This window comes from Spinacia oleracea, chromosome 6 (assembly GCF_020520425.1).
Source record: "Spinacia oleracea cultivar Varoflay chromosome 6, BTI_SOV_V1, whole genome shotgun sequence".
Classification (NCBI taxonomy): Eukaryota; Viridiplantae; Streptophyta; class Magnoliopsida; order Caryophyllales; family Amaranthaceae; genus Spinacia; species Spinacia oleracea.
The window spans coordinates 119604802-119748980 of record NC_079492.1 but is presented as its reverse complement, the minus strand read 5'-3'; the positions used below and the strand labels follow the sequence as shown (position 1 = coordinate 119748980).

Sequence of the window (144179 nt, the reverse complement as noted above, 5' to 3'; positions counted from 1 at the left end):
GCGCGACATCGCTCGCTGGGCGAGCGACATCGCGCGCTGCGCGCGCGAGCAGTGCTGGGCGCAGCGCTCGTGGCACGCGAGCTTGCGCTCGCTGCGCGCGAGGCTGCGCGCACTTGTGCGAGGCAGCGCGCGTTGTGGCGCAGCTCGCTTGCTGCCCACACGCGACTGCCTTGGCTCGCCCTTCGCCCATGCCCATTCGTTCATTGCTCGTGGCACACGACACAAGGCAGGGCTGCTGCCTTGTGCTCGTGCACTACGCCCTTGCTCATTGTATTCGTGCCGCACGGGCGACGAGCTCCCTTGCTCGTCGTCGCATGCCCGCATTATACAACACCCCTTAAGGGTAACACGAAGCGTCCATTGCTTCGTGCGTGCAAGTTATTTGAACGAATCGCATAAAAATTTAAAATTTATATTTAAAATTAATGACAAATTAATAAATAATATTAATTTCATAATTTTAGGGCGAAAAAATCGAAAATTTATTATCCAATTGATTTCCGATTGTTATGGATTCAAGTCTAGGTCATAAAAATTTAAAATTTATCGTAAATTTACAATTTTTTATGGTGGTTTTTAATCATAGGTTTCTAATTAAATTACAATTAATTATGAAAATCAAATTAATTCTAAATTATTCTAATTTTCAACAAATTAATCATAATTACAAATTAGATTGCATAATTAACAAGACTAGGCATTCAAACTTGTTAAACATATGCAGTAGGTCAATCAAAAATTCAAGATTTATCAACAGGAATCGCAAATATTTAATTTAACATCTTAAATTTACAAAATTTTGCATTCGAAAAACTAAAACCTTCGAAAAGTCATAGCTAGGCTTCGAATTTGAGAATTCTGGGTTCGGCAGAAAAATACTATTTTGTCAAAATTTTAGAATGCCTTTTACATGCGGAATTGACACAAAAATCACTCAATTCGGATGAGTAATGAAGAAACTGCCGAAAAACTGCGTACGTATAATTAAATAAACGCAATTTGCAACTAATTAACAATTACGAAAATTAATCACCCCATTAATTCTTGCAAATTTGTAATATTTAACCATGTTTATGCAATTTAGATTATGAAAATAATAAGGGGCTCGTGATACCACTGTTAGGTTATGATACATATGACATTTACATAGATCATGCGGAAACAACCATTAACCCAGGAAACATATTATTTACACATAATCATATAGCATAATTAGATGCATACTCTTTGTTGCGTGCCCTCCCTAGCTGCGCCCGAACCGAACAAGAACAAGTCTTTTAGGACTCCAAGTGTCGTCCCTCCGTAGATAGTCCACAGCACGTCCGGATCCGCCTTAAGATTGACCAACTAGAATCGCCCTTAAGGTACTAGAAAATTTCGGCACTTTTGGAGCAAGATGTGTGTTTGAATTTTCTCTCAAAAACTCACTTTTGAATACTTTGAAACTTGTGTATAAATTATGACCCCTAGGCCTTTATTTATAGAGTTATGGAAAAGGAATCGTAATCCTAGTAGGATGCGAATTAATTGGAATTAGAATCCTACATGAATTCTATTTAATTAATTTATCCAATTAGGAATAGACATTTAATCATACACTGACTCTTGCAGATTCAGGAATCACGCATGAGCACAAACTCACACACACACGGCAGCCACAAGGGCTGCCCATGCGCGTGCGAACAGCAGCCCGCGCAGCACGGCCCACGCAGCCGTGGCCCTTGGCGCGCGCTGGGCCTGCCTTGCGGTAGGCCTGGGCGCTGCCTTGGCTGGGCTTGTGGCGCGCATGCTTGCTGGGCGATGGCCCGGCTTCGTGCTGGGCCTTCGTCCGGCAGGCCTCGTCCGATGCTAATTCGTACGATACGCTTCCGATTAAATTTCCATTTCCGGAATCTATTTCCGATACGAACAATATTTAATATTTCCGATTCCGGAATTAATTTCCGTTTCGAACAAATATTTAATATTTCCGTTTCCGGAATTATTTTCCGATTCCGGCAATATTTCCGATTCTGACAATATTTCCGTTTCCGGTAATATTTCCGATTCTGGTAATATTTCCATTTCCAATAATATTTTCCGATACGTACCATGTTTCCGTTTCCGGCAACATCTACGACTTGGATAATATTCATATTTCCGATACGATCCATATTTCCGTTTCCGGCAATATCATCGTTTCCGGAGTATTCATTTCTTGCCTGTGACGATCTTAGCTCCCACTGAAACCAAGATCCGTCGGTTCCGAATATTCATAGATGGAGTATTTAATGCCATTAAATACTTGATCCGTTTACGTACTATTTGTGTGACCCTACGGGTTCAGTCAAGAGTAAGCTGTGGATTAATATCATTAATTCCACTTGAACTGAAGCGGCCTCTAGCTAGGCATTCAGCTCACTTGATCTCACTGAATTATTAACTTGTTAATTAATACTGAACCGCATTTATTAGACTTAACATAGAATGCATACTTGGACCAAGGGCATTATTTCCTTCAGTCAAACCCCACCATGGTACCACCCACTTAATAGAACAAATGCCATAAGTAAAAAAGGAGGTCCATTCGGCCTCGTCCTGGCCTTGGTGCAAGTATTTTCGGTTACCCAAGGCTATAGGGCGATAATGTTTAGGATCGGCAGGAGCTTCCAAAAGTCTAAGCCGTTCCACGAGCCAAATCTGCAAAAAACGGGCACGATAAAAAAAAAAAAATAAAAGAAAACGGTTCCTGGGGCGCAGTTTCAACGCCCAGGACCAGGCGCCGAAAATTCCAGCGCCCAGCCCTGGGCGCTGAAACTCATTGTTAAGATTACCTGCAGTAATAGGGGGCTTCCCTTAAAATGTTCAGATTTGGCATCCTTCTTCAGCTCATCCGCACTCAGGAAAGTCTCGGCAACAACCAACGGCATAATAGAATAGCAACTTTCCATCTGGCTAATCAAGGGGATCAACCTTATGTCACCGAACGCGCCATTTTAATTTGACAGCAAATAGTGATTCAACAAGCAAAATACAAGGGCTCGAATATTCAATTTCTGTTCGGTCATATTCTTACTAGGCCTAAAGTGATGTTTTACAAGTTTTGCCAAGTTAACCTCGTCACCTACAACAATTTCAGCAAACATGTTATCATCTAGTCCTAGGAAAGCCCCTATGGTTGTTTTACCCTCTTCAATAGTTCCAGGGGTAGCAGGAGTAGCATTAGTAGGATAACCAAGGATCGCAGCAAATTCATCTGGCAAAGGACATATTTCGTTGCCCCGAAAGGCAAAAACATGATGATCGGAGTCCCAAAAGCTTAGGGCAGCATGCAGAAAGTTATAATCAACATTAATTTGTTGTAAGCCTAAAAGTGCCTCTAAGTGGTATTCTTTTAACAAAGCCTTTTCTGTGGGAGTAAGGGCCCGTAGCCAACGCCTAACAGTCCATTGGAGTGAGAAAGTAGGGATCGACATGGAAAAAGCAATGAGTAATTAAAACACAGCAAAAAAGAGAGAAAGAAATTGAGAGTGGTGGAAAATAGGGACGTATCTAGCCCCTATATATAGCTGAACGCACCCAGTGACATCCTGATCCCATTCGGAAACGTGTTAGGAAATCCGAAAGTCAAATATCACCAGGAAAAGACTTCCAGCGCCCATGGCTGGGCGCCGAAATGTTTAACGCCTAGCCTTGGGCGCCGGAAATGCAGCCCAAGGCCCAGATTTCACAAAACGCGGAACAGGAAAGGACTTAAAACCGTGTTGCTAAACACGAGACCCTATTGCAAGTAGGATCAAGCCCAAAAGCACCTTTAGCTCCCAAATAAGCAAAAATAAACATTAAAACTTGGTCGAAACTTATACTTGCCTCAGAAAAATGCTTATGTACACTTTTCAAATCAAAATAAATGTCATGGTCATTCTTCGAAACACCAAAAAATGTGTGTTGTTAAGTCGTTGGTTTCCCAAATAAAAAATGTTTGTCTGTCAAAGGATTAATCCGGGCCAAGCTAAAACCGGGTGTCGCCTAAAAACTGAAGTCGCACTCCACGGCTTCGCTAAAATAGCACACTACTATAAAAAGGTCGCTCGCGCATACGAGCATGACCCCAAACATGATTACAAGATGCGAAAAACGACCGACGAGCCCCAGTGCTTGGGGGCTCGCGAAAAAATATACTCCAACGAGGAGCGCACAATCAAAATCACATTCCCGGACTACGCCATACACCATCTCATGTTTGGATATCTCAAAAAAACAGGTTCGACCTCAGAGAAAGGTCGTCATTAGACCAAGTAGTGGCAAAAATCGAGCCGTAAAGACTAGCTCAAAACCACGAAAGCAGACGGTCGCAAGACAAAGGTCCGTCTAAACCCGTTGTCAACCCACGTTCAGGTTACAACTGAATCCGAGCATCCCTCGAAAGAATTCGCTCTTGCAAGAATGAATAAAAGAAATTCTCAAAAGAAATCACAAAGAACAAAAAAGTAGGAACTTGCCCATCTTCAGTTGGCAAGATCGCGTCACGAACCACGCGAGTTCCCAAATCGAAAAAACGAATTCAGGGACGTCCACCCTCAGCGAACAGGGCTCGCCCACCCTCAGCGGGCGGGGTCTACGTCACTAGCCGCGCAGGTCCTCATTTTCCGAAAAATAGAATCTTCAAAAAACAAATGAAACAGGCTCGCCATCTTTAGCCGGTGGGGTCTACGTCACAAACCGCGTAGGTCCTTATTTTCAAAAAAGCACAAACAAATTTCAAAACAGATTCGTCCACTTCTATCGGACGGTGTCCACCCTTAGCGGACAGGATCGCCATCTTTAGCCGGCGGGGTCTGCGTCACTAACCGCGCAGGTCCTTAGTCGCTGCAGCGATAACTTTTTTTGGTTTTCCGTTTTTCCTAAAAACGATGTGAGTAGCTTTTGGTTTTCCGAAAAAAGAACGATGTGAGTAGCTTTTGGTTTTCCGTTTTTCCAAAAAAGAACGATGTGAGTAGCTTTTGGTTTTCCGTTTTTCCAAAAAAGAACGATGTGAGTAGCTTTCCCTTTTTCCAAAGATTGGTTTTCCGTTTTTTCAAAAAAGAACGATGTGCTGGATTTTCCTTCGTTTTACGTCCCATAAAAACAAGGGGGTTTTCTCGTTTAGCTAACCCTGAAAATGAGAATCTTTAAAAACATTTTTACCTCGTGGCTGGGCTTGGCCAGGCCCAATTACACTTTATAGCTTTGATTTCAAAAACAACTGTAGCTACTCTCAATGACAAAGTGAGGGAGTTTCTACGCTTCTTTAGATACTTCCAATGACAAAGTGAGGGAGTTTCTATCAGTTGACAAATCCCAATGACACGTGAGGGATATGTCGACACTTCAAAGTGATGACCCTTAAGACAGATGTTATCACTCGGGGGCTCGTGAGACCCTCGCAAAAAACAGGTCACCATGGCTTGTGTGACGCACTCCGTCTAAAACTTTGACCATCGTCTTACTCCAAGACTCAGTCAAAGTGGGGGCTAACTGTAGACACCTACTTTTGTCCCCATTCCCGAAAGGGAAGGTTCGATGATGAAAACGTAAATCTCCACTTGACAACGCATCTCCTATAAAATAACGAATCTCAATCACCCTTCTCGTTTCACCCGAAACCTGCTATTTATAGAAACCTGCTATTTATGGAAACCTGCTAAAAAAGTAACTGCCGTAAAGGGTAGCTTCTAAAAGTGGCAAGTCATAAAAGATAGAAACCTGTCGGAATTAGGTGTTGCACTCCAACATAAATCCTAAATGAGATAGAAAACTGGGAGAATCCTATTCCTAATATGACTCGGAAATAAGAGTTACGTATTAATTAAAATCCTAACAAGCCTAGAGTTCGTAACGGGCCTAGACGCATTCCGTCATGAAATTGATACGCACTAAAAGACTCGATTAAATCTCAAACACTACGGATTTCAGGAATCCGAATCTGACTAAGAAAACAGCCCAGACCCTATTTTCAACCCCTGGCTCTGGGCGCCGAAATCTTCGGCGCCCAGGCCTGGGCGCTGGAATTACCTGGGTACGTGTTTTTTCCTAATTCTTTGTGGATTAGAGCTCTACAATTCTATCTTTCCACAAACTCTTTTCTATAAATATAGCCCAAGTTCGACGTGAAATCACAACACACAATTCATATTCTGATATTGACTCCAACCCTTAGCCTAAGCCTCACGCTGCGAAATTGTTCACGCGTTCTGTCGCAATCGATCCATAAATCGAACAGATGGTATCCTGTCCCATAATTTGAGATTCGTTAAATAAAAAGGAGAAATAGCAAAGTCAAAGTGGTTAGTTTTCTGAGAACCATGACGCACCTCTCAAGGGTGCGTCGTAATGTGTCCCTTTTCTATGATTTAATTGCTTTCCTCGCCCTTTTTATGAACTGTTAAACTAACTAAATCTGATTGTTCTATCACGCTTAATAAATATAATATTTTTGGGAAATTGGATTATCATGCTAGGTCCCTTAATGCTATTTAAATCACATAATCGCGATCGATCTAGTATTATATGTTGCATATTGCTAAAATCAACTCAGATTAGTTTAATAGTTAACGCATGTCCCTTCAATTATTTATGCTGAGCTAGTAAGGATATCCTGCCTCTGGAGTTATCGACGAGCGAGTACTCCTCTCGGTAGTTACAGTCCCCCGAACCCTCAATCTCTACCTTGCGGGTGTATGTTGAGAGATCCCCACACCAGGGATCACAAGGGAACCTACGACCGTCGTGGTCAAACATAATTGTATTCCCTTTATGTCACGATAACCGGGTTTTGTCAGTTTTTCTCATTGTTGTTAAAAACTGAATGGCGACTCCTATATTACTAGTCAATTGGGTGTAAACTCACAGGAAATCCAATTACACTTGATTGAATAAAAAGAATCGTCACACCCACGAGGGACGAGGTCACGCATTAGCCTCGTGCTTTTTCGACCCCCTCACAACTATATGTTTTAACTTACGTATAAATCACCAACAATAGTCAACTTATAATATGTGAATAGTGTAGAAATAACAAACGTTGCGAGTATTAAAAATCGGAGGAAGTATTAGTTTAGATGCTTTGTCACCTTGGTAAGGATCAATATCAAACCCGAACTTTCCATGAACTATAATCTCAGCAGGATCACCATTACAAGTCTCTAAAGTTGGCAGCCCTGGGGTCATTGTTTCTATGACAGTCAACCCAAAGGCTTCGTAAACAGCAGGCTGAACAAATGCTCCCTTTGTATCTAGTATATACTTGTAAAGTTCTCCGTTTTTCATCCTTCTCATCTGAACAGAATCCACCTAAACTGCCCATTCGAGTTGTAATTTTCTATGAGTTCATACATCTTTTTAATCTCCTCCCTCTCCTCAATATCCTGAGACTCCTTGCTCCTATCTCCACCCACTATTACAAGGTTCACCAATTCCCGAAGCCTATTTCTCTTTCCATACCACTCAACAAGTCTTGTAATGTTCTTCACTCAATCTAGTCTAGCCATTGAGAATATGATTGGCTTGTTTCATTCCTTGAGTACACACCTAGGTCAAATAATGATCGTTTCAGAATCTTAGTAAGTAATAAACTAAGTTCTTGATAATAAATGTGGAGGGAAAGACAACTTTACATATGCTCCTTGTTCTCAACAGAGCCATAAAGCAGTTCTTCAAGCCCGGGATGTAATTGAGTAAATCTCAACTTCTTTTCAATGTAGGGGAAGTAGATGGACGCGTCAGCTCCTGGTGAGACGATGTCAAATTTGGGATCAAAGACATTAATCCCATTGACAACTGAAAACAATCTAGGAAGAGTGAACTTCATGTGCGACTCATACTGTCCTACTTTGTTCTTACGGCGAAGTATAATATTATGTTATAGACCAAAAAATTGCTCAGCAGAGTTAGAAATGAGGGAACATACTTTCCAGCAATGATCATTTGATGTTGAAAGATGAGATGTCGTGGATATGTTCTGGCGGCTGATATCAAGTGTTGATAGCAAGGTCTCGTACTCAATCATTTCATCTGATAATGTTCTTGCAAAGAAACCTTCTGCGGTATTTCCAACAGAAGTCCCCTTAGGATTGAAGTCATCTCAGGCTGGTGAATTGTTGGGAGTTGACGAGGACTTCACTTTAAAGTTTGAAGTTTTTTGTTGCCCTGTGCTTCCACCATCAGCTTGATTGAGCATATAACTTACTCCAACAACCATTCAAGATAGCTATTACATCCTGCAGAAGAAAAAGAAGGTGGGTTTTAATCACAATCATGCAATAAACAATAGATCAGACTAAAACGTAAAACTAAGATTTCAAAAGTTGCATTGTAAATAAAATATAATATCATTTCTTACAACTGCAACTGTGCTGGTTACACTTCCTAGTACAACCAGTCAACCATGCATAAGCATTTTATCTTTCACACTTCCAAGAAGGTGGGAGGAGAATGTATACCGGAATACAAATATAAATTTTTTTATTTAGTTTCAGGGTCGCAAATTATGCAAATTTAATTTTTCAAATAAATTACGAGTTAGCCTCATTAGAGACATATGAATAACTGTATGGTACAAACTTGTGCTCGTCTTGAAACTTTTAACCTCCACTTCATCCGATGCAGTGCACTTCACTAAAGAAAATTTACTTGAAACGAGAAATAAAAAACATAGAACACGGCCTATCTTCACTACACAAATAAACACCTAACCCAATATTAGTCCCAACAGTAGCCTTATATATGTCTTAACCCTTCTTTCTTTTCTTTTCCTTCCACTTTCTAGTAACTGAGCTACATAATAAATATTTCTAGTTACCGAGCTACATAAATAAATAAAATATATGTACATGCCCATAATTTAATTAAAATATTTCTCAGTTCAACAAAAACATGAAACTCACTTATACAAAGTCAAATTGCCTTGTTTCACCACTACAAGCAAGAACCCGTGTGTGTATACCATCATATCCGCGTCACAATTAATAAAATGTAATTTCGTAAACAAAAAATACAACTATTTCGGGGAAAAACCATTCCATATCCAACCTAAGTCTTGAACAATCCTTAACCAAATTAAATTTCCTTTTATGAATCCCACCAACGCCAAGGTCTCACCAAAGGTCCAACTGCCAATTTAACCCAACTACCCAAAACGAGTCAAAACGCGATATTTAGGGCCACGTACAAAGAAGCTAAAAGTGGAAAATTGCACATTAATAACAACTTCATCCATTATATCCTAAAAACTACGGAGTAATATTTGCATTACTTTTGTGCTGATATTTGCAGCCCCAAAGCCACAAAATCAGTAACGTTCGCATTACTTTTGTGCTGATATTAGCCCTGCTACTGTAAGGACTATTTTTCCAGCAGCAACCTAGTTTATACCAATAAGTTATGGGAGAGTTACCAAAATCTTAAAGGAATGTATAGCTAGAGAAAATTTGCAGTTGGCATTTCAGCCCCTAAAATAATACATGGTGAACGTCTATGGAAAAGTATTCAGGCCACATCTTCTAAACATCCAAACCACTGCAACATCCGTCTTCATCATATGTTTCTACTTTGCAGGTTTAATATACTCGTATATCCTTATTTTGGGTTTGCTACGGAATTATTTTTATTTTTATTTTTTATAAGAGTAAATAAACTTGAAGAGGGGGTTTGATATACCTGTTGCCCATACGAAAATGAAGTTCCAGAATGAGGAGTGGTTCGAGAATGGAAGTACCACGTCGAAGGTCTAGACGTAAATAATTTAGCCATCTTAACCTACAACTTTTCCTAGGCCGTTTGAGGCCTGTGGATTCATACACAGATCACGCTTGTCAAAATAAAAGGGTCATATATATAACTCAAGTACGGACCACAAAGTACGAAGTGAAGGAAATAATGCCCTTGGTCCAAGTATGCATTCAATGATAAGTCTAATCAATGCGGTTCAGTATTAATTAACAAGTTAATAATTCAGTGAGATCAAGTGAGCTGAATGCCTAGCTAGAGGCCGCTTCAGTTCTAGTGGAATTAATGATATTAATCCACAGCTTACTCTTGACTGAACCCGTAGGGTCACACAAATAGTACGTAAACGGATCAAGTATTTAATGGCATTAGATACTCCATCTATGGATATTCGGAATCGACGGATCTTGGTTTCAGTGGGAGCTGAGATCGTCACAGGCAAGAAATTAATACTCCGGAAACGATGATATTGTCGGAAACGGAAATATGGATCGTATCGGAAATATAAATATTATCCAAGTCGTAGATGTTGCCGGAAACGGAAACATGGTACGTATCGGAAAATATTATCGGAAATGGAAATATTACCAGAATCGGAAATATTGCCGGAAACGGAAATATTGTCAGAATCGGAAATATTATCGGAATCGGAAAATAATTCCGGAAACGGAAATATTAAATATTTGTTCGAAACGGAAATTGATTCCGGAATCGGAAATATTAAATATTGTTCGTATTGGAAATGAATTCCGGAACCGGGAATTTAATCGGAAGCGTATCGTACGAATTAGCATCGGACGAGGCCTGCCGGACGAAGGCCCAGCACGAAGTCGGGCCATCGCCCAGCAAGCCAAACGCGCGCCACAAGCCCAGCCAAGGCAGCGCCCAGGCCTACCGCAAGGCAGGCCCAGCGCGCGCCAAGGCCACGGCTGCGTGGGCCTCGCTGCGTGGGCTGCTGCTCGCACGCACACGCATGGGCGGCCCTCGTGGCTGCCGTGTGTGTGTGAGTTTATGTTCATGCATGATTCCTAAAACTATTAGAATTAGTATATGATTAAATTCCTATTCCTAAAAGGATAAATTAATTAATTAGAGTTCTTGTAGGATTCTAAGTTTAATTAATTCGTATCCTACTAGGATTCCAATTCCCTTTCCATAACTCTATAAATACGTGCCTAGGGTCACATATTTTTCAGAGATTATTCAAGTATTCAAAGTGAGTTTTGAGAGAAAAATTCAGTCATATTTCTTACCTAAGAGTGCCGAAAATTCTAGTACCTTAAGGGCGATTCTAGTTGGTCAATCTTAAGGCGGATCCGGACGTGCTGTGGACTATCTACGGAGGGACGACACTTGGAGTCCTAAAGACTTGTTCTTGTTCGGTTCGGGCGCAACTAGGGAAGGCACGCAACAAAGAGTATGCATCTAAATTATGCTATATGATTATGTGTAAATAATATGTATTCCTGGCTTAATGGTTGTTTCCGCATGATTTATGTATTGTCATATGTATCATAACCTGACAGTGGTATCAGAGCCACTTATTATTTTCATAATCTAAATTGCATGAACATGGTTAAATATTACAAATTTGCAAGAATTAAAAGGGGTGATTAATTTTCTTAATTTTTAATTAATTGCAAATTGCGTTTATTTAATTATACGTACGCAGTTTTTCGGCAGTTTCTTCGTTACTCATCCAAATCGAGTGATTTTTGTGTCAATTCCGCATGTAAAAGGCATTCTAAAATTTTGACAAAATTAGTATTTTTTTGCCGAACCCAGAATTCTCAAATTCGAAGCCTAACTATGACTTTTCGAAGGTTTTAGTTTTTCGAATGCAAAATTTCGTAAATTTAAGATGTTAAATTAAATATTTGCGATTCTTGTTGATAAATCTTGAATTTTGGTTGACCTACTATATATGTTTAACAAGTTTGAATGCCTAGCCTTGTTAATTATGCAATCTAATTTGTAATTATGATTAATTTGTTGAAAATTAGAATAATTTAGAATTAATTTGATTTTCATAATTAATTATAATTTAATTAGAAACCTATGATTAAAAACCACCATAAAAATTGTAAATTTATGATAAATTTTAAATTTTTATGACCTAGACTTGAATCCATAATAATCGGAAATCAATTGGATAATAAATTTTCGATTTTTCGCCCTAAAATTATGAAATTAATATTATTTATTAATTTGTCATTAATTTTAAATATAAATTTTAATTTTTATGCGATTCGTTCATATAACTTGCACGCACAAAGCAATGGGCGCTTCGTGTTACCCTTAAGGGGTGTTGTATAGTGCGGGCATGCGACGACGAGCAAGGGAGCTCGTCGCCCGTGCGGCACGAATGCAATGAGCAAGGGCATGGTGCACGAGCACAAGGCAGCAGCCCTGCCTTGTGTCGTGGGCCACGAGCTATGAACAAATGGGCATGGGCGAAAGGCAAGCCAAGGCAGTCGCGTGTGGGCAGCAAGCGAGCTGCGCCACGATGTGCACTGCCTCGCGCGCAGCGAGCGCAAGCTCGCGTGCCACGAGCGCTGCGCCCAGCGATTGATCGCGCGCAATTGCTCGCGCGCACAGCGTGCGATGGCTCGCGCGCACAGCGAGCGAAGGCTCGCGCGCAGCGAGCGCTGGCGAGCGCGCACAGCGAGCGATGGCTCGCGTGCGTCGAGCGCTGGCGCGCGCGCAGCGAGCACCATAGCGTGTGATGGCTTGCGATGGAAGATGCAGCAGCTATGCGACGAGCGCATGGGCTGCGCGCACATGGCCAGCGAATGCTGTGTGCGTGCGGACCATGGGCGTGCAATGCGTAGGGTGTTTGCGTTGCGATTAGATCGTTTTGAATGTTTAATTTGAAATTTTTCAGTTTACGTAATTTTAATTAATTTTAAAATTAATAATTTAAATTATTTTCTAGGATTTTAATTTTGAATATTGTAATTATAATAAATTTTATTTATTCTAATTATTTTACTAAAATTAAAATCATGAATTAATTTAAATACGACTGAAATTAAATTAAACTTTTGGATTCAATTATAAATTTATATGGGCTTTAAATTTTAATTAAATTTGTATGTTTCCGGTTAGACTTGAAATACATTTTTATGTTTAAAATTAGTAAAGCATATGAATTTATTGGTTTAAGTGGGAGCCCTTTTAGTCATAAAATTCTTGATTAGGTCTACAAATCCTTAAGGTTAAAACAACTTGATTAGAATTAATAAGGACTGAATAATTGGTAGATTATTGGTGCCCTTGATTAATTGCTCCAAATGTTTACGTGATGCATAATGTGTTTTACTAACCAGCTATGTGGGCCATTCATGATAATGAATGGGTGAATGGTATATATTGTATATGTACTGTTTTGCAGGTTATGAAGTGACTAGTATGGCCCAAATAGGATAGAAAATATGGTCTGCGTACCATTAATTTGAATGTAATTGGTCTAAAGTACCAAAGTTATTTTTCAATTCAAATATGGTCTGCGTACCATCAAATAGTTGTAATTAGTTATAGCTTATCCTATTTGAAGAAAATGGTGCCTCCCACGGAGATTTTCAAGACGGACTTTGAAGTTAAAGCTTCAAGATGAAGTCGGGCCATACTAGATCACATTTATCTTATGCATGTTTTAAGTTATTTATTGCTTTTAAATATGTCTTAAAATGCATGAGATCAAAGCTTGATTATGTTGCATGATTAAGGATTTTAGTTCACTTAAAATCTAACCAACATAGTAAGAGCTTAAGTTCCAAACTTAAAAAAATTGAGTTAAAAGGTGCCATGCCAAAATATACACTTGCTTGGATATCCTTTACATCAATCTAGTAATAGTTTTCGCTCAGCGAGGTGTTACTTATTGGTGCTAAAGGGGCAAGGTACACAAATAATTGTGAGTACATGTTAGTTTTGGTGAAACTCAACGATATAAGTAAGGAGTCCTTTTATGTCGTGGCAAAATCGATAGGTTTACCTAATAAGTTCTTAGACGTACCTATCAACCAAGAGTAGTTTCTAGACTATTAGCAAAAGGCTTTTGCTTACCTAAAATGTTTTAGAATTGAGTCGACAAACTGTGCTTAATTCTTCAATGGTTTTAGGGTCTTGGAATCATTTTATTCACACCTGCCGGAACACATAATTCGAATAAAATGCTAATAACTTGTTTGAATTGCATGATTGCTTTAATTTTCAAGTTATTATTCATGATAAATGTTTAGACTTTGCATGCTTCAATGTATGTTTTAATTATTGTTTATAATTAAATATCTTGCACTGCAGTAAATCCTTTTAGAAAGGTAACAGTAAATTTCCTCGATTGGTAGTGAATCCAAGAACGATTCACGGAAATGAGAGAAAGTGAGCAATTTAAAATGTACGTTTCTTTTAGCGACTTTTATGGTTGTTTTCGAATATCAAAATCGAATGGCAAACCAATTGGTGCTTGTGAATTCAAAATACAATGTAGTTTTGAGATCATAAAGCATTGAGTTTAAACGCTCAGCTTTACCAATGGTTAACAACCTAAAAATCTTTTTTCCATTTAATTCTCGAATGAGTCTAGTCCCTAGACATTCGAATAGATCGATGCTTAGAGAACTTTAGAAGCTTCTGGTAAGATCATCTAGTTGAAACAAAATATTCAACATAAATTAAAATGGTAAAGAACCTTGTTGGTGACATTGGACATGTCTAACAAAGTATAAAAGTCAACACTAGAGAATTCAATTCTTAAGACTATAAGAAAGGGTACAAGAAATAGGAAAACAAAGGAACAAATGAAAGGAATTTACGATTCCGTTTCTACCTATAAGTTTATGTTTAAAGAGAAGTAACCTAGCAATCAAACTTCCTTGGTATCATATACCGCTTGAGGTTCTTACTTCCGTAATAACTCAAACAATGGAAGCTAGGATACACTAATGACCTACAAGTGGGAAATGAAGCATGGCAATGCTACATTAGTTGTAGGGTCATCTAGTTTGTTTTAAGTCCTTTCAAAGGCTGGAACTTAATGGCTATTTTGTTCCATAATCAACATACCTAAATTTCTGTTTTCAAACACAGAAAGACTCACATTCAAGAAAAACAAAAACAATGTTTGTTTGTTTATTTGAATGAAATGGTCAATTACAGGTTGAGTCAATATGCTTGATTAAAACAAACAACTCTTTAAAGAACTTTACTAGGTTCAAATCAACCCCTTGATTTGAGTTCCACTACTCTTTGGCATTGTTGCTTAGACCATATCAACAAGTTAACATTCAAAAGCTCTATTTTGATGGACTTTTGAAAGTTGATTGATTTCTAGATCATTTTAAGACAACTAGTCTTACTTGTTGAAAGTAACATAAGATATGAACTATTGTTAGAACGCCTAGACAATGGAGTTCAAAGCTAAAGAAAGATTTTATGACTTTATTATTTCACATGGATTTGAGTGAATATAGGTTTATTTACTCAAATGTGATATAAGTTGAATCTGTTTGGCTAGTTCAAAGATTCAGAAGTATAAATCCCACTTGGCAAGAAATCATAAAGATCTAGGTTAGATCATGTTGATGATTACTTGAGACCAAATATGATCATCAATGATTGTATGTTGTAATTTCACAATCTAGGTCCATAAGATATGGCATATCTTAGTTGGAATAATCGAAGTCAATTAGTACTTGATTCGATCAATGATGAATCATAAAGACTTTTCCTATAATTTCTAAAACAAAATGCTCAACTACCACCAAACTAAACCAAATTCGTCAAAGCTATTGAAAAGTAATTTCAGAATATCTTTTCATAAATATATATCTAAAGAGTTGCTAAACTCAGTGGGAGCTTAGTGTTTGTTATTCAACAAACTAAGGCCCATGTCTAGATATATGTTTCATTGTGATTTATTCAAATGAGACACAAGGGTATTGTTTCTACCACGAATTTTTGAGAACATAATGTTTGTTTGCTCGAAATAATGTCCTTTTGGAGATTCGTTTCCAAAATGACAAGTGGGAGAAAATAGACCTCGAAAGTCTTCGAAGCGAACAACAAACATAAACGGACATTCCGGAGGCTTTTCGAAGTGCTTCAGAAAGTCCGAACTTATTCTTTAAGGACTTTAGAAGTGGCTTTAAAGAATAGACATCTCTTAGAAGACTATACAAGTGCTTCAAAGAGAATAAAATATTCAAAGGACTCTCAAAGTGCCTGTTGATATTCTATTGTTTGATGTTCTATACCCAAGTAGGCATAGAGTTTAAGTCACTGAAACTATGAGATTCTTCTATTAGATAGTGAAGAAACCTACAACTTGCAGTCAAACTGTTATCATATAGATTAATGAGTTTGTGATCTGTAAGAAAGCTATGACGAAACCCAGATTCCCTAAAATGGTTAGAGGCCATATATAGACTCAAATGTTTTAAATGGTTAGAGGCCATAAAACATACTCAGTGTTTTGATGACAGAATTGAAATTTTGTTGATTTGTAAGAATAGTTTCACACCTATTGGTTGCAAGTTTGTTTTAAGGATAAAAACCATCAAACATGAAATTGTGTTCACACACAAAGCTAGATTAGTTGCTAAAGGTTACAAGCAAATTCACGGCGTGGATTGTGTTGAAACCTCATGCATAATCGTAATGCTCAAGTCTATAAATCAAGCAATGATTGCATATTGGTACATATTCAATTAGATGACAAAACGTATTCCTCAATCAAATGTTGGAAGAAACTATGCACATGACATGTCATAGGATTTGTGGATCCAAGTAATGCTTGAAAAGGAAGCTAGCTTATAAAATCTAAGTACAGATTTAAGCAAGCAATTGGGAATTGGAACTGTATTTTAAGTGAAGCTAATAAGCATTTTAGTTTCATAAAATATACATGATTCTTATAGATATATAAGAAGTTTAGTGGGAGTACGTAAAACCTAATTGGTCCTATATATATCACACACATATCTCTCTATTGTGAAATAACATTCAAATGCTAATGACTTAGATTTGAAATTATTCATCAATGATGGACCATGGCGAAACTTAGTACATACTGGGTATTAAGATCTTTTTACAAAGATCTTATATTAATGTTTTGGATTAAGTAATGGCATTTACTAAATCAAACACGAAAGTCTCCATTGGAGATATTCGACCCATGTGAATAAATCTAAGTAAAGGATGTTTGAACTATGTATAAGCATTTACTAAGTTAAACATCAAAGGATCTAAATAAGATTCTTAAACCTATATTATATAGAATTTAGCTGGATTTAGTATCTACTGAAACTAGATGAGCTAAAGTTACATGAATAGAATTCAATTGGGAATTATTCTGCAAAAGAATTTATCATGTATGATATAATATGAGGATCGCCAAAAACGTATCGTATGACTTTAACCATGACGAACATATACCAATCTCTATTGATCTAAGTAAAGATCAACTAGATTGAGATCAAGAATACTTATGGTACTTAAAAAGGTACATAGGAATAGTTCTTGATTCAAGGAAATAAAGATATGCTAAATATTGATGCTACACGCATAAACACTGGCAAAGGATCAAGCAAGACCCTTTGGAGTTAACCATTGACAAGGACGAGCTAAAGAGCATCGTGTTTCGAAATGGCAACATGGATTGGAGACCATGAGTTGTTGCGTGGGAAATTAAAATAATAATTTCTATGTTCCAAGATATAGTTGGAGAATCTTCCACATATCTATGAACTACCTGGATAGGTAAATCCAAACAAAGCATCACTAGCAACCTATATAGTTGAAGTAAAAGTGATTATTGCCTAAGAAGCAATAAAACAGGGTTGTTTAAAGTTCTTCACTGAACTTGGGTAGATCACCTATCTGCTGGCTTGATGGTTCTTCATTGAAAAATGCGTAGAACTGTTAGGTTATAATTCATATGACAGTTCATAAATCATGCGGAAAAACCATAAAGCCAGGAAACATATTATTTACACATAATCATTTAGCATAGTTTAGATGCATACTCTTTGTTGCGTGCCTTCCCTAGCTGCGCCCGAACCGAACAAGAACAAGTCTTTAGGACTCCAAGTGTCGTCCCTCCGTAGATAGTCCACAGCACGTCCGGATCCGCCTTAAGATTGACCAACTAGAATCGCCCTTAAGGTTCTAATATTTTCGGTTAGGTAGGCAAGAATATTGGCTGATTTTTCTGCTTAAAAATCTTAGTTTTGAATACTTAAAACTTGTGTATAAATAATGACCCCTAGGCCTTTATTTATAGAGTTATGGAAAAGGAATCGTAATCCTAGTAGGATACGAATTAATTGAAATTAGAATCCTACATGAATTCTATTTAATTAATTTATCCAATTAGGAATAGGAATTTAATCATACACTAACTCTGTAGATTTAGGAATCACGCATGAGCACAAACTCACACACACACGGCAGCCACAAGGGTTGCCCATGCGCGTGCGAGCAGCAGCCCACGCAGCGCGGCCCACGCATCCGTGGCCTTGGCGCGCGCTGGGCCTGCCTTGCGGTAGGCCTGGGCGCTGCCTTGGCTGGGCTTGTGGCGTGCGTGCTTGCTGGGCGATGGCCCGGCTTCGTGCTGGGCCTTCGTCCGGCAGGCCTCGTCCGATGCTAATTCGTACGATACGCTTCCGATTAAATTTCCAGTTCCGGAATTTATTTCCGATACGAACAATATTTAATATTTCCGATTCCGGAATTAATTTCCGTTTCGAACAAATATTTAATATTTCCGTTTCCGGAATTATTTTCCGATTCCGGTAATATTTCCGATTCTGACAATATTTCCGTTTCCGGCAATATTTCCGATTCTGGTAATATTTCCATTTCCAATAATATTTTCCGATACGTACCATGTTTCCGTTTCCGGCAACATCTACGACTTGGATAATATTCATATTTCCGATACGATCCATATTTCCGTTTCCGGCAATATCATCGTTTCCGGAGTATTCATTTCTTGCCTGTGACGATCTTAGCTCCCACTGAAACCAAGATCCGTCGGTTCCGAATATTCATAGATGGAGTATTTAATGCCATTAAATACTTGATCCGTTTACGTACTATTTGTGTGACCCTACGGGTTCAGTCAAGAGTAAGCTGTGGATTAATATCATTAATTCCACTTGAACTGAAGCGGCCTCTAGCTAGGCATTCAGCTCACTTGATCTCACTGAATTATTAACTTGTTAATTAATACTGAACCGCATTTATTAGACTTAACATAGAATGCATACTTGGACCAAGGGCATTATTTCCTTCAGTCTCCCACTTGTCCTTAGGGACAAGTGTGCATTTCCTAATTCCTTTGTCGCTCGATGCTTGCTCTTGAACATAAGGTAAGAGTTGTCATCCTTATTATGTCCAGAGGTGTTCCTCGGTTTCAGAGTTCAACTGATCAAATAAACAGATAATCATAGCCTATGATTCATCCGAGCACGGCCATGCATTTCACAGTTTCTAGCTCTCCGAGTGGCCTTGTACAACTTTTAAGCATCTCATCCCGATTTATGGGAGGACAATCCCAATCTTGCGATCTTGAGATTAGACTTCGTTTGATAGGTGATTACCTGAGCGTTGCCTTTATAGCCTCCTTTTACGGTGCGACGGTTGGTCAACGTCAAAGCAACCAGTTCTCAAACAAGTAATCTCAAATCACTCAGGTATTGAGGATTTAGTGTCTAATAATTTTAATGAAATTTACTTATGACAGATTTTCATCTCTTACAGTAAAGTTTCATAGGTCTTGTCCGATACTAGTCTTCCCAAAGTAAGTATCTATGCAAATGATTATGACATTGCCATGTCCACATAGTTCAAGAAACAGAACTACTAGTCATCTTGCATTCTAATCGTCTAACGTTTTCTATGCGTCCAATTTTATAGAAAACTCCGATTAGGGACCATTTTCAACCTTTGACATTCAAGTTCACTTGATAGACATTTCTTAGTCACAGGACTGGTCCTGACAGTCCATCTTGAATATATCGTCAAATTTGAAGGGACTCATCATTTAATACTAAACCAAGATTAAATGGAATATGAAAATACATTTCATATATGATAAATGTTTAACCCAATTGTTTTACAACCATGGGCCTCAAACCCATCTTTAAAACAGTTCATGGAATTCAAAGCTATGCTTGATTTCCAGTGCTACAATGTGAGTGTTGCTTCTCACTTGTTGCATAGGTTTAGTTATCATGCTTTGCCAATCTTAATATCCTTTTCATCGAATGTTCTTCGAGATATGATGATAAGATCTTTTCGAGTTTGTTTATTATGTGATCTAGTCTTTCTTACTTCGATGGTGGTTTTATCATTTTGCAATGAAGAACCATCAAGTTAGCAGACGTTTTTCTTGCTTCAAGAGTGGTTCTACGCATTTTTCAATGAAGAACCATCAAGCCAGCAGATAGGTGATCTACCCAAGTTCAGTGAAGAACTTTAAACAACCCTGTTTTATTGCTTCTTAGGCAATAATTACTTTTACTTCAACTGTATAGGTTGCTAGTGATGCTTTATTTGGATTTACCTATCCAGGCAGTTCATAGATATGTGGAAGATTCTCCAACTATATCTTAGAACATAGAAATTATTATTTTAATTTCCCACGCAACAACTCATGGTCTCCAACCCATGTTGCCATTTTCAAAACACGATGCTCTATAGCTCGTCCTTATCAATGGTTAACTCCAAAGGGTCTTGCTTGATCCTTTGCCAGTGTTTATGCGTGTAGCATCAATATTTAGCATATCTTTATTTCCTTGAATCAAGAACTATTCCTATGTACCTTTTCAAGTACCATAAGTATTTTTGATCTCAATCTAGTTGATCTTCACTTAGATCAATAGAGATTGGTATATGTTCGTTATGCCTAAAGCCATACGATACGTTTTTGGCGATCCTCATATTATATCATACATGATAAATTCTTTTGCAGAATATTTCCCAATTGAATTCTATTCATGTAACTTTAGCTTATCTAGTTTCAGTAGATACTAAATTCAACTAAATTCTTTGACATATAATATAGGTTTAAGAATCTCATTTAGACTCTTTGATGTTTAACTTAGTAAATGCTTATACATAGTTCAAACATCCTTTACTTAGATTTATTCATATGGGTCGAATGTCTCCAATGGAGTCTTTCGTGTTTGATTTAGTAAATGCCATTACTTAATCCAAAACAATATCATAAGATCTTTGTAAATAGATCTTAATACCCAGTATGTACTAAGTTTCGCCATGGTCCATCATTGATGAATAATTTCAAATCTAAGTCATTAGCATTTGAATGTTATTTCACAATAGAGAGATATGTGTGTGATACACATAGGACCAATTAAGTTTTATGTACTCCCACTAAACTTCTTATATATCTATAAGAATCATGTATATTTTATGAAACTAAAATACTTATTAGCTTCACTAAAATACATTTCTAATTCCCAATTGCTTGCTTAAATCTGTACTTAGATTTCATAAGCTAGCTTTCCTTTTTAAGCATTTATTTGGATCCACAAATCCTATGACATACCATGTACATAGTTTATTCCAACATTTGATTGAGGAATACGTTTTGTCATCCAATTGCCATATGTACCAATATGCAATCATTGCTTGAATTATAGACTTAAGCATTACGATTTTGCATGAGGTTTCAACACAATCCATGCCATGAATTTGCTTGTAACCTTTAGCAACTAATCTAGCTTTGTGTGTGAACACAATTCCATGTTTGATGGTTTTTATCCTTAAAACAAACTTGCAACCAATAGGTGTGAAACTATTCTTGCAAATCAACAAAATTTTAATTTTGTCATCAAAACATTGAGTATGTTTTATGGCCTCTAACCATTTAAACATATAGTCTATATATGGCTTCTAACCATTTTAGGGAATCTATATTTCGTCATAGCTTTCTTACAAGTCACAAACTCATTAATCTATATGATAATAGTTTGACTGCAAGTTGTAGGTTTCTTCACTATTTAATAGAAGAATCTCATAGTTTCATTGACCTGATCTTTATGTTTCTTCACTATCTAATAGAAGAATCTCATAGTTTCAGTGACTTGAATTCTATGCCTACTTGGGTATAGAACATCAAACAATAGAATATCAATAGCCACTTGAAAGTCCTTTGAATATTCTGTTCTCCTTGAAGCACTTGTAAAGTCTTCTAAGAGATGTCTATTCTTTAAAGCCACTTCTAAAGTCTTAAAGAATAAGTTCGGATTTTCTGAAGCACTTCGAAAAGCCTCCGGAATGTCCGTTTATGTTTGTTGTTCGCCTCGAAGACTTTCGAGGTCTATTTTCTCCCACTTGTCATTTTGGAAACGAATCTCCAAAAGGACATTATTTCGAGCAAACAAACATTATGTTCTCAAAAATTCGTGGTAGAAACAATACCCTTGTGTCTCATTTGAATAAATCACAATGAAACATATATCTATACTTGGGCCTTAGTTTGTCGAATGACAAACACTAAGCTCCCACTGAGTTTTGCAACTCTCTAGATATATTTTATGAAAAGTTATTCTGAAATTACTTTTCAATAGCTTTGACGAATTTGGTTTAGTTTGGTGGTAGTTGAGCATTTTGTTTTAGAAATTATAGGAAAAGTCTTTATGATTCATCATTAATCGAATCAAGTACTTATTGACTTCGATTATTCCAACTAAGATATGCCATATCTTATGGACCTAGATTGTGAAATTACAACACACAATCATTGATGATCATATTTGGTCTCAAGTAATCATCAACATGATCTAACCCAGATTTTTATGATTTCTTGCCAAGTGGATTTTATACTTCTGAATCTTTGAACTAGCCAAACAGATTCAACTTATATCACATTTGAGTAAATAAACCTATATTCACTCAAATCCATGTGAAATAATAAAGTCATAAAATCTTTCTTTAGCTTTGAATTCTATCGTCTAGGCGTTCTAACAATAGTTCATATCTTTTGTTACTTTCAACAAGTAAGACTAGCTTGTCTTAAGCTGATCTAGAAATCAACCAACTTTCAAAAGTCCATCAAAATAGAGCTTTTGAATGTTAACTTGTTGATATGGTCTAAGCAACAATGCCAAAGATTAGTGGAACTCAAATCAAGAAGTTGATTTGAACCTAGTAAAGTTCTTTAAAGAGTTGTTTGTTTTAATCAAGCATATTGACTCAATCTGTAATTGACCATTTCATTCAAATAAACAAACAAACATTGTTTTTGTTTTTCTTGAATGTGAGTTTTTCTGTGTTTGAAAAACAGAAATTTAGGTATGCTGATTATGGAACAAAATAGCCATTAAGTTCCAGCCTTTGAAAGGACTTAAAACAAACTAGATGACCCTACAACTAATGTAGCATTGCCATGCTTCATTTCCCACTTGTAGGTCATTAGTGTATCCTAGCTTCCATTGTTTGAGTTATTACCGAAGTAAGAACCTCAAGCGGTATATGATACCAAGGAAGTTTGATTGCTAGGTCACTTCTCTTTAAACATAAACTTATAGGTAGAAACGGAATCGTAAATTCCTTTCATATGTTCCTTTGTTTTCCTATTTCTTGTACCCTTTCTTATAGTCTTAAGAATTGAATTCTTTAGTTTTGACTTTTATACTTTGTTAGACATGTCCAATGTCACCAACAAGGTTCTTTTCCATTTTAATTTATGTTGAATATTCTGTTTCAACTAGATGATCTTACAAGAAGCTTCTAAAGTTCTCTAAGCATCGATCTATTCGAATGTCTAGGGACTAGACTCATTCGAGAATTAAATGGACAAAGATATTAGGTTGTTAACCATTGGTAAAGCTGAGCGTTTAATCTCAATGCTTTATGATCTCAAAACTACATTGTATTTTGAATTCACAAGCACCAATTGGTTTGCCATTCGATTTTGATCTTCGAAAACAACCATAAAAGTCGCTAAAAGAAACGTACATTTTAAATTGCTCACTTTCTCTCATTTCCGTGAATCGTTCTTGGATTCACTACCAATCGAGGAAATTTACTGTTACCTTTCTAAAAGGATTTATTGCAGTGCAAGATATTTAATTATAAACAATAATTAAAACATACATTGAAGCATGCAAAGTCTAAACATTTATCATGAATAATAACTTGAAAATTAAAGCAATCATGCAATTTCAACAAGTTATTAGCATTTTATTCGAATTTATTGTTCCGGCAGGTGTGAATAAAATGATTCCAAGATCCTAAAATCATTGAAGAACTAAGCACAGTTTGTCGACTTAAGCCTAGAACATCTTAGGTAAGCAAAAGCCTTTTGCTAATAGTCTAGAAACTATTCTTGGTTGATAGGTACGTCTAAGAACTTATTAGGTAAACCTATCGATTTTGCCACGACATAAAAGGACTCCTTACTTATATCGTTGAGTTTCACCAAAACTAACATGTACTCACAATTATTTGTGTACCTTGCCCCTTTAGGACCAATAAGTAACACCTCGCTGAGCGAAAACTATTACTAGATTGATGTAAAGGATATCCAAGCAAGTGTATATTTTGGCATGGCACCTTATAACTCAATTTTTAAGTTTGGAACTTAAGGCTCTTACTATGTTGGTTAGATTTTAAGTGAACTAAAATCCTTAATCATGCAACATAATCAAGCTTTTGATCTCATGCATTTTAAGACATATTTAAAACAATAAATAACTTAAAACATGCATAAGATATTTGTGATCTAGTATGGCCCGACTTCATCTTGAAGCTTTGACTTCAAAGTCCGTCTTGAAAATCTCCGTGGGAGGCACCATTTTCTTCAAATAGGATAAGCTATAACTAATTACAACTATTTGATGGTTCGTAGACCATATTTGAATTGAAAAATAACTTTGGTACTTTAGACCAATTACATTCAAATTAATGGTACGCAGACCATATTTTCTATCCTATTTGGGCCATACTAGTCACTTCATAACCTGCAAAACAGTACATATACAATATATACCATTCACCCATTCATTATCATGAATGGCCCACATAGCTGGTTAGTAAAACACATTATGCATCACGTAAACATTTGCAGCAATTAATCAAGGGCACCAATAATCTACCAATTATTCAGTCCTTATTAATTCTAATCGAGTTGTTTTAACCTTAAGGATTTGTAGACCTAATCAAGAGTTTATGACTAAAAAGCGCTCCCACTTAAACCAATAAATTCATATGCTTTACTAATTTTAAACATAAAATTGTATTTCTAGTCTAACCGGAAACATACAAATTTAATTAAAATTTAAAGCTCATATAAATTTATAATTGAATCCAAAAATTTAATTTAATTTCAGTCGCATTTAAATTAATTCATCATTTTAATTTTAGTAAAATAATTAGAATAAATACAATTTATTATAATTATAATATTCAAAATTAAAATCCAAGAAATTAATTCAAATTATTAATTTTAAAATTAATTAAAATTACGTGAACTGAAATTTTCAAATTAAACATTCAAAACGATCTAATCGTAACGCAAACACCCTACGCGTTGCACGCCCATGGGCCGTACGCACACAGCCATTGCTGGCCATGTGCGCGCAGCCCATGCGCTCGTCGCATAGCTGCTGCTGTCCTATCGCAAGCCTCCGCACAGCGCCCCATCGCACGCGAGCTATCGCTCGCAGTGCGTGCGCGCGAGATCGCTCGCTGGGCGCGCTGGCTCGCTCGCTGTGCGCGCGAGCCATCGCTCGCTGGGGCGCGACATCGCTCGCTGGGCGGGCGACATCGCGCGCTACGCGCGCGAGCCATCGCTCGCTGGGGCGCGACATCGCTCGCTGGGCGAGCGACATCGCGCGCTGCGCGCGCGAGTAGTGCTGGGCGCAGCGCTCGTGGCACGCGAGCTTGCGCTCGCTGCGCGCGAGGCTGCGCGCACTTGTGCGAGGCAGCGCGCGTTGTGGCGCAGCTCGCTTGCTGCCCACACGCGACTGCCTTGGCTCGCCCTTCGCCCATACCCATTCGTTCATTGCTCGTGGCACACGACACAAGGCAGGGCTGCTGCCTTGTGCTCGTGCACTACGCCCTTGCTCATTGCATTCGTGCCGCACGGGCGACGAGCTCCCTTGCTCGTCGTCGCATGCCCGCATTATACAACACCCCTTAAGGGTAACACGAAGCGTCCATTGCTTCGTGCGTGCAAGTTATTTGAACGAATCGCATAAAATTTAAAATTTATATTTAAAATTAATGACAAATTAATAAATATTATTAATTTCATAATTTTAGGGCGAAAAAATCGAAAATTTATTATCCAATTGATTTCCGATTGTTATGGATTCAAGTCTAGGTCATAAAAATTTAAAATTTATCGTAAATTTACAATTTTTATGGTGGTTTTTAATCATAGGTTTCTAATTAAATTACAATTAATTATGAAAATCAAATTAATTCTAAATTATTCTAATTTTCAACAAATTAATCATAATTACAAATTAGATTGCATAATTAACAAGACTAGGCATTCAAACTTGTTAAACATATGCAGTAGGTCAATCAAAAATTCAAGATTTATCAACAAGAATCGCAAATATTTAATTTAACATCTTAAATTTACGAAATTTTGCATTCGAAAAACTAAAACCTTCGAAAAGTCATAGTTAGGCTTTGAATTTGAGAATTCTGGGTTCGGCAGAAAAATATTATTTTTGTCAAAATTTTAGAATGCCTTTTACATGCGGAATTGACACAAAAATCACTCAATTCGGATGAGTAACGAAGAAACTGCCGAAAAACTGCGTACGTATAATTAAATAAACGCAATTTGCAATTAAATAACAATTACGAAAATTAATCACCCCTTTTAATTCTTGCAAATTTGTAATATTTAACCATGTTCATGCAATTTAGATTATGAAAATAATAAGGGGCTCGTGATACCACTGTTAGGTTATAATTCATATGACAGTTCATAAATCATGCGGAAAAACCATAAAGCCAGGAAACATATTATTTACACATAATCATTTAGCATAGTTTAGATGCATACTCTTTGTTGCGTGCCTTCCCTAGCTGCGCCCGAACCGAACAAGAACAAGTCTTTAGGACTCCAAGTGTCGTCCCTCCGTAGATAGTCCACAGCACGTCCGGATCCGCCTTAAGATTGACCAACTAGAATCGCCCTTAAGGTTCTAATATTTTCGGTTAGGTAGGCAAGAATATTGGCTGATTTTTCTGCTTAAAAATCTTAGTTTTGAATACTTAAAACTTGTGTATAAATAATGACCCCTAGGCCTTTATTTATAGAGTTATGGAAAAGGAATCGTAATCCTAGTAGGATACGAATTAATTGAAATTAGAATCCTACATGAATTCTATTTAATTAATTTATCCAATTAGGAATAGGAATTTAATCATACACTAACTCTGTAGATTTAGGAATCACGCATGAGCACAAACTCACACACACACGGCAGCCACAAGGGCTGCCCATGCGCGTGCGAGCAGCAGCCCACGCAGCGCGGCCCACGCATCCGTGGCCTTGGCGCGCGCTGGGCCTGCCTTGCGGTAGGCCTGGGCGCTGCCTTGGCTGGGCTTGTGGCGTGCGTGCTTGCTGGGCGATGGCCCGGCTTCGTGCTGGGCCTTCGTCCGGCAGGCCTCGTCCGATGCTAATTCGTACGATACGCTTCCGATTAAATTTCCAGTTCCGGAATTTATTTCCGATACGAACAATATTTAATATTTCCGATTCCGGAATTAATTTCCGTTTCGAACAAATATTTAATATTTCCGTTTCCGGAATTATTTTCCGATTCCGGTAATATTTCCGATTCTGACAATATTTCCGTTTCCGGCAATATTTCCGATTCTGGTAATATTTCCATTTCCAATAATATTTTCCGATACGTACCATGTTTCCGTTTCCGGCAACATCTACGACTTGGATAATATTCATATTTCCGATACGATCCATATTTCCGTTTCCGGCAATATCATCGTTTCCGGAGTATTCATTTCTTGCCTGTGACGATCTTAGCTCCCACTGAAACCAAGATCCGTCGGTTCCGAATATTCATAGATGGAGTATTTAATGCCATTAAATACTTGATCCGTTTACGTACTATTTGTGTGACCCTACGGGTTCAGTCAAGAGTAAGCTGTGGATTAATATCATTAATTCCACTTGAACTGAAGCGGCCTCTAGCTAGGCATTCAGCTCACTTGATCTCACTGAATTATTAACTTGTTAATTAATACTGAACCGCATTTATTAGACTTAACATAGAATGCATACTTGGACCAAGGGCATTATTTCCTTCAAGAACCACTCTTGAAGCAAGAAAAACGTCTGCTAACTTGATGGTTCTTCATTGCAAAATGAGTAAAACCACCATCGAAGTAAGAAAGACTAGATCACATAATAAACAAACTCGAAAAGATCTTATCATCATATCTCGAAGAACATTCGATGAAAAGGATATTAAGATTGGCAAAGCATGATAACTAAACCTATGCAACAAGTGAGAAGCAACACTCACGTTGTAGCACTGGAAATCAAGCATAGCTTTGAATTCCATGAATTGTTTTAGAAGATGGGTTTGAGGCCCATGGTTATAAAACATTGGGGTTGAACATTTATCATATATGAAATGTATTTTCATATTCCATTTAATCTTGGTTTAGTATTAAATGATGAGTCCCTTCAAATTTGACGATATATTCAAGATAGACTGTCAGGACCAGTCCTGTGACTAAGAAATGTCTATCAAGTGAACTTGAATGTCAAAGGTTGAAAATGGTCCCTAGTCGGAGTTTTCTATAAAATTGGACGCATAGAAAACGTTAGACGACTAGAATGCAAGATGACTAGTAGTTCTGTTTCTTGAACTATGTGGACATGGCAATGTCATAATCATTTGCATAGATACTTACTTTGGGAAGACTAGTATCGGACAAGACCTATGAAACTTTACTGTAAGAGATGAAAATCTGTCATAAGTAAATTTCATTAAAATTATTAGACACTAAATCCTCAATACCTGAGTGATTTGAGATTACTTGTTTGAGAACTGGTTGCTTTGACGTTGACCAACCGTCGCACCGTAAAAGGAGGCTATAAAGGCAACGCTCAGGTAATCACCTATCAAACGAAGTCTAATCTCAAGATCGCAAGATTGGGATTGTCCTCCCATAAATCGGGATGAGATGCTTAAAAGTTGTACAAGGCCACTCGGAGAGCTAGAAACTGTGAAATGCATGGCCGTGCTCGGATGAATCATAGGCTATGATTATCTGTTTATTTGATTAGTTGAACTCTGAAACCGAGGAACACCTCTGGACATAATAAGGATGACAACTCTTACCTTATGTTCAAGAGCAAGCATCGAGCGACAAAGGAATTAGGAAATGCACACTTGTCCCTAAGGACAAGTGGGAGACTGAAGGAAATAATGCCCTTGATCCAAGTATGCATTCAATGATAAGTCTAATAAATGCGGTTCAGTATTAATTAACAAGTTAATAATTCAGTGAGATCAAGTGAGCTGAATGCCTAGCTAGAGGTCGCTTCAGTTCAAGTGGAATTAATGATATTAATCCACAACTTACTCTTGACTGAACCCGTAGGGTCACACAAATAGTACGTAAACGGATCAAGTATTTAATGGCATTAGATACTCCATCTATGGATATTCGGAATCGACGGATCTTGGTTTCAGTGGGAGATGAGATCGTCACAGGAAAGAAATGAATACTCCGGAAACGATGATATTGTCGGAAACGGAAATATGGATCGTATCGGAAATATAAATATTATCCAAGTCGTAGATGTTGCCGGAAACGGAAACATGGTACGTATCGGAAAATATTATCGGAAATGGAAATATTACCAGAATCGGAAATATTGCCGGAAACGGAAATATTGTCAGAATCGGAAATATTATCGGAATCGGAAAATAATTCCGGAAACGGAAGTATTAAATATTTGTTCGAAACGGAAATTGATTCCGGAATCGGAAATATTAAATATTGTTCGTATCGGAAATGAATTCCGGAACCGGGAATTTAATCGGAAGCGTATCGTACGAATTAGCATCGGACGAGGCCTGCCGGACGAAGGCCCAGCACGAAGTCGGGCCATCGCCCAGCAAGCCAAACGCGCGCCACAAGCCCATCCAAGGCAGCGCCCAGGCCTACCGCAAGGCAGGCCCAGCGCGCGCCAAGGCCACGGCTGCGTGGGCCTCGCTGCGTGGGTTGCTGCTCGCACGCACACGCATGGGCGGCCCTCGTGGCTGCCGTGTGTGTGTGAGTTTGTGTTCATGCATGATTCCTAAAACTATTAGAATTAGTATATGATTAAATTCCTATTCCTAAAAGGATAAATTAATTAATTAGAGTTCTTGTAGGATTCTAAGTTTAATTAATTCGTATCCTACTAGGATTCCAATTCCCTTTCCATAACTCTATAAATACGTGCCTAGGGTCACATATTTTTCAGAGATTATTCAAGTATTCAAAGTGAGTTTTGAGAGAAAAATTCAGTCATATTTCTTACCTAAGAGTGCCGAAAATTCTAGTACCTTAAGGGCGATTCTAGTTGGTCAATCTTAAGGCGGATCCGGACGTGTTGTGGACTATCTACGGAGGGACGACACTTGGAGTCCTAAAGACTTGTTCTTGTTCGGTTCGGGCGCAGCTAGGGAAGGCACGCAACAAAGAGTATGCATCTAAATTATGCTATATGATTATGTGTAAATAATATGTATTCCTGGCTTAATGGTTGTTTCCGCATGATTTATGTATTGTCATATGTATCATAACCTGACACGAAGTATATTATTACGCTTCAAATTCACTTATTTTGTGTATGTTTCTACCGATAAGCGGATTAGAAGCTTCATTAAGATCACTACTTCAAGTACAAACTGCATAATACTCTAGATGTTAGCTTATTGCTTATAGTCTTTAATAAAAAAGAAAAGCAAGTACGATATTATAAGAGATAAATTACCTGCAAGAAGGGAAAGAGTGTTCCAACAACCTTCACAATGGATAGCAATAGAGGAGATGAGCTTGAAGTCCTCGTCAGCAGTCCATGGTCCTTTTTGCAATCCATTGTTGAGCATACCTTCTTTCTCGTCGCTAACGCTAACCCTAACCCTAAGTACATCGAGGGCAAAGTTATCAACACTTTAGTTCCTGATTATAAAAGAGCGAGCTTAGAGATCATTTTTAAGAATGATTTATATTTCAAGAATACCATGATAATGTTAAAATTAGAATCACTAAATAAAAAATCCAATCAAGAAAATCCAGCATGCCAATGTTTCAATTAAGGCCTTTAAATACCCATTTACTTATTCCCCGATTCCACCATTTACACGGCCCGGAGATGGTATTTAGAAAATCAAAAATCGAATTAAAGTAACTAATATTGTTAAAGAGAATTACTACGATTCGGATACTGAGAGATAAATTGAGAAAAATGGGATTAAAAATAAAAAAAAGGTTCACAACCCAGCTGATGAAATTAGTAGAAAACCAAAATGTAGTAAAGATAACTAAAGAGCATCACCAAGTTACTGATATTAAGAAGAAAACACCCATCAAATTGTTTCTCTTAATCTTCCATTCATAAGTCTTTTAGAAGTTATAATCAACCTGTAAAATAAAAAATAAACAGGAAACAATTGAGAGAAAATCATAGAATAATACCAATCTTTAATTGTAGCAAAAACCCCTAATTCTTCATGCATCAACATTAAATGGAATACAATTAATGAGAAAGAAAAGGACAGAGAAGTAATTAAAATTTACCTAAATAGATCACTCAATGTCTGAATGTAACACCCTGATAATTCCTTATATTTTTAATTACCTTTTTCCGACTAATATAAAATAATTACCAAGATATTACCGCCACCGTGATAACGCCTAAGGCTATTAACCAGAATTACGCAGCGGAAATAACTAACTTTCAAAAACATATTAAATAGTTAATGGTCATTAAACAACTTGGAACCATCAAGGCCCAAACCAACATTAAATAGTTTAGAAAATCCATTAACTACGGATTAAAACCATACTATAGTAATAATGATAGTCACTCGACACTATTCCCATGATAACTTTTCCCACAAGTTATCTCTACCAACCTGCTGATTGAAAACTACTCCCCAACAATGCAAGTGCAATGATGGATCATCATAGGGTCATTAAGGCAAAGACCATGACCGGAAGACATGAAGTACGAAGTCAGCGAAAGCTGAGTACGAACAAGCTAGAATGAAATCCTAGTCTAACATGCTTCACTCAACAATAAAGATAATCCACATGCAAAATCCATTCAAGTGAAAAATTACTCATGAAGACACACACGAGACTTGACACGACTGTCAACTCATAGATTAATAAGAATTAGCTTCGAACGGGTAGTACACAAAACCACTGAGGGAATAACAAGACCACTGAGGGAAACTGAGGGTATTGGGAGCCCATCAAGCACCAAATAAATAGAGTCGGGCTTTCTACCGACAGTCGGACCATACCGACGGAATTACTGCGCATTTTATAAGCAATTAACCAAAAGAATGAAACAACGTCTTGTATGATTCAAGGAGTACATGTTTCTCCGACGCGACTCCCCCTATTGTTCATACTTAAGGTATATACGTTCCAAGAGTTTTGAAGCTCATTCGGGTTGCACTGTACGTTTATTAGTATGTTATGTTCAAGAGTTAACCCAAAGACATAACTTACAAGCAATTAAACAATTACACAATTAATTAATTAACAATGACACTTCATTTTAATCCTTTAGGACTTGTGATCAAACATAGGACTCAAGTCACTAGTAGAAAAAACCCATGTTGCAGCCCCCTTGTTGCAGCGTACATGTATTAATACGCTTCAACAACTAGTCGGTCAACGCGGGTCAAACCATTTAAATGGTTGTTGCAGCGTACAATTTAATTGTTCCCTGCAAAAGTGTTTGTTGCAGCGTACATTTTAAAAGCCCCCTGCAATAGCCCGTTTTTATTGCAGCGTACATTTAAAAGCCCCCTGCAATAACCCGGATAAAAAAATTCGCTGCAATATTATACTACGGAGTAATTCAGAACAAATTAAGCATCTCAAAACTTCAGCTCTCGCGCGCGCTCAACTCCCTTCTTCTTCCCCATAGCTTTCCCTTCGTCGCCCCCCTCAAAAAAAAAACCATTCCTGCGTCATCAATCTAGCTTCCTCGTCGAGTCGTCGGTGGTTCTGGCCTCCTCGCCAGTCGCCGGTGGGTCTCTTTTCTCGCCTCCTCTGCAGATGCCGTTTTGTTCAATTCATTTTTTTGAGTTCTGTGCTTCGTTTTAGGTTTTGTTCAATTTGTTTGTTCAATTCGTTTTAGGGTTTGTTCTATTCTTTTGTTCAATTCGTTTTTACGGTTCAATTCGTTTGTTCAATTCGTTTTTAGGGTTTGTTCAATTCGTTTTTTAGGGTTTATTCATAGATAAAGATGGGGCGGTGTTGGAATTAGAGAATGGTGGTGGTGGTGGTGGCGGTCGTGGTGGGGTGGAGCAGGGGAGGTGGGTTGACTGTTGTTAATTGCATTGTACGTACTATTGAAATGTGATTTTTCATGTTATAATTCTTTACCTTCATTTTTTATGGTCTTGTTGTATTTTCATCCTATCATTTCCAGAAGCTGTATTGATCATAAATCTCTGAAGCAAAGTGGTGACCTTTTCTCTGAGTTGTTCATTTGACGTTCACTTATTGTTGGATGTACCAAGAACACAATTGATGCTATTTTCTTACAAATTATGGGTGTTTGGAAATATTAACTCATTATGAAATGATGAAAGTAGAATATTTAGGCTTTTGCTTTGTATTATTTAAGTAGACCTTATGACCTAATTATCTTCCTTTCAGGCCACAGATTACTACGGAAAAGCTGTGCAGTTGAATTGGAATAGTCCCCAGGTTTTTTTCTTTTTGTATTTGGCTATTTTATCTTTTTACTACAATTCTTTAGATTTCTGTTCATTTTTGTCATTGTAACAATCTCATTGTTCCTTTCCAGGCGCTTAACAACTGGGGACTTGCACTGCAGGTAATATTTCTCATCTATACAGTGAGAAATGCAGAAAGGAAAGGCTGAGAAGTGCATTTTTTTTACACTAGAAAGTTAGTGGCAATACAATGCTCTCAGACTTTGGCTTTACCATTCCCTGTTTTGTGATACAGGAACTCAGTGCGATAGTCCCTGCTAAGGAAAAGCATAACATTGTTAAGACGGCAATTAGTAAGGTGCAAACATATTACTTGATAAACTCAAGATAACTAAATGATTTTAGGTGTGGGTTACATACGAAATTATGAATATTATTGAATCTTCACTATTATTTGATTCTCTGTAATATACCTTGATGCAGTTCCGTGCAGCAATTCAGTTGCAGTTTGACTTTCATAGGGCTATTTACAACCTCAGAACTGTTTTGGTTAGTCCTCAATTATTCTTTTCTGTTTTAGCAATGCTTGTCCAGTGCTTTCTTCTTTCTTTTATTATTATCATCTGGATATTGTGTTGTATTGAAGGGTTACACGGTCACTGAGATCGGATGATAAGGTGAGTTATGTATATTTTGGTTTTGCAGTATGGCTTAGCCGAGGACTTGCTAAGAATCGGGGGATCAGTCAGCCATAATGATATTTCGCCCAATGACTTGTATAGTCAGTGCGCTGTCTATATTGCAGCTGCTCACGCATTGAAGCCAAATTACTCGGTAAGCTCTCTGCAATTCTGGTTTCTCATCTTCACCCTCCCTGCCTCTTCAGCGGTCCTCACGAAACATTGATGCGGGTAGGCTTGTATACACCTCAACCTTCCTAAATCTGCTTTGGTAGAATTCTTGGTGGGTGTTTTTTTGTCTCTTGAAATTGGACCTATTGGGCTCTTGCGCTTTGTATTTTTCATCCTGATACAACTTTCAAGCTCAGAATATTATTGGAGAAATGCAAGGAAAAATTATAACGCAAAATCATTATGCTAGGCCAATGTATTCCTATTGCAAACAGTTGCATCATATCTGTTTTCTCTGACGAGGTTTCTTGTTGAGTTGTAATTGTGACAGTTTTTTTGGTTTTGCTTTTAAACTTGTAGGTCTACCGCAGTGCACTGAGGCTAGTCCGTTCTATGGTAAGAGTGCTTTACATAAAATCAACAGAAAGTGTACATAGTTCTAGTTACATTTCAGCATTTTACGTGACTGTAAAAACCACATTCTACTTTCCATTTAGTTATCCTCAATGCTAGTTTGACCCTCTCCCCACCCCTCAATAGGTAATCCCTTTACGGCTTTACCCGAATCAAATTATCAAGTACTTTGTGTATGTTTAAGGACACTCCCAGAGCTTTGATCAACTTTCACCTTTCATGAATGTCAAGTGAAAACATATCAAGGAATATAGTAGAGACGTTCCTTAAAATTCTGTTTCCGAAGCTTGACCTTTTAGGGACAGAAATTATGGTTCAATTGATATTTGTTTGATTTAGTTCTCTACTCTAGTTGCTTCTGGAGATAATCCAGTGTTTCAAGGAAGAGGGCGGGGAGGGGGGGAGGGGGGGGGGGGGGAAAGAGGAAATGTTCTTGCAGACAAAACATGCACCTTTATGCATTTTCATATATAGTGGTTTGTGTTGCTCCCTGACGTTAACACAAGGCTTCTCCTTTTGCAGTGTGTTAAGTCATGATTTGTTCTAAATCTCTCTTATCTATTTTTCAGCTTCCTTTGCCCTATCTTAAAGTGGGATATCTGACGGCTCCACCTCCAGGAAATCCAATAGGCCCCCATAGTGATTGGAAGCGGACACAATTTGTCCTTAACCATGAGGGTCTTTATCAGGTAATTTCACTATCTCCTGGCTTGGGAAGGAAAGTGAATATTTAATCAGACACTCCAGGATGTTAGACAGGCAATATTTAATCAGACACTTCAGGTGTTGTGCTTTCCATGGCTCAGTTGCATTGCGTTTAGAGCATTGTTTAGCTAAATAATCCTATTTTTCTAAACATCTTTCCATGTGATATCTTTTCATATAGTAACAAATACATTTCTTTGATGAAAACTATATGGGAAGTTCTACATCCTGACCTCTTCGTTTGGGAAATTCTACATGGTGGAAACTAAAAAGTTTCATTTTCTTGGTAATGGCTTAATACACTAAGTGTCGTTATCAACTAAAGTTATGGCTAACCCACCACTAATTTACCATATTTCTGACCCTAAATATAATTACTAACCTACCCTCTAGTTAATACACCTCACTCCAAGTCTCCCACCACCACCCACCATCCAAACCAACCTAACCACCCCACCCCACCACCTGACCCCACCGACCAGTCCAACCCCATCGCGCTACCTGACCCCACCACCGCACCCACCACTCTACCACCCAATCTCACCACTTCTTCTCTCCATCTTCACCAACAAGGCAACAAGCACACGCAGCCCACGTCTCCGCCGGCAAGCCAGTTTAGCTATCAACGAGCTATTCCCCAGCCAATCTGTTCAGCGAACCAGCCAACCAATTCAAATGCAAACTTGGCAACATCAAAAGAATCGAGATGTCTTTTTCTTCTTCTTCTCATGGATCTGACAAAGCTGACTCGGAGAAATCGGCTTGGCCTCTCCAGCAACAGCTTCCCCAGTCCAACCTCGTTTATATTCAACAATTTAACTTCTATAAATAGATCGTTTTTGCAGAACAGTAATTTTTTTGGGTCCCTTTAATTTATTTATTTTCCACCATGTAAAATTTTCCAAACCAGTAGACCACCATGTAGAATTTCCCAAATTATATTGATTGTTGTTTGTCTTTGTTTTCCAACGTCTTGCAGTGAAGTTAGCAATGCCTCTCTTTCTCCCTTTCTCTATCTTGACTTGAGAAACTTGCAAGGATACTGTATTGTACTCGTTTCATCCTTGGGGTTGATTTAGCATCTGAAAGTTACTTTAGTTGGAATTTTCACCTATGGATACTTGCGATGGAGAGCTATCAAGTTCTTGTTATATGGTAGTTTCTTTAATTGGTTTTCTAAAATTTATGGGGACCTATCTATTGCTGTGTGTAACTAAGATAGATATCTCTTGAGATTTTCTCAATTATATGTGGAGACATGACATTCATCTTGACTCAGGCAGTTGGATAATGGTATAGATTATGGAGATATGTTGAGATATTTGACCATTGTGCAATCTGATGGATGGTTGAAAGTAATGTTTCTTACTGAACCACCCCTTTCTAATGCAGATTGTATCCGAACAAAAGACATCACGGCAGAGTCTTTCTAGCAAGCAAGTAGATGGGCCAAATATAAAAAATAGAGCCGTCAAAGTTGACATCCCTGACATTGTTTCAGTGTCAGCATCTGCTGATCTTACTTTACCACCTGGGGTTGGACTCTTCATTGACACAATACACGGACCTGTATACTTGGTTAGCAACTTCTTTTACCTTTTATATCTGCATTTTCCATACATCTCAATGATTCTTTTTCCTCAATGTCTTTTTATTTTTTTATTTTGACATAGGGTTAAATTTACTGAAATGAAAAAGTTTTACAAACTAAACAAAAAACTAAGGTCCTTATAGACCATTACATATATTACGAAACAAACTAAATGCATAAGCTTAACATTCACAAGGGTAGCCGGCTCTTTCCATAGCGGTCCTTGATTGTTTCTCAATTTGTTATGACGATAACTGGAAATTTGGCCTTATAACGCTGCTGTTCTCTCAGTGGACATCTTAGGTAGCTGACTCGTGGGAATCTTTGGATGGTTGGCTGGATGCAATTCGTTTAGTTTACACAATTTTTGCTCGAGGTAAGAGTGATGTTTTGGCTGGTGTAATCACTGGATGATTAGTCTTTGACTCTTTGTTAAATGTATTAATTGTATTATCGGTACGCTTTCTTTTCCCTTTTAATTGGGTTGTGTAGCATAGAAATGTTTAATCACAGAAATCAATGTATATTATGAAGAATTTCCTGAGGAAATCAATTTTTTATATGCTTAGTTTTGACTTTCTAGAACTCATTCCAATCCATTTATGCATATTTAAGGCTCATTGTGTCGTTATAGGTCATATTTAGGCTAAAGTGCCATTTTCGCTCCCAACTTTGAACTTAAGAACCTAATGACTCATTTTAAACTTATTATATGATAAATATGCTTAGTTTTAAGTTTCTAAGACTTATTCTAATCTATTTATGCACATTTAATGCTTGTTTTATCGTTATAGGTCATATTTAGGCTAAAATGAGGCATTTTTGCTCCTAACTTTAAAATAAAGAACCTAAGCACTCATTTTAAACTTAATACATGTTTAATATGCATAATTTTAACTTTATAAGACTCGTTCCAATCTATTTATGCACCTTTAAGGCTCATTAGGTCGTTGTAGGTCATATTTAGGCTAAAATGACATTTTCGCTCCCAACTATGAACTAAAGAACCTAAGGACTCATTTTAAACCTACTAAATGTTTTATATTCTAGTTTTATCTTTCTAGGACTCATTCCAATCCATTTATGCCCATTTAAGGCTCATTGTGTCGTTTTAGGTCATATTTAGGCTAAAATGACATTTTCGCTCCCAACTTTGAACTTAAGAACCTAATGACTCATTTTAAACTTATTATATGATAAATATGCTTAGTTTAAGTTTCTAAGACTTATTCTAATCTGTTTATGCACATTTAATGCTTGTTTGATAGTTATAGGTCATATTTAGGCTAAAATGAGGCATTTTCGCTCCTAACTTTAAAATAAAGAACCTAAGCACGCATTTTAAACTTAATACATGTTTAATATGCATAATTTTAACTTTATAAGACTCGTTCCAATCCATTTATGCATATTTAAGGCTCATTGTGTCGTTTTAGGTCATATTTAGGCTAAAATGACATTTTCGCTCCCAACTTTGAACTTAAGAACCTAAGGACTCATTTTTAAATTATTATATGATTAATAAGCTTAGTTTTGAGTTTCTAGGACTTATTCTAATCTACTTATACCCATTTAATGCTTGTTTGATCGTTATAGGTCATATCTAGGCTAAAATAAGGCATTTTCGCTCCCAACTTTAAAATAAAGAACATAAGGACTCATTTAAAACTTATTACATGTTTAATATGCATAATTTTAACGATCTAAGACTCGTTCCAATCTATTTATGCACCTATAGGCTCATTGGGTCGTTATAGGTCATATTTAGGCTAAAATGACATTTTCGCTCCTAACTTTGAACTAAAGAACTTAAGGACTCATTTTAGACTATTAGGACATTGTCATTAGTTTCTTGAATGTTAAAATGTGATATTTAATTTGTATTTAATCTAATGTTTAATTTAAATTTCTGTTTTTGTAAAGGTCTACACTCCGAGGATTGCGCCTTATGCGAGGAATTTGATGTGGTTCGTGAGCAATGGGATAAGTTTTTTACCAACAAGTATTTATTATTGGCTTTAGCGCGCTTGATCGAGTTGGTTTAGTTGTTATAGAATAAATTTTATATTAAAATGTATGTTTATGTTGAAATTGGAACATATATTTAAATGTAATATGTGCACTTTGGTTTTGGGATATATAGTATACAAAACTCCAGTTGTTGTTTTTATATTTGTTATACAGGTTGCGTTATTCTATTATTGTTTTGACAGGTTTCTATATTTGGTGCAAGGCACTCTAGGTATCCCTAAACAAAATTAGAATTTTCCCGCCAAAAGTGCTTTTTTGCAGCGTACATATATGTTGTACGCTGCAACAAGGGAAAAAAATTTCGCAAAAATTCAGACTTGTTGCAGCGTACAAATAAATGTACGCTGCAAAAAATTGAGTAATTCAGACTTGTTGCAGCGTACAAATAAATGTACGCTGCAAAAAGTTGAGTCTTTTGCAGCGTACATATATATGTACGCTGCAACAAGTCCAAAATTTTGCCAATTTTTTGGCACTTGTTGCAGCGTACATCTAAAAGCCCGCTGCAACAAATCACTTTTTGCAGCGAACATTGTACGCTGCAACAAGTTCAGACTTGTTGCAGGCCCCCCAGTTGCAGCATACGATGTACGCTGCAACAGGGGTCTAAAAGCCCGCTGCAATAAGGGTTTTTTCTACTAGTGAGTGAAATTACTCCATTGTTCCTTCTCAAAAACATTGTTTGAGATAACCCGACATTGCCTGCTTAACAAGCGGGGTGTGCCTTTAGCATGAATAGTCCTTAGTTCAATTCACATAAACTTCTTAAATGTATTCTACACAGCGGTAAAATAAACGATGCACTGAGGAAATATTCAATAGGCTCATTGTATGCTAGACATCCCGTACCATAGCATAATCATAATAACTTGCATGCGAAACACCCATACATGTATATCAACTATAACAACATGCTTGACATAATTCAACGATTATCAAAGTCCATAACATGATAGTTCAATAGAATCTATAAAGTATTAATCAATCCATAACATGCTCATTCACGTAGAATTCATAGATTCAATAACAATTCTCAACATACTTGTTCACACATCAAACACGAATTCACAATACTTAAGTTCACATAATTCACAATCAATACACATCATAAAGTCCTCATGGGATAGGTGGTCACCCTAGTCATGTACGTACCTGGAATACCTAAGTACGGGGGCCACTGTGCGAATCACGACTCAAGCTAGAAATCAACTCCTATAAACACAAAGGAGAAACTTAATTATTATCCATGTTTACTAAATTTCCAACAACTATTTAAGAATCTATAACCCTTGGTTTATTTAGAAATCAATCGTTATTTGTTAATTTAATAGTCTCAATTAGTCAACTCAAGTCCGAGCATAAAAACATTGACTTTTTGGCCTTAAAATCGTTAAAAATCAACGCTTTAAGCTTTATAATAAATCAGAAAATTTAAGTTAATTCCCATAATTTAAATCTTCATTAAATTTTGTGAATCAATCGCTTGAAAAATTGGAATTAAAATCCTGTCAATATAATATAGGTCCTGAATAAAACCATGTTTTAACCTCAAAAATTGACACTTTATTTAATTATTAAATCTGAAAATTATAATTCTTATGATTAAAAATCAATCCCATCAATTCAAATACGAAAACATTAAAACACGGTGTTCATAACCGTTCTCAGCAATTTAAATAATCCAAAACAATTAAATAATCATACTTAGATAATTTTAAAACGGACTTTGAAAAAGTTAAAAAGTATACGGCGTTTGATTAACAACAACAACACACACACAACACAGGGGTGTTGCATATGGGGTAGCGGCACGAGCAACAACAGCAACACGAGGCAACAACACTCGGTGCGCTGCGGGCAGGGCGAGGAGCTGCGCACGGGTGCTCGGCACAAGCAGCAACAACACATCAATAGCTCACAACGATGTGCGCGTGCTGCAGCGAGAGGGACGCGAGGGAGATGCGAGGCTGCGAGGGATTGTGTGTGTGAGGCACGACGTGGCAGGCAGGCGAGGCACGGGCTGTGTGCGCTGGGCAGCGAGCAAGGCTTGTTGCTCGGTTGCTTGCAGCCGAAGGCAAGGCCACGAGAGGAGAGAGAAAGTGCCACAAGGAGGAGAGAAGAGAGAGAGAAAATTAAGAATTTTATGTGGGGATTTAATGAGGGGGAAGGGTTGTATTTATAGCTTTTCCTTCCCTCATGGGATAGGTTCTAGAGTTTTGAGTTGGGCTTGCTTACGGGTTCAATTAAAATTAATTCCTTGCAAGCCTTGTTGGGTTTGACAATGAAATTGGATCGGGCTTAGATTATAATTAAATTCGTTTTCAAAATACGACCCAACGATTCCCGATTAAATAAATTCGTTTGATTTATTTAATAAAAATCCGGTTTTCGTAAATAATTAATAATTAAATTATTTAAAATAAAATACATTTAATTGTCATTAAATGCAACTAAATTCGTAAAAATCTTTATAAATACCATAAAAATATATTTATAAATTACGAAAAAATACGAGGTATTACAGTCTACCCTCCTTAAAAGAAGTTTCGTCCCGAAACTTGGGCACGGAAATCACAATTCAAAAATCTAGACTTGAGAGTTTATGAGACTTTAATGCGTTTTCTTGTAGAAAGTTTTAGTTGTTGTACTCTTTAAGTAATTCAACATGACAATATAGAGTGAAACTTCACTAAAAAGCACTAAATTAGGCATACCGTAAGGGTGAAATAAGGTATAAGGTAAAAAGCGCGAAATTCTACCGCACTCTACCCCCCTTAAAGAAAATGAGTTACGGCCCCGTAACTCAACTAACCTTGGGAAAAAGCTCGGGATATTTCTTTCTCATTTCTTCCTCAGCTTCCCAGGTAGCTTCCTCAGATTCTTGGTTAGACCATAACACTTTAACAATCTTAACATCCTTAGTCCGTGTACTACGCACTTTGCTATCAAGGATTTTGACAGGTCTTTCCTCAAATGTCAAACTTTGGTCTAACTCTAAGGTCTCCGGTCGCAGTACATGCGACTTGTCCGGGACATACTTTCTCAACTGAGACACATGGAATGTGTGCACTCTATGCAAGTCCATGGGTAAGGATAACCTATATGCCACTTTTCCTATCCTTTCTAGGATTTCATAAGGGCCTATATATTTTGGGCTTAGCTTTCCTTTCTTCCCAAATCTCATTACACCCTTCATTGGTGAAACCTTAAGTAACACTTTGTCACCTATTTGGAACTCTTCGTCCCTACGCTTCAAGTCCGCATAACTCTTTTGACGATCTTGCGCGGCTTAGATTTTGGATTGAATAGTCCTAAATTGATTCATTGTGTCCTCTATCATTTGGGGACGTACCTAGTACAACGATTTCACTGATGTCACTCCAACATAAGGGACTTCAGCATTTTCGCCCATACAAGGCTTCGAATGGTGTCATTCCAACATTGGCATGATAGCTATTATTGTACGAAAACTCAATTAGATCAAGGCTATCTTCCCATCCACCTTGAAAATCTATCACACAAGCTCTTAGCATATCCTCTAAGGTTTGGATAGTCCTTTCGGTTTGTCCATCTGTGGCTGGATGGAATGTTGCACTCATTTTTAATGTCGTACCAAAGTTCTTCTGTACACCTTTCCTGAAATTCGAAAGGAACCTAGAATCCCTATCTGATACGATATCCTTAGGAACTACATGTAATCTCACCATATATTTGATGTAAGCTTTGGCAAGTTGTTCCATTTTCCAGGTTTCTTTCATTGGTATGAACATTGCCGACTTAGTCAACCTATCTACTACCACCCAAATGGTGTCATTTCCACTTCTCGACTTGGGTAAACAAGTGACGAAGACCATTGAGATACAATCCCATTTCCAACTCGGAATTTCTAAGGGTTGGACCTTTCCCTGAGGTCTCCTATGCTCAATCTTAACCTTCTAACAAGTCAAGAATCTTGCCACAAATTCAGCCACTTCGTTCTTCATTCTTGGCCACCAATAGACCTTCTTCAGATCCTTATACAGCTTATCACCACCCGGGTGAATGGAATATGGTGTATTGTGACATTCTCTCCATCAACTTTTCCTTTAGTTCACTACACTTTTGAGGCATGCACCATCGTCCTTTGTACTTCAAACTTCCATCATCGTGGATCTTAAAATCCATCTCTGTTCCTTGCGAAATCTTTTCCTTAATTCGCTCTAGCTTAACATCTCCAGCCTGATTCTCCTTGATTTCATCAAATACTGACGGTTGGATAGTCAAGGAATTTATCATTCCTTCAAGACATTCTCCATTCACTATCTGTAGATTCAATCGCTGCATGTCCTTGCACAGCTCGTTAGCAACTATTAACGCATTCACACTATGACTTGATTTCCTGCTCAAGGCATGTGCGACTACATTGGCTTTTCCCTCATGGTATTGAATATCCTGATCATAATCCTTGATCAATTCCAACCACCTTCATTGGCGCATATTAAAATCCTTCTGTGTGAAAATGTATTTCAAACTCTTATGATCCGTGAATATCCTACATTTCACACCATACAGATAGTGTCTCCATATCTTTAATGCAAACACTATGGCGGCTAACTCCAAGTCATGGGTAGGGTATTTGGATTCATATGGTTTCAACTGCCTTGATGCATGCAATCACCTTCCCGTTCTGCATCAATACACACCCTAAGCCATTCTTAGAGGCATCACTGTACACATCATAGGTACCACTCTCATCTAGTAAGGTTAACACCGGCGCGGTTGTCAATCACGTCTTCAACGCTTGGAATGCCTCTTCACACTGGTCATTCCACTCAAACTTCGCATCCTTCTTCATCAAGGTTGTCATTGGTTTGGCGATTCTAGAAAAATCTTGCACAAAGCGTCTATAATAACCCCCTAAACTTAGAAAACTTCAAATATCGGTGACACTCTTAGGTGTAGGCCACTCACTAACATATTTTATCTTTGCAGGATCCACTGCAACTCCTTCCTTAGACACAAAATGTCCTAAAAATGCAACTTTCTCCAGCCAGAATTCACACTTCGAGAATTTAGCGTACAACTGGTTGTCTCTCAGGGTACTCAACATTAGCCTTAAGTGTTTAGCATGATCCTCGGAATGTCATCTATGAAAACCACTACAAACTTGTCCAAGAATGCATGGAATACTCGGTTCATTAAGTCAATAAAAATTGCAGGCGCATTGGTTAATCCAAAAGTCATAACTGTGAACTCATGATGACCGTATCTAGTCCTAAATGCAGTCTTTGGTATATCGTGCTATGCGATTCTCAACTGATGATAACCTGACCTCAAATCGATCTTTGAAAAGATTCCTGCTCCTTTCAATTGGTCAAACAGATCATCTATCCTAGGCAAAGGATACTTATTCTTGATCGTGACTTTATTGAGCTCCCTATAGTCTATATAGAGTCTCATGCTTCCGTCCTTCTTCTTCACAAACAAGACTGACGCTCCCCAAGGAGATGCACTAGGTCTAATATAACCTTTCTCTAGTAATTATTCCAGATGACCCTTCAATTCACTTATTTCTTCTGGAGCCATCCGGTATGGGGCTTTCGAGATAGGTGCAGTTCCGGGTATTAGGTCTACAGTAAAGTCAATAGGTTAATTGGGAGGCATTCCCGAGATCTCTTCTGGAACCACGTCCAAGAACTCATTTACCACTGCAATGTCCTTTGGTTGCTCCTTCATCACATCCTCTAAGTCTCTCACATTACATAAGAAAACAGGGTTCCCTTTACCGACTAGCTTCACGAGTTCCATTGCCGTGATGATGCCTACACTTCTAGGTTTCCCAAAACGACGATAGGATACTACCTTCCCTAAGATAGACTTTAAGTGAATCTTCTGGTTCTCACAATCAATCTTGGCTTTGAACATTGCCAACCAATCCATTCCCAAAATCACATCTAAATCTCCTAACTCAAACTCAATTAGGCTAGACAAGAATATGGTCTTGGCTATGGTCAAAGGTACATCTCTATAGATCTTAGTACACTTCACGATCTCACCGGTTGGTATCACTATGGGTACTTCAATTCCCTCGGGTTCTTTCAACTTCAACTTCTTTAAGATACCCTTCGATATAAACGAATAAGTCACACCAGAATCAAATAGTACTTTAACTAAAATGGAGTTAATAGAAAAAGTATCAGCTATGACATAAGACGAGGTTTCAGCTTCCTGTCTAGTGATTACATTCAGCTTTCCTTGGGCAACTCCTTTGTTATAGCCACCTCCATTGGAATTTCCATTGGTGTTTCGGTTCTCATTCTGCTGATAGTTCCCCCCAGACTTTCCATTATTCTGGCCATTACTGCCGTTATTACCATTCTGGTAGCCCTTTTGGTTTCCACCATTATTTCCTCCATTCCGGTTCTGGTTATTCCTGTTGTTGCTCTGGCGATTGCCTTGGTTGGGTTTCCCATTCTTGGCTCAACATTCAAATTCTCTATGGCCTATTTTCTCACGGAACCTACAAACAACTGGGTTTCCATTACAGTCCTGACCTGGGTGATTATTATGGCAACGTCTACACTCATAGACTTTCGTTCCGTTTCCTGCAGACTAGTTCTTATTCCCATTGTTATTGTGGAAATAATTTATTTTTCCACCATGATTTCCCTTAAACTGGAAGTGATTATTCCCTTTATTCTTCTTAAAGTTTCCCTGATTCTGTTGGCCACCACCTTGATTTTGGTTACCAACATCTTTCCTCTTTTAACCAACTCCATTCCTTCTTTGCTGCATACCATACAAATGGCCAGCTTTCCCGTACAGGGTGTCAAGAGAGGTAAAGGTCTCTCCAACAAGCATCATTTGCAAATCCATAGTTAATCCACTCTCAAATATCTGAGCTCTAAGCTCCTCCGTTGCCACCACTTCAGGTGCAAACCTAGATAGTTCTATGAACTTGGAATAGTATTCAGTTACAGACATCCCTTCCATCCTTAGCTCGATGAACTCTTGGGCTTTCTGCTTTTTCAGATACGGTGGATAAAACTTACTCCCTCCGTCCCAGATTAGTTGTTACACTTTCCTTTTTCGGCCGTCCCAGATTAGTTGTTACACTTCTAAATTAGGAATGACCCCACAATTATTATATTATCTCTCTCTTCCCAGTAAAGTTTTTTTTATCCTCACACCCTCTCTCATTCAATTAAAAAAAATACCCCACTAACTCCTATTACATCTACTCTTTCAATAAAATAACAATTGATAACCAAACAACCACTTATCACCTAAAACTTTGTGCAAAGGTAAGTATAACAACTAATCTGGGACAGAGGGAGTATTTCTCAAGGCAACTTTTAATGATTCCCATCCAAATCCAGGTGTAGCTCTCAAAGCATTCTCACACCTTTGCCACCACAAATCAGCTTCTCCCCTAAGGTAATACACAACACTATTAACCCTAAGGTCTTCTGGGCAATTCACAGCTAGTATAATCTTATCGAACTCTCTTAACCAGTTCACAAGTACACTTGGGTCTACTTCCCCTTGGTACAAAGGAGGCTTACTCTGGGCCACCTTCTTAAACATTTCACCAGCTGGATCAAGTCCTTGATTATTTCTATTATGTGCTAAGTTCTGCACTACTTCAGCTAGTTGCCTAACCACATCGAAAATCCCTTGGGTAGTCATGTACCTTCTCCTGAATAAGACAAAAGGCTAACTTTAACAACTGGATTGGACACTACCTTGCTAAAGCATTGCACTAACAAGTCACACAATAGCACACATTATGCACCAAAATTTCGGACCCTTAGGGCAAGATTGGCGCCTATGCTTGGTCCAATTCTCGCTTTAATTCGCGTCACAAAGTTTAAGTGGTGAAGAATTGAACCACCTTGCAAGTACGATTTCATTGAAGAAATACATGAAATTCCTTTGCGATAATCGCTCAAAGAAAACTTAAAACTTAGAGTTAGAGGTAATAAAGAGAATTCTAAACTTTTATTGCTTCAATGAGAGAATAATACATCCTTTGGATAGTACTTTATTCGCGAAACCACAAAACGAATTTCTAAAACCATAAATAGTAGCTTGCCACTTTATTACTCGACTAAAATAAGCATTAGCTATTACATTAGAAAAGTTTAAATGCTAGAGTCATCTTAACGATCATTCCCTTCATTGTAGTACTCCAGAGTGAAGTCTTGATCGTTAGGATCGCCGAAGTCTTCTTTCGGATCGGATTCATACTCCATATCCTCATTATTCTGTTGTAACTCACTGTTCACTTCATCAATTGTTTCAGGCTCGACTTCAGTGTCGCTAGAAATCTCAATAGTGGGTTCAGGAATGATAGGGTTAGGGTTTTCAATCTCAACAACATCATCATCATTGTCCTCATCCATAAGGGTTTCCGTATCACTACTAAACTCTGTATGGTTGATACTTTCCACCATCTTACCATCCTCAAAACATTGCTATGCCATTTCTAGAATAGTGGTCATAATCTCCATGTCATACCTCCACCTACCATCTGGAGTACCATACTTGAAGTAATTAGGAAGGCCACTGTCAGTATGCATATCATGGAATTGTTGCTTCAGACTTATATATGGGTTCCTATGGGGTAAACAGTGAATAACCATTTCGGCCATGACATCTTTTTTCCTTAGTTCGGGCAACTTCTTGACCGTAGAAAAATAGTTGCAAGCAAACACAATCTTCTGTACGTAAATGTACGAGGTCTCACACTCTAGCTTCTCTAGGTGTCCTAGGTTAGCGAACTTTGAAAGCAATCATCTTAGTCTTGAAAGTACACAACTAAGAGTCTTACTAACGTTCCAAAGCAAAGTAAGTTCGTGGAGCCATACAATTTCAATGCACAAGTACATGCTTAATCATGAATCGTGATGCAATGAATCACATAAGAAATATAAAACATGATCAAACTTAAATACATAAGCACACATTTAATGCTTAACACTTAGCCCTTAATCACATGCATACTCATATTAACTGCATACTTAATCTAAATATACCCTTCTTAATCTACCCTTTCTTACTTAGAAATAAGAATAATTTTCGAAATTAATTAAATGAATAACTTCAAATATAAGCGAAATTATTAAAATTAAAATCGAAAATTAAAGTAATTAATCGAATAATTTAATTAATTAATTCGATTATTTTCCTTTGGTATAATCCTCAGAACTCCATGTGTAACCTCAATTTTATATTTTCACCATAAATCATGTTTGGTCTCGATCACATAATAATTTTGCATCACTTTTTAAGATCCTAGCTTAGCTTCATGAAAATACACTTAGGTACTTACAACCACAAACAATCATTATGAAGGGTGCGGGAAAATAACCCATAAATCCAGTTGGCAGTTGAGGTTTTGAAGGGAACTAACCCTAGGGATAAACCTATAAAAGGACAAATATATTTTCTGGAAAATTACACAAACAATTCTAAGAGTTTTTGCTTTCCTAAAAACGTATTATCAAAGATTTTCTAAAACGGTTTGTGTCCTAGTTAATTCCAAGTTCCTAAGTTCCTTATATCTACACAAAAGCATTATTAATATCTAGAGTTATCTAAACACGAATTGTATTTTGTATTTGTGAGGATAGAGTTATCCTGTAAAGACTTAGAGTGTAAGTCTGAGAGAGTGAAAGAGATAGAGTTGTAGTCTGAGTAGATTACTGTGAGGAACACGAGTTAGAGAGAAACTTGTGTTAGAGAGTTATTGTAATCGAGGCATTACTATAATAGAAGAAATTCTCTTCTTGATTAGTGTCAAGAAGTTCTCACAGTTGTTATTCTAGTCTTTCTTGCTCCCAGTTTCTTTACTGTTCCTTGGTTTCAAAAGAAACTCTATCAAAGTTCGAATTACAATTCACCCCCCCCCCCCCTCTTGTGTGTGTTCCTACTGGAATATCAATTGGTATCAGAGCCAGTACTCACTAAAAACACAGGAAACCCTGTTTGAGTCAAGTTCCTGATAGTATGAGCTCACAAGAGAAACTGGAAGAAGGCTACTCCACGCAAAGACCACCTAAAGTTCCTCCCAAATGGATTGAGAATGCTCAATCTAAGAGAACAGAAGGATTGGGTTTTAATCATAAAACTAGTCATAAGAAAAAGTATGTGGATCTTCCAAGTGTGAAAGTCTGTTTCTCATGTGGAAGTGGAAGTCATGTAAGTACTGAGTGTTCCAAGATGAAGGAACAGGATCAAAGAAACATAAATTATGTAAAGCAAAAATGGGTTAAGAAGTCAGAAGTTGTAGTTGAAAAGGAACTCGAGGAAACCCGAGTTCCTGTAACTAACCTTTGATCTCTTTACAGGTTCTAGTGAAGGGGAACAGCTCGTGGTATCTCGACAGCGGGTGTTCCAAACACATGACAGGAGACAAATCTAAATTCCTCTCACTAGAAGCCTACAATGGAGGAACTGTGACCTTTGGAGACAACATGAAAGGAGAAATTGTTGGAATTGGAAAAGTTGGAAGGTCAAGTTCCTATGCCATTGAAAATGTATTTTTAGTCGAGGGTTTAATACGCAGTCTACTAAGCATTTCTCAATTTTGTGACAAAGGAAACTCTGTAAGTTTTACTTCTGAAAATTGTCAAATCATTAATAATAACACTGGGAATGTTATTTTGGAAGGAACTCGTAAAGGGAACACATATTATGTGGATCTCAATACAGTTCCCAGGAACAATTTAACATGCCTCAGTGCCTTTGAAGAAGATCCCCTACTATGGCACAGGAGGTTTGGACATGCTAGTTTCTCCCTGCTTGACAAACTAAGATCAAAGGAACTGGTTTGAGGACTCCCCTCAATCAAGTTCCTAAATGATAAAGTCTGTGATGCATGTGCAAAAGGCAAGCATGTCCGAAGTTCCTTTAAGCCTAAGAAATTGGTAAGCACCACAAAACCATTGGAACTCATCCATATGGACTTATGTGGCCCAATGAGAATTCAAAGCAGAAGTGGGAAAAAATATGTTTTAGTTATTGTTGATGATTACTCTCGCTTTACTTGGGACATATTTCTAACAAGCAAAGATGAAACGTTTGATGAGTTTGTTGCATTTTCAAAGAAAATCCAGAAAACTACAGGTCATCAACTGATCCATATAAGATCTGATCATGGAACAAAATTTGAAAATTACAAATTCGATGAATACTGCAAGGAACAAGGTATGGACCACAATTTCTCAGCTCCCAAAACTCCACAACAAAATGGATTTGTGGAGAGGAAAAATAGAACCTTAGAGGACATGGCAAGAACCATGTTAATAGCCAGTTCCTTGCCTAGGAACTTCTGGGCTGAAGCAGTCAATACAGCTTGTTATATTGTAAATAGAGTAATGATTCGAGCAATCCTAAATAAAACCCCCTATGAGCTACTAAAAGGTATAAAACCCAACATCTCGTACTTTAGAGCTTTTGGTAGTAAATGTTTTGTCCACAACAATGGAAAAAGAAACTTGGGGAAGTTTGATGAAAGAAGCGATGAGGCAGTGTTCCTAGGATATGCTTTAAATAGCAAAGCTTACAGAGTCTATAACAAAAGGTCTATGTGTGTTGAGGAAAGTGTACATATAATATTTGATGAATCTAACAAAACTGATATAGTACAGGAACAAGAACATTTCGAGATTGGTTTATCTCGTGCTGCAGAAAATGATGAGGAGTTCCAACCAAGCAAACACACAGCCAGAGGAACTGCTCAACAAAATCAAGAAGTTCCCGTACAAGTGGAACACGAAGAAATCCAAGAAGATCCAGAAACAACACCAGAACCTGAGGAACCCCACAATGACCAACAGTGAACTCAGGTCATAGAAGGAACTGACGAAAATGACACAACACCAGTAGCTCAGTTTCAACCTAAACCTTGGAAACATCAAAAGTCTCACCCAATGGAACTCATTATGAGTGACATCAGAAAAGGAACTCAGACAAGGTCACAGCTAAGGAACTTTTGTGCATTCCACGCGTTCCTCTCCATATTTGAGCCAAGAAACCACATTGAGGCTCTGGAGGATGCTGACTGGATCATAGCCATGCAAGAAGAATTAAATGAATTCAAAAGAAACAAGGTGTGGCACTTGGAACCCAAACCAAAGCACCAGAAGGTGATAGAGCTGAAATGGGTGTTCCGGAACAAGAAAGATGAACATGCAACAATCATAAGGAACAAGGCAAGGTTAGTGGTCAAAGGTTATAACCAACAGGAAGGTATTGACTTTGAAGAAACATTTGCACCTGTTGCTAGATTAGAAGCCATTAGAATCTTAATTGCTTTTGTTGCCTTCATGGGTTTTAAACTTTATCAAATGGATGTTAAATGTGCTTTCTTAAATGGTTTCTTAGAGGAAGATGTTTATGTGGAACAACCCCCTGGATTTGAAAATCCCGAATTTCCAAATCACATTTACAAACTAGATAAGGCTCTCTATGGACTAAAACAAGCCCCTAGATCTTGGTATGAGAGATTATCAAAGTTCCTCCTTCAAAATGATTTTAAAAGAGGTAGAATAGACAAAACTTTATTTTTAAAATCTAGAGGAACTGACTTGTTAGTAGTTCAAATTTATGTTGATGATATATTATTTGGAGCAACTAATGAGAACTTGTGCAAGGATTTTGCAAACTTGATGAGCAGTGAATTTGAAATGAGCATGATGGGGGAACTCAACTTCTTCCTTGGTTTACAAATCAAGCAAACTGAGGAGGGAATCATGATACACCAACAAAAGTATGTGAAGGAACTCCTAAAGAAATATGAGCTAGAATCAGCCAAAGTAAACCACACTCCCATGGGAACAGCTACCAGATTAGACACTGATCCAAATGGGAAAAGTGTGAATCAAACGAAATACAGAGGCATGATTGGATCACTATTATATTTAACAGCCAGTAGACCTGACATTTCTTTTAGTGTAGGACTATGTGCAAGATTTCAATCCAATCCAAAGGAGTCCCGTTTAACTGCTGTGAAAAGAATACTAAGATATCTCAAAGGAACTGATGACCTATGCCTATACTATCCAAGAAGGGGATCATTCGAGCTAAAAGGATATGCTGATGCTGACTATGCAGGTGACTTAGTGAATAGAAAAAGCACATCAAGTATGGTACAGTTCCTAGGTCCATGCATGGTTTCTTGGGGTTCCAAGAAACAAAACACTGTTGCTCTATCCACAGCTGAAGCTGAGTATGTAGCTGTTGCAGCTTGTTGCTCACAAATTCTATGGATAAAACAACAGTTAAGAGATTTTGTTATTATCTATGATTGTGTTCCTATCTATTGTGATAACACTAGTGCTATTTGTATTTCAAAAGATCCGGTTCATCATTCCCGGGTCAAACACATCCACATTAGACACCATTTCCTTAAAGATAATGTTGAGAAAGGTTTGATTAAATTAGATTTTTGCCAAACTGATTACCAAATTGCTGACATTTTAACTAAGCCTTTGAACAGGGAGAAACATGAGAAAATGAGAATGGAACTCGGAATGATCAAGCTAAGGTAATTGCCAAATTGAAGTTCCTCTGAGGCAAAAGCGAAAATTATAGTACATATAGACTATTACAAACACAAAATCTTGTGTGCAAACATAGTTGAAGCTTACCATCGTGGCAAATAAACTTACACTCCAAATGTGCAAGGTAAGCAGTTCCTTTCAAACTAGTTAATTCAGAGATACAAAATTAAGCAAGTCAAACACAGTTTTAATTTAATTTATTTCTATATTTTTCTTTTAAATATTTTTTAAATTTTTTAAAAATTCAAAAACGAATACCCATATTCAAAGAATGTTTGGAACGGTTCCATTGGCAATAAATAGGAGAAACTCTTCCCTTTCCACATTCAATCCATGCAACCCCCTTTCTCTCTCTCTCACACGCCTTCTCCACTGACACCACCTCTCCTTCCACCTATAAAAATCCTTCACCATGGTTCTCACAAGCAACAACACTGATCTCACTTCCCTCAAACGAAAAAGAAATCCATCATCTCCAGTTCCCATGGATACCTCACCCATTCAATCGCCAATTCCTCTTCGATCCCACAATCCAATACTCGCAATTACTCAAGGGGAACCAATCGACACTGACATCGAAATGAAATCCCCAATTTCAAACCCTAGATCTTCCACAAGGAAATCCAAAAAGCGTCGGGTAGAAACTTCGGGTGAACAACTCGAAGAAACTGAAGAACACCAGGAGGGTGCTCACACTCAGGGGGAAGGAAAAAGCGTCAAGAAACTCACTGCTAAGGAGAGCAATCTGGTGGAAGGGTTTGCGATCAATTCAACGTGGTGTGAAGCTACGAAGTTCAATGAATTGATGGAGATCCTCGAACACCAAAAGTGGGTAAGCTTGTTAAGTACTTATGCCAAATCACCCCTAATTCCCGAAGCCATGAAAGAATTTTGCAAAAACTTTACTTGTGTTGATGATGTGTGTTCAAGTAAAGTAAATGGAACTCGCATAGAATTTGATGCCTCCTATCTGGAACAACTGTTTGGTACACCCAATAGGGGTTTTGATATGTGGTTGAAAGGTCAGATTACAGTGACCATTGATAGTGTCAATGAGGATGATATTGTTGGTTCAATTGGAGGAAACTCCAAAGTGTCCACCTCCACAACACATAACTGTTTCTCACCCCTTCAAAAACTGCTATTCAATATTGTGGGGAGAGGTGTAGTTCCTCGAACCCAGAAGAGAAACATAGCCTGTTTGTTTGATGCATGCCTCATGTATTGTCTGGAAAGAAAAATTCCCATCAATTTTCCAGCTATTATGATCAAACATCTATCCACCTGCATCCCAAAATTCAAAATCCCTTACTCTTCGCTTCTCACTGAAATCTTCAAAAGTTTCTCAGTTGACCTCACTCCCTACTATGTCATCCCTCTAAAATCAACCCAAATCCTACAACTTGAAATGCTCACTCTGCTAAACCTTAAAGTAGTTCAGGGCAAAGTCATTAAGGCTGGCAAAACAGAGAAAAAGGATGAAGAAGACCAAGAGGGTCCAGAAGTTAAAGAAGAAGTGGAGGAGGAGGAAGAACTCGAACACTTAGAGGTAACTTTATCTCGAGGGAAAAGGAAGAGTGTAGGATCCCAAGGGAAAAGAAAGAGCATGAGGGTGGCAATGAAAGAAAATAAGAAAAGAGGGCCTATCTTTATGGAAATAAATGAAGAAGGGGAGGTCAAGGAGATGCCCATAGAGGAGGATGTTGTTCCAATCAAACAAGAGGAACTGCCTGAAACTGCTGTGCCAAGGAACAGGACACCCAGATCCTCCAAGAAGTCCAAAGCTCGTCGTGTTCCATCTGAATAGGAACATGTTCAAGACCATGGGGGTGCCTGAAACGCAAAAGATGATCAGATATTGGAACTGAAGGCGACAGTTGCCCGTCTGGTGGAACTGCAGGAGGGAACAGACCACAGGATCAGTTCAATGCAGGCACACATAGGTGCATTGGTTACTAGTGTCAAGACTCTCCAAACCACTCTTCACCACTACTCAGATCAAGCCAACGCAACTCGTGCCACCATTCTCACCAAGATCAATAATCTGGAATCTTTTGAGGAGACTGTGATCGAGGAAACTGCTGGTTCTGGTTCCCCATCCCAAGCTTAATCACCCTATCCCATGTTTCAATTATCTTCTTCCATGGAAAAATCTTTTTAATTTTCTTTTGGTCTGTATAATTTTCAAACTTGGGTATTTGTTCCATCTTATTTTGACTTGCTTGGTTAAATATCTTTGTGTTTTCTAGTTTTGATCATTACAGCTTGCTTTTCATTTATTGTGTGAGTTGGTTTAATACTTTGAGGCTAGCTTAACTTGCCAAACGTTGATCGTGGGGCATTGTGTTTGGAATGGCTATATTTCGTGCTGTGCTTTTTGTTGATGTCAACAGGGGGAAGTCAAGGTGCAAACTTCCAAGGTTCAATCAATCCAGTTCCTGAATCAACTTCTTGTGTACTCTCTCTGTAAGTTTAATTTTTTTTATTCTCTCTTCTGTCTTTCTTTTTTTTTTTTTGTGGTCTGCATCTGTTCTTGTTTATATTTACTCTCTCTGTGAAAAGTTTGCAAGTGTTGTCATCACCAAAAAGGGGGAATATTGTTGTTCCTAGGTTTTGGTTGATGACACACACACACATTGCAAACTTCCTGATTGTGATTACTAATGACTTTAGACAGGTAAATGCCCAAGTTCCTATTAGAATAGGAACTTGAATCAGATGTTGGAGTTCCAAGTCTACAGTTGAAACAGCCACTGGAGTTCCTGAGCTGGAAGTTGTATCTGTTCCTGGTTGAAGTCACAAGAGAAGCAACACATTTACATATCAAGAGCTTTACATGCCCACAAGAACAATTACAGACTCATGGCCACGAGTTCCTTTGATAGCCAGAGAGGAACTCATCATTGTTCCAGAGCTGGAACGTCTGAAGCTTCTGAGTTGCAAGTTCCAGACAAAGGGAAGACATAAAAGTCTAGGTAGTCTACTTTACTTAGAATTTTATGTAAATATTAATTATGCAAAAGATATATAGGGTACTCAAGGAACTTGAGATTTAATTAGGCCATTTATTTTACTGGAAGAAATTTTTATGAAAACATGTAGTTAAATAAAAATAAGTTTTTAATATAAAATAGATTCACGTTTTATTTTATTTAATCAAAACTTATTTTCCTAAAAATTCTCCACAGTTTTTGTAAACAAATAAAATCTGTTGAAGGAAATCTTTTAGGGTTTGATTGAGTCAAACCACTAACTGCTTTGTAGCTGAAACGTGGGAAGTGGTCTTCCCCTTGTTCCTCAAGACAAGGGACGTGAAGAACAAAGTGCTGGCGGTTGGCAGTTGAGGTTTTGAAAGGAACTAACCCTAGGGATAAACCTATAAAAGGACAAATATATTTTCTGGAAAATTACACAAACAATTCTAAGAGTTTTTGCTTTCCTAAAAACGTATTATCAAAGATTTTCTAAAACAGTTTGTGTCCTAGTTAATTCCAAGTTCCTAAGTTCCTTATATCTACACAAAAGCATTATTAATATCTAGAGTTATCTAAACACGAATTGTATTTTGTATTAGTGAGGATAGAGTTATCCTGTAAAGACTTAGAGTGTAAGTCTGAGAGAGTGAAAGAGATAGAGTTGTAGTCTGAGTAGATTACTGTGAGGAACACGAGTTAGAGAGAAACTTGTGTTAGAGAGTTATTGTAATCGAGGCATTACTATAATAAAAGAAATTCTCTTCTTGATTAGTGTCAAGAAGTTCTCACAGTTGTTATTCTAGTCTTTCTTGCTCCCAGTTTCTTTACTGTTCCTTGGTTTCAAAAGAAACTCTATCAAAGTTCGAATTACAATTCACCCCCCGCCTCTTGTGTGTGTTCCTACTGGAATATCAAAACTCATGCTCTTTCGGTACTCTAAAAATCAACCTTAAATATTTCATAAACATAAAAGTTCCTTAAATCCACAAAATCATGCTTTTATTAATTCTTTCATAAACTTCCTAGAGGACATAAATGATCCTTAAATATTCATAACATGTCCTTGACAAAAGATCTATAACATGATTCAAATCTACAACAGGAAACTTAGGTTCAAACGTACATGAGAACTAAATTGAAATGGTATCAGCGTTGGCGTCATCTTCTTCTTCCTTGTCAGCTCTCATCATGTAAGCCTTTCTAGATATTGGGGGTCGTGGTGGATCATGATCAACCCTAACATTGTTGTTGTTCGTTCATGATTGGTCGAGGTTGCTCTTCCAATATCCGTGGGAGGTGGTTTAGGGCAGTCTCTGACAAAATGATCTTTTCCTCCACATCGATAACATGTCTTTGTTCCTGCACGACATTCACTTTCGGTATGGTTTCTCTTTCCACACTTAGCACACCATACCTTACGAGATGCTCTATCATTGTAACCTTGGTCTCTACTATCGTTCCTTCTATGATTATGGTTTCCTTGGTTTGGCCTTTTAGTTCCTCCATGGTTTCGATTATCATTCTTCCTTTTATCACCAACATTTTGTGCTTCTCGAAGTAATACAACTCGTTCAACATTTACTGCAATATCAACCATATCTTGATAGGAAGTAAACCTTTGAGTTGCCAACCTATCTTGGTACTTCAAATGAAGACCTCGCTCAAAACGGTTCATCCTAGATTGTTCTGTCGATACCAACTCCGGTGCAAATCTTGACAATTCCATGAACTTGTTTGCATATTCCATAACACTCATTGTTCCTTGTTGCAAGTGCAAAAACTCGTCTTCCTTTTGTTTCCTCAGGGATGGTGGATAAAACTTATCTCTTAATAACTTTTGCAGTTCGGTCCAACCAAATCTAGGCTCATTCTTCCTTTCTTTATTAATTTTCCACCATAAACTTGCTTGACCCGTTAAGTAAAACACGGCGAAATCGACTCTCCATTCCTTAGGACATTGCAAGGTTTCAAACAACTGATCTATGCGATTAATCCAATCCTCGAATTCTACAGGGTCGGGCTTGCCATCGTAAGATGGTGGGTTTAGGGATGAAAACTTCTTGAACATTGATGCATTTTCGTTCGCATTCGTCGATTTCTGTTTCTGAGAATCTTTGATTAATTCAGCTAACATCGTGCTAACGGTTTCTAATCGTTCCATCCTTTCTTTGTGATCTTCGATAGGTTGATCGTCATAGGGATCATCATGGGCGACATCCTCGTAGATAGTGTCATCATTGACATGGACGTTGTGATCGTTGTGAGCTCCCTCGTTAATATCGTTAGCAGCCTCGATAGTCGACATTCTGCATAACATGCTCAATCAGGAAAACATACATAATAGGAAAATAATCCCCTTTCAGCCCGTTCCTACACTCACACTCATTTCATTTTAACTTAACAAGATTTTAACATATTCTTTTAGACTTATTCCTTAAAACTCTTTGCTGAAAGCCTAATGAATTCTATTTCGTGCAAAACCCGCAAGGTTTAGCACTTATAGTCCAGAACCTTGGCTCTGAATACCAAACTGTAACACCCCGACCTCTAAATCACTTATTAAAGCATAATTAGCAGCGGAATTAACCTAACTTGGTCGGGACATTACCTGCCGTAATTCCCTCTTGGAAATTACAAGGCAACTATCATAACATAAGCTATCAAAACCCAAATTATTATAATAATCCTTTATATTCCCAAAATACAAGTACATAAATTACTAAAAGTATTTAATTAAACTATTAAAACATTAAGCATAAACTAGGTGAATATTAATAAAGTGAAGTTCCTCGCCACTACTCGTGTCCATTGTTCCCCGCAGTACCTAAAACGGAAAACAAAACGGTGAGCCGAAGACTCAGTAACGTGTTACCCTAGCATCGTAACATCATTTCAATTCATTTTATTTAATAAACAGGGAGAATAGAATATAGTATGTAATAGCCCGATTTTTTTTTTTAAGCAGTCCTTAACAAAATGCTATTAATTAGCTTAATTATGTTTTGATATGGTCTTAGATTAAAGTTAAGTATTGATTACTAAATATTTTATGAGAATTGAAGAATTGGAAACAATATTGGGAACTCTGATATTGACATTTGGGGTAATACGGTAATTCCCGAAAAACACATTCAAGCACCTAATTAATGAAATTAATTTTAATGGGAACTATTTGGGGAATACATGTGACATATTAGGGTATTAATCAAGGTATTCTATCCTCCTAATCACCCATTAAGTAAAGCTTAAACATAGATACTTCCAGCAGTATTCTGCAGCAGACCCACCTTGGGAAATGACCAAATTGACCCCCCTAAGAATGAGAAATTACAAAACTACCTACACCCACCCTTCCTATAAATACAGAGCAACCTCTCATAGTTTTCTCCACCCCAAAAAAGTCCAGAAACCCTCTGCCCAGAGCTCTTCCCTCCTCTCCTTCTGTCCCGCCAGTTCTGGCGTGTTCCAGGTGAGGTTTCACCTCCAAGTTTCGTCCCTTTTCCTTCTGAATTTTTGCATGAAACTTTAGGAAATTGTTCTTTACCTATTTGTGCAGATTGGGTAAGCAATCGTTTGTGGAAAAACCAAGGGAAACCAAGCCAACCGAAGCCAAACCCACCAGCTAAGGTAAATCTGCTAGGGTTGTAACTTGGGTTGAATTAGTACCTTATTCTTGGGATTTTTCTTGTCAAATTCTTATATTATGTTGGTATTGAATTAAGGGAAAGTGTTAGTGAAGAAATCTCTGATTCGTGAGCCATAGTTGAGGAGATATCACCCCACAATTAAGGTACACATTGTCCATCCACTTTGATGAAAATTTATAGCTTGTGTTATCTTTATTTTAAGAATGTGATTTACGTTTAACAATATGAATTTCGAGTTAAGTTTTACTTATAATATTGTGATTTGGAAATCCTATATAAGATGTGAATATGAACATTTATAGAATTTCAATGATTTTAATATTTGTGTTTTTAATCTATATATATCTCAATTGGTTTAAACATGAGGATTGTGAAAGCTCGATTTTTGAGACTTGAAATTTTGTTCGTGAGACATTTTGATACATTTGAAAATGAAACTTGTGCCAATTCGATTGTGAGACTTGTGAAGATTTGGTAGCGAGATTTATTAAGGTTTGGTTACATAGTTGGAGGATGTGACCCATGTGAGATTTATAAAGATACATATATTTGTTAAGAATGATATGGGTTGTAATGTAATCGGAATTCCATACTCTATGTCGGCTTATGTTAGCTTCATTATATTTAGTGCATTTCGGAAATTACAGTTGAATATCATTATGGGTAATCAAGCTATAGATATGACAAATTATGAAATAAGGTACGGAGTACATGATTAGGGAACTATGAGTGTGACTCATAAATATTAACCTATGTTGGTATTAATAAGGTTTAGCAGGGACTATCGGTTGAATCATAAGCGATAGATATATTCCTCTATGTTCTTTTGTTTTTCTTGTACTATTATTTGAGCGATATAATTTTATAATAAGATCTATAAGATAAATATTTTCTTTATGTTATAGTTAACATTGTCACTAAACGGTAGTTTTACTAACATATTAGTTATTGTATAATTCTAACTCGAATATGATGATAAGGATTGGTTACAACGTGGATGGCTTTTTGAAATAAGTTTTAAGAATTGGGTAACCATAAAAATAAACTCATTGATCTTCTATAAAACTCCAGTTTTGTGCTACTCAATATATAATGTATTTTAATTTTCCGAATTATGATTTATGGCCTATATTTACCAAGTTATCCTTTATCGAGTTTTGAAGCTCAATGTTTATTAAATTATTTCATTTGAGATCTTTATACGGTTTCTGTAAAGAGTATGTTTGAATTTAAAAGTTTAAGATTATTCTTTGACTAAGATAAAATAATCTAAATGATATATATATTTTGATACGATTAGATTGTGTATTTACACATCATTTTATACTTTATTCTTAATGAGAATTTTTTTTTTTTAAGATCTAAAATACAGTGTTGGGTATGTAACCACGTACGATCAAGAGAAAATTAAGTTGACTAGTCTTAATTGAGCTATTAAGCTAACTTGGGTATAACCTATATGCAACTGGAGTTAGATAAGGAAGATTTTGGGTTATTATACTTGGAGTTATGAATGTTTCATACGTAGTAGTGTAATAAGGGTTTGAGTTTATTATACTATTGTGACTAAAGGTTGGAGTAATTTGAAATGATGATCTTTGTGCTACAAACTTAATATTTGCGTTTTGGGACCGAGAATATATCAATAGATTAAATATTGAGTTTACTACTTTGTATTCATGAGTATAATTCCTGACAAGCTTAAGGATTTCGACTATATATCTTGGATTTTAACTATATGCGAGTGCTTTCAAGCGAACCGAATAACATATAGGTGCTTAGGTTATCTTGTTTTCAAGATTTATGTATACAGAGTTTGTGAAAATCTTTGGATAAGCTATTATGATCTTTAAGCAAATCTTTTGAATGGATCTGTCAAATTGAATAAGTATCATTGTGACAATATTTTCAATTGTGTTTAATTGTGTTAATTCAGATGTGATTTGGTTTATGATATAAGCCTTTGAAGAATTATATTTCTTAAATTTATTAAATAAGTTTTCAAATGTGTTTTAGTGGGGAAGAAGCCGTTAACAACGGCCATGAACAACACTTGTGTATTTGTGTGTGATCTGTGTGAATGCACATTTGTGCATCTGTGTAAATGTACATATGTACATCTGTGTGGGGACATGTCCTAAAAGTCTTGCAAGCATGTGTGAAAGCGTGGGTGACGACCCCCGAAAAGTATAGAGACAATGGTTGAACAACCCTTCTCTATTCGTGTTCTCTTCCCCCAGTATTATATAATTTTTAAAGACAAAATATGTTCAATTTGCTAGAATAAGCAAATATTGTGAGAGTATTAGTGTATGTGTGTTTTGAAATATCAAACATATATTGTTTGCGAATCCTAAGTATATTTTTGATACGTTATCTACTTGTATAAGAACTATTTCTCGAAGAGTTATAGTAATTGTGATTAATTTGGAGAGTTGATATTGGATGAATAAGAGATAAAGTATCAGTATTTTTAAAAGGATATATGTTCGAGGAAAATACATGTTGGGATGTGAGATATACAATATAGGGAATAGTATTTTCATATCTTATGATGGATAATGCTAATTGAGCTACACTAAAGATTATGCCAGATTCTGCTAATAGTTGTGAAAAGCGAGTTAAGAACCCTAGTGTGTTATTTTCTAAGTTTAAGTCAGATGGAGATCTTCGGGAATACATTTAAGTTTGTGGAAGTAGTGACAAATATAATCTTTAAAGTACTTAAGCATAAGTAAATATTCTTGCTTTGTTTCTTTGATAAAATATGTTAAGTTGTGATTTAAATTTTTCACATGAAATGCGGAAAGTTATTGCAATTTGTTTATTGAGCTTCATTTGAAATATGATTTTATTCATATTGAATCAGTTTTATCTTCGAAATAAATAAATCACGTAATCATGTTTTAAGCCACCGAAAATTTATTTTAGGTTGGACAGTGTGTACTCAGTTTCCCTGACTTTGTTCTTTGAACCTGTCCTGGTGGGGGCAGTTTCCTATGCAGTGATTTTGCAGGTTTAGTAAATGTCGAAGTTGATTCAAGGATCGTGAATGGGGAAAGAGATGTTCTAGCTGGAATGTATGATTTGAATAAGGTTGTAATGGTTTTATTTGTGAATATTCTTAAGTTAATTGTGAGAGTTGATAATGAGATTAATTTAATTCTTGGTTGGTTAAGAGTTAAGTTTGATTAATTTCTAATAAGTGATTCTAATTAGCAGCTCATTGGGAGCGGGCTGTTACAGTTGGTATCAGAGCCAAGGTTGATTTTGGGTTTGCTATGATCATCATATCATAGCATATGAGTTAGAAATTATTTTATTGGATTGATTTAGAGTTAATAAGTATGAGTTCTATTTGGGATGTTAAAGCTCAAAAGTCTTATGTCTTAAACCGAGGAGTCGAGATTGAATGAAAGATTTAACGTGATGATAAGTTTGTGAAATGTTTTAGGAATATGAAGGTTGGAAAGCTAAAACATATATTTTGGGAGTTGGAGACACTTCATTTTATTCTTGTGGGAAAAAGTGTCGAGGATTGAAATTGGATTTGTAGTTAATAGTGTAGTTATACACTTAGTGATGATGGGTTCGGGATTTTAGAATTCACATCTTGTTTTGATTTACAAGAATTTGAGTCTCGAATAGATGGTTTGATCTGGGTAATTAGAGTCCTAATGTAAACATTGGGCTCATTAAAAAAAAAAAAAAAATTCTAGTTACATTCGCTATCTCGGATCAAGAGTTTCAGTATATTGTCATCATCAATCCATCTTGTCACCTTCCTCCTAAAACTAGACTGAGTATCGTTTATCTCCAATCGATCCAGTGTTCTCAAAATCTAATAATGATATCTGAATCATATATGTCAAAGGAATCAAGATATCTTAGTTTATTTCCTACACTTGGATTTCAAGATATGATTTCAAAGTAATATTTTATTCAAATGATCTAAAGTTTGCATTTTGAAATTTCGAGGACGAAATTTATTTTTAAGGGTGGTAGTATGTAATAGCCCAATTTTTTTTTTTAAGCAGTCCTTAACAAAATTCTATTAATTAGCTTAATTATGTTTTGATATGGTCTTAGATTAAAGTTAAGTATTGATTACTAAATATTTTATGAGAATTGAAGAATTGGAAACAATATTGGGAACTCTGATATTGACATTTGGGGTAATACGGTAATTCCCGAAAAACACATTCAAGCACCTAATTAATGAAATTAATTTTAATGGGAACTATTTGGGGAATACATGTGACATATTAGGGTATTAATCAAGGTATTCTATCCTCCTAATCACCCATTAAGTAAAGCTTAAACATAGATACTTCCAGCAGTATTCTGCAGCAGACCCACCTTGGGAAATGACCAAATTGACCCCCCTAAGAATGAGAAATTACAAAACTACCTACACCCACCCTTCCTATAAATACAGAGCAACCTCTCATAGTTTTCTCCACCCCAAAAAAGTCCAGAAACCCTCTGCCCAGAGCTCTTCCCTCCTCTCCTTCTGTCCCGCCAGTTCTGGCGTGTTCCAGGTGAGGTTTCACCTCCAATTTTCGTCCCTTTTCCTTCTGAATTTTTGCATGAAACTTTAGGAAATTGTTCTTTACCTATTTGTGCAGATTGGGTAAGCAATCATTTGTGGAAAAACCAAGGGAAACCAAGCCAACCAAAGCCAAACCCACCAGCTAAGGTAAATCTGCTAGGGTTGTAACTTGGGTTGAATTAGTAACTTATTCTTGGGAATTTTCTTGTCAAATTCTTATATTATGTTGGTATTGAATTAAGGGAAAGTGTTAGTGAAGAAATCTCTTATTCGTGAGCCATAGTTGAGGAGATATCACCCCACAATTAAGGTACACATTGTCCATCCACTTTGATGAAAATTTATAGCTTGTGTTATCTTTATTTTAAGAATGTGATTTACGTTTAACAATATGAATTTCGAGTTAAGTTTTACTTATAATATTGTGATTTGGAAATCCTATATAAGATGTGAATATGAACATTTATAGAATTTCAATGATTTTAATATTTGTGTTTTTAATCTATATATATCTCAATTGGTTTAAACATGAGGATTGTGAAAGCTCGATTTTTGAGACTTGAAATTTTGTTCGTGAGACATTTTGATACATTTGAAAATGAAACTTGTGCCAATTCGATTGTGAGACTTGTGAAGATTTGGTAGCGAGATTTATTAAGGTTTGGTTACATAGTTGGAGGATGTGACCCATGTGAGATTTATAAAGATACATATATTTGTTAAGAATGATATGGGTTGTAATGTAATCGGAATTCCATACTCTATGTCGGCTTATGTTAGCTTCATTATATTTAGTGCATTTCGGAAATTACAGTTGAATATCATTATGGGTAATCAAGCTATAGATATGACAAATTATGAAATAAGGTACGGAGTACATGATTAGGGAACTATGAGTGTGACTCATAAATATTAACCTATGTTGGTATTAATAAGGTTTAGCAGGGACTATCGGTTGAATCATAAGCGATAGATATATTCCTCTATGTTCTTTTGTTTTTCTTGTACTATTATTTGAGCGATATAATTTTATAATAAGATCTATAAGATAAATATTTTCTTTATGTTATAGTTAACATTGTCACTAAACGGTAGTTTTACTAACATATTAGTTATTGTATAATTCTAACTCGAATATGATGATAAGGATTGGTTACAACGTGGATGGCTTTTTGAAATAAGTTTTAAGAATGGGGTAACCATAAAAATAAACTCATTGATCTTCTATAAAACTCCAGTTTTGTGCTACTCAATATATAATGTATTTTAATTTTCCGAATTATGATTTATGGCCTATATTTACCAAGTTATCCTTTATCGAGTTTTGAAGCTCAATGTTTATTAAATTATTTCATTTGAGATCTTTATACGGTTTCTGTAAAGAGTATGTTTGAATTTAAAAGTTTAAGATTATTCTTTGACTAAGATAAAATAATCTAAATGATATATATATTTTGATACGATTAGATTGTGTATTTACACATCATTTTATACTTTATTCTTAATGAGAATTATTTTTTTTTAAGATCTAAAATACAGTGTTGGGTATGTAACCACGTACGATCAAGAGAAAATTAAGTTGACTAGTCTTAATTGAGCTATTAAGCTAACTTGGGTATAACCTATATGTAACTGGAGTTAGATAAGGAAGATTTTGGGTTATTATACTTGGAGTTATGAATGTTTCATACGTAGTAGTATAATAAGGGTTTGAGTTTATTATACTATTGTGACTAAAGGTTGGAGTAATTTGAAATGATGATCTTTGTGCTACAAACTTAATATTTGCGTTTTGGGACCGAGAATATATCAATAGATTAATGTTGAGTTTACTACTTTGTATTCATGAGTATAATTCCTGACAAGCTTAAGGATTTCGACTATATATCTTGGATTTTAACTATATGCGAGTGCTTTCAAGCGAACCGAATAACATATAGGTGCTTAGGTTATCTTGTTTTCAAAATTTATGTATACAGAGTTTGTGAAAATCTTTGGATAAGCTATTATGATCTTTAAGCAAATCTTTTGAATGGATCTGTCAAATTGAATAAGTATCATTGTGACAATATTTTCAATTGTGTTTAATTGTGTTAATTCAGATGTGATTTGGTTTATGATATAAGCCTTTGAAGAATTATATTTCTTAAATTTATTAAATGAGTTTTCAAATGTGTTTTAGTGGGGAAGAAGCCGTTAACAACGGCCATGAACAACACTTGTGTATTTGTGTGTGATCTGTGTAAATGCACATTTGTGCATCTGTGTAAATGTACATATGTACATCTGTGTGGGGACATGTCCTAAAAGTCTTGCAAGCATGTGTGAAAGCGTGGGTGACGACCCCCGAAAAGTATAGAGACAATGGTTGAACAACCCTTCTCTATTCGTGTTCTCTTCCCCCAGTATTATATAATTTTTAAAGACAAAATATGTTCAATTTGCTAGAATAAGCAAATATTGTGAGAGTATTAGTGTATGTGTGTTTTGAAATATCAAACATATATTGTTTGCGAAATCCTAAGTATATTTTTGATACGTTATCTACTTGTATAAGAACTATTTCTCGAAGAGTTATAGTAATTGTGATTAATTTGGAGAGTTGATATTGGATGAATAAGAGATAAAGTATCAGTATTTTTAAAAGAATTTATGTTCGAGGAAAATACATGTTGGGATGTGAGATATACAATATAGGGAATAGTATTTTCATATCTTATGATGGATAATGCTAATTGAGCTACACTAAAGATTATGCCAGATTCTGCTAATAGTTGTGAAAAGCGAGTTAAGAACCCTAGTGTGTTATTTTCTAAGTTTAAGTCAGATGGAGATCTTCGGGAATACATTTAAGTTTGTGGAAGTAGTGACAAATATAATCTTTAAAGTACTTAAGCATAAGTAAATATTCTTGCTTTGTTTCTTTGATAAAATATGTTAAGTTGTGATTTAAATTTTTGACATGAAATGCCGAAAGTTATTGCAATTTGTTTATTGAGCTTCATTTGAAATATGATTTTATTCATATTGAATCAGTTTTATCTTCGAAATAAATAAATCACGTAATCATGTTTTAAGCCACCGAAAATTTATTTTAGGTTGGACAGTGTGTACTCAGTTTCCCTGACTTTGTTCTTTGAACCTGTCCTGGTGGGGGCAGTTTCCTATGCAGTGATTTTGCAGGTTTAGTAAATGTCGAAGTTGATTCAAGGATCGTGAATGGGGAAAGAGATGTTCTAGCTGGAATGTATGATTTGAATAAGGTTGTAATGGTTTTATTTGTGAATATTCTTAAGTTAATTGTGAGAGTTGATAATGAGATTAATTTAATTCTTGGTTGGTTAAGAGTTAAGTTTGATTAATTTCTAATAAGTGATTCTAATTAGCAGCTCATTGGGAGCGGGCTGTTACAGTTGGTATCAGAGCCAAGGTTGATTTTGGGTTTGCTATGATCATCATATCATAGCATATGAGTTAGAAATTATTTTATTGGATTGATTTAGAGTTAATAAGTATGAGTTCTATTTGGGATGTTAAAGCTCAAAAGTCTTATGTCTTAAACCGAGGAGTCGAGATTTAATGAAAGATTTAACGTGATGATAAGTTTGTGAAATGTTTTAGGAATATGAAGGTTGGAAAGCTAAAACATATATTTTGGGAGTTGGAGACACTTCATTTTATTCTTGTGGGAAAAAGTGTCGAGGATTGAAATTGGATTTGTAGTTAATAGTGTAGTTATACACTTAGTGATGATGGGTTCAGGATTTTAGAATTCACATCTTGTTTTGATTTACAAGAATTTGAGTCTCGAATAGATGGTTTGATCTGGGTAATTAGAGTCCTAATGTAAACATTGGGCTCATTAAAAAAAAAAAAAAAATTCTAGTTACATTCGCTATCTCGGATCAAGAGTTTCAGTATATTGTCATCATCAATCCATCTTGTCACCTTACTCCTAAAACTAGACTGAGTATCGTTTATCTCCAATCGATCCAGTGTTCTCAAAATCTAATAATGATATCTGAATCATATATGTCAAAGGAATCAAGATATCTTAGTTTATTTCCTACACTTGGATTTCAAGATATGATTTCAAAGTAATATTTTATTCAAATGATCTAAAGTTTGCATTTTGAAATTTCGAGGACGAAATTTATTTTTCACGGTGGTAGTATGTAATAGCCCGATTTTTTTTTAAGCAGTCCTTAACAAAATGCTAATAATTAGCTTAATTATGTTTTGATATGGTCTTAGATTAAAGTTAAGTATTGATTACTAAATATTTTATGAGAATTGAAGAATTGGAAACAATATTGGGAACTCTGATATTGACATTTGGGGTAATACGGTAATTCCCGAAAAACACATTCAAGCACCTAATTAATGAAATTAATTTTAATGGGAACTATTTGGGGAATACATGTGACATATTAGGGTATTAATCAAGGTATTCTATCCTCCTAATCACCCATTAAGTAAAGCTTAAACATAGATACTTCCAGCAGTATTCTGCAGCAGACCCACCTTGGGAAATGACCAAATTGACCACCCTAAGAATGAGAAATTACAAAACTACCTACACCCACCCTTCCTATAAATACAGAGAAACCTCTCATAGTTTTCTCCACCCCAAAAAAGTCCAGAAACCCTCTGCCCAGAGCTCTTCCCTCCTCTCCTTCTGTCCCGCCAGTTCTGGCGTGTTCCAGGTGAGGTTTCACCTCCAATTTTCGTCCCTTTTCCTTCTGAATTTTTGCATGAAACTTTAGGAAATTGTTCTTTACCTATTTGTGCAGATTGGGTAAGCAATCGTTTGTGGAAAAACCAAGGGAAACCAAGCCAACCGAAGCCAAACCCACCAGCTAAGGTAAATCTGCTAGGGCTGTAACTTGGGTTGAATTAGTACCTTATTCTTGGGATTTTTCTTGTCAAATTCTTATATTATGTTGGTATTGAATTAAGGGAAAGTGTTAGTGAAGAAATCTCTGATTCGTGAGCCATAGTTGAGGAGATATCACCCCACAATTAAGGTACACATTGTCCATCCACTTTGATGAAAATTTATAGCTTGTGTTATCTTTATTTTAAGAATGTGATTTACGTTTAACAATATGAATTTCGAGTTAAGTTTTACTTATAATATTGTGATTTGGAAATCCTATATAAGATGTGAATATGAACATTTATAGAATTTCAATGATTTTAATATTTGTGTTTTTAATCTATATATATCTCAATTGGTTTAAACATGAGGATTGTGAAAGCTCGATTTTTGAGACTTGAAATTTTGTTCGTGAGACATTTTGATACATTTGAAAATGAAACTTGTGCCAATTCGATTGTGAGACTTGTGAAGATTTGGTAGCGAGATTTATTAAGGTTTGGTTACATAGTTGGAGGATGTGACCCATGTGAGATTTATAAAGATACATATATTTGTTAAGAATGATATGGGTTGTAATGTAATCGGAATTCCATACTCTATGTCGGCTTATGTTAGCTTCATTATATTTAGTGCATTTCGGAAATTACAGTTGAATATCATTATGGGTAATCAAGCTATAGATATGACAAATTATGAAATAAGGTACGGAGTACATGATTAGGGAACTATGAGTGTGACTCATAAATATTAACCTATGTTGGTATTAATAAGGTTTAGCAGGGACTATCGGTTGAATCATAAGCGATAGATATATTCCTCTATGTTCTTTTGTTTTTCTTGTACTATTATTTGAGCGATATAATTTTATAATAAGATCTATAAGATAAATATTTTCTTTATGTTATAGTTAACATTGTCACTAAACGGTAGTTTTACTAACATATTAGTTATTGTATAATTCTAACTCGAATATGATGATAAGGATTGGTTACAACGTGGATGGCTTTTTGAAATAAGTTTTAAGAATTGGGTAACCATAAAAATAAACTCATTGATCTTCTATAAAACTCCAGTTTTGTGCTACTCAATATATAATGTATTTTAATTTTCCGAATTATGATTTATGGCCTATATTTACCAAGTTATCCTTTATCGAGTTTTGAAGCTCAATGTTTATTAAATTATTTCATTTGAGATCTTTATACGGTTTCTGTAAAGAGTATGTTTGAATTTAAAAGTTTAAGATTATTCTTTGACTAAGATAAAATAATCTAAATGATATATATATTTTGATACGATTAGATTGTGTATTTACACATCATTTTATACTTTATTCTTAATGAGAATTATTTTTTTTAAGATCTAAAATACAGTGTTGGGTATGTAACCACGTACGATCAAGAGAAAATTAAGTTGACTAGTCTTAATTGAGCTATTAAGCTAACTTGGGTATAACCTATATGCAACTGGAGTTAGATAAGGAAGATTTTGGGTTATTATACTTGGAGTTATGAATGTTTCATACGTAGTAGTATAATAAGGGTTTGAGTTTATTATACTATTGTGACTAAAGGTTGGAGTAATTTGAAATGATGATCTTTGTGCTACAAACTTAATATTTGCGTTTTGGGACCGAGAATATATCAATAGATTAATATTGAGTTTACTACTTTGTATTCATGAGTATAATTCCTGACAAGCTTAAGGATTTCGACTATATATCTTGGATTTTAACTATATGCGAGTGCTTTCAAGCGAACCGAATAACATATAGGTGCTTAGGTTATCTTGTTTTCAAGATTTATGTATACAGAGTTTGTGAAAATCTTTGGATAAGCTATTATGATCTTTAAGCAAATCTTTTGAATGGATCTGTCAAATTGAATAAGTATCATTGTGACAATATTTTCAATTGTGTTTAATTGTGTTAATTCAGATGTGATTTGGTTTGTGATATAAGCGTTTGAAGAATTATATTTCTTAAATTTATTAAATGAGTTTTCAAATGTGTTTTAGTGGGGAAGAAGCCGTTAACAACGGCCATGAACAACACTTGTGTATTTGTGTGTGATCTGTGTAAATGCACATTTGTGCATCTGTGTAAATGTACATATGTACATCTGTGTGGGGACATGTCCTAAAAGTCTTGCAAGCATGTGTGAAAGGGTGGGTGACGACCCCCGAAAAGTATAGAGACAGTGGTTGAACAACCCTTCTCTATTCGTGTTCTCTTCCCCCCAGTATTATATAATTTTTAAAGACAAAATATGTTCAATTTGCTAGAATAAGCAAATATTGTGAGAGTATTAGTGTATGTGTGTTTTGAAATATCAAACATATATTGTTTGCGAAATCCTAAGTATATTTTTGATACGTTATCTACTTGTATAAGAACTATTTCTCGAAGAGTTATAGTAATTGTGATTAATTTGGAGAGTTGATATTGGATGAATAAGAGATAAAGTATCAGTATTTTTAAAAGAATTTATGTTCGAGGAAAATACATGTTGGGATGTGAGATATACAATATAGGGAATAGTATTTTTCATATCTTATGATGGATAATGCTAATTGAGCTACACTAAAGATTATGCCAGATTCTGCTAATAGTTGTGAAAAGCGAGTTAAGAACCCTAGTGTGTTATTTTCTAAGTTTAAGTCAGATGGAGATCTTCGGGAATACATTTAAGTTTGTGGAAGTAGTGACAAATATAATCTTTAAAGTACTTAAGAATAAGTAAATATTCTTGCTTTGTTTCTTTGATAAAATATGTTAAGTTGTGATTTAAATTTTTCACATGAAATGCCGAAAGTTATTGCAATTTGTTTATTGAGCTTCATTTGAAATATGATTTTATTCATATTGAATCAGTTTTATCTTCGAAATAAATAAATCACGTAATCATGTTTTAAGCCACCAAAAATTTATTTTAGGTTGGACAGTGTGTACTCACCCTGACTTTGTTCTTTGAACCTGTCCTGGTGGGGGCAGTTTCCTATGCAGTGATTTTGCAGGTTTAGTAAATGTCGAAGTTGATTCAAGGATCGTGAATGGGGAAAGAGATGTTCTAGCTGGAATGTATGATTTGAATAAGGTTGTAATGGTTTTATTTGTGAATATTCTTAAGTTAATTGTGAGAGTTGATAATGAGATTAATTTAATTCTTGGTTGGTTAAGAGTTAAGTTTGATTAATTTCTAATAAGTGATTCTAATTAGCAGCTCATTGGGAGCGGGCTGTTACAGTAAAACATTTAATAAATCAATATTTCAGAAGCATCATTTCGAAAATATCATTTCAGGAACATTAATTTCAGGAACATCGTTTCAGGAACATTATTTCAGGAACGTCATTTCATTAATCTTTTTCCTTTTAACAGTATTATTCTGGTCGTCAGGACTTTACAGTAAAACATGGTAGGACGTCTCCTACGAACAGGGGAAGCCAGTGCTTCATAACAGGGGGAGTCAGTGCTCCATAACAGAGGAAGCCAGTGCTTCTTATCAGGGGGAACCTTGGTTCCATATCAGGGGAAGCCAGTGCTTCTTATCAGGGGGATCCTTGGTTCCATATCAGGGGGAAGCCAATGCTTCTTATCAGGGGGAACCTTGGTTCCATATCAGGGGAACTTGACAAGTTCTTACACTTTCATTTATCATGTTACATTTCTTTTAGTTTGAACATTAATCAGGAAAATCTCATTTATTCAGGGTGGTTCAATAAAACCATTAAATCTCGTTATTTCATAAAATCATTTCTTTCAGGAATAATAATTCATTAAATCAATACTTTGCATAAAGCTGCATTATCATAAAACAATTCAATCAAATCGTACTTGTAATCCCGCAATCATAAAACATCATTATAAAACATCAATCATTCATAACATCATTCATAAATACATTTGGAAGGGATTGCGGGTACTAGCAATAACCGTTACCTCAACCGTAGTTTTTATACTTCCTGTCTGATGGATCGTCTTTCCTGAGCCTCGAGCCCAATTTTTTGAAGTTTTGGGTCAAGGAAAGGATATTGGGCTTGGCTTGGATGGTGGGTTTAGAAGCAGTAAAACTAATTGGGTTTGTTCCCTTTTCTTTTTCTTTTTGTTTTTTTTTCTTTTCTTTTGTTTTGTTCCCTGGGGCTTTCGAACAAAAACAGGGGAAGCAGGGGGAGGAGGCTCGAAACAGAGGAGGGAGAGGAGAGGAGAGGAGAGGAGAGAGAGGAGGTGGGGCTGCGCTCGGGTTCTAGGCGGCGCAAAGGCGCGGAATCGCGCCGGTAAGGCGATGGTGGTGGTGTGTTCGCGGCGGCGAAACAGCAAGCAAGGGGAGGGGGTGTCGCGCGAACAGGGGAAAGCAGGGGAGGGGTGGTGATTTGGGTGATTCTGGGCGGCGATAAGGGCGGAGCACCGGGGGTTTTTGGGCGACGGAGATCAGGGTGCAGGGTGGTGATGGTGGACGGTGGTGGAGTGTGACGGTGGTGGTGAAGCGTGGCAGAGAAAGGGGAGAAACAGGGGAACGGGGCAGGGGATGCGTGCGGAGGAGGGTGAGGGAGGTGTGGTGGTGGTGCTGGGTGGTCGGGAATGGGGCTTAGCAAGGTGGTGCAGCGAAGGGGAGAAGGGGACAGCAGTGGTGGCAGCCACCGGCGGTGGCGGTGGTGGTTCGAACAAACAGGAAACAAAAAAAAAGGGGAGTAAAATTGATTTTTAGTTTTTGAAATTCAACTTGAAATTGGAGCTGATTGAATGAAGAATTGGGGCAGATTTTTGCTCTGATTTGTAATTTTAAGTAGAGTGAAAGAGAAGCTCAAGTCCTTGGGGAGCAACGCATGAACAAGGACCGAATTGAGGGAAAGAGAGGAAGGAAGGAATTGCTTCCTTCTTCCTGGTACACGTGAAGGGCAAAGCAAGAGAAAGAAAAAAAAATATAAAGTTTTTGTTTTTTTTTTTAAGGCATTTTATTTTTTGTCATTTCACTTTAGTTAGGCAAAAAAAAAAAATTCAGAAAAAGTGATTTCTATTTTAGGAAATGTATTTGAATAGAAATGTTTAATTAAAATTAAGTTTTAAAATAATCCTTTATATAAATATCGTTAACGAAAAATAAATTTAGTTTTCGAATAAAATAAGAACGTTTTGAAATTATTAAAAATCCGCAATCAATTACGAAATAACTAATATTTAAAAAGTAGCTTAAGCTCGTAAATTTGAAATTAAATCATAGAACTTGAAAATTAATAAATGGTGTAACAATATTTAAAAATTCAAGAGAAATAAAACTTCGTTAATTAAAAATAAAGTTCGAATTTTATGATTTAAAACGATTTTAAGCTAAATAAAAATAATTAAGCATAATTAATCGAGTTTTAAAAATTCGGGGTATTACATTCTTACCCCCCTTAGAAAAAGTTTCGTCCTCGAAACTTGAAAATTAGACGTATAAAATGATTGTTGAAAATCAAAAACATTCGATTAAAAGTATGATATTTATTTTAAAACCAAGATCTCACAATTTCATTCCAATTCCGACAATGTCTAGCTTCCATTCCGCCATCTTCTTTGATGACTCCGCTTCAACTCGAGACCTAGAATTGAAGAGTAAAGAATACAAAAGGGGCAAAATTATATATTGATCCTTAATCGTTATTATGGTCAATTACATTCCGCCATCGTCTTTCGTATCTCCACTTTGCTTCATAAATTAGGATCGAGGAGCAAAGAACATAAAAGGGCAAATTGTTAGCTTAGACTAGGCTCCTGTTTTACTTTGTGATATCTTGTTTGAAAATATTTCCTACCGAAAATAGTAACTTTTAATGAAAATTAAATTATAAATCTGAAAATATATGTATATGTAGTGAAAATAAATATTTATCAACCAATTTCAATACTCGAATAATTTGTAAGAGTCATTTATTATATCAATCTCGTACTCTGAGCTCAGGCGAACTTCCATCGGAGGCGGCTTCCATGTATAACAATTAGACTACCAGTACAATCATGTCAGCATAAACATAATCCAGATCATAAAGACATAATTATTAAGCATAACATTCATAATCATTTGATCTAACACATGAGCATGGTCGACCATAACATAATCATTTATAGAAAACATAGTCATTCATACATCATATCGTTCATGGACGAACAATTAGAGACATTTCACTTTCATTTGGGCTTCTTTGCCGCAGGAATCTTGTCGTTGACCTTCATTATTCGATTCGTTTCGATTTCGATCTCCGATCTTTTCTTCTGCGTGACACAACTTCGTTGACTACCTTCGTTGCGGGGGTTCGAGTCCAATCACGTGACAGGAACTACATCATTAGACGTACGGCTTCGCTACTCATCCTTAGTATTTTAAGTTGACAAACCTTGGGTTTTGGCGGATATTTCTAAGCCATCACACGTGCCTTTATCAGAAACAACCTAGGTTCCAGAAACTTAGTTCAGACTACCTGGCTGTCATTTCGTCGATTCCTTTTCTTAACTCCATTGCATTCCTCAATAATAATTCTTTTCGAACTTCATAACATTTATTGATATCATCAACCTCATAGACAGACTAATTCTCGATAACTTACATTGGTATGATCCCCAAAACTTTATGCAAACTTAGTTTCATCTTTTCGATCACCATAAATCATGTTTTCCACCTAACATTTTGCAAAACCTTAATTCTCTCGCTTAGCTTTCTTTATGGAGATAATCAAGCATTCTTTCAAAAACAATCCCTATAAATGATGCGGAAAGGTATACTGAAAACACCATCAACTTTACTGACTGACTAATTCCTGATTACTTCCTTTGGTATAATCCTCAGAACTCCATGTGTAACCTCAATTTTATATTTTCACCATAAATCATGTTTGTTCTCGATCACATAATAATTTTGCATCACTTTTTAAGATTCTAGCTTGGCTTCATGAAAATACACTTAGGTACTTACAACCACAAACAATCATTATGAAGGGTGTGGGAAAATAACCCATAAATCAAACTTAATCATAACTTAAACGCTTTGAACCCTGAATAACCTTGATTTAAGTGATGATTCACCTTTTATGAAATACAAACTCACACTCTTTTGTACTCTATCATTCATCCTTAAATACAAACTCATGCTCTTTCGGTACTCTAAAAATCAACCTTAAATATTTCATAAACATAAAAGTTCCTTAAATCCACAAAATCATGCTTTTATTAATTCTTTCATAAACTTCCTTGAGGACATTAATGATCCTTAAATATTCCTAACATGTCCTTGACAAAAGATCTATAACATGATTCAAATCTACAACAGGAAACTTAGGTTCAAACGTACATGAGAACTAAATTGAAATGGTATCAGCGTTGGCGTCATCTTCTTCTTCCTTGTCAGCTCTCATCATGTAAGCCTTTCCAGATATTGGGGGTCGTGGTGGATCATGATCAACCCTAACATTGTTGTTGTTTCGTTCATGATTGGTCGAGGTTGCTCTTCCAATATCCGTGGGAGGTGGTTTAGGGCAGTCTCTGACAAAATGATCTTTTCCTCCACATCGATAACATGTCTTTGTTCCTGCACGACATTCACTTTCGGTATGGTTTCTCTTTCCACACTTAGCACACCATACCTTACGAGATGCTCTATCATTATAACCTTGGTCTCTACTATCGTTCCTTCTATGATTATGGTTTCCTTGGTTTGGCCTTTTAGTTCCTCCATGGTTTTGATTATCATTCTTCCTTTTATCACCAACATTTTGTGCTTCTCGAAGTAATACAACTCGTTCAACATTTACTGCAATATCAACCATATCTTGATAGGAAGTAAACCTTTGAGTTGCCAACCTATCTTGGTACTTCAAATGAAGACCTCGCTCAAAACGGTTCATCCTAGATTGTTCTGTCGATACCAGCTCCGGTGCAAATCTTGACAATTCCATGAACTTGTTTGCATATTCCATAACACTCATTGTTCCTTGTTGCAAGTGCAAAAACTCGTCTTCCTTTTGTTTCCTCAGGGATGGTGGATAAAACTTATCTCTTAATAACTTTTGCAGTTCGGTCCAACCAAATCTAGGCTCATTCTTCCTTTCCTTATTAATTTTCCACCATAAACTTGCTTGACCCGTTAAGTAAAACACGGCGAAATCGACTCTCCATTCCTTAGGACATTGCAAGGTTTCAAACAACTGATCTATGCGATTAATCCAATCCTCGAATTCTACAGGGTCGGGCTTGCCATCGTAAGATGGTGGGTTTAGGGATGAAAACTTCTTGAACATTGATGCATTTTCGTTCACATTCGTCGATTTCTGTTTCTGAGAATCTTTGATTAATTCAGCTAACATCGTGCTAACGGTTTCTAATCGTTCCATCCTTTCTTTGTGATCTTTGATAGGTTGATCGTCATAGGGATCATCATGGGCGACATCCTCGTAGATAGTGTCATCATTGACATTGACGTTGTGATCGTTGTGAGCTCCCTCGTTAATATCGTTAGCAGCCTCGATAGTCGACATTCTGCATAACATGCTCAATCAGGAAAACATACATAATAGGAAAATAATCCCTTTTCAGCCCGTTCCTACACTCACACTCATTTCGTTTTAACTTAACATGATTTTAACATATTCTTTTAGACTTATTCCTTAAAACTCTTTGCTTAAAGCCTAATGAATTCTATTTCGTGCAAAACCCGCAAGGTTTAGCACTTATGGTCCAGAACCTTGGCTCTGAATACCAAACTGTAACACCCCGACCTCTAAATCACTTATTAAAGCATAATTAGCAGCGGAATTAACCTAACTTGGTCGGGACATTACCTGCCGTAATTCGCTCTTGGAAATTACAAGGCAACTATCATAACATAAGCTATCAAAACCCAAATTATTATAATAATCCTTTATATTCCCAAAATACAAGTACATAAATTACTAAAAGTCTTTAATTAAACTATTAAAACATTAAGCATAAACTAGGTGAATATTAATAAAGTGAAGTTCCTCGCCACTACTCGTGTCCATTGTTCCCCGCAGTACCTAAAACGGAAAACAAAACGGTGAGCCGAAGACTCAGTAACGTATTACCCTAGCATCGTAACATCATTTCAATTCATTTTATTTAATAAACAGGGAGAATAGAATATAGTAAAACATTTAATAAATCAACATTTCAGAAGCATCATTTCGAAAATATCATTTCAGGAACATTAATTTCACGAACATCGTTTCAGGAACATTATTTCAGGAACGTCATTTCATTAATCTTTTTCCTTTTAACAGTATTATTCTGGTCGTCAGGACTTTATAGTAAAACATGGTAGGACGTCTCCTACGAATAGGGGAAGCCAGTGCTTCATAACAGGGGGATTCAGTGCTCCATAACAGGGGAAGCCAGTGCTTCTTATCAGGGGGAACCTTGGTTCCATATCAGGGGAAGCCAGTGCTTCTTATCAGGGGGAACCTTGGTTCCATATCAGGGGAAGCCAATGCTTCTTATCAGGGGGAACCTTGGTTCCATATCAGGGAAACTTGACCAGTTCTTACACTTTCATTTATCATGTTACATTTCTTTTAGTTTGAACATTAATCAGGAAAATCTCATTTATTCAGGGTGGTTCAATAAAACCATTAAATCTCGTTATTTCATAAAATCATTTCTTTCAGGAATAATAATTCATTAAATCAATACTTTGCATAAAGCTGCATTATCATAAAACAATTCAATCAAATCGTACTTGTAATTCCGCAAATCATAAAACATCATTATAAAACATCAATCATTCATAACATCATTCATAAATACATTTCGAAGGGATTGCGGGTACTAGCAATAACCGTTACCTCAACCGTAGTTTTTATACTTCCTGTCTGATGGATCGTCCTTCCTGAGCCCCGAGCCCAATTTTTTGAAGTTTTGGGTCAAGGAAAGGATATTGGGCTTGGCTTGGATGGTGGGTTTAGAAGCAGTAAAACTAATTGGGTTTGTTCCCTTTTCTTTTTCTTTTTGTTTTTTTTTTTCTTTTTTTTCTTTTCTTTTGTTTTGTTCCCTGGGGCTTTCGAACAAAAACAGGGGAAGCAGGGGGAGGAGGCTCGAAACAGAGGAGGGTGAGGAGAGGAGAGGAGAGGAGAGAGAGGAGGTGGGGCTGCGCTCGGGTTCTAGGTGGCGCAAAGGCGCGGAATCGCGCCGGTAAGGCGATGGTGGTGGTGTGTTCGCGGCGGCGAAACAGCAAGGAAGGGGAGGGGGTGTCGCGCGAACAGGGGAAAGCAGAGGAGGGGTGGTGATTTGGGTGATTCTGGGCGGCGATAAGGGTGGAGCACCGGGGGTTTTTGGGCGACGGAGATCAGGGTGCAGGGTGGTGATGGTGGACGGTGGTGGAGTGTGACGGTGGTGGTGAAGCGTGGCAGAGAAAGGGGAGAAACAGGGGAACGGGGCAGGGGATGCGTGCGGAGGAGGGTGAGGGAGGTGTGGTGGTGGTGCTGGGTGGTCGGGAATGGGGCTTAGCAAGGTGGTGCAGCGAAGGGGAGAAGGAGACAGCAGTGGTGGCAGCCACCGGCGGTGGCGGTGGTGGTTCGAACAAACAGGAAACAAAAAAAAAAAGGGAGTAAAATTGATTTTTAGTTTTTGAAATTCAACTTGAAATTGTATCTGATTGAATGAAGAATTGGGGCAGATTTTTGCTCTGATTTGTAATTTTAAGTAGAGTGAAAGAGAAGCTCAAGTCCTTGGGAGCAACGCATGAACAAGGACCGAATTGAGGGAAAGAGAGAAAGGAAGGAATTGCTTCCTTCTTCCTGGTACACGTGAAGGGCAAAGCAAGAGAAAGAAAAAAAAAATATAAAGTTTTTGTTTTTTTTTAAGGCATTTTATTTTTTGTCATTTCACTTTAGTTAGGAAAAAAAAATTCAGAAAAAGTGATTTCTATTTTAGGAAATGCATTTGAATAGAAATGTTTAATTAAAATTAAGTTTTAATATAATCCTTTATATAAATATCGTTAACGAAAAATAAATTTAGTTTTCGAATAAAATAAGAACGTTTTGAAATTATTAAAAATCCGAAATCAATTACGAAATAACTAATATTTAAAAAGTAGCTTAAGCTCGTAAATTTGAAATTAAATCATAGAACTTGAAAATTAATAAATGGTGTAACAATATTTAAAAATTCAAGAGAAATAAAACTTCGTTAATTAAAAATAAAGTTCGAATTTTATGATTTAAAACGATTTTAAGCTAAATAAAAATAATTAAGCATAATTAATCGAGTTTTAAAAATTTGGGGTATTACAGTATGTTATGTTCAAGACTCAACCCAAATACATAACTTACAAGAAATTCAACAATTACACAATTAAGTAATTAAACAATGATACTTCATTTTAATCCTTTAGGACTTGTGATCAAACATAGGACTCAAGTGAAATTACTCCATTGTTCCTTCTCAAAAACACTGTTTGAGATAACCCGACATTGCCTGTTTAACAAGCAGGGTGTGCCTTTAGCACGAATAATCCTTAGTTCAATTCACATAAACTTCTTAAATGTATTCTACACGGCGGTAGAATAAACGATGCACTGAGGCAATATTCAATAGGCTCATTGTATGCTAGACATCTCGTACCATATCATAATCATAATAACTTGCATGCGAAACACTCATACATGAATATCAACTTGAACAACATGCTTGACATAATTCAACGATTATCAAAGTCCATAACATGATAGTTCAATAGAATCTATAAAGCATTAATCAATCCATAACATGCTCATTTACGTAGAATACATAGATTCAATAACAATTCTCAAACATGCTTGTTCACACATCAAACATGAATTCACAATACTTAAGTTCACATGATTCACAATCAATACACATCATAAAGTCCTCATGAGATAGGTGGTCACTCTAGTCATGTACGTACCTGGAATACCTAAGTACGGGGGTCACTGTGCGAATCACGACTCAAGTTAGAAATCAATGATGAGTCATATTTGTATAGGGTATGTTAGGCACATTTAGGTTGCATCATTATGCATTTATATCATTTTAGTTGCATTTAGGGTCACATTTGCATAAGTTATCGTTGTCGTACTCTATTACGCCCCGTTTGTGTTTTCTTAGATGTTTCAGGTGATTTTACGGTTATTTGGATGCTTTCGGAGTGTTATGAGTTGATTTGGATGATGAACGGATGGGATGTTGACTCTAGGATCATTAAATGTCTTTAGGGATAATTTTAAGTAAACAACGAAGCTAAACGCTATTTTTCTAAGCATCAAAACGGACAAGCGTTCACTCTTATGATGATATCTCAAGTTCTACATGTCAGAATGAGACGATATTTATTGGGCTAGAAAGTAGGTTTCAAGAGCTTTCCAACTACAGGTCACACGTCCCTATAGGCATTGTAGAACAAGAGTTATGACATAAACAAGGTGGCTCGACTATCAGATTCGCCCACTGCCCAAAACGATGGCCCGATTCTTCTCCTTGGGCGCGAAAACCAGCGACGGACCAGCTGGCCCGCTGGTTTCTGCGCCCAAGTGATTTTCGCGCGCTTTCGTCTTCGTGATCGTCCAATTAAATCATAGCTTATGTAATTGTTATTTATTCCTATTTTGTTTAGAATTTAAGAAACATATAAATACTTCAAGGGATTGCTTTATTTCCTTTATGCTTTTATTTTTTCCTTTATGTTTTAGGAAAAATTCACATAAATAATCCCACCTTTCACTCATGTTCTCAAAATAATTCCAACTTTGGATTATTTTAGAATAATCCAAATTTTAGGGGTTACTTTCTCAAAATAATCCAAACTATCAATTTGGCTATGTACAATAGACCCAAAATATATTAGTAATGACAAGAAAAAAAGATTTCGGATTATTTTGAGAAAGTAACCTCTAAAGTTTGGATTGTTCTAAAATAATCCAAAGTTGAGATTATTTTTAGAAGATGTGTAAAAGTTTGGATTATTTATGTCAATTTTTCCTATGTTTTAATTCCCTTAGAATTCTATTTCACGTTCCTTTTCTCTCTTCTCTTTTTCATGAACCCTAGTTTTTCTACATACTCCATCAATGTAATTCTTTAAGGTATTATTGATTTTTCTCTTTGTTTTATTTATCGCTTTTAATTATGTTTTCATTCCTAGACTTAAGTTTCTTAATTTATTTCATGATTGAGTAGTTTTCTTTCTAGGGTTTGGGAATCCATGTTTATATTATGAATCTTTATTATTATTGTTGATGGTTTGATTATTCATTGATATTTCTAGTTGATTAGGTTTATATTGTTAATCTTTGCAATCTGATCAATTGTTTGATTAAATCATGCTAATAGGGTTTAGAATCATCGAACTTTAGAGGCTTACCTACAACTAGCAGTTCTGATTATGTTAGCGATCGTACTGCATATGTTGAATTGAGACTGTTAACACCCGACCGTAGGATTAATTTGTGCTCTAGATAATTTGAATATTTGAATTGTTGATAATGTTTTGATTGATTTTAAACTATGAACATTGTGAACCATTGCCCTAGATCTTTTAGTTTATTTTCCTATTTATTTTAGTTTAAACATTCAATCCTAAATTTTGTGACATCATTAGTTTCGTCATATCTTAAAAGCTATATTTAAATAGCCATCTCTCCGTGGATTCGACCCTCCTTACCCTAAATTTTAAACATTCAATCCTAAATTTTGTGACATCATTGTTAGGAGGTTTCGTTAGGATTTTATTTTTGACGGGTGTACGACAGCCTATCAATCAACTCCTATAAACACAAAGGAGAAACTTAATTATTATCCATGTTTACTAAATTTCCAGCAACTATTTAAGAATCTAAAACCCTTGGTTTATTTAGAAATCAATCGTTATTCGTTAATTTAATAGTCTCAAATAGTCAACTCAAGTCATAGCATAAAAACATTGACTTTTTGGCCTTAAAATCGTTAAAAATCAACGCTTTAAGCTTTATAATAAATCTGAATATTTAAGTTGAATCCCATAATTTAAATCGTCATTAAATTATGTGAATCAATCGCTTGAACGATTGGAATTAAAATCCTATCAATAGGTCCTGAATAAAACCATGTTTTGACCTCAAAAATTGACACTTTATTTAATTATTAAATCTGAAAAATATAATTCTTACGATTAAGACTCAAACCCATCAGTTCAAATACGAAAACATTAAAACACGGTGTTCATAACCGTTCCCAGCAATTTAAATAATCTAAAACAATTAAATAATCATACTTAAATAATTTAAAAACGGAATTTGAAAAAGTTTAAAAGTATACGGAGTTTGATTAACAACAGCAACACACACACACACACAACACGGGGGTGTTGCGTGTGGGGCAGCGGCACGAGCAACAACAGCAGTACGAGGCAACAACACTCGGTGCGCTGCGGGCAGGGCGAGAGGGGCGAGGAGCTGGGCGCGGGTGCTCGGCACAAGCAGCAACAACGTAGCAACAGCGCACAACGATGTGCGCGTGCTGCAGCGAGAGGGACGCGAGGGAGATGCGAGGCTGCGAGGGAGTGTGTGCGTGAGGCACGACGAGGAAGGCAGGCGAGGCACGGGCTGTGTGCGCTGGGCAGCGAGCAAGGCTCGTTGCTTGGTTGCTTGCGGCCGAAGGCAAGGCCACGAGAAGAGAGAGAAAGTGCCACAAGGAGGAGAGAAGAGAGAGAGAGAGAGAGAGAGAGAGAGAGAGAGAGAGAGAGAAAGAAAATTCAGAATTTTATGTGGGGATTTAATGAGGGGGAAGGGTTGTATTTATAGCTTTTCCTTCCCTCATGGGCTAGGTTCTAGGGTTTTGAGTTGGGCTTGCTTACGGCCTCAATAAAAATTAATTCCTTGCAAGCCTTGTTGGGTTTGACAATGAAATTGAACCGGGCTTAAATTAGAATTAAATTCGTTTTCAAAATATGAACCAACAATTCCCGATTAAATAAATTCGTTTGATTTATTTAATTGAAATCCGGTTTTCATAAATAATTAATAATTAAATTATTTAAAATAAAAATACATTTAATTCTCATTAAATGCAATTAAATTCGTAAATTTATTTATAATACAATAAAAGTATATTTATAAATTACGAAAAATACGAGGTATTACATTATATTGCAATTAAACACTTTAAAATAATATTTTTCGTTAAACAATACTACAGAAAATAAATTTAATAGAAGACTAAATAATAATTAATTGAGATTTATATTAGGAAGTGAGGGGGTAACATACTCTTACCAAAGGTGAGAAAATATGTCTATGATAAACAATACTTTTAAATTTTTTTATGTCCAACGTGTTAAAAGAAAAAAAAAACTCATATTTAGTACTGTACAAAATAGTAGAATCTTTTGAAAAATCATAAAATTTTCACATATCCAGAACATAAATAGTACATTTAAAAGATTTTCTTTAATTATCAATCTATATTTTCTTAACATATATAATAATATAGTGTTATCATAAATCAAGTAAAGTTTATAATTATTCCTTTTAATTAGGGAAGGGAAAATATTGTCATAAATCAAGTAAAGAATATATTTATTCAATTTAATTAGGGAAGGACAAAAGACCAGGAAAATTTAATTGTGAGAGCGACGCATAAATTTTATGTCCAACGTGTTAAAAAAAATAAAAAAAAGCTCATATTTAGTACTGTACAAAATAGCAAAATCTTTTGAAAAATCGTAAAATTTTCAAATATCCAGAATATAAACAATTCATTTAAAAGATTTTATTTAACAACTCCGTAGTTAACAATATATATTTTCTTAACATATACTCCCTCTGTTCCATAATGTTCCTCATGTTTACTATTCATGTGGTAAAAGTTTGAAAACTTTGACCGCAATTAGTAGTATAATTAAGAGAAAAATATTAACTTGTGGGATCTCATTGAATTCGTTTCAATATAAATTTCCTAAATTTCATTTTTTTTTTTTTTATAATTTTTACTAATGCGAAATTAAAACTATTAATGGTCAAAGTAGTGCATTGGAGACCGCGCATAATAGAAAAGTGAGGAACATTATGGAACGGAGGGTGTATAATAATAATATATAGTTTTATCTTAAATCAAGTAAAGTATATAGTTATTCTTTTTAATAAGGAAAGGAAAATATTGCCATAAATCAAGTAAAGAATACGATTTTATAATTAAAATGAGTTTTTGATAAGTTCTTTTAAGTTCAGTTAAGTTAAGATAAGATAAGTTCAGAAAAAATAAGAGAAAATCAGGTGAATAGAACGCACCCTTATACTTTTCTATAATAATTAATATTATGATTTTAACACGGGCACTATACTAGCTAGTTTAATCATACCTAAGGGCATGCTTGGATTGAGGGTAATACATTAAGGGGGTAATAAAAGTCAAACTAAAAAATAAAAGGTGATTGAAGGTGATGATGAGAGGATGAAGTGGTGGCAAAGAAAATAAGCTAGTGTTGGAAAGAAGACAATAAAAGGAAAGGGGGGAACAAATACCCTCATTATGGAGGGAATAGTTACCCACCTCCCACTAGGGTGATTATTGCCCTCATTTGGGGGTAATAACTCCCTCTCTTCCTCCCTTCTCCTCACAACACCACCACTACCACAACTTCTCATCACAATACCACCACACCATCCTCCTTGCAACCACCTCAATTCACCTTCATTGGCCTTTTATTAAGGTGGTTTGACTTTTATTACCCCCATAACCCATTACACCCAATCCAAGCATGCCCTAAGTGTTAAAGTATATACGAAGTATATATTACTGGTACAAAATACCTTGCTTGATTTCCATCCTAGTTATCTTAATTTGAATATTTGATTCAATGTTATACGTCTAGGGATTTTTCCTAATAAGATTCCGTCAATAAAATCTCACGTATAATCTATACTTACATTTAATAGTAGAACAATTTGCAAGAAATGTAGAATGTAGGTGTCCCTCTTTAAAAACAACCTTTGTTTCTTTCTTTAAATATATGTCTATTCCTTCTCCAATCTCATGTCTCTTCACAAGCAAAAAAAAAATTATGCCTCATCTCATCCAATAAATTACATACCCCTTTTCTTTTATTTTTCTATTAATTTCAAGTAATATGCCAATTTATAATTCTATCTTTATTGTTTTCTTAGTAAAACACGAAATAAAATACATTTCTTTTTGATAAATTGAAAAACTAAACTCACGTTTAAAATATAACAAAAGCCGTGCATGGCACGGGGTCAATACCAGTTAGTTTTAATTCTTTGCGGCGATTTAAAACCCTCTTGAAGTTTCAACTTCACACATACTCGTATAGTCGTATGAAGTACTCCGTACGTAGCAAGAAGTACAACATAATTTTTTTGTTCAACTTATACTACATACGAATATATGATGATATGATCTAACAAATTAATTAAAACTATTTCATACCATCTTTAAGAAGAATTGAACTTGCCTAAAATAAATAGCCCGAAGGATTTCTTTTGCCCGAACTTATTTGGTACGTAGCATGATTGATGAAATAAGTATACATGCACTGAACATATAACTATATAAGATATAACGTACATGATTGTTAGGTTAGGAGATTGATTAATTGAATTGAAACTAGAAATTAATTAAAAAAATGAAAGTGAAAGAATGCCAACCTGATCTTTAGAAATGTTCCACTATCCAACCTGAGAAACGCCAAAGAGAAGCAGTTTCAGTTTCACTGGATAAAGGCTGGAAATGGGAAATTCGTTCTTTGATGAATGTGACAGATCCTGAACGCCTCATTTTAAAGCCAACGTCACCCAATTGGCTAGAGTTTCAAACTTTCAACTACTTATGTTACTGTATAATTCCTCTATTTTTTTTACTTGTTGACACTTTTTTTTGTTATGTTTGTTAATATGGCTCCGTTATATTCGATTTATTTTTATTGAACTTATATTATATGAATTTATCTGAACTTATTTTATCTGGAAAAAAAAATTGTTTTATCTGAAATAAATTTATTTGTCTGCGAAAATGTCTGAAATAAACTTACTTTTTCTGAACTTATATTATTTGAACTTATCTGAAATTAACTAAACTTAACTGAACTTATCTGAACTTAACTGAACTTATCTGAACTAATTTTATCTGAAATAAGTCAAAATAAGTCGAACAAAACAGAGCCTACATGCATTACTTTAAAATGAAGTTGATATTTTTAAAAAGGAAAAATTGATTCTAAAAATACAACATTTAAGGGATCTGCTTAAAAAGGGCTGACTTTTCGTTTAACTAAGAATAACACATCCTTTTAAGCAGATCGACATAAAGTCGGCCCTTTTTAAGCAGATCGCTTAAATGTTGTATTTTTAGAATCAATTTTTCCTTTTAAAAATAATACGAAGTATAAGAATTAGAAAAATCTAACAAGATTTTGTTGACCTTTTTTTTTTCATTTCTCTGTATATATATGGATTATGGAGTAGATCATAAAATATGATCAATGTAAAGTATGTGAATAATGTCAAAAATAAAACGTGACAGTATTCAAAACTTATAATCCTTTTTAGTTGGCTCAGTTAAAATTCAAGGGGTGAGATCGATAATGGACTAGGGTGCATTCAAATCTTTGTTTTACATTCGATCGTAATGAAATTAGTTACAAAATAAATGGTTACTATTTCAGTATTTTTCATGTGTATCTGATTCTTGTATCCTATACTCCTATAGTCCTATACGTGTCAAGCTATGAAAAAATTAAAGGGTTAGGGGGAGTTTTATTTATTTATTTTGAGGAATAAAACACTATTGAGTCTTAAATTGAGAAGACTTTCTGCATGTACATGTTTTTGTTATAACAAATTGAAAGCAAGAAAAAGACAATTAAAAATGTAAATAAAGAAAACGATAATATATAGATCTGTGTTGAGGTGTTGTAGTAAGGAACTTGACCGATTAAAGACATATATATTCTAACAGTTTTCATATATATGTTCCTTGATTAATGTTTGTTCTTTGTTATTTTTGTCTGTTATTTACACATATTTGTAAGCCCCTAATCCTAAGAAGTGGTGTTTGATCTAGGCTAAGAGAAACGGTACAATGATAGACTTCATGAGGGTTTAGTATGATTGACATGCGGATGTAGAAAGAAGTTCGGTGACATGCATGGTTAGCATGATTTCAAAGGCATTATTGTATAATTATTCTTAAAAGCTGGGTGACCCGCGTGTATGGTTGTCTGATTGATATACATGTGATAGAGAAGTAACACATATATACTAGTTGCAGCCTATAAACATCAAACGAAAAATGATCGATTGTTAGGCATGACTTAAAGACAATGAAGTGCACTATAGTTCTATATATATTGTGGTTGTGATGGTGAGTAATGATTATGTGGACGGTCACGTGGAGTGTTGCTATCCATCGCAACATTGTGAACACACGTATAAATGTGGACTGTGGAGATTATCTTGTTCACCATCCTAAATGACATAACCTATAAGGCCACAAGTACTAGGAAAACAAATTTATTAACTTATTAGTGTATAATAGTACGTTTTTAAAAGCTGATTAACCTGCATGCATGGTTGTCTGATTGATATATACATGTGATAGTGAAGTAGAACATATAAGTTGTTGAAGTTTGTAAACGTTAAACAAATATATCGGTTATCAGACATGATTTAAAACAAATAACATAACTATAATCTTTTGTATTCCGTATATTATAATTGTAATAGTGATTAAAAATTATCTGATCGAATAATTATGTGGAACGTTGCTACTCGTCGTAACATTATGAACACACATGTAAATGGGGGGAGATTTTATTATCCTGTACTATCAAATGACATAACCCACAAATAGTAGGAAAACACAATTGTAAAGTTATTGATTAATTTGTAAATTGAATGGCTAATAATAATTGTTAAGAATAATAAAAAGAAATAATAAAAAAAAGGGTCCAACCAAATGGATGGAACAAATGGGGTGACACCGTTACAGCCTTTATAAGAGTGCCAGGTGGAGGAATTAAATCCCGAGTACAAGTCAAAACCATTCTCCCAATGTAACTAGTAAAGCCTTTTATGGGGACGCATGTGTGTTAAAGATTGATAACGAGTAGCTATTTGCTGTTTTGTTTCTTCTTTTTTTGCCTTTTAAACAACTATTTAACTCAACGTATTAAGGTAAGCCATATCATCATTATAACGATACTTATATTTAAGTGGTCGTTTATTGTAAAAGAGTAGTATATATTTGGATAGGTTAAAATTAACTCTTAACACCCTCCGTTTTCCCTCTCCTTCAAAGTCTCCTTTTTTTCTCTCCTCTAAATTCTGGTATTGTGAAAATGGAAGAATGTAGTAGTAACGAGTCGGGTTGGACCAAGTATATCGACCCGAGTCCGAGCGAGAGTTACAACTACAATAGCGGGGTTGAAGATGACGACGACGGTGTTCGTTGTCGTCAATCAACTTACGGTTATAAGAAAAAGAAAAACAAAAACAAGGATGACGTTAATGATGATGAAGATGATGACTCCTTTGCTTCGGATGCGTCATCGGGTCCGGGTCATTACCACGATATCGTCGAAGCTGAAAACAACCAACATCATCATCAACAACAACTACAAGGGAAGAAATCTAGCAAAGAAGGGAAGGAGAGAAAGGAAACAAAGAATAACAATAATGCTGCAAAATATGGTAATAGGAAAGGAAAGGAGATTACAAATAAACCAACTAGTACTTCTTTTGTTTTGAAAACAAAGAAAAGGTAACAAATTTACCAAATTAGTTACTTTTTACTTGTTAGATTAGGTAATTTAAATCTAGGCAGGGGGGATTGGTAACAAAATGAAGGGTAATAGAGTAATTAAGATCAAATATGTTGGGAACTTATTCTTTGCAATTAATAATTAAGTTTTATTTTTCTCAAAATTTTAATTCATGCTTGTTCATTTTTCATATACTCGTATGTGATATGTCCACTGGTTATGTTTACCAACAAAATTTTCATGTTTGTTTGGCCGAACTTATGGAAAACCGTTTCTGCTTCCAAGAATTAGTTTTCTTGGAGTTGTTTAATGTCTTAAGGAAAATGTATGAGAAACCTATTCATTATTTGTCCACAGGTTAAATTGTTACACTACTTCATTTAGGCCAACATGAACATATGTGTTGCGGCCAGGAATGTTGGGAGTATAATAAACATGTCGTGGAGATAAAACGTTTTCTCAGATAACTGTAATAAAATTAAACAAAAATTTACCCCCGACATAAAATTTCTTTACTAAATTAGGTCATTCATTTCGATCATTAAATTATGCTAGCCAAAATATTATTAACCATGCACTACACTAGTATATACATTCGGTTAATGTCATTTAATTAGCAACTTGTAGTTGTAGGTCATATTAGTGTCATGGAGATTGGCTAGGGTACAATAATTATTATTATTTGTTACGAAATTAAGGCGAAAATAGTTTTGTTTAGTATGTGATCGATCAACTTCACACCTCACGTGGTCGGGTCACTATTATATATAAATTTTAGAATTAATTTTGGCTCCAACCTGTTAAGTTGTCAAAGCTAACTATTCTTGACATGATGGATTCTGAGCTGCATATCACGTAACAAAAGTTGTCCAATTATTATTGGTTTTTTTTTACTATTTTTGTAACAATTATTTTCGAATAGAGGGAGTAATCGTTAAACAATCAAATAGTGCATTATGAAAGAACTTGTGACAGCAACGTTTAGTTTGCATAAAAACTTTTAAACCTCTAAGAAAAACCAAAAGTAGTGGGGGTGGTGAAGCTGTAATGTTTAGAATTGTGGGAAACTCCTTGTTTAGGCTGGCAGGATTCGAAGCAAAGAATATTTGGTGTATAGAGGCAAATATTGCACATAAGCAGATAATGTTCATGTGCACAATTATTATTCATGCACGTGGCATTTGATGTTACAACAACAAGCAAATTAAATGTACCCCAAATAAAATTAAAATGAAGGTAAAGTGACATGTTGATGAATAATGTACGGAGTAATTGTTTTTTCTAGGGTTGATAACGCTCTTAGAAAGACGGAGAGAAGTATGTCTCAGACGTTATATAATTGAGATTTTTTTTCCGACTTTTTGTATGGTTATTTCAATTAGCATTTTTTTTTATTATATTCATAACGTTTTAAAATAGACGTGAGGGTTTAGATAACTTGGTGATGAGTAATTTCCTGTTCTTTGATTCTTAAGAATCCAACATGCAAGCATTATTAACTATAGAATTGTTGTTGCAAATAATGTGTAGTAGGACAAAAGTTGGGTGTGCATTATAGAAAAATTAAGGAATGGGCACATGAATACATCTACCAAATACACCAATAAATCAATAATAGACTCCCCAACATATATCAAGCATGTGGAAACGTGCATCTTTTTCTCACATAATATCATCAATCACAAGTTAATTAAATGGCAATCAACAACTCACCTTTCAATCTTTTAAGACTCCTACCATGATTTTAAGTGGTGTGCAAAGAAAATGTTGTCTTGAAAAAGGAAATAAGTGGTGTTTGGTTCGCAGAATGGTATGAGTTGAAACCAGGATGGCCTGATGCTGTTTGTTAGGGGTTTGAAGATTTCTAATACCATGTGCTTGATCTTGTTTAAGAATGAATATTTTTCTTTACTAGTGGATGGTCGCGCGCTATGCGCGCAGTGTGGTTGGATATTTAAATTTGGCACTAATGGTGTTCTAGCACCCTAATTCTTTTTTTTTGATTGAATTCAGATCGATCGATTTCGGATTTTTGGGAATCCGATCCAAAAAATTCAGATCGATCGGATCATATCCTATATCCGAAAATTAAATACCCCTATGTAGTATATATGTTTTGCATTTTAGTTGAAAAATTGAATAATCGAAACTCGATACTATACACAGTACAGTTTCTACATTTCATTTGAATAAAAAATGAAATTGAAACGTATATGAGAATCCTTTTCAACAAAAAGAGTTGAAAATTAAAATTGGATACTCGAACTCGATACTATACACAGTACATGTTCTACATTTCATTTGAATAAAAAATAAAATGCAAACTTATATGAGAACTTTATGCAAACTTATATGAGAACTTTATCTTATTCCTGACTATGTTTATAATTAGGTGTACTCAAAATCGGTTTTTATCTTATTGATCGGTTGTACTAAATCGTAAATAAACAAAACCGATAAAGTTAGTACAAAAAAGACATTTGGTACATGTACCCAACTCTATATATAATTCGTACTTAAGAGCAAGATTATTAGATTAAAGAGTATGAGTTGAGTGCGTAGCTAAGAAATATGCAGTGAAGTGTTTAGATTAAGTCTCAATAAGACTATTGCCCTTGATAAAGGTAGTTGACAAATTAAGCTAATTAGTTAAAAAAAAAGTAAAATAAATAATTAGTATATGGGGAGTTACTGTTCATAAGGAACAGTAACTAATCTCCCAATTTTTAAAGGGTAGAGATTTGATACATAAAGGTATGATATGAGTCATATTCAATTCACCTTCGCACCTTGTGGGTTTAAGGTATGGGTTTTAAAATTAAAAATCTCTTTAACAACACTGGGTATCGTTTTTACGCATTTCAAACCTATACCTCCTACTAAAAATATCCAAATCAAACATAAAAAATTTCAAAATAAAAAATTTCCAATCGATCAATAGAATTGTCGTTTAGCTTGAACATGTTAATACTTGACTCAAGTCGTTAACACCCTAAAAAGTAAAAACAATAGAATTGTGCCTAGCCTGTATTAGTTGAGACTTGAGACAGAGAAGATATGTCATTCATGACATTCAATGTAGTATGCTGGTATATGAATTTCAAAAAACGAAAAAAAAAAATGAAATAAATATGTTTGGATGCAGTAAACCAAATTGGTTGACAGTAAGAGTAAAAGCAGAGTTGATTTAGCATCTCAATGAGGATCAAAACACATTCATGTTATCCTATTCCTACTCCTGTTGGACCAATATGTCTACTGTATGAGTAAATAGTAAAGGATGTTCTAAAACATGTTTAGGACATCACAAGTAGCATGTGTACGTGCAGGGGCGGATCTTGAACAGTTTCACGAGGGGGGTCGGTAGAAAAATTAAGCAATATACTATGTAATTATACAATTATACACAAATTTTAGGGGGTCGTAACTAAAAATACACACAAAAATTTTCTGCCGGGGGGCAGACCCACCCCACCCCAAACAAAGATCCGCCATTGTATACGTGTATGAATCATGCTAATCGCCCAAGAGCATGAGCAATGATAAACTACGACATTTGTTGCTTTGTTTTGCCACATCAACTTGTCCAACCAAGCTATAACCTCTCACAATGGTAAATTACAACATTTTTTACTTTGATGGATCCCACATATCAATTTTTACTCTATATTGAGATTGTTTCGGACCACTTGGAATACTTACCAACCTTGTAGCTCTACAAGATTTTTCCAAGCTACAAACTTGCAAGTTCAGCATTGGTTAACCCTTTAGCTCCAACTATTTCGACATTGCAAGAATGCCATTGTTGGCAACCATTGCTGATGCTCTAACAGTTACGGCAACAAACTAAAGAGCGAACTCTAATTTAGTAATATGGTTCTTTAAAGACAAATGTCTAACTCTATGATTGTTTATATTTGACCTCAAATACCCATTTCAGATTATTTGACGCTAACATATGGTTGCGGACACTTGATACTTGAGTATATAGATTCGATTAAGTGGCACACAAGTGATTACTCAAAACTAAAGGAACAGATAATGTAGGAAGCAACCTGTAGTTAATGAAGGGTTTCAGACAGCAGAAAAATGGATAATATTGACAGTCTGACTTAACAAAGCTGCAACAGAAGCAAAGGGTGTGTCAGAAATTAAACATGTCTAAAAACAGCTGGAAATTTTAGGGACAGAAATCTCCAACCGTAGGCACATGTTGGCATAATGTATAGGAAGGAAGATGCAGGTGCTTGTAATTTACTACTACCCAGGCCAGGCCAGGCTTGCCTATAATGTGATTTTCCTACTTTTTAGGTTTTATGTAGGATCATCAGTGCAATTACTACTGCAGCCAGCCATCACCATTCACCAGCAGCTATGTAGCCTTCTTCATTTAGCCAATCTAACTCCTTCCAACTTGTTCTCCTTCTTTTATTACTTCACTTGGATAAAAACTCAACCCAATCTTTTTTACCACATGGTTATTATATTTTAGGACAATACGCTACGAGTTGGGAGGGATCGTATAATAATGAGATATGAGATGACGCGTAAAATGAAGCAGAAGATCCTATAATGATAAACAAAATTAGCATAAATCAACTAGTTTAACGGATAAAGTCTAGAAAAAGTTGTACCACAAACCTAGGCACGGTACGTATTGGAAAGATTAGAGTAAGGATTTTAAGAAGTCCAAGAAATATGTCCTCATTGTCCCATTATGGTTAATGTTTCAGGCCATGGTTGCAAACTGATATGTTTTGACCTAAAATAAACAAAAGGAGCCAAAAATGTACTATACTGTGGATAAATGTTCATCATTTATTTGTAATATGAATTTACCTCAGTCAACAACAGTCAATTTATTGAGTTGCCCGCAGGTTTCTGCTAGAGAAACTAATGTGGAGTACTAGTATTCAGTAATTTTGTTTCTTTTCCTTTTTTTAGGGGTAAGGTACACAACAGCCCTTTCTCGGGGAAGAGGAAGGGGGTGGACCGGGTGGTGCCGTGGTGGTGGTGGTGGTGGGGGTTGGGATAGCATGCTTGATTCCTGGAAGATAAGCCTGAAAACCAAGGCGCGGTGCCCTTACACCAAACCCACTGTTCAGACAGCTAGTATTCAATAACTTCAGCTTAAAACTTGCAATGTTGTAATTTTCAGCAACCCTTAAACTGTAAGGACTTCCAGAAGCACTCTAATTAGACAGCAGTTTAAGATTAAAAAAACAACAAGTATTAATTCCGTCAATGAGAAGTACAACATCAGGGTCACAGGGTGTACACCCAGAAGCAGAGCTTAAAGATGCTAGAGATAGAGAATACAATGCATACTCCGGAACACGTATGGTGTATATGTATTCAGCTAGACAATGTTCAACAAATTTAATGTCAAGAACTAAACAAATTTTTCATGAAAAAAATAGTGTGTTATACTCGTAATAAAGATTACATCAAATAAAAAGGAATGATCCAAAGATCAATTATAAGGTGAACACTGATCCCTTAAGGAAACAACAAGGGAGTCTTGTCACTTGCACTGTTTATTCTAAACAAGACAGAAAATTCATAAACTTAAATCAATCTAAACTGAAATTCTCGAAGATAAACAATAGCCTAAACACAAGAAAGCAAAAGAGAAAAGGGAAAGTTAACACAATTTAAAAGCCTTCCAAGATTTAGAAGCTCCCTGCGCAAAAAGTATCGAGAATGAGATATGAAACTCGGGGAGCTTTCTAGGTAGATGCATCACTCCGTGCTATGTTTTTGGACAGCATCCGTGCAATGTTTTAGATGAAAAATCATTGAATAAAATGCATAACTCAAATGTGGCAGCCACAAGCTGATTATTAGAGTAAATAATTAAGAGAGTGACCACAAATCAATCTCCGCCTTAGATCTTGGATTTAGCGAGTTTGAACCACTCGGTATGGAAAGCACCAGGAATATCAATTCTCTCATAGGTATGGGCTCCAAAATAATCTCTTTGAGCCTGCACCAAATTAGCAGGCAACCTTTCCCTCCTATATGAATCAAAATAAGCAAGACTTGATGACATACCAGGGGTGCTGATACCAGCACCGATAGCAAGGCAGACAACCCTACGCCAAGCAGATTGACGCTCAATCATCTCCTTTGAAAATTCTGGGTCAATAAGTAGGTTTGAGAGGTTTGGGTTCCTGTCATAAGCCTTCTTAATCCGGTCCAGAAACATAGCACGGATGATGCATCCACCCTTCCAGATCCTAGCTAGCTCCCCGAGTTTCAAATCCCACTCTTTCTCAACACTTTTTGCACGAATCAAGTTCATTCCTTGTGCATAGCTACATATTTTCGCAGCATAAAGGGCTTGTCTAACATCATCTATCAATTTCTTTTTATCAACAACTTGGTCAGAGAGTGTATCCTCAACCCCTCCAGCTTTGAACACCTTGGCAGCTTCAACTCTTTCATCTTTTAGACCGCTCAGAAATCTCGAGTCCAAAGATGATGCAATGGTAGGGGCAGCAACAGATAACTCAGCAGCTTGTTGAACTGTCCATTTTCCTGTACCCTTCATACCGGTTTTATCCAACACTTTGTCTACCAAATATCCTTCACCTTTGTCATCCTTAATTCCAAAAATATCTGCTGTGATTTCAATCAAGAAGCTAAGAAGCTCTCCTCTGTTCCACTCTGCAAAAACTTCCTTCAACTCTTCATTAGAGAGCTTTCCAACTGATTTCAGCACATCATAAGCCTCTGCAATCAACTGCATGTCACCATATTCAATTCCGTTGTGAATCATTTTAACAAAATTGCCAGAACCTCCTTTGCCAATATAGGTTACACAAGGGCCACTATCAACCTGTGCGGCAACCTTGGTTAGAATATCCTCGATGTTTTTGTAAGCATCGAATGAACCACCAGGCATCATAGAGGGTCCATTTCTTGCACCCTCTTCACCTCCTGAAACTCCCATTCCGAGGTAGAGCAGTCCCTTTTCCTCCATTGCTTTCTCTCTCCTCTCGGTATTCTCATACCACTCATTGCCACCATCGATGATGCAGTCTCCTTTCTCCAAATAGGCAGACAAAGTTTTGATGGTTGCATCAACTGGAGCCCCAGCCTTAACAAGCATGATTATGACACGGGGTTTCTGGATTGAATTCACAAAGGATTCAGGGTCATGAAACCCATACAGAGGAAGATTTCCTTCTTGTTTAGCTCGTTCAACGGTCTCATCAACCTTTGAGGTTGTACGGTTGTAAACAGAAATGGGGAATCCTTTTTCAGCAATGTTTAGTGCAAGATTTTGACCCATCACAGCCAGACCAGCAAGACCAATTCTTGTAGGAGGAGCCATTGCTTATTCCTATTAGAAAACTAAAATCATCAGGAAATGAATTTTTCAAACATACAGAGATAGAAAAGTAAACATCAAAACCAGATAGCAAAAGATAGATTGACGGATGGCTACTATAGATACTATCATAAAGGAGATAGTTGATCTAACTCAAACGGTTAGGAACATAATATTTAGGAGTTCTTTGGTAAAAATAGATAGGGAAAAAAAGAGTAAATTCAACCCTAAATAATGAGCCTAGTCAATCTATTATCTGGTGGTACTTGGTACAGAGTGTATTTGGAGCTGATTAGGGTCTACTTTGTTCCCATCTTCAGAGCAGCATATTAAAGAGTTAGATATACTTTGAAAGTTAAACTACCTTTAACACCATAGGACAGTATTCAAATTAATTAACTTCTGCTACTACTGAAACAAAATGGACTAGTGTCGTTATGTTACAGTAAACACATCCAAAAACAAATTGATAATTTACAAAACAAAATATACATTCTTCTATCTACTGTGTGCTCATCAATCTCTAATATAATGTGGTAGAGCTAATCTCACATGTTATCTGCTTATTCCCAGACGTAAATTAGAGGGTGTTGGAGAAGAGTGGACTGATGGACTCATTGGAGAAAAAAGTGTTGATTTGGTACTAAAGAGTCCGTAATAGATTACACAAGAGCACACTGGAATCAATCTATTACCCCTCCAAATATCAATTTATTCAATTAGTAACCTTTTGCTAGTACTTTTGGCAAAATGCACTCATGTCCATATTTCGCATTATGCATTTTACAAACAAGCCACAGTTCTACCAAAAACTTCTGCTAAAAAATACTGACATAAATGTTATCTGCTAATTAACTGTTAAGCAAGACTATAATCTCAATTCTTCATTGACTTACTAATATCATTAAAAAAAAGGCGGGAACATGGAAATCAAAAGCAGATTCCTATACATAAAACTTCAGAGTTCAGATCAATCAGCTACAGCAGTCAATTTTGATAAAACCCAGTACCATGAAACCAACAAGATTCAATGATATATGCCTGATCTTTGACACAGATGGATAGAAAGCTAAAGGGCGTGATTTTAAGAGTATATCCTCAAAAATCTAATCAAGCCACCAAGAAAACAAAACTAGTTCTATTTTTTTTATCTCTAGAAAGTTCATCAGACAAAAGCAGCCAACTTTTTCCGGCTAAAAAAGTCTGCAGTAAATAAAGAAACATGCAGAAGAAAATCCAAAAAATATGCCAATTCCACCTTAAGTTGAGAAAATCATCGAAATTTGAGCAAATCATTTCCTCAATTAATGTATAAATTAAACCTCTTTGAAACCACACACTACACATATTGATCCACAGATCCATTCTAATCCAAGCTAATCACAAAATTGATTGAATCAATCAAAACCCACAAAAATTGATCATCTAACAAATTAAACAAATCTAAAGAAGATGAGCAAATTCTACTCAATAATTACACAATTAAACACATGATTATCAAAATAAACACTAACAAAAAAAAATATCGACAACAGAGAAGTATCCGAACAAATCAGTTCATCTGATTAGCTTCCAAATTATCAAAACAATACTGATAACAAATAATTAAAAAATAAACAAAAATGTACCTGCTCGGAAAATTGGTTGATCAGAAATCAAATGAAAACCCAGAAAATTTAACGATGTGGGTTCAATAGAAAATTAAAGGATCTGAAAATTAATGTTGAAGAGCTAAATGCAGAATTTATTATGATTAAATAGAAAGAAATGAGAGGGGTGAAGAATGCTGCCTCTCTTTGATAAGTTGGTCAAAATTGAGCAGCCTCAAGCATCTCTCACCTACTACCTACCCCACATGAGAATATTACTCTTTTGCCCTTGTACTTGGTGCTTTTTTTTGTTTTTTCACATTTGGCAATTTCCATTAATCATTTTTAATTGTTTAATGGTTTGATCACGACTTTGATTTTTGACGACTTATTACGTAATTTGACATTTTGGCAAAATGTTTGGAAGGAGCATATTCAAGAATCAACAAATTAGATACTTCGTACAAAGATGCACACCTGAGTGAATACTGGAAGGAGTAATTAGGTCATTTTGATTGAATTCGGGCAAGTTTAATTTGGATTGGGTAACATTTAGGCATTGATTTATTGAGTCGATGTCAATTCAAGTCACATTCGAGTATAATACCGTTCCACATTTTACGGTGATGTAATTAATAGCAAAATCATTGATGTTTTAAGTAGCTTTATTAGAGTTGTTACGATAGTATATACGGAGTATATTATGTTAATATTGTAATAGTCTAGGATATGCGGAGTTATCGAATTAGGCTTTCCAGCAATGTATATACGGATTTCATTAATGAGAATAGCAGAGTTTGAATGCTATTTATCAAGAGTCCATATAAATTGAATACTACGTTTGAGTTTGTTTTGTTAGATCTGGAGATGAAGAAAAGTGTGCATCCATCAAAATAAGTAGTAGAGGTGAAATAGTGTAAAATTATTTCGCCAACCTCATATTTAAGTCTATTTATCGAAGAACCTTTTACAACAAAGTGGAGTAAATAATAGAAAATACGTTAGTCTTTGGACAAGATTGGTTGTTTGTAAAGAAACATCATAATGAATAGAAAATATCGCAATCAACTAACTTCGTTTTGATACTTTTAGACTGATTTTTTACTAGAATGCTAGAATACATTAAAAATTCCGAAATACACCCATTTTTATATAAATTTCCAATCTTACCTCTACATCAACGATTTCTTTCCGAATTTCGTAAACAAACTGTCAACTGAAATTGTCAATTTACCTTAAATAAAATCGTTGCCTCAGTCGTTGATTTAAATGGGAAAAATCACCAATTCAATTGGGAAATAGAAATTTTGATGGAAATAAGTCAATTGTTGGCCGTCCGAAAAAAACAAGTCTACATTTAGATTATATCTTAATAAGTCAACAATTATACCCCCATCAATTTTAAACATGTCAGATGTTGACTTATTGTACTTTCAGTCAACTGGTCAATTTTGATTTTTTTTTTTTTTTATCTTTTTTTGGTATATTACATTTCTTAGGGCGTGTTCGGGCGTTAGTGTCTGAGGTAGCGGGTATCGTTTTGAACTAGTCAAAACGCAACTTGTAAAATTTATAAGTGTTTGACAAGGTAGCGGTTTAAGTAGCAGTTAGCAGTAGAGGTAGCGATTGAGTAGCTTTTATCAAACATTAAAATTAGTAGCGTTTAAGGTACAGGGTAGCGTTTGACAAATTTAAAGCAATGTTTTAAGTAATATTTCAGCTTTCATTTTATTTTACAATATCAACCGTTTCTTTTGTCGAACACTCATATTAGTTACCCGCTATTATTCATCGCTACCCGTTATTCCAACTGTTACCCGCTACTCAACCGCTAACCGTTACTCGCTACACTGCTACTTTTGCCGAACAGAGCCTTAAGCTGACTTTTTTTGTTTTGTTAATTTCTTTAAGCTTATTTTTTTTATTTATCGACACGATTTTTGAGTAATCATCATAGCACATTTTTCAAGGCATTATATCCACACATTATTTGAGCAATGATTTTTGGGATGAAATTTTAACACGTTCTGCAACACATATTTTTCGAAAAACTTTTAATACATGTGACACTTTTTTCAATGTAACTTGTTAACACGTTTTTCAAATGACTTTTTGACGCGTTTTTTATGCCATTTTTTGACACACTTTACAAGGCCACAAAACATGAAACAAAAATCACCTTAAAAAATAAACTACGGGAATAAAAGTATCAAAATAAATGAATTTTTACCTCGAAAACAGGCCCCAAATAACTTATTTTTAAGATAAAAAAAATAAAAAAAAATTAGTAATTACCTGCCACGTCACTATCAAAACAAAAAGTGACTTGTTTAGAATTGACGGGTATAAAAATTGACTTATTCACGTATAATCAACGACAACTTTTGTGTAAGACCGTCTTACCGGAAAGACCACTTTAATTGCTTAACTAATTGGTTTCATTACTTAACTAATTAGTTCCATTATATTGTTTAACTAATTAGTTCCAGTATTTAACTAATTAGTTTCAGTGCTTAACTAATTAATTTTAGTGCTTGGCTTATATAACACCAATGCGGTCCTTTGTAAAAGGTCGTCTTATATAAAAATTTGTACATAACCGTCCAAAAGGTTGATTTATTTTTTTTGCGAACAGCCCAAAGGTTGAATTTATTCCCATCAAAATTTCCTTTTCCTTTGGAAAAGTTGTTTGAAGTAAAATCGCCAATTATCTCAATATATATCGGCAATTATTTAACGTATAACCGTCAACCAAATGGTGATTTGGTAAAAAAAAAAATGATAGCGAACAACCGAACATACCCAATTATCTTTAAATCATGGCAAATTTGCTAAAAAGAACCTTTTATAACCCAAATTTTGCGAAAAATGACCTTATATATATTTTTTTTGTCAAATCACATCTTACAGTAATTATTTTTTGCGAGAAATGACCATTATATAATTTTTCTTTGTGAAATTACACCTTAATGTAACTTTTTTTGCGAAAGACAACCAAAAGTAAGTTTCCGGCATTGACTGAGCTTTTCCGGCCATTGACTTGCACGTGAGAAGCATATGTGGCTTTATTTTGCTAACCACACCCAATTTTCCTCCAAAATTCTAAGCTTTAAAACCCAAAGTTGAAAAAAAAAAATCGAAATAAAATCAAGTTTGAAAATTCAAGATTAGGGGAAATTAGTGTCTTTAGCCAACTTAAGCTACACGTGTTGCTCACGTGCAGCTCAATGTTCAGAAAAGCTCAATCAATGCTGAATACTTCCCTTAGGTCCTTTCTCGCAAAAAAAAATTATTTTAAGGTGTGATTTCACAAAAAAAATTATACAAAGTATTTCTTGCAAATTTGAGTTATAAAAGGTCATTTTTGACAAATTCGCCTTAAATCATTAATTTTAGCAGGAATTTGGTCCGGACTGAAAAAACGTCACTATTACTCTATTAGTTTATTACTACTGTGATTTCTTGCAAAACAGCAGTTGAGCAAAAACAACACAATAGCATCCACATTTCCTTTCAAGCAGGTAAAGAAATCTATCTATTTAAAAAAAAAAAAAAATCCCACTAAAATCCATGATCACACAATGACATATCACGATCCCATAAGATTGAATATCAACCATATTTCTCTTTAGCAATCCAAAATTACAAGACAAATACAATGCTCCTCCGGTCTGGAATTGTATTCACACCTCTTACATCACCCTCTCTCTGCCTATCCAAAACTCCCCCTCAAAGACTAACACTCCCCATTATTACTTCATCCTACTCCGTTTCCGACGTCGTCCTCGAGTCCAAAGGCTTCACTCTCCACCGCAACACCACCGACGGCCTCAACCTCGACCACCTCAACTCAGTCTTCGTAGCTGTCGGTTTCCCGAGGCGGGATCCCGATAAGATACGAGTGGCCCTCGAGCATACAGACTCGCTTATATGGGTTCAGTATAATAAGACACAAAGGCCAGTGGCTTTTGCTAGAGCAACAGGGGATGGTGTGTTCAATGCTATCATATGGGACGTAGTTGTTGATCCTATTTATCAAGGGGTTGGGTTAGGGAAAGCTGTCATGGAGAGGATACTGGATGAGTTGTTACAGAAAGGGATTACCAACATTGCGCTCTATTCCGAGCCTCGAGTTCTTGGGTTTTATAGGCCGTTGGGGTTCATCTCCGATCCTGATGGGATTAGAGGTATGGTCTACTCTAGGAAACAGAACAAGAACAAGAAGAAATTTTGATCTTGTTTTGTTATTATCAACATGAATACTGTTGTAACTAATTTTTTAAAATTTATTTTATTACATCGAACATTTATTCTAAAAATAGTTGTATCAATCAGGACTCAGGAGAATGAACAACTGAAAAACCAGTAACTAGTAACTAGTAACGCGCTCGCGCACAACTAGTTTACTGATAAGCCAAGAAAAACAGAACTATGATAGCAAAAACACCGCATTCTCGAGTAATTGAGAGCTCAGAAACGGGTTATATAGTCCGTCTATTGAGTAATTGAGTAATATGACACTGATCAATTTGCAACAATCAATTCTCAAAATACATCTTAGACCAATATATGCACTGGTGCTGTCAAATTGAACAGCCTGAAGGCTGCAACATAAAACCCTTGATTCCATTAAGTATAATGTTAGCATCGTTCAGAGTACACAAATTTGTATATGAAAAAAGATGCAGTGACCAATACTGCGAAAGGGGGGAGGAACCCAGTTTTAAGCAAATCATGCATGGAGTTTCTTACAGCTTACACAGAATTTTCCATTGTACTCGAAATGCAGCCTTCGTTTCAACAGAAATCGAAGAGTGAACCACATCCCCTTACTTTAGCGTACATCATTCAGTGTGGATTCTAGCTCCAGCCACCTCTCAATTTCTGCAGCAGCATTCTTGGCTTCAAATAAACAGATTCGAAAACCTGGCTGAAAAGTGAAAACAAGGTACATTTAAACAGATTAAATTGTTCGTATATCACACCCTTAAGGCCTTCATCAAGTGCAATCCATGCTTAAGCATTCATCCTAATGTGATAGAGATTAAAAGTATTAATAATCTGAACTAGAAATAACCATAGTCAAAGTTGCATCTTACAGACTGTAAATAAGGCGTTGGTAAATTTTTTATTTAGAGACAGAGAAAGTTATAATCTTTGAACTGTTTTTTTGGGTGTTTCGGCCCTTTGACCATCGCGCCTCTGTTAAGGCCTTCGTATTAAGTCAAAATGTGCCTTCTACATATATTTAAACCAGTGATATTGCCAACTAATCCCAGCATTGCTTACTAACTTATATGTCAACTAGTTTTGATAACTTTTGAACACAAATTGTCAAACAAGTTCAACTTGGTTTTACAAGCCGCCTCAATATATATAAACAAAAGCAAATGGATGATTATAATGTTATAATATAAAGTATTAACAAGTATTTCTGGATATAAATGTATGCTTTCCCAAGCTTAAACAAGGACATCTACCTCATTCCAGTTTCTTTTGCTCCTCCACCAGTTATCCACTTCATATTTTTTTTTTGCTGTTGGCTAACTTGCCTTATTACCTTTGAGTTTTCGTTAGTTTGTTCATAACCATACTCAGAAAGCCCTACTTTTCTGAAGTAGCCAAAGAAATGGCAGCATACACAGTGAAGTCAGATAAGTTTTTCGTTGGATCTTACGACATAGATGAAGGAATCCAAGTGTATGAGTTGGATGGTCTGTACACGTCACCGGTGAAAAGTAAGCATTGGAATCATCTTGATCTCAATATAAGGCTCGGGAACAAGTATGAAGCTTTGAAGATTGGGGAAAAAGAGATCTGGGGTGATCATTTGCAGATACTAACGAAAGAACTTTACAACTCCGGGCTAATGGTTAATCGTGAAGGACTTACTTTCCTACCAACCAGCGCAAGAGCAGCTCTTGAAATGGAATTGGAGTATTACCGGATGTTTGATCTCTATGATTGGTCCAAGTATGGGGTGAAAACAGTGCTGAATACTAAATGGGCTAGAAGGGACATTGTCGAAGGCCGTGAATTGGATATAGTAGAATCAATGTCGGGGATTGGGAATGGCGATGATGGTGAGTACAAGGTAGAATTGAGGGAGAAAGAGAAGGAATGGGAGGAGGAGAAGGGAAACTATGAAGCACGGGTGGGAGAGGTGGAGTATGAAAAAGAGGTGGGCTTGAGGAAGAAGGAAATGGAGATAGATACATTAAAAGAGGAGTTGAAGGTGAAAGAAGAGGTGATAGAGAAAATGAAGAGGGGGGATCAGGATGAGTTGGAAGAGACAGAGTTTGGAAAACAAGAAGACTTGGAAAAGAAGGAAGATGAGATGGTTCAATTGAAGAGTACGAAGGAATTGGAGGAGGAGCTGAAATTATATTCATTTAGGAGGAGTGATTTAAGCAGTACTTGGGACTTTTATTCAAGAATGGCAGAGAAAATGTGGACAGACATACCTCCAGTGATAATAACCGTAAACTTGGATTATGAGCGTAGTAACTGGCCACCTTCAGGGTCTCCTGACATAGTTATACCTTTAAGTTCAGTTGAGCCGGCTGAATCCTCATCACTTCCACAAGTAACACTTATGTGCTCATCAAGCGATCATGAATACCTGTATTTTGAGACCAAAAATTGGCGAGTTATGACAGTCGCAGTCCCCACATTAAGTGAAACAGAACTAGATTACAGACCTACAAGATGGACTATGGCGTATTATGAAGGTGGTAGTGACTTTAGCTATCTAGCAAGTTCCTATGATCAAAGGGTTAGCTTTCCTTCTCCGTGTCTTCCTGAACACATTAAGTACTTTGGTCCCTTAGACATAAAACATATAGTGGGTGTAGGCACGAGGTTGGTTTACTTCTACACTGCCTTTGACTTGCCTGGTAATGGTTTGTGAAATCTACAAATCCATGGACAGCAGCTCAATTCGCTACAACACCATAGTGTATCTAGTTGGTCAAGTTTAAGGGGGTGGTACTCAAAACATGGGCACGAATCCTATCTACACCAGTCCACTGCTGTTTTTTATTTGTTGGCAATTTAAAGCCCCACTTTTTATTACTTTTGTTATTTTAGCAGTGATGAACTGATGATGCTTGTGTATTCGAGCTTGAATTTCAATACAATGCCAAGCTAATATTTCCTTTCGCGAGTTATAGTATGCAATTGTGAATAATAGAACAATATAATGATGTTGTTTAGGTGCCCAAATACAATAGTATATAGTTTGGGGTATGTCTGCTTCTGTCCTATTTCAAGTTTACGAGGATGAGAAGTATATAAAAAAAATCCGTTAGATCTCCCTAGTCCCAGAAAACTATACTTGGCTGTAGGTTTGATACTAGGTTATAACTGAGAAATAAACAACATAGTGGTGGGAGTAAATACACATACCTCATTAGTAGAAACTGGCGTAAGGTAAAAGTTAAACTTCGAACAAAACTCACGCTTTCTCCCAGCTTTAAGTTACAAGAAGCTGTGGTCAGAAACAATCTTCTATCATCACCCCATTTTAAGCAGCTACCCATGAACAATCATTCCCAGAAAGATCTTCTTCTGATGCATGAGTATTTGCAGATCAATATCACTCCCTGATAGATAAGATCTTGGTGCATCTTGACGAACAACCCCAAAGCTTTCTCATAAAGCAGATTGTTAAAGAGCCCAGAAATCACAGCAGCCAAAGAAGTAGATTTCTTCTGTGGCATTACATCAAATACATAAAAGTAACTGTAAGTTGAAAGCATCAAAACTCTTTAAAGAAAAATCAAACCCAGATGAACGTCTGAGGAAACTGACAACCCGCCATTTCATCTCATGTATACAGTGCTTCTATTCAGAAACGAAGCTCAGTTGCATCCATAAAAAAGAGAAGCATTTATGATACAGTTTTTGTAACTGACTGCAGTTATCATCAAGCATAACACTTGGACAGGAAATCCAACAAGTAGAATTTGTTGAAAGAACAACAACCAGATTGTCTGAACTAATCGTGATTTTTTCCCCTTTAATTAAATATCTAGTATACAAAGCCAAAGGCCCCCTTTAGTAAAAGACATAAATCAATTACTTACTGTATTTGACATTCAAATGCAGTTTACTCAAATTCCATACATCGCAACACCAGCTAGTTCAAAACTTCATTTGCTAGCCTCGTGGTGAATAATCCACTATCTCCATAATTGGGTAACAAAACTTTCAGCCTAATGCATCAGAGCTTACAAATAGCAACACATACAGAGGTATTATCAAATTCATGCTGGCACAAAGCTCAGCAAGTCGTCGTTTGAATTCTCAATTAGAGTCTGTTTCTTTCCTCACGGGATCAGAGCTCACAACTGGAAGGTTCCTCTTGTACTGTGAAGATGTCAACCGTCTCTCCAAAGGTGTTTTCCTCTTACTTACCACAAATCGGTTCACTCCTTTCCTCATTGGCATTATAGAGGGAAAATCTTCATCAGGAATCTGGCTCAGCTCTGAAATGTCCTTTATCTGAGCAACACGTCGAAACCACCTCTCTGCCTTAGCTTCCTCAGACATATCCAGTGGATCCGATTCCTTAACTGCTGATCCCTCCAAACTCCTTTCTCTCCAAGAGTCATTGAAATTTGAATCCTTACTTGTGCTCTGAGATTCAGAATGTTTACTGGGAGAACTGAATTGAGAATCAATAGTTGGCTTTTGATCTACATTATTAGATACCTCGAAAACTGGCTTGCTGAATTTATCTTCCATCCTTTCTCCTTGCCCTCCAGAGTCTGACCTCGTTGCACCAGTCTGTTCATTTAACTGAGTTGATTGTGACCCTTCTTGTGATCTGTCCTTGGCAAAATAATCAGGTGGGAAAGGGACAAATGGGACATAATTATTGTTACTCGCTTGCTCCATCGCAGCACGCCTCTTGTACATCGGAGAAGTCAAAGAACGGTCTTTCTTCTTACTAACAACAAATCGATTCTCTCCTTTGCGCATTGGCATGATTTCTGGGAAGTCGTCATCAGATATTGCACTAGGCAGGTCGTTCACGTCATGCATCTCAGCTCCCTTCTTAAACCATCTTTCAGATTTTTCAGCTTGTTCTCTCTCATAATCTTTATTCCCCATCTGATTTGGAGACTTTTCATCAGTTTGTTGTTGAACTGGAGCATAAGACTTTAGCTCACTATGTTGCCCATATTGAGAAGAAGCAGAACTAGACATTGCAGAAGGGCTTGAAGTTCTGCTATTTTTTCCAAAATTATCATCTCTATTCCTATAAGGAAAAGATTTTTCACCTGTAAGTTCTTCTAGACTCTGGCTAATTTTCGTATGGATGCTGTTCTCATCACCAGCTGTTTGGGAATAACTTTGACCAGGATTGTCAATGGTGCCTGAGGTTTTTGTGCTTGCAGCAGACCAAGTAAACTTATTATCCCGTGCCTTCATGGTCTCAGGCAAATCTTCATCTGTTAGAGCACTGCTCATATCAGATGATTTTTCCAACTGAGATATCTTAGTGAACCACTGTTGCTCCTCTTCAGTCCCAGTTATTAATTCCTCGGTATTACCTTTAACAGAAGAGGTGTCACCTCTCAAGCTTGAGACACTAGTGGGCCTCAGGAATCGATCGACTGCAGGTTTTTTGCAATCACACCTCAAGCATACCACATTCCTACCAAAGTTACAGAAGTCACATCTGGAGAAAGAAGAGGCAACAAATAAAAGGTAATCATAAGTTAGAACAGATTCTAAAAACAATTAGGAATAGCCGAATAGGCAAGGATAGAAATTGAAAATTAGATTTAAAGAAAGTGAAGATGCTCACTGAGGACATTCCCATTCTCCACCAGTTAATAGTTTCTGTGGTCGATGCTCCTTGCACTCAAGGCATTGAGAGTTCTTAGCATAGTTCATAAAACTACACCTGCTCATCAACAAAAGAAGTTACTCGTCAACAGAGAAAACAGAAAAGGCTAAAAGTTCAAGTACTGATCCCCTCCACTCCCCCCCCCCCCCTCCCTCCCAAGAGAAGAAGGCAACCTTTTGGGAACAAGATCAAAAATTTATTCTTAGGTTCCAAGAAAAAACTACATGACGGAAAAAAATTCATATATGTCGTTTCTTTTGTCCATAATGTTTGCCAGACCAAGAAAAGGTAACAACTTTCAGGAAAAATCTGCTCTAAAACAGTAAACGAGACTAGTTGTATGTGAGTTCCGTATAAGATTAGCTTAGTGGAACTAAACTTAGACATATATTACTAACTAGACAACCTAGAATAGAATATTGCAAAGCCATTCCAAGATAGAACCAAGAGGAAACACTATTAGAAATAGTTGTGATGTAAATCCTCCAGACTCACCTTTGGCATATCCAGTCTCCTTTCTTCATCTCCAAATTTTTTCCAGGAGATCTTGATGCTTTCTCATATCTTTCAGAAAGCTGTTTCTGTCCTGTCGCAAGAGGCTCCACAGAGCTTCCTTTGGATTTAGCCAATTCACTGAACAATTTCCTCACTGTTGATTCAACACTACTGCATATTTGCTTGTTTTCTGCCATGTGGGCATAACTTAATAAAAATTCCATGAGATCGACTGTGCTTGGTTTATCAGAATCTAATACCTATACAACATGCATTGAGCTAAGGTCAAAATACTGGATTGAGAAAGTGTTTCAAGAAACGAAGTGTAGTTTCCATGAAAGTGTCAGAAGAAAGTGAAGTATATATACAGAGGTCTCAGTAATGTACAGGAGGAAAGGAAAAAGCACCAAGATTCGACTATAAAATGTACGGAGTATAATTAAGAAAAGTAAGAACGACAATTTAAAAGGATGGCCTTCTTTTCTTCCTGTTCCTACAAATAGATATAAATAAATATTTATTTTTTTGAAACATTTTTCCTATACAATGTGCTATAATAGTTAGCAAATTCAGCTATGAAGGTTCTCATTCTCCATAATGTCACTAGAACAGCCAATGTGAATAAATCAAGGGACTCCCAGAGTACAGATGGCCTTAATATACCTTATGATCAAGGGCTAGGTTGCACGGAAACGGGTACGGGGACGGGTACCGAAACGGGTACGGGAACGGAAAACGGCAAAATCAAAATTGCCAAAAACGGGTACGGCATGGATTCGGCAAAAAAATTCGTTTAAATTTAAAATTCTCTATACTATTTAATTTAATACGGAGTATTTTTATATATTCCTAGTAATTACTGATGACAAACATTACTTCTACTAAGTTGGCTGTGGTGGGTCCTTATATGTCCTTATATGTACAATACTAAGGAGGGGAAGCTTACAAAGTACTCCGTATCTAAGAATTAATACAAATAATTATTTAAATATCTTGGAATATTGACCCACTTTCTTCAATTCTCTGATTCTCTCTCTCCTCATTCAATCCACCAACCTACGTGGCTTCACATGGACCATTTCTTTTCCTACTTTTCCTACAGCAAAGAGAGAGAAAAGAAGTTACCGTGTCTTCTTCACCAAAAAAAACCAGAAGATTAAAATGCATTCCAGAAAATTCGTTCAAAAATACGCTGCTTTCAAATACGGCGGCGGCTTCCTCGAAGCTTCGAAGCTCGAAGGCCGAAGGATCCGTAGAACCGGCGAGTTGGAGAATTCCTCGAAGAGTTGAAGCTTCTTCGAGGAGAACTAGAGAAGATCAGAAGAAGACTCGAAGAGAAAAGAACCGGCGATCGGAAAGACAAATGGGCAAGGCATGGCGAAACGGCCGGCGGCGATGGTGACTTTGAAAAATAAACCCTAATCTATGCATTTGGGCTTCACATCCACCATAAAACCTCTGGATACGCGATTTCACCCCAAAATAAGTACCCACCCGTCCCCAAAAACGAACCCAACCGTACCCAAATCCAACCCGCGTACCCACTATTTAGATTCGGCCTGGGTACGTTTTTGGGCCGTACCCGTACCGTACCCGTACCCGGTACGGGATACGGCACCTGGGAGGCGTACCCGGGCTTCGTAGATCAAGGGTGTCTACTGAATGGAAGTAGCACATTTATAAAACCATTTTGACTTCATTGAATGACAAAGGAACAAGGACGGTGTTGTTTATGTACCTCACCCTATGAATATGATTCTAGTCTTAGCAAGGCAATATGTTGTTTGGTGAAATCTAAGCTCCGTTTATTTGCCCAAAATAAATCAAGGCTTCATTTATAACCTTGTCCAATCAAAGTGTGCATTTGCTGAAAGTAAACCAAGTCTGAGTCACTATAAGAGATACATAGTACTTTAAAATTGATTCACAAATTGATTAACACCTTTTCAGAAGTTGCCATGTTCTCAATGAGGAAGGTCGCCACCGCTACCCCCCACCCTCCCCTTCCCATCTTAATAAATATTAAATATGGTTCTTTAATCTCTCTACAGGCTGTCTCCCCTGCTATGGTCAAAAACTTAAAACAGCCATAAAAGAGATTCTAGTTGTTCTCACCTCTTGATTACATCTTACTGCATTATGCTCGTCTACATTTACTCTTAGTATGAATGTGATTCACTTGAAAGCTTTGAGGGTCATGATGAGCGACATTTATGTTGCTCTTAGCTTAGGAATCCTTCCCTTTTTTCGTTATTTTTGCTTAAGTTCGCATACTTTTGTATCTGTTTATATGCTACTTATTAACTTTGAACTTGAATAGGTTACATTGGAACAAACCACGATTTTAAAGGAGGAAATGCTGAAAACAGGCTGTGCGCACGCACAAATGCCCCCTGTGTGCACGCACAAAGAAGAACATCTGACAAGGAAGAAAACAGAGTTTGTGCGCACACACGTGATTGTGTGCGCACGCACAAAACCCCTCAAAATGGATCAGGAACTTCTGAAGATTGTGTACGCACGCACATGTTCAAATCTGTGCGCAAGCACAAGGGACTTAGGCCTTTCAGCGCCTCATGCAGCAATGTTCAGAGCCTCACACTTGTGCGCACGCACGCACCGCTCCGGATGTTCATTTTCTTCGCTCAACCCGCTTTGTGCCCACGCACACCTGCATACGTGCGCCCCCATAGACCCTCAGGTGTGCGCACCTTAGTTTAAAAAAGCGCGCCCAAGGCGCAAGGCTCGCCTAGGCTCAGCCTTCGGCGCCTTGAGCTCTCCAGGCTCACTGATGTCAACCAGGCGCGCGCCTTCGTTCGCCTTTGTGCGCCTTAGGTAAAGCGCAAGGCGCGCGCCTTCTGTCTTCAGGCGAGTAGGATGACGTGGATCTTTTATTTACATTTTTTTTTCTTTTTTTAATGAAATAAACACACCTCATGTCACCTATCAGCGGTCATATCTCTACAACCTTAGCTTTTTGGGTAGTGGAAGTAGCATAATGTGAGTTAATTTTCATATTTTCAGCTTGTAATTACCATGGAAGGTTCTAATTCTGGCACTCCATGGACGGGATCATGCAATGCTTATGAACCGGCAAGAAAATATGACACTCCAATAGAAATATGTTTTGAGTATAAATTGTGTTAACTTTTTTCTATACCGAATTTTAAGGTTTATTAGAAAATTATGTGCGCCTTGTATCCAAAAGGCGCGTCTGAGCCTTGCACCTTGCGCCTAGGCTCCATGACCCTTGTGCGCCTTAGTGTGCCTTGCGCCTTTTTAAACTAAGGTGCGCACGCACATACTCCTTATGCGTGCACAGTGACGCGAAAGAAAAAAATGTTTGTATTTAATGCTAATTTAGGAAAGCATATAAATAGATAGTTTTTCTCAATTTAAAAACATTCTATTATTGTTCTAAGTTTCAGATTTCCTTTAGAATTTAGAGAGAAACACTTAGGCTTAGGTTTATTGCTTTGAAGAATCCATTCCAAGTGTAGATCAATTTAAAGCTTATAGTAAATTTCTATCTCCTTAATCTTGTTCTTTCATTCTTGTTCTTCCATTATTGCTCTTCAATTTTTTTTTATCTTCTTTTGTTGTTGATTTCCTCCATACTAAGAAAACCCGAAAAATATGTTTGTTTGATTTTGTCGATTCTAATTTCGTTTTTGATTAATTAGCATGATTCATTGTTTGATTTCAATACTTAGCTTGCTTCCTACTTCCATGCCTTTAGAGTAATTCCTTGCTAGGGGTAGGGGTGAAGCTTGGGTAGTAATTGGGGAATTTGAGGGAAATTCATGCCAATGTTGTGATTAAATTGTGATGTGTTCATCTGGATTTCCATGTCTAGCTTGTTTAGTAGTTGCAAATGCTAGGATAGCTAGTTGATTGGAGTGCTTGTTGCTAGTTTGTCAAGAGATTGAGAATTAGTGAAAGCATATGAGCTAGCTTGTTGATTTTGTGAGTCGTTCTAGTATTGAGGTGATGCGAAAACATACCATTGGGATTAGATGACTAATGCATACTATCCGAAAGGTGTTGAATGCTATATTTGTGTTTTGCTCCCATTAATTGAATTTGTAAATCTTTCGCCTTATCCCAATGAAACCATGATGATCCCCAATCCCCTAGTCGTTTCCTTATTGATTTTTTATTCCATAGTAGTTAATCTTGTTAGCTTGTTAGTGAACGACATTTCCCTCTCGTTTTAAGCTATCTCATGCCTTAGTTTGCTAAGCTCAATTCCATTTCGTTCTCTTGGGACTATCCCTGTACTTGCCATTATAGCTAATATAGTTGGTTTGTTTAGGATTATATAAATTTTGTTTGACTTAGTGGTTGTTGTTTAACGAAGCAAAAACACCTTGTCAAGTCATAATGGTACACTTTGAATCAGGCACCTTAACTCAGGGATGGACTTCCCATATACAACTTGGGATATGCAACATGGTCATGCATTCGCATTTATCAGAAATGTCGTTTAAAGAATAACCCACCTCTCATAGAGGCAACTTCACCACCACGTTTACATACGTAAACCTCCAATGGTAATTCTGTTACCAATTACTGTGCAAATGTTGCTTTAGATTCATTTGAAGATAAATTCCACCTCAAATGTCACGTAACACTAAGCATCAAAAGAATATAACCGTAAAGTCTTGTAGGCTCTAATACCTTTCCCTTTGATAACAATAGGATTGTGTTTTAACTTATAAAAGCTACTTGGGTATTAGAATAGAATCATTTAAAAAAAATTGTTAAAGGATTTCAACTCGAATACTCATCATACACAATTCTTACATGTCCTTAATATATATCCGATTTAACAACAATATAAATTGCGACTACAATATCGGAACGGTTCCAAGAAATAAATTTTGGATCCCAATGGTTGCTTCAATCCAAATTGTATAACTTCTCATTTTAATTTATTACATTTCCTTATCATAAAAACATCGCCATGTATAAGTAACATAATTCAATATGTAGCACCTAGTTACATTAGATGAATTTTAGTTTCAATTCTCTAACCAATAATCTATATTAGTAGTAATCAATTAGCAAGGAAGCTCTTTATGGTACGTTTAATAACTTGAATGCTTAGTCATGTCGTAACTTAGGAAGAAGGGCCAAAAGCTTTAATTAACCAAGTCAATTTCTTTCATTCTAATAGACATATTAGCTTTGCGCTTGGATACCTTGAGCTGCAGCGTTTAGGTAGGATACAATCGTCGAACTTGTTACTTGAGTTGTGTATGGTTCAAGAGTCAGACATGTATGATCATAGAACACAATTACAAGGGTATGATACGGACACGGAGACTAGGATACTTTCCCTTATTATATATGTTTATACAAGATCAAAGTCCTAATTTTCCCACTTTTATGCCCAAGATTCCATACATAGATATTGCACGTATAATGACATAACCATAGAAGCTATTAGATGAACCAAATTCAACTCCACTACTTGGTGACACTGACACTGCCATTTAAATATGCCGAAGACAAATTACTTCCTAAAATTGTTCTTCGGAGTTTGGAAAACTCACTTGAAATTACCCTCCTTTCCTTGACTACGAGTCTATTAGCACCACTGCACTACGTAAAGACACGAGAAAGCTGAAAATAGCACCAAGGACAGACAGGAGAAAGCTGATAACAGCTTCGAGACAGAAAAGTAATTAGATTTAGAAAAAAGGTAACTGAACAAGTTCTTCATCATAGAGGTCCTCTATTGTTCTCCAATGAGATGCAAACCTTTAAAGACTTCAATCAATTAATATCAGAACAATGACCAAATGACCATAAATTTAATAAATTAGCTAACTCTGTTTATTAATTAGTTAAGAAAAGATGCATTCCATATCACACTATATTAATGTAATTGAAGCATCTCAAAGTTCCACAACTAAGTAGTGCTTACTATTACATATTCTTAACCTCATATTTCACAACAAACAAATCCTAGATGTGTTTGAGAGCAAATCATAGCCAATTTAAAATTTGCAGATTGCGCGTAATTAGACTAGTATCTACTCTAAACCAACAAAAAGTGTCAAACTAATCGGACAATCAGTGTTATGCTAAATTAAGCAATTAAACTTACATTATCAATGCCATCACCCAAGAAAATGTTCATCCTTGCCGCTGCGGCAGAAGCATTTGCAAACAGAAACGGCGATCCATTATTGACAACCACCTCTATATCCTCCTTCGGAAGAGACCTCCAACAAACAAAATGAGCCAGATATTAGCCATGAAAAAAACACACAAAACCCCCCCAAAAAATGGGAAAAAACTCAAAAATATGGAAATTTACTAACCACAAAAGAGTGGGGAAAGCTCTGGCAAATGCCAAACACGAATTAGCACCCCTCAGGAAATTCTCATCCAATTGTTGCGCACCCACAAACTGAGAAACATCAAATGGTGCACTACCGTACCCAGATTGCAAAACCCAATTAACGAAACCCAAAAACTCGGGCCATTGATGATGATAATCTGAGGCAGAAATTGAAAACCCATTTGAGTTTACAGATGGGGTTTCATCCCAAAGAGGCTGAGCATGGTGGGTGTGCAGTTGTTGGGAGCATTTGGGAGGAGAGAGAAAGTGTAGCGGGAGAGGAGAATGAAAGAGGGAGGAGCGGTGAAAGGCGAGGCGTCGGATACGGAGGAGGAGGAGGGAAGATGGGCGGCGAGGGTGGAGGAGAGGCAAGGGAGATGATAAGAGAGTGAAGAACCGTATGGTGGCGCCACCCATTTGTTCCGCGCTCAAATAAAATTCTCAACTTTTTTGTAGTTTTCTGTGGTTTGTGTCATTCTTTTTATTAACGTTAGTTACACCGGAAAATTCAATCATACCATAGTAGGCTTATGTGTGTCTTCACTGGCCGTTAACATCCTAAAATATTCGTTAAAGGATGGGTTTCATTCAACTGAATTTGACTTATAGGTAGTGGTAAATGGAGTACCTCTAATCCTAAATTCAAGTGTCAAATTGGCGTTTGAGTTGGGCTACGTAATGAATTAACTGGGTAGTCATGTGGAGTGTTGCTATTCATCCCAACGTTGTGAAATGAGAGCAATAGTACACGTATAAGTTAACACATACGCTCAAAGCAAGAATACCATATACGTTCTAATTGGAGCAATATCATACAATAGCATGACTCCGAACAACTGAAAGCTTCTAAAAAAAATCCTATATTCAATTTGAAAGTTGAATATCCCAAAAATTGTAAGATGAATAAAAAAAAACAGGTCCATTTACAACATCAATTTGGAGATTGGTTACCACCTGCTGCTAATTCTTCCAACTGCTTCCCATCAAGACTCGAGACAAACTCCATGGGTATAAACTGCTCAGAGAGACTGCCAAACTCTGTCTCATTAATATCATGTAATGACTGAAGTTGTTTCGCTTCAGAATCTGCAGCTTCTGCTTCTGCAAGAAGCACATTAGCTTCTTCCAGATCACCCAACTCTAAAGCAGCTGATCTTTCACACGAAACAGCAGCAGAAATAAGACGTAGCCTCTGAAATCTAGCCACTGCTGCCTCTTTTTCTTTTGATGATACAAGTTCTTCATACTCGTTCAATTTCCTGGTAGTTTCATCAATCCCCTCCTCAATTTTTCCCAATTCTGACACAGATTCTTCCATCTTACTCTGCAGAATTTCTTTTTCAGCCATCAATGACTTAGCTTCAGAGGCTATACGTGCAGCTTCTTTAAAGTTTCTGGCAGATGCAGCAACTTTCTTCTCTGCTTCAAGCTCCGGCACCCTTTTGTCTATGAAAAGCATTCGTTGTTTTGTTGCAGCACACTCTTGCTGGATGCTTGATTTTTTGGAGGATAGTTCCTGCAGAGAGAGAAGACATATGAGTTAGTAAATCACCATATTTTATAAATGGAGAATATTATATTATGGCATTCGTTAGAAGAAAGGGAGCTAACCACCATTAGCATGACCCTAATATAGGAATATCCATCAGAAAAAGCTAACCCACTATGTATGTGACCCTGCCTGGCCCGCCTTATAGAGTTGGGCTTAATAGGAAATGGAAAAGATGAACTACAAGGGAGCTAGGTTGCATTCCAACTCAAAAGATTAGCTGTTGGCCTATTTAAAAGAAAGTAACACTTTTATATTCATCTCTTATTCCATATTTGAAGCACTTCACAACACAAATTGATTTTCTAACAACCTCCACGTGTATCTCCGGTGTTACCTAATTCTCTAATCACCCTCACGAACCGCGAACCGAAACGGCGAATTATAACAGAAATGGTACAATTTTTATCTAATTTGGCAAATTAGATAGAGAATTGCGAACCCGTACCCAATCTCATACTAGCGAATCAGGTAACAGTGTGTATCTCTATGCTCCTAATAGCAGTCCTGAACTCCTGATTCCCAGAGACAGAATAAAAATCCTAGCTCTCAGCACTCTATTTGTCATGGCACCTCAATCATGGACTAGACACATTTCCCTTAAACCATAGCATGACAACATGCCTGAGTTATCAACCTTCTTTAACACACCACTTCATTGATAAAAGAAGGCCACACAGCAATGTCACAAGTAAAAATATTTTATACCCTTTGTACAGATGGGAATCCATCACAATCAGCTAAACTTACTCCTGATTATCATTTTATGAAGTTAGGAATGTAATTCCACAATTTGATGCAAGAGCACCACAAAAACATCATGGTGATGCTAGTTGGAAACATATAAAATCTGGGTTTTGCGTTTAAACAAGAACCGTCGACAAGCTACGCTCTCCAACTCTCTAGTCTCTACTCTATTTCTCAATCTAATCTTTAACTAGTACTGAAATCGGAGGCCCAGTTTGTGTCCAATCTTCCAATGAAAACCACTCAATAGTATAATAGGAAATGACATCTATACCGTACCAACTCACATGGCTTTCATTTAAAAGAATAAATTGCACAAGGTTAGACACATAACTAGCCAGTACCTGCTTGTGATATTTGTGTATGTACCTTTTCCCGCCCTAGAAGATATTCAGAAGTTAAATAAAATGACGAAGCACACTTACACAAGCTCACCCCCTCCCCTCCCCCCCCCCCCCCCCCCCCCCCCCCCCAACAACAACAACAACAACAAAGCCTTAGTCCCAAAATGATTTGGGGTCGGCTAACATGAATCGTCGTAGGAGGTCGTCATTGTCACCAATCAAATCAGAAAAGAGCAGGAAGTAAAAAGAAAAAATGAAAGTAGGATAAGAGAAAAAATGTATATATATATATATATATATATATATATATATATATATAATAGAAGAAATAATGTAAGAGATAATAAAAAATAAGTAAAATTTAAAATAAATGAATAAGTAAAATAAGTACATTTCAAAATAGCATGTGAAATTAAATAAATAAATAAATAAATAAAATTGAAAGAATTTTAAAAACAAAACAAAAGTAAAATAAAATAAAATAAAGAGAATCAGAAACATTGAAGTTATATAAGTCAAATAAAGTCATCCATGTATATTCTCTCCCTCCACTCTGTCCTATCCAACGCCATATTTTCCTCAATTCCAAGAAAGCTCATATCGTGCTCAATCACCTTCCTCCAAGTTTTCTTAGGTCTTCCCCTACCCCTTGCAATTCTATCCCTTTGCCACCCTTCTATCCTCCTAACCGGGGCATCAACTGCAACTTCCATACGAATGTCTGGCTGCACATAGTTACAAGCAACAATGCACATACAATCTGACACTTACACAAAAGAAGAAGAAGCAGCGGTTCCAAATGAGAAGCCATATAAACTACTCTTTCAGAATTTTAAGTTTCTCCGTTTTGACTTTCATATTTGCCGACACACAACTTCACCATTAATATCTTTAAGACTTTAACTACTCCGTATCTCTTGGTCAAAAAAAACTTAAGTTGATATTTTAAAAATATACATCGAGACAAATCCACAAGGCCATAACACTTTACTTCATACACTACTTTTAAAAATATGGTCAAAGTGAGGTATGTGAATAGTGCAAAAGTAGAAGGGAGACAACTCAAGAAAGAGGAAGTACTAATAACCAAATTATACAGGGATTTTGTTATGCTGCACTGGTTGCCCCAAAAATGTCCATCTTAACTTAATATACCATTGCTAATTTATTAGAAATTGGGCAAAAAGAATCTCAATATCCATAATCTGTCAGCAATTCTTTTTTAATCAGTCAGTATGTTTACCACACAGCTTGAGGTAAAAACAGCAAAAATGTGAATATCCGTCATCAGTTAGTATGAAATTAGCAATGGAAATAAAGAGAAGTCTTTAGACCTCCAAGAAAAGATACTAGGATAGCAAATAGCATTCAAAAGAAGCAGACTCCAGAAAAAAAATTCCTTTCCAGGACAAAAAGGTGTCTCTATGAGTCTATGTTGAAGGGAGCAAAGTTTGTATGATCACACAGACACATGCGTACATGCTTAAGAAACATAAGCACCAAATAACAAAACTGAGGCCAGAGAGAAGAACTGACCTGAAGATTAACTCTAGCAACAGAAATCTCCTGCTTGAGCATTTGAGAATCAGCCACAATTTTCTCCTCTGTTTGGGCAAGCCTTGATTTCTCTTCTCTAACTTTCAGAACCGAAATCACTAAAGCCTTCCTAAGTCTAAGATTTTCTTTATACATGTTGGCCTCATGTTCACAACCCATTGCAAGCTTCCTAAGTTCTCTCTCTCGGTTCTTTCCTTGAGAAAGAAGGTAATCAATTTCTTCTTTCCTTTCAGACAAAGCTTGGCATTCTGATTCCTTTTGAGAGAGAACAATCTGCAAATTCTCGAACTTGGAGTCTATTCCTATTTGGAGATCCTTGAAACCTCCGGTTACTTCAGCAATCTTTTTGTCAGCTGCTTCAATTTCGGAATTTTTTTTAGCTATCTCTGCTTCTTTTTCCTGCACCATACATAGAAGTTCCTCTAACTCTTGTGTTAACACCTTTTTTTTCGCACAAAGGATTTCCTTTTCCTTAACATCATTTTCAACTAAATGTTCAATTGAGTCAGTCAATGACGTACGAACTCCATTTACTAACTGTGATTCAATTTCTAATTCCAACTTCTTCGTCTCCACAGCTTCAACGGACATAACCCATTCATCCATTTCTTTTGAAGAATCGACTTCAACATTTTCCAAAATCAAATCTGCATTCCTTAACGCATCCTACCACAAAGAAGTAGAAACAGTTAAAATCTGTGCGTGTAAGATTCAGATAGCTACCTACATTACTCCTAACAGCGAATGATAAATGCTGGAGATGTAAGAATTGTCAAGCATGTCTAACCCAAAACAGAACTCTTTACATGTACATATACACACGAAGATTAGGCGACCAGCTCATCAATTTGCAAAAGAGAAATTACTGATATAATGAATTCCAGAAATTGATTGATAATTATATAATCGTAATAAATATGATATTAACAAAGTGGTAAAGAAAAAAAAAAGTCTGATAACTTCAAATGAGTTTAAAGCAGAAAACTAAGAAAGGGGGGTAAATAAAAATAGATGTGAACTTTGCCCTTTTCAGTCTTTGACCTACTCCCAACCTACTTCATTTTTTTTATCCTCCCCCGGTTTTCTTCTGTAGCCCCTCATTTATTCCTTTGCAACAAACAGCCCTCCTCTCTTCTCTTTCTGGCTATCATTTCAGAGCAGTCACAAGAATACCAGGAGTGTTGTCACTTCTATCTAAAGATCAAAAGCCCTAACTTTTATCGTTTCTGGTGATTCAATGCCTCAATTTTCAAATTAAGGGTTTTGAAACGCAATCCTACATCTGAAAAAGAGGTTATTTGGCCAGCCAAAGGAACAACAATGCTAGCTCTTGTTTATGGGACTAGAAGAAGGTAGCGTATTAAATGGCAGATCTAAGCCACATTCCTTTTTGCTTCTGCGAGTCCAATACATATCCTATATGCATACCGGGGCGGTGTTTTGTCAATACAGGAGCATTACAAGAAATATTAGGCGGTTTTTAAGAATAAGAAGAAGAAAAAAAAAGTGGTTTCTAATTTTTTCACAAATTAAAAAATGAATTATAATAAAACATCAAATATAAAACAAGAGGGAAATCATTGTAGCAATAACAGCAAGCAATCTGTAGGAATAATAATACTCTGCAACTAGTAAATACTTCGTATAGTTTATGCCTACTTAAAATGAAGACAAGTCTACCATAAAATGACAACATATCCTTTATTCCTCTTCAAGTGGAAGCCGAAATTTGATGTCTTCACAGGCCCATGTAGTGTCCAAGTAGAATATACAAAGCAGTAGGCAGGGAAATACAACAAGAAAGAATTAGGGATAACAAGGAAGACCATTTGATTCTGGCAAACTCAAATATCCGGAGACACTCAACGCCAAATTTTTTTAAGTGAGAAAGTGACAAAGTCTAAGTCTAACAAAAACCATAAGTAGATATCCTCCCCCACGACCACTTTTGGTTCACAACATTGTAATTTCAGAACATTTTGAAACTTATAAGAATCCTTTACATTTTACAGCTCCAAAAAAGAATATTTATAAGCAGTAACTAATGATCATGCTTTAAAAGTCCAATAAAAATTGGAAGGAACATCCTAAACTACTCTATTTCAACTCCGCATGCGGACATTCTACATCTGGGCTGTAACCCGTAGGCCATTTAGCTAAGCTTGGTTCAGGGTAAGTGTGGGGCCTTTTAACTTGAACAAGGAGCTAGCTTAACACAAACAGCTAAACTTTGGACTTCCAAAGTATTCAAATACTGACTTGTTTGTTATCCTCATAACTAACCAAATACATGTTCTTCTAATAAGTCACGCATGACAAAAGCATCCAGTTCTAACACATATAACGCTCCCTTGTTAAAGAGTAAAGACAGTGTATCATTTATAAAGAGTTCAGGTGTCTACAAATATTTAAATAGTAAAGATAGTGTATCCAGTTCATATGTCTACAAATAGTTAAAGAGTAAAGACAGTGTATCATTTGTAATCACTTGTGAGTTTAACACACATAATTCTCCCCTGTTATCACTTATCAGATAGGACATAGATACAAATGGACCCAACGTAGACCCGAATATAAAATCCAATCCTGCAGAAAAGCAGAGGGAAATATAGCAATCTTTATCTTTTCTTTTTTTGAGGGAATATATTAGTCCATGTTTAGTCATAGATATCCTAGAAGATAACTGCTTAAAAAAACATAATACACTATAAATGTTTATATGATATTAGCAATGCATACCGCAGAAAAACGTTGTAGCAAAGAAACACATTCATCCTCAGCAGCAATCTGATCCTCAAGTGCTTTCTCCATCTTTGAATCAATAGCATCACATTCAGCCTCAGCTTCTTTGAGAGCTTTTAGCATGTGTTCTTTTTCCTTTTCAGCAGCCGCAAGGCTCTCACTTAGGCGTTCTGCCATTTCAAAGTCTTCCGCTTCACAGGCTTCTTCAAGCGTCTTTTCAATTTCCTTGAACATTACAGATACTAATTCAACATTCTCTGCAGCTTTTCTTCTCCTCCTTCTGGAATCCTTCCTTGCTGCAGATACAGATAAAGCCTGTTCCCGTGCTTGTTTCAGCTTCTCAGATACAAGAGCCTTGACCTGTTCATATTTCCCCTCCACGGAATCAGAATTTACCTTCTCCTCTTCTTTTTCTTGCTGGATTGTAGGCAATTCTTTAGCATCTGGCGTTGGAGAAGCAATACTTCCCTCTCCAGTCAAATTCAAAGATCTATCTGTATTAACTTGATTAGAATGTGATTCTACTATTTCTTCTGAATCAACATGAATACAACTTTCATGTTCGACTGGACAAGAATCAACTTTTTCATTTATGCTAGGATGGAAAGAGACAGTCGAGGCTTCTAACTTTATATCTTCTTTTGGACTTAAATTCGTATTGATGGATGTTGTGGCAGTTGGCAAGGTGTTTTCAGTGCCAAATGATGATTCTGAAGAATTTTGCATAGGTTCTGGATCATCAGCAAGTTGTGAATCCCTCCCATATCCAATCCTAAGACCGGCTCTTTTCTTTTTTCTAGAAGATTGTCGATACATAGTAGCAGCCGGAGCTGCTTGTGGCTCAGACTTCATTGTGCTAGTTGTCATTACTGTAGGATTATCTGATGGCATCTGTGTCTCAGTCTCAATTGCTTCAACATGGGAAGGAGTGATGACAGTGAGATCAGAGAATAAATTCTCATCAAGAGGTTGAGATGACGGCGAAGGCTCCGATAATAAAGCTGCTGTGTCACCATTTTTCACCGAAGAAAAATCATCTGTATGAGAATTTACTTCATGCTTATCTACTACTTGAGGAGTAAATAAAACCATTCCCTCAAACAGAGAGTCCATGTCATCATTATTAGGATCCTCCATTGCACAAACAAGGAGTTCAATTCGTCACCCAGGTGGTTAGCTAGGTCCCTCAAATCACTACTACTCTTTAGCCATCAACTTACAACAATCCTCAAACAAAATTTTCCCAGGTTGGAAGATGCTGAAAGTAGTGTAATCTGTACAAGTAGCCCATAAACCAAAGTGAAAAACCATTTTGAAATCACAAAAAAAAATGAAGGGAAGAGCGTGGATCCAATATTACTGGATCTCATTCCCCGATAGGGTGATAAACTAATAACAACAAATAAAATCAGTAAAAAGACAGGATGAACATTCATGACAATAGAAGAATTTAATGTTACAAATGACCGCAAATTCTTTAAATCATACAGACAATCGAGTACCTCGAACAAAAAGTTAGCATAATCATAGAAATGAAACTAACATGAAAAACATGTTAATCAACAGCCCAACCATTATTAGAATTTTTGAAGCTGGGAGATTGTTCAAAATATCAAGAGTGTCCTATTGAACTGTACTATGTTATTCACATTAGATCCGAAAAAGCTCAATCAGAGAAGTAACTATTGCGTGCTTATAGAGATATACACAACAAAGCGATTAGGCAGTATCTAATCCATTAGATTCACAACATTATGTTCATTCAAAAGCGATAGCACCGCGAAGTTAGATTATCAGTGCCCACTAAGATTTTTGGGCAACAACTAATGAAAGAACATCAACAAATTACCATAGTTAAGCAATCGTGAACGCAAAATTCCAACTCGAACAACAATTTTATATGAGCAATGGCCTACTTTCATGTATTCTTATCAATTGATGATAATATGGGAATCCGAAATTGAGAACAAATGTACCCAAAAGTCTATTCTTCTAACTGTTTTCCATAAAGATCAAATTATTTTCCATTGAAATTGAGAACAAATTTATTCGACCCAAATCTTCAAACCTTTATCTACAAGATTAATTAAAATTTTCCAATTATAAATGGGACAAAGTTGAAAGAAATCAGAAAAAACAAGAAGTAGAAAATGTAAATTGAGAAAAGAGAAGGGATGAACCTGCTGCAACTGCAAGATTTGAGTGTTGATCTATAAACCCAGATGAAAACTGGAAATTGAGTAAAAAGGGAACTTAGAAATAAACAAGTACAAGAATTTGTAAGATAAATTCCTGAATGTTGATCTTATTTTATTTTATTGAGGAATATCTGAAATTTAGAGTTAAAGAGAGGAAGAATGTCAAAGAGGGTGAGATGCGCAAATATGATGGTGCAGGGGTGTGCACAGTGCTCTTGGTGCACTGGTGTCCAAACGACATGCAATAAATATAAAACGCGGATATCTTGTTGAATCCGGAGAAGAAAAGAACAAACGTTGTTTTTTTTTATAAAAAAAAAGAACAAACGTTGTTCTTTTGTTAAAAAAAAAGAACAATGACTGCTCTGTCCCTTTTTTTTCGTTCTTTTGTTTTTCACTCAATTTTTCTGGTATATATACCTTCTTTTTTATAATTTTCGAATCAGAATTTGTTAAGAGGAAAGAGAAAAACTATGGAAAGGAGAGAGAAACTGTGAAGAGGAGAGAGAAAGTAATAGAAAATTCTCAGATTTTGGTTGATTTTTCTACTTCAATATCAAATTCTATTGATTCTTCTTCTTCAAATTTGAATTCCTCTGCTGATAATCCGATTTGTGAAGGTAATTTTTCAATTTTTTTAAACGAATTACTTATTTATGATGATTTTGATTTCCATGTTCATTATTTTCATCATTTCAATTTATTTTGATTTTTTGGATCATTTCGATTTCTGCATTTCTCAATAACCTTGATTAATGTATTTTGATTCTATATTTTGATAATTTTGATGATTAATGTATCTTGATTATATATTTCTGATGATTTTGATTTCTGTTCTTTTTTCGATTTTATATGTTCTTTTAGTCTTATCTTTTGTTCTTTTATATATTGGTTCTCATTAGACCTGTCAAACGGGTCGGTCGGGTCGGGTTGTAAAAAATTACTTTTGGGTTCGGGTTGAATCGGGTCGGTCACTTTCGGGTTCGGGTTTACAAATGCTTGTTCAAGACCCAGAACTTTCGGGTTCGGGTCGACCCAACGGGTTGAGAGATTTTAAAACGCGCATTATATTTTCATTAATTTAGGTGATAAATATACAAAATATTGGCACAAATTAACAAATTTTCCTACGAAAGTTTATATTTAGTCAAATTCAACGATAAAATGACGTATAATTCAAATTAAAATCATATTACACACAACAATAGTAAAAACAAGTTGTCTATTATGCTTAAATTTTCTCATATTCTCATTTATTACTATAAATACAATGATTTTCAATCGGTCGGGTCCAAAACGGGTTCGGTCGGGTTTTGACCCATTCCTTTTCGGGTTGTTCGGGTTCGGATAAAATCGGATTACGGGTCACAAAATCTTGTTCAGGACCCAGTATTTTCGGGTCGGGTTCGGGTCGGTTTTCGGGTCGGGTCGATTTTTGACAGCTCTAGTTCTCATATATGTATTAAGAGATTGTAATAATACAAAAATAATTATTGAACATGTTGTTCTTTTTTGCTTTAGCTTGTTGTTCTTGTTCTTTTTTGCTTTAGCTTGTTGTTCTTTTGATATTACACACTTCAGATCAAATTGTTCTTTTACCATTTTTGTTGTTCTTTTATCCTTTTTGTTGTTCTTTTTTCACATGGTTAAAATAAGTGTTCTACGTGATATGTTCTTTTCTGCTATTTTTAATGTTCTTTTTCTTTACTTTATTATGTTCTTTTATGCTCTATTGTTGTTCGTTTTTTTATTGGTAATGTTGTTTTACATGGTTAAAATAAGTGTTCTACATGATATGTTCTTTTCTGTATTTATAAGGTTCTTTTTCTTTATTTATAATGTTCTTTTAGGTTCATCCTCTTTTTGTTCTTTTGAGGAATTGCTCTGTTTATTCAGCCTCTCTTCTTGTTCTTTCAGCTGTTTTTGAAGATTTAACATCATTTGTTGCTGGTCAAGTAAAAGCTTCCTTTGCTTTTCAATACTGTACTTTTTGAAAAAAGAACAAACAAAAAAGAACATTAAGATTTATATCTAATAAACATAAAAGAACAGAACACAAAACCCAAAAAAAAAAAAAAAACAAGTGCACCGTTCTTATCATGAACCTGGCTTGTATTTCTTCTCCTTCCCCCTCTTTTGTTTTTTATTTTTTTTATTTTTCATTTTCTATATATATAATATTTCTCCTATTGGATTCATAACTTCTCATTTTAGAAACACATTCTTGAGAGAGAAAGAGGAGAGCTTTTAGTTTCTCCCAACAAACGAGAGATTTTATGAGAGAGAAAGTTCAAAACAAATTTTCTCCTCCTTCTTTCTCTGAAATGTGATTTTAATTGAATTACGTTTACAAAAAACTAGTTTATTAAGCGAAATACTATTTCAATTTCGCTATTTTTTGAATTTTTTATTCATTCAAAGAGGTTTATGCTGTTGATGAAGGTGCATCGGGTGATTAAGGTAAATTTTCTCGTTCTTAATTCTATGTTCTTTTTAAATTTTAATGTTCTTTTCTTATAACTTTCTATTTCTGTGGCATCAAAACAGTGTGTTCTTTTTTAGAATCAGCAATTGTTCTTTTTACATATTTATAGTGTTGTTTTCAGATATCTTTTGATAAATAAAATAACGGAATTAGAACATAAATTGGTTGAAAAAGAACATTTCCAGAACTTAAAAGAACAAGAAAAAATATAGATCTGGTTTTAAAATTCATCAAAGGTTCGTCGTTTTAAGTTGGTTGGAAAAGAACATTTCCAGAACTTAAAAAAACAAGAAAAATTATAAATCTGGTTTTAAAGTTCATCAAAGGTTCGTCGTTTTATTTTTTAATTAGAACATACTGTAAATTGATTGGAAAAGAATATTTCCAGAACTTAAAAGAACAAGAAAAAATATAACTGCTTTTTATATCTGTACTTTTTGTCTGATTTGTCAATATTAGTGTTCTTTTTGTTAGTGTTCTTTTTGTTAATGTTCTTTTGTTAATGTTCTTTTGTTAATGTTCTTTTTTTTTTGCGGTTTTTATTTTTGTTGCGTTTTATTGTTATTTATGTGCGTTTTGGGACAGGTGCACCAAGAGCACCATGCACACCCCTGCACAATCTGAGCGTTGGGTGAGATGAGCGAGAGAAATGGTACCAAGTAAAAGTGACTACAGACCTTACAGAGTGAATGGCGTAACAAGAGACTCGAGTTACATGTACGAACGAAAACGAGTCGGGTTTGAATCGGTTTTACTATAGTTTTTCTTTTTTGTCTAATCTATTCTAATCCTATCCTATCCTATATAATAATAAAAATGTTAGTGGCTAATGTGAGACCTCTAAATCCCTGATGGTGGAGCACTCTCATGCAATCCCTCCAAAAACCAATATTATCTCTTTTAAAATTTTAAAATTTAATAATAAAAGAACACAGAATATTGAAGTTAACTGAAAACGGGGGAAAACGTCAAATCCTTAATGCACCAACTGCAAAACCGTTTTCTCAGATGTACTCTACGCTCTGTTACATAAGATAAATAAATTAACAAAGAACTACTCCCTCACATGAATCCAAGTTTAACTCCTTTTTATTATAGTGGTGCTAATATCTCCATAGAGTGTGTTGTAGAGTATAGGAAAGAGGGTAAGAGGCAAGCAAACTGTTGTTGGGTGAAGACGATTGAGAGATGAAGTAATCTCTATCGGAAGGCAGGAACTTCATCCACATAACTCGAAACCGATCGAGGCCCATAAAAACTGCCTAGAAGCAACCGATGATTGGACAACATCCACAGGCAACGTCAAAGAAATGATGTAAGAAAGACATTCCTTAGGTAACCCTAATACATGGTAATTATGCATGGTAATCCATTTTCCGCGTTTAATCTAATACTACTACTAATTCTTACTAATTTACAATTCTTATTTGACAGGATTCAACTTACGTTTAAGGCTTACCCTTTAAAAGGGCATCGTTATTATGGTAAGTTCATAGGATTTTTTGCTTTCATATATTTTATAAATAATTGACGGTTTTTTATTTCTTTTATTTTTTATGTTGTAATAGTTATGAAATTTAATATACTTAACACTTTGGGTATCTTCCAATGTGTGCTAACCGTAAGGAATCTTACAACGATATAACTAATTAAGAACTTTGAGTAATTAGTAAGTTTAATGTTCATTGTTAGTTTTTCAATGTAACTAATTAAATGGTTTATAATGTCTCTTCCTATTATGCATTACCAAATGAATTTATTGATCGTACGTTGTGGTTAATCATTAAGAAATTGGACTTAAGTTTTTCTTGAGATGTGTACTTCGAATACGGTTGGTGTTCACTTCTAAAGAAGGAATGGATAGTAAGAGATACATTTTGAATTTTTGGCAAAATAACGGATACTATATACTCCATTTTAAAGGATAATTTTATGTAACATTGGATTTAAAACATGTATAATACGGAGTATGTGGCATAATTTTATTTTGTAATTGTAACAATATCATTCTCCGAACTTCCAATGTTCATTCGTTCATGTTTGTTATTTTCTAAAACAAATTCAATGACACTATTCCTCTATGATTAAAAAAAAAAAAACTCATATTTTTACCCCTTCGATTTTATCTATAGGTTATAAAACTAAATACGTTCAATTTTAATTATGTTTGTACCGACTAAAACATTTATATTTGATCGGTTACTGTTTCAGAAAAAAAATATAGTGTAATCACTTCTATTTTTTGTAAATATATTTTTAGTTTTGTATCAATGCCCCGTGCATTAGCACGGGCACACACTAGTATTTAATAGCAGGGAAGTTTAAGAGAAATTTAGAGTGCCACGTGGCCCCTTCTTATTTTCCTACCTTTTATTATTTTATTTTATTAAAAAAATATCGAAAAAATACCTACTGCCGTCGTTTCGTTCTTCCTTCTCTGAAAACTGAAAACCACCCCTTTTACTTTCGTCGTTTCATTCTCTCATAGAAATCAAGAGCAAATCAATAATAAACTGTTAATCCAATAGGTCTTTTCGATCTTTCACAATCCTCCTCCTCCTGCTATTGATTTCGCTTCACACATTAATTCTTTTGCATTCTTTCATTATCCCAGATTGATTTTGTTTGATTACATCAGAAACGCTGGATCGTTCGTCGGAATTAGAGTTTTTTCCTGGGTGAATGTGAACAAATAACGGTTATTTGGATATCCAAATTCTGTAATTCCTCTCTCAAATTGTAATTCCTCTCTCAAATCACATTTTCAATTCATTTTTTCGCAAATTTTTGATTTCATGACAATCTGTATGGTCATTCAAATCAATTATTTATTGTTCAATTGAAGAAATTAAATTCAACATCAGTATGGAAACCACACAAAGAATTGGGTATGTATTCGTTAGTGTAATGGTGTTTTGTGCGATTCCCTTTGTTTATCCGACAAATTAGACAACGTAATTATACTCATGCTTAATTGTTCTTTTTTTTTTTTCTATATTTACTAATTTTAGTTCCAATTTGCATAGTTATCAAATATGTTTTTCTTCTCATTGTCTACCCTGTGTATATATGTTCTTAATTTTGATTTTAGTTTATTGGGTTGCTTAAGTTCATGAATCATGATTGAAAATTAAGGTTATGGGACGGAATTGCATAATAAAACTACGAAGACATAAATTTGAGGAAGATCAAATCTTTTCTGATTTTTGTTGTGTTTATGGGTTTAGATTCTATCTGGCCTTAGGCTTTTTGTGTGTGATCTGTATGGGTTAATGTAAATGTTTAGAGAAATCTATTATTATTTTTTGTTAAAGGTGTTGTATAGTCTGCACTTTAGGATCCCCTCTGCAATATGGGTCAAAGTTTTATTGTTTGTGTTCTTCGAATAGTTTGAATGATTGATTTAACTTCACTTTTCTATTTTGTAAATGGTTATTTTGTTGTTCCCGGAATCCTTGATTAGAAATGTGTTATTTACGCCCAAGTAATCTAAACCTTATACTAAGTATTACTTGATAATTTAGATCCTTTGTCAGTTTATTTAAGAATTGATCAAGATGTTGTTTTTTTGTTATCAAATTATAGGTTAAAATACTCTAGATTTGCAGGTTCATCATGGCCTCGATCATGAGATTGATGCTTCTATAATGGTTTGATAGGGATATTTTTTTTCCAATACCGTTTGGGAACTCAAGACAATGAATCATAAGTATACTCTCGCAAGTACTAAACTATTATCACATTTTTGATGGAGTATTGTTTCATTAATCTTATATATTCTATTATCTTTGCTTATTATTATGTATTTTAGTAACTATGGTTGAATTGAAAGAGAAGATATGAGGTGATTTGTTTGTAGTATTAGCCAACAGATTTTAAGGGTCTTCGGTGTTCAGTCAAAAATTTATGTTATTCTCTTATCCTATTGTATGTCATTTGTCTAGGTCTATTCTTATTAGATTAGTATTTGATAATATAAACTACATGTCAGCTCATTTTTTCCATTGGTTATACGGAGTACAATCTTATGCTTCAAGTTTTTAATTGACATGTCTATCAACATCCTGTGACCATTGTAGACATGTGTATTTTGTGTGAATGAAATTGTCTGAGAAATAGTGATTGTAGCTAGCACCATTACTAAATGATCACACCAATAAGGTGAAAGAGTCCTAGAAGGCTAGAAGCATCCTAATGAGGCTGATAATTGTAGGAATTAAGTTTCCTAAACTTTGTTGTCCCTCCATAACTGATCTATGCAGAAGTATCTACGCATTTTTGTAATCTGATGTGCCATATTATTGGCACTAATCACAAATCATACTAATTGATTTACAATTTTCTGATACCTAATAATAATGTTTCTCAAAGATGTAAATTGAAAATTATATGTTTCCTTTTCATCTTTAAGGTTTCTTAAAACTTTTATACTAACCTTACCGGTTATCAATGGACATTGACTCAATAATCTTTTACTAACCCTCTTGGTTTCTACTTTCTAAGTATATTTTAAATTATTAGAACAATTTAATAACATTTCCACGGGTTCTCTTTTTAAAGATAACTTGACCGAAACGGCTAAACAATACTCTATACAAAATAATTAAACAATGAACAACATAATGTTAATCTAAAATTGAAAAACTAAATTCGACAAAAACCCAATGAATATTTAAAGAAAACTTAGTCATTTTGTAAAAAAAACACTATTCAATTCATTTAATCAAATTTATATATATAAAAAAAATACTCCTTCCATCCCTTTTTATTGTTTACGTATTCCGTTTCTGGTGTCTCAATTTAAACTTTACCTTTAGTATATTTTCTTTTGTATTATCACATTTTTTTAGGGAAACCTTTTATGTTATTACATAAATGGCCTTATTATTTTGTCAAAATTTGGGTTAGTGGATTATTTTAATTAATTAAATTAATAAGGAATTAAATCTCTCACTTTTCTATCGAGACATTAAATATCTTTCACTTTTTCAATATCAGATTTTGGTTAAAAGTGAAAACATTATTAGTAAACGTGATTTGCATGGTTTAACCCACCTTAATTAGTTGTTAGATCGCGTGGAAAATATTAAATGAAAAAAATAAAAAGATACGGAGAGAGTAACTTTTGAAATAAAATATATACTGTGCGTTGCACAGGATTAAAACTAGTTTATATTTAGAGCATGATTATTGGAGAGTCCTCTACTCTCTCTCCTTCTCTCATTTTGACACATCATTTTCTCTTTCTTCCATATCATTTCCCACTATTTACCTCTTCTTCCTCTTCCTATTTTTTTTTCCCACAAATTTAAGAGGATCCTCTCTTGCTCCCTCTCTCCTACTTTTACATACCCCACCACATATTATCTTTCTTATTAAAATATTTAATGTAGAAATAATTATAATTGCAAGTGTTTAAAAAATAATTTAGCCTAATTAATTATTTTTCCATTACAATTGATAAAATAATTCGATATTTAATTATATTACATTATAAATAAAATTTGCATTAAATACCAGATCAATAATTACTTACTAAAGACGGTAGTACATTAATTACTAAAATAACACGTTAGTGTTTTAATTACTAAAACAGCGAAAAACATGAAAGAAATTAATCGACTAAAATACATATTACATTAAAAATCTACCCCACAGACGATCTCCTGGATCTTCCCCATAAATGTTCAACCAAGTCGTTTTTCAGTGAGAAATGAGTTGTTCTATCACGAACTTCTTGTCTTGTATCCATCAATCTACGAAAATTTTGTGGATCATAATGCCCGGGTGTAACAAAGAATGTTGTAGCGTTTCCGCTTGATGATCCTGCCATATTTTCAGGCTGTTCTTGGGCAAACTCGCGTGGATCTTTATAATTCAAATAAGTATCACGCTCATCTTCAACAATCATATTGTGCATGATGATACATGCCATCATAATTTTCCATAGCATATCAACGTTCCATGCCAAAGCAGGTTTCCTAATTATTGCAAATCGAGCTTGTAGCACACCAAAGGCACGCTCAACATCTTTTCTAGCACTCTCTTGGCGTTCAGTGAACAACCTTTGCTTATCGGTTTGCGGGGCAGTAATGACATCCACAAACGTGGACCATTTTGGATAAATCCCATCAGCGAGATAATACCCCTTCTTGTAAGTATTTCCATTCACGGTGAACTGAACTTGTGGAGCTCGGTTTTTTATAATATCATCGAAAACCGGGGAACGTTGAAGTACGTTTATGTCGTTGCACGACCCTGGTGTCCCGAAGAAAGCATGCCAGATCCATAAATCCCTTGAAGCAATAGCTTCTAAGATCACAATCGCTGTTTTAGATCTACCTTGGTACATACCTTTCCATCTAGCTGGACAATTTTTCCACACCCAATGCATGCAATCGATGCTTCCCAACATGCCAGGAAAACCTCTTTCCTTCCCTTCTCTAAGAAGACGTTGCACATCTTCAGGCGTTGGTTTATTAAGGTAGTCAGTGGAAAAGTGAGCAATCACTCCATCAACAAATTGTGTAAGACATTCTCTAGATGTGTATGCACCAAGTTTTAGATACTCGTCAACTTGGTCAGCTGCACAACCATAGGCATAGCCGCTGTGCATTTTTGAACAGCTGAAGCACCCAGTCGCATCGTTGCATCTGGATGCTGTTGAAAGTAGTGATTACTTGCACTTAATGTGTTCACAAGGCCAAGGAAAAGAGGTCTTCGCATGCGAAACCTACGTCGGAAATTATCTTCGTTGTATATTGGTTGGTCACTGAAATAGTCTGTAACTAAACGATCGTGAGCTGCTTCACGATCCCTTGGCACAGTTATCCTCTTCTTTCTTGGATGTTGATGTTCGTTTTGTTGAGCATTGGTGTTCACAACATGTCGTATTGCATCTTCCACTACTTGTAATTCACGACTCTCTTCAATAAAATCCATCATCATGTAATCATATAGATCATCACTTGAACTTGATGAATTTGAATCAAAGTTCATATTGTGATTATGATGATTGGATGGAAATATTTTAGATAAATATTGTTGTGAGGGGTTGTGATGTTATGTGAACAAAAGCATACAATTTATAGAAAATATGTAGATAAGGCCAGTTGGGAGATCAGATTTGAAGATCAGATTTAAAGATAAGGGTAGTAGTAAAAAGATAAGGTTGGAGACAAAAATGTCAGAAGGTAAGATTTTGCAGGATATGAACTATTCATAATACACTACCATACAATATTGGGCAGTAGAAGATAAGAATGAAAAATCAATACATAATGTTGGACAATAAGTTAAATTTGATGTGACTTAAAAATCAAGTTCATATTGTGATAAGATTTCGTGATAAATTTGATGTGACTTAAAAATCAAGTTCATATTGTGATAAGATTTCGTGATAAATTTGATGTGACTTAAAAATCAAGTTCAAAATTAATAAAAGTACATATATTTCGTGATAAATAATGAAAAATAGTTAAAAACATAACAACTTTGTTAAAATAATATTCAGAATAATTAAACATATTACAATAAAATAACATTCATAATAGTTAACTAACAATGACAATAACAAACCCTAAAATTGAATAATAAAAACATTACTACTAACATATATTAATACAATACAGTAACAATAATTAAAAAGCAATGACGGTAAATGAAAAACTAAGACAGTAATAAAACCTAACGGTGACAGTAATATTAAACATTGCAATTACTACTAATAATTTAAAGCAAAAACCTACTACTAAACTCATCTCTTAGTTTCAGGTACATTTGTGCTTCAACTTCATCATGATCTTTTTTTTTTGCATCAACATTTCTAACATCCTGAACTTTGTGGCCTCCTCCCTTTGCTTTTTCCTTTCTTCACCTCGTTCCTTCATCGCCTCTAGCATCCGTTCTCCCAAGTCATTCCTCTTTTCACTAATAACGTCAAGAGTTGTAATTTGGATTTAATGGTCTTGGTTGATTAGCAAACCATTGGAAAGCGGCTTGAAATTGAGGGTTATTGATGATATTTGGATCAAATTGGACAGTGTTTGGATTATATTGGGAGTTTTGGTTAAAAGGAAATTTTGAGTTGTTTCCTTGATTTGAATTATTTCTATCCATAATGGGAGTAGAAAAATATATTTGAATAGAAGTGAGATTAATGTATGATAATTAGAAGAGAGTAGAGAATTATGAAAAAGATGAAATGTATGAAATATAGTTAAAATTAGGTTCATTTTATAGAGAAAAAAAAATATAGTCAATAAGTTACCGTTTTTTTAATTACCGTTATAAAATTATAGCTGTTTGTAAAATCACCCACTCAAGGAGTGACATGTGGCTATTTTTTTGAGAAAGAGCCGTTGGTTTGTTTGATACAAACCCAACAGCTATTTCATTTTGTATAAAATGATGATGTAAAGTGTGGGGCCCATGTTGGGCAAGTGGATGCTCTGATTATGCTGAACTGTGGGACCCGCGTCCAGAACTCAGCAATTACAACTAGAAAACGACGCCGTTTTGTGCAAAACAAAGGCAAAAAAAATATAAAATGCAGCGTTTTATCTAACTGATATATCCTCCCCCAAACACAATATATCCTCTCCATATGGAGGATATATTGCATTCCTCTACAAAAGTAGTATCCTCTCCTCCATTTCTACATCAAGGAGGATACTACTTTGGAGGAGAGAGAGTGTAAGAGAGGATGGTATATCCTCTCCATTGCCCATGCTCTTAGATCCAGATCCTCGATCCGTATAGGAATTTGATAGACCAAGGCGGACTTGAGTTGAACTCATGCCATAACTCTACAATATTATTAAATCTCCCTGGCAAGGATTGTCACGTTACAATGTGTCAATGTGATTTAGCAAAATGGCGATGTGGCATGTCATGTGCACACATGCAGTACTCAATTTTATTATCACAACAAATTTAGTATCAATGTTCGAACCCATGATTTTTCATTCATAATGTAAAGTTTTAACTATCTCTACAATGATATACTTCACTTTTTTAAGTGACACAATTATTTATATACGTTTGTCAATGCATGATTTCAAACATTAATATCTTTAATTATAGATAAGAACAAATTATAAAAAATTGATATTTAAAAAATATTTATTGAGAAGAATCTAATAAGACCACATATGACTATGTTTTTTCCTAAGTATAAATCACCAAAGGAAGTCAAATGAGCTTGTGTAAATAAGTGTACAAAACTCAATTATAATACCTCGTATTTTTCTGAATTTATAAATATATTTTAATGTATTTCTAAAGTATTTTTACGAATTATAGAATTTAAATTGCATTTAATATGGATTTAAATGTATTTTTAATTAAATAAAATATTTATTATTTCTATTTAATTCCGAAATAAAATTAAATGAATTTATTATTTTATTACTTAAGTCGGAAAATTGATTGGGTCGTATTTCAAAACAATTTAAATTCAATTCCGAGCCCAATCCAATTCAGTTGGTGAACCCAACAAATTTTTAAAGCTTTCAATTCTAATTTAAACCCAATTGCAAAGCTCAATGCAAAACCCTAAGCCTAAGCCCACTAGGGATTAGGAACCTATAAATATAGCCCTTTGCATTGATGATCCCCTCACAAATTTCATTAACTTTCTCTCTCCTCTTTTGCTCTCCTCTCTTTCGGCTCTCTCTTTGCTCGCCTCTCACCCGTGCACCACCGAGCGGCATTGCTCGTGTGTGCCTCGTGCCCTCAAGCACTCGCCTCGCCCCACCATAGTGCACGTTGTGCTGCCTCTCGCACACAGCCCACACACCCCTCGCGTCTCTCTCTCTCTCGCGTCCCTCACCCAGCACGCACGCCTGCGCTGCGTGTTGGTGGTGTTGTTGCTGCGTGTTGTTGTTGGTCCCTCGCCCAGCCACACGCACACCCTCACACTCTCTTTCTCTCGTGCTTGCCGAGCCAAAGCCCCGCCCCTGCTTGCTGCCTTCGCAGCCCATGCGCGCACAACACACGCTACTCGTGTGTGTTGTGTGTGTTGTTGTGTTCTATATACTCCGTATATTTTAGCCCTTTTTCTCCAAATCACATTCAATTCGTGATCATACCGTGCTATAGGCCGAATTGGTATAATTTTCTTCTTCCTTGCCTATTCTATTTCAATTTCTTATTTTAAAATTATATTATTATTATTGTTTTTGATTAATTAAACTGCTGGGAACGGTTATGAACACCGTATTGTGATGTTTTACGTGTTTGAATTCATGAGGATGATTTTAATTAAAAGAGTTATTATTTTCATATTTGATTATTTATTAAAGCTTGGATTTTTAATGTCTAAACGTGATTTTTATGATTAATTAAAATTAGGGTATTAACCTTGGTATAATGGATGATTGATTTACATAATTTAAAGTTGTTTTCAATTATATATGGAAATCAAATCTAATTTTCAGATTTAAGTTAAAGCTTTAAAGTGTTGATTTTAATGATTTTAAAGGTGAAATATTAATATTTTCGTACTAGGACTTTAATCGTTCAATTGAGACTATTATTGTAATTATGAGCAAGTAATTTCTAATTAAATTAAAGTTTTAAAACTCTTAAAAGTTGCTGGAAATTTAGTAAGCATGAATAATAACTAAGTTTTATTATTTTAATTATAGGAGGTGATTTCTAGCCTTGATTGTGATTTGCAAAGTGGTCCCCGTACTTAGATACTCGAGTTACGTACATGCCTAGGGTGACCACCGTTTACATGAGGATTATGTGACGATTATTATTTGTAGGAGTAAGCACAACAGGGTACCCTGTTGAAATTCCAGGAACCGGAACCTGTTGCAACAGGTTCCTTAAAATGAGAACCGGAACCGGAACCTGTTGCAACAGGTTCCGATTCAGGGTACCCTGTAATTTTGAAATTTTAAGTAAAACATTTATATTTTATTGAAAAAATATCTACTTTATGGTTTGGCCTTTGATTGTTTTATAGTTTGGGCTTAAGTTGTAATTCTATATTTATATTTTCCAAAGATTAGCTTGGATTGTTTTATATTTTGGGCATATGAAGCATTTTCATATGGCACAGTTCCTTATTTTGGGTACTCCACGTTAAAATTAGTGATGTGTACAGGGTACCCAACAGGGTACCCGTTCTAAAAATTTGTTACCCGGAACCGGAACCTGTTGCAACAGATTCCCAAATTTGTTACCCAGAACCGGAACCTGCACAACAGGTTCCGGTTCCGGAACCGTAGGTTCCTAACAGGTTCCGATTCCGATTCAGGGTATCCTGACTTTTTGCTCACCCCTAATTATTTGTGAATCATGTGATTGAAGTATTAATTAATTCATGTTTGATGTTGTGAACAGCATGTTATGGTTTATTGTGGAATTATGAAGCCTATGTAGACAGTCATGTTGTGATCATTTATAATCGTTGAATTATGTCAAGCATGTTGTTCAAGTTTATATGCATGTGTGAGCGTTTCACATGCAAGGATTATGTTAATGCTATTGTACGAGATGTCTAGCATACTTTAAGCCAAGTAGTTGTTCCGCGGTGCATTATTTATTCTACCGTCGTATAGAATATGTTTGGGAAGTTTATGTGAATTGAACTAAGGACTATTCGTGCCTTGTGCACACCCCGCTTGTTAACTGGAAATGTCGGGTTATCTCAATAGTATATTGAGAAGGAACCATGGGAGTAATATAACTTGAGTCCTATGTTTGATCACATGTCCTAAAGGATTAAAATGAAGTGTCATCGTTTGGTTGCTTGTATTTTATGTCTTGTTGTTGTGTCTTGAGTTCACCTTGTGCATAAAATATAAATTAACGTAAAGTGCAATCCGAATGAGCTTCAAAACTCTTGGAACGTATATACCTAGAGTAAGAACAATGGGGGGGAGTCTTGCAGGAAAACTTGTACTCCTTGAATGATACAAGACGTTGTTTCATTCTTTGTTTTAAGCGTGGGAATTCCGTCGGTATGGTCCGACAGTCGGTATGGTCCGGTATTTATTATTTTGGTGTGTGGTTGGCTTCCAACACCCTTTTCTTTCCCTTTCATGGATATTTTCTTTTACCCGTTCGAAGCTAATTCTTATATAAACAAAAAAGCGCGTTATTACCAACCGTTTTTACCGACCGCCAAAAAAACAGTCAGTAAAAATAAATTTATCGACCGCAAATTACGCAGTCGCTAAATTTACCGACCGAATAAAGAGCGGTTGGTAAATTTAAAATTTACCAACCGTCTTTAAAACGGTCATAAATTTAGCGACCGCTCTAGCTCCATTATGACTAATTAGCAGTCGGTAAATACCCGACTATTATCAAAATAAATTTTAAATTTTAATAACCGTTTATTTAATATCTCCGACCAATAAGCGGTCGCTAAAATAAAATAAAAAAAATAAAAAAAGTAACTACTCAACACAATTACTGACCACTCTTTCCTCCTTCAAGATATTCGACCATTCAAAAAAAATTAAAAACGCGCACAACTCAACCACTTGAGAGGTCTCAACCTCACGTCGCAGCCACGACCGCGCACAACTCAACCACCTGAGATCTGGCCGCCACCCACCGCGCACAACTCAACCAAATCTCCGACGCAAGGCGCCCCCCACCCACCGCCACCTGAACTCTCGCCTTATTTAGCCTATATGTAACCTATATCGACCAAATATGACCTAAATGTGCTTAAATTGCTTAGAATCGGTTTTAGAAACCTTGAATATGACACATAAAACATGTTAATGGTTTGAAATGACAAGTTTGGTTCCTTAGCTCAAAGTTGGGCGAGAAAATGACATTTTAGGCAATATATGACCTATAACGACCATATAGGCCTTAGATGTGAGTAAATACCTTTGAATGTGACTTATCAAGTTCAAACAAAGCTTATGAAACATGTTTTAAGTTTAAAATCTGCCCCTAGGTGATTTAGTTGAAAAATGGGACCGAAAATGCCTTATTTAGCCTATATATGACCTATATCGACCAAATATGACTTAAATGTGCTTAAATTGCTAAGAATCAGTTTTAGAAACCTTTAATATGCCACATAAAACATGTAAATGGTTTGAAATGACAAGTTTGGTTCCTTAGTTCAAAGTTGGGCGAGAAAATGACATTTTAGGCAATATATGACCTATAACGACCATATAGGCCTTAGATGTGAGTAAATACCTTTGAATGTGACTTATCAAGTTCAAACAAAGCTTATGAAACATGTTTTAAGTTTAAAATCTGCCCCTAGGTGATTTAGTTGAAAAATGGGACCGAAAATGCCTTATTTAGCCTATATATGACCTATATCGACCAAATATGACTTAAATGTGCTTAAATTGCTAAGAATCAGTTTTAGAAACCTTTAATATGCCACATAAAACATGTAAATGGTTTGAAATGACAAGTTTGGTTCCTTAGCTCAAAGTTAGGCGAGAAAATGACATTTTAGGCAATATATGACCTATAACGACCATATAGGCCTTAGATGTGAGTAAATACCTTTGAATGTGACTTATCAAGTTCAAACAAAGCTTATGAAACATGTTTTAAGTTTAAAATCTGCCCCTAGGTGATTAAGTTGAAAAATGGGACCGAAAATGCCTTATTTAGCCTATATATGACCTATATCGACCAAATATGACTTAAATGTGCTTAAATTGCTAAGAATCAGTTTTAGAAACCTTTAATATGCCACATAAAACATGTAAATGGTTTGAAATGACAAGTTTGGTTCCTTAGCTCAAAGTTGGGCGAGAAAATGACATTTTAGGCAATATATGACCTATAACGACCATATAGGCCTTAGATGTGAGTAAATACCTTTGAATGTGACTTAGCAAGTTCAAACTAACCTTATGAAACATGTTTTAAGTTTAAAATCAGCCCGTAGGTGATTAAGTTGAAAAATGGGACCGAAAACGCCTTATTTAGCCTATATGTAACCTATATCGACCAAATATGACCTAAATGTGCTTAAATTGCTTAGAATCGGTTTTAGAAACCTTGAATATGACACATAAAACATGTAAATGGTTTGAAATGACAAGTTTGGTTCCTTAGCTCAAAGTTGGGCGAGAAAATGACATTTTAGGCAATATATGACCTATAACGACCATATAGGCCTTAGATGTGAGTAAATACCTTTGAATGTGACTTAGCAAGTTCAAACTAACCTTATGAAACATGTTTTAAGTTTAAAATCAGCCCGTAGGTGATTAAGTTGAAAAATGGGACCGAAAACGCCTTATTTAGCCTATATGTAACCTATATCGACCAAATATGACCTAAATGTGCTTAAATTGCTTAGAATCGGTTTTAGAAACCTTGAATATGACACATAAAACATGTAAATGGTTTGAAATGACAAGTTTGGTTCCTTAGCTCAAAGTTGGGCGAGAAAATGACATTTTAGGCAATATATGACCTATAACGACCATATAGGCCTTAGATGTGAGTAAATACCTTTGAATGTGACTTATCAAGTTCAAACAAAGCTTATGAAACATGTTTTAAGTTTAAAATCTGCCCCTAGGTGATTTAGTTGAAAAATGGGACCGAAAATGCCTTATTTAGCCTATATATGACCTATATCGACCAAATATGACTTAAATGTGCTTAAATTTCTAAGAATCAGTTTTAGAAACCTTTAATATGCCACATAAAACATGTAAATGGTTTGAAATGACAAGTTTGGTTCCTTAGTTCAAAGTTGGGCGAGAAAATGACATTTTAGGCAATATATGACCTATAACGACCATATAGGCCTTAGATGTGAGTAAATACCTTTGAATGTGACTTATCAAGTTCAAACAAAGCTTATGAAACATGTTTTAAGTTTAAAATCTGCCCCTAGGTGATTTAGTTGAAAAATGGGACCGAAAATGCCTTATTTAGCCTATATATGACCTATATCGACCAAATATGACTTAAATGTGCTTAAATTGCTAAGAATCAGTTTTAGAAACCTTTAATATGCCACATAAAACATGTAAATGGTTTGAAATGACAAGTTTGGTTCCTTAGCTCAAAGTTAGGCGAGAAAATGACATTTTAGGCAATATATGACCTATAACGACCATATAGGCCTTAGATGTGAGTAAATACCTTTGAATGTGACTTATCAAGTTCAAACAAAGCTTATGAAACATGTTTTAAGTTTAAAATCTGCCCCTAGGTGATTAAGTTGAAAAATGGGACCGAAAATGCCTTATTTAGCCTATATATGACCTATATCGACCAAATATGACTTAAGTTTAAAATCAGCCCTTAGTTCTTTTTTTTGAAAAATGGGAGCGAAAATGCCTTATTTAGCCTATATATGTTTTAAGTTTAAATGTGCTCAATTTAATATATTTGTTATGCATGGGTGATAATCATTTTAATTATTGTAGGAAAACTACGGAAAGAATGTGACTTAGCAAGTTCAAACAAAGCTTATGAAACACGTTTTAAGTTTAAATGTGCTCCATTTAATATATTTTTTTATGCATGGGTGATAATCATTTTAATTCTTGTAGGAAAACTATGAAAAAAATGTTGCTGAATGTGTTGAAAAAGGCATTGCTAAAGATCCCAACCAAATCTACTTTGAGACAGTAGGTGGGAGAAAGAAGGGAAAGGTCCCCGGGCTGGGTAGTGGAGCCTCTCTATACTTTGCACCATCTAGAAGGGGTGGTAGTTCTTCTAGCTCATACACCCCATCTATTTATTCTCAAATGTCATCTCGATTGGAAGAGACTCAACAACAGTTGACCCAAAAATCCATTGAGCTTGAAACAACAAAAAATCAGATGTTAAAGGCTATGGAGGACGATCTACTTTTGAGGCAAAGGGAGAGAGAAGAAAGAGAAGCAGAGCGACTACAGCACCAAAGGGAGATGGAAAGGGAGAGACAAGAGAGAGAAAGGGAGAGACAAGAAAGAGAAGAACATGCCGCCCAGATGAAAAAGGCAATGGAGTCTTACGAGCGGATGTTCAGTCAGTGTACTGGTTTTCCTTTCTCGCAGTCGCAGGACCCTCGAGATCCACCCGGAGGCGGGACACCTTTGTGTTAGGTAGTTAGTATTCTTGTATTAATTTGAACTAGTTACAACTTTTCGTATTAACATGTTTGAACAACATTATGTGTATTATGAATCTTTGTTGTATGACTTTGAACATGTTTAATATTATAACATCGAGCAGGTTTCATACGATTTTACAGAATTTATATAAATTCGTATATATACAGGCATATATAATATTTACAGGTACATATATAATATTTACAGGTACATATATAATATTTATACAGGCATATAATACAGGTATATATGCGATTTTACAAAATTGGCTGCAAATGATATTTGCATAATTACCGACCGCAAAGGCAGTCACAAATTTAGTGACCGCCACAAAAGCAGTCACTAATTTAGTGACCGCCCCCAAGGCAGTCACTAATTTAGTGACCGCCAAAGCAGACACTAAATTAGTGACCGCCAAGAAAGCAGTCACTAATTTAGTGACCGCTAAAAAGGCAGTCACTAATTTAGTGACCGCCAAAGCGGTCGCTAATTTAGTGACCGTCAGAGCGGTCGCTAAATTAGCGACTGCAATAGCGGTCACTAATTTAGTGACTGCATTGGCGGTCACTAATTTAGTGACTGCTTAGGTGGCGGTCGCTAATTCTGTCGGTAAATTTTAGCGACCGCCTTCCAGTTGGAGTTTCCTAAATTACCGTCCAGGTGAAAACTGACCGCTTTTTTGCGACCGCTGGCGGTCGCAAAATCTTTTACCAACCGTTTTTCGCGTTTTACCAACCAATTTTAGCGGTTGGTAATTAATCAATTTCTTGTAGTGTATTAATCTTTGAGTCAAGAGTCGTGTCCAGTAGGGGTGTGCAAAAATAACCCGGGTCCTAAATCCGGTCCGGAACCGGACCGGTGGATTCAGGACCGGACAACTGATATGTTCATATTTTATAGTTTTACCCCCGTCCCTTAGTACTTTTTGATCTCAAATGAGCTCTTCGGAGCGATTTTTAGTACTAATGTGCTCCTTGTAGTGTGTTTGTAGTTTCAGGTTCATCATTGTAGGAATTAGCATATTTTTGTGCATTTCCTACTCATTTGAATCAATACAAGAGATTATGTACTTTCGGGAGCACAAACATTAAGTTAGAAAAGTTTTGAAGCAAAGCGAATAACGAAAGAAGTAGAAAATTGACTATAGTCCACTATTTTAATCATAACTCAAGTTCTACAACTCCAAATGAAGTAATTCTAATAGGGTTGGATTCTAGAC

The 144179-nt window shown here is 35.8% G+C and overlaps 8 protein-coding genes, 2 long non-coding RNA genes and 1 pseudogene across 11 annotated transcripts; 6 read left to right on the top strand and 5 right to left on the bottom strand.

Moving 5' to 3' along the window:
- LOC130464229 (sucrose synthase 4-like) overlaps nucleotides 1–7355 on the bottom strand; it is a 79397-nt pseudogene extending 72042 nt beyond the window's left edge.
- A 23442-nt stretch (nucleotides 7356–30797) lies between these two features.
- Nucleotides 30798–37799, top strand: LOC110778265 (protein HLB1-like). The gene is made up of 12 exons (XM_056832701.1): nucleotides 30798–30929; nucleotides 33235–33323; nucleotides 33468–33522; nucleotides 33670–33720; nucleotides 33821–33850; nucleotides 33985–34047; nucleotides 34173–34238; nucleotides 34395–34523; nucleotides 34901–34936; nucleotides 35524–35643; nucleotides 37052–37237; nucleotides 37554–37799. The coding sequence occupies exons 1-12, from the start codon at nucleotides 30798–30800 to the stop codon at nucleotides 37662–37664; spliced, it is 1068 nt and encodes a 355-aa protein (XP_056688679.1). The 3' UTR covers nucleotides 37665–37799.
- A 21407-nt stretch (nucleotides 37800–59206) lies between these two features.
- LOC110778266 (uncharacterized) lies at nucleotides 59207–59593 on the top strand. Its single transcript, XR_002530736.2, has 3 exons — nucleotides 59207–59272; nucleotides 59360–59430; nucleotides 59526–59593. It is a non-coding gene; the product is annotated as an uncharacterized lncRNA (long non-coding RNA).
- Nucleotides 59594–68642: 9049 nt separating this feature from the next.
- LOC110804139 (uncharacterized) lies at nucleotides 68643–69029 on the top strand. Its single transcript, XR_002537648.2, has 3 exons — nucleotides 68643–68708; nucleotides 68796–68866; nucleotides 68962–69029. It is a non-coding gene; the product is annotated as an uncharacterized lncRNA (long non-coding RNA).
- Nucleotides 69030–88941: 19912 nt separating this feature from the next.
- On the top strand, nucleotides 88942–89809 carry LOC110804138 (protein SOB FIVE-LIKE 1). Its single transcript, XM_022009704.2, has one exon. It carries the CDS (start codon nucleotides 89218–89220, stop codon nucleotides 89641–89643), a length of 426 nt encoding a protein of 141 aa, XP_021865396.2. The 5' UTR covers nucleotides 88942–89217; the 3' UTR covers nucleotides 89644–89809.
- Nucleotides 89810–95018: 5209 nt separating this feature from the next.
- Nucleotides 95019–98772, bottom strand: LOC110804151 (6-phosphogluconate dehydrogenase, decarboxylating 1). 2 transcript variants are annotated; one of them, XM_056830507.1, is made up of 2 exons: nucleotides 98605–98772; nucleotides 95019–96999 (listed from the first exon to the last, which is right to left on the bottom strand). In XM_056830507.1, the coding sequence occupies exon 2, from the start codon at nucleotides 96977–96979 to the stop codon at nucleotides 95528–95530; it is 1452 nt and encodes a 483-aa protein (XP_056686485.1). In that variant the 5' UTR covers nucleotides 96980–96999; nucleotides 98605–98772; the 3' UTR covers nucleotides 95019–95527.
- A 3451-nt stretch (nucleotides 98773–102223) lies between these two features.
- On the top strand, nucleotides 102224–102884 carry LOC130459110 (GCN5-related N-acetyltransferase 1, chloroplastic). The gene has a single exon (XM_056830545.1). It carries the CDS (start codon nucleotides 102224–102226, stop codon nucleotides 102797–102799), a length of 576 nt encoding a protein of 191 aa, XP_056686523.1. The 3' UTR covers nucleotides 102800–102884.
- Nucleotides 102613–105725, top strand: LOC110804144 (uncharacterized). Its single transcript, XM_056830544.1, has 3 exons — nucleotides 102613–102752; nucleotides 103355–103513; nucleotides 104187–105725. Exon 3 carries the CDS (start codon nucleotides 104195–104197, stop codon nucleotides 105473–105475), a length of 1281 nt encoding a protein of 426 aa, XP_056686522.1. The 5' UTR covers nucleotides 102613–102752; nucleotides 103355–103513; nucleotides 104187–104194; the 3' UTR covers nucleotides 105476–105725.
- Nucleotides 105726–106455: 730 nt separating this feature from the next.
- On the bottom strand, nucleotides 106456–115822 carry LOC110804143 (zinc finger protein VAR3, chloroplastic). The gene is made up of 5 exons (XM_022009711.2): nucleotides 115252–115822; nucleotides 115035–115152; nucleotides 108920–109179; nucleotides 108383–108481; nucleotides 106456–108253 (listed from the first exon to the last, which is right to left on the bottom strand). The coding sequence occupies exons 1-5, from the start codon at nucleotides 115686–115688 to the stop codon at nucleotides 106873–106875; spliced, it is 2295 nt and encodes a 764-aa protein (XP_021865403.2). The 5' UTR covers nucleotides 115689–115822; the 3' UTR covers nucleotides 106456–106872.
- Nucleotides 115823–116028: 206 nt separating this feature from the next.
- Nucleotides 116029–124597, bottom strand: LOC110804142 (uncharacterized). The gene is made up of 4 exons (XM_022009710.2): nucleotides 124391–124597; nucleotides 122208–123484; nucleotides 119448–120134; nucleotides 116029–116787 (listed from the first exon to the last, which is right to left on the bottom strand). Exons 2-4 carry the CDS (start codon nucleotides 123345–123347, stop codon nucleotides 116203–116205), a joined length of 2412 nt encoding a protein of 803 aa, XP_021865402.1. The 5' UTR covers nucleotides 123348–123484; nucleotides 124391–124597; the 3' UTR covers nucleotides 116029–116202.
- Nucleotides 124598–132369: 7772 nt separating this feature from the next.
- Nucleotides 132370–133983, bottom strand: LOC110804137 (uncharacterized). The gene has a single exon (XM_022009703.2). It carries the CDS (start codon nucleotides 133507–133509, stop codon nucleotides 132541–132543), a length of 969 nt encoding a protein of 322 aa, XP_021865395.2. The 5' UTR covers nucleotides 133510–133983; the 3' UTR covers nucleotides 132370–132540.
- Nucleotides 133984–144179: the final 10196 nt, after the last annotated feature.

What these genes read in the sequence shown, in the direction of transcription:
- LOC110804142 (XM_022009710.2), bottom strand. Translation starts at nt 123,347, where the DNA reads ATGGAGGATCCTAATAATGATGACATGGACTCTCTGTTTGAGGGAATG. An exon ending in TGCTACAACGTTTTTCTGCG is followed by an intron (nt 120,135 to 122,207) that starts GTATGCATTGCT and finishes TCTTTGTGGTAG; the next exon opens with GATGCGTTAAGGAATGCAGA. An exon ending in TTGCTAGAGTTAATCTTCAG is followed by an intron (nt 116,788 to 119,447) that starts GTCAGTTCTTCT and finishes CTCTCTCTGCAG; the next exon opens with GAACTATCCTCCAAAAAATC.
- LOC110804151 (XM_056830507.1), bottom strand. Translation starts at nt 96,979, where the DNA reads ATGGCTCCTCCTACAAGAATTGGTCTTGCTGGTCTGGCTGTGATGGGT.
- LOC110804144 (XM_056830544.1), top strand. Translation starts at nt 104,195, where the DNA reads ATGGCAGCATACACAGTGAAGTCAGATAAGTTTTTCGTTGGATCTTAC.
- LOC110804143 (XM_022009711.2), bottom strand. Translation starts at nt 115,688, where the DNA reads ATGGGTGGCGCCACCATACGGTTCTTCACTCTCTTATCATCTCCCTTG. An exon ending in GGAGACTGGATATGCCAAAG is followed by an intron (nt 108,482 to 108,919) that starts GTGAGTCTGGAG and finishes GTTGATGAGCAG; the next exon opens with GTGTAGTTTTATGAACTATG. An exon ending in GGAGAATGGGAATGTCCTCA is followed by an intron (nt 108,254 to 108,382) that starts GTGAGCATCTTC and finishes TTCTTTCTCCAG; the next exon opens with ATGTGACTTCTGTAACTTTG.
- LOC110778265 (XM_056832701.1), top strand. Translation starts at nt 30,798, where the DNA reads ATGGATAGCAATAGAGGAGATGAGCTTGAAGTCCTCGTCAGCAGTCCA. An exon ending in GGTGGGGTGGAGCAGGGGAG is followed by an intron (nt 33,324 to 33,467) that starts GTGGGTTGACTG and finishes AAATCTCTGAAG; the next exon opens with CAAAGTGGTGACCTTTTCTC. An exon ending in ACTGGGGACTTGCACTGCAG is followed by an intron (nt 33,851 to 33,984) that starts GTAATATTTCTC and finishes TTTGTGATACAG; the next exon opens with GAACTCAGTGCGATAGTCCC.
- LOC130459110 (XM_056830545.1), top strand. Translation starts at nt 102,224, where the DNA reads ATGCTCCTCCGGTCTGGAATTGTATTCACACCTCTTACATCACCCTCT.
- LOC110804137 (XM_022009703.2), bottom strand. Translation starts at nt 133,509, where the DNA reads ATGCACAGCGGCTATGCCTATGGTTGTGCAGCTGACCAAGTTGACGAG.
- LOC110804138 (XM_022009704.2), top strand. Translation starts at nt 89,218, where the DNA reads ATGGAAGAATGTAGTAGTAACGAGTCGGGTTGGACCAAGTATATCGAC.